The sequence below is a fragment of the Neovison vison genome, chromosome 14, assembly GCF_020171115.1.
Source record: "Neovison vison isolate M4711 chromosome 14, ASM_NN_V1, whole genome shotgun sequence".
NCBI lineage: Eukaryota > Metazoa > Chordata > Mammalia > Carnivora > Mustelidae > Neogale > Neogale vison.
The window spans coordinates 8,020,756-8,160,923 of NC_058104.1; the positions used below are offsets into that span (position 1 = coordinate 8,020,756).

Here is a 140,168-nt window from a genome sequence, read left to right on the forward strand (position 1 = left end):
TTCCAAATAGATCAGAGATTTATGTATTAAGGAAGCGGAAGTAGCAGTAGAGGGGAGAACAGTGAGGAAGGGAAGAAGAAGGAGGGTGGGGAAAGGAAGAAGAAACCAAAAAACTGGTGAATTCATTTCTAATCTGGGAATAGAGAAATATTTCTTATGATGTCTCAAAATCCAAAATCCCAAGTCTATACCCCAAGAGGAAGACATTTAAGTATAATTATGGACGGTTCACTCACAAAATACAAATGAAATTTTTAAAAAAATGCAGTGGAGTAAATTTAACAATTGAATTGGCTTTACTGGATGATTCACAAATTGACAGCATTCCATCCAGCAATAGAATGGAGCCTTAGAGGGCTAAAGAAGGAAAGGTTTTGAAAAGCAAAGAGCAGGGAGCCTGGGTGGCTCAGTGGGTTAAGCCGCTGCCTTCAGCTCAGGTCATGATCTCGGGGTCCTGGGATTGAGCCCCGCATCGGACTCTTTGCTCAGTGGGGAGCCTGCTTCCCCCCTCCTTTCTCTGCCTGCCTCTCTGCCTACTTGTGATCTCTGTCTGTCAAATAAATAAAATCTTTAAAAAAAGCAAAGAGGGTGTGGAACAAGGAAGTTATAAATGAAAAAAAATATCTTCTGGCAAGGTAACCTTCCTTTGGGGGACAACAGAACCTGTTAGGAGCATTGCTTCATTGGTGCTGACCAGAAAATTCCAGACTGACAGGTTAGGATTACATTCCTAGGGAAGGTCGAAAGTAATTAGGTCAGGTATTAAATCCTGGTATGGTGTCATGGGTTTGAGGTAGGGAAACTGAAGGACTCCTGCTTTTTTTTTTTCTCCTTTTTCTGTTTTTATTCTTCCTAGGCCTTGCACCCCTACACCCTCACTCCACTCAACACAGGACTCAGAAAGTCCTCCTTATAAGGGACAAGGAGCTAATAATTCGTTTAGAATAGGTCACATCTAGAATAGGTAACATCTAAGGAAGGCCCAGGAGAGAATGACCAGAGGAAGCATTTGCTTTTAGGCAAACAGGCTTGAGTGATGGATTGTAGAAAGGGCCCACGGCGACCCCATAGCTGAATACAGACAGGCCTATCAGGTAACCCACCTTGTAATATCCATAGGCCCTAACTCACCAATGGTCTACTTACAATCGGGCACAATTACCAAAAAAGGGAAAATGCCCTATGTTGCCATTACCTCCTCATCAAACATCCCCCACCCCTTTCCTCCACAGCCATTATGGGCACATTCTAGACCACGACACAAGACATCTGGATCCCAAAGCCCTCTGGCTCCAAGGAATAACACCTGGGCCTTCGTCTTTGTTCTGACCAGTTCCTAGATGCCTGAAGGGACACTTTCACCAGACCACTATCCTTAGTAAAAACTCCCAGGCCCTGAACGAAAATGAGTCTCCTTCCTTTCCTTTCTGACTCTCCTGGACACTCTGTATCTGCACTTTCTCTACGCCTTCAATAAACTCTGCTTTCATTTCCTGCTAGCATTGTTCCATTTCTGTCCTATACGCAGCCAGGGACTTCCACAGCTGGTCCTGCAGAAATCCCTCTGGGTTTCCAGACTTGGCCTACTGGCATCAGGTTTAACCCAAGTGATTCCATTTGGGGCCTGTTGCTTCTTCTTCTTCTTCTTTTTCTTCTTTTTTTTTTCTTTTAGATTTTATGTATTTTAGGGAGAGAGAGAGAGAAAGAGAGCAAGCAGGGGGAGCGGCAGAAGGAAAGGGAGAGAATCTCAAGCAGACTGTGCACTAAACACAGAGCCCGATGCAGGGCTACATCTCATGACCTTGAGATCGTGACCTGAGCCAAAATCAAGAGTCAGTCACTCAACCAACTGAACCACTCAGGTGCCTCTGCTGGTTCTTTTTAATAGAATTCAGGTATATGAAAATCTTAAGTGTATTCATAATAAAGGAAATGCATGTTAAAACTATACTGAGTTGCCTCTTCTGGACGTGATGCAGTTACTAAGGCTGGGCTTAATGAACTCACTGTAAAAAACTATAGAACTAGACAGAATGTATGAAAAAATGTTTCTGACTGGGGACAACATGCAGTTCAGACCTGTGATCCCGGAAAAAAAGCATCTTCTATTCCATAGTATAGGGGAGGAAGGGTCCAAACAGACCACAGCAGACCTCTAAGATGAGAAGACAGAGATTTGAATTCAAGGAAGTTGAGGTAACTGGGATTTGGGTAGCAAAATCCTAGGGAGCCAGAAGTTACACAGAGAAAATATCTAGAAATTTCTATAATGGGCTGTCTTGAGTCTGTTCCTAGTAGAATCAATGTCCAGCAAAGAATTAACAAGAAACTGTAAGCTGAATAATTCTCAGAGTTCATACAGAGCTCGGAGATGCTCGTGTCCTAATTGCCATAATTGGTAAAAGTATAAAACTAGCCTTAGAGGAAGGTCAAGAATTGCTCAAGCTTCAAGCCAAGGTCACACTCTTCTTGGGGTGACCCGTCTTTACAAAGCTACAAAACAAGCCTTGAAAGAGGCAAGCTGATCTGAAAGTAATCTGAACTTTCTTAAAGAAAAAAAATTTTCTTATTCTGGTAAAATACATGTAACATGAAGTTTAACTTTATCATAGACCTGAGCTGAAGGCAGAGGCTTTAACCCACTGAGCCACCCAGGCACCCCTATAAACTCTCTTAATAGAGTAGAGAACAAGCAGAAAGTGGCTCCTCTACTTTGTATCCCCCCTTTACCTGTGGAGGGATACATTCCAAGACCCTCCATTGAAGACTGAAACTGTGGATAGCGCCAAACCTTATATATACTATGTTTTTTCCTATACTTACACACTTATGATAAAGTTTCACTTATAAATTAGGTATGGTAAGAGATAAACAACAACAATAATAAAATAGAACGACTATGACAATATACTGTAATAAAAGTTATGGGAATGTGGTCTCTCTTTCAAAGTATCTTATCGATACTGTACTCACCCTTCTTGTGATGATGTGAGATGATAAAATGCCTGTGTGATGAGATGAAGTGAGGTGAACAAGGTAGGCCTTGTAGGTAGCATTCGGCTACTACTGACCTTCTCAGGATATGTCAGAAGGAGGAGCATCTGCTTCTGGACCATGACTGCCGCAGGTAACTGAAACTGTGGGAAGCAAAACAGGGGATAAGGGGTTACTACGACTCAGAACAACCTTATGAAGTTCATAGTCCTAGTCTCATTGTACATGTATGGAAACTAACATACCAAAGAGTGAACTAGTTTGTCCCAGGTCAAACAACTAGTAGGATACTGGTAAAAACAAACACCCTATCCCTTTCTCTCCCTCTCCTCTCTCTCTCTGTTTCTAGTGTTTTGGCCCATGGAAATCAAGTCTTAAAGGGGAGATTTCACACAAGTGTTTTTTCTTAATCTGTTACTTTTTTTTTCTTTGCTACACATGGAATCGGATCAGAGGTTAGTCCTACTATCCATTACAACTAATCGCCACTGATAATAAATCCTATGTTGCTTTATTTAAATATTCGGGAGTTAGAGAGGAGAAAGGAGTTGGGGGAAATTGGAAGGAGAGGTGAACCATGAGAGACTATGGACTCTGAAAAACAATCTGAGGGGTTTGAAGTGGGGGGGGGTGGGAGGTTGGGGTACCAGGTGGTGGGTATTATAGAGGGCACGAATTGCAGAGAACACTGGGTGTGGTGCAAAAATAATGAATACTGTTATGGTAAAAATAAACTAAAAATAAATAGCATTTGGATAATTTCCGAATACGCAATTTCAGGTAAGTACCTATTTTCATATTTTTATGTTGAATAACACAGATACGTATAGTCATTCATTGTATTCAACATACTATGTTATTCGTCTGGTAGGACTGCGTCCAGGGTTAGCGCACTAAAAAGTTGGTCACTGTACTCTGCACTCAAAAGAGGAGCTTTTAAAAAACCCGGCTGCACGAGGGCCCATTCCTAGAAATTCTGATTCAATTGGTGTGGAAAACGAGCATCTCGGTGGTGGAATTTTAGAGCCCTCAGGTAATTCTTACTGGAGATTCCGGACTGCTTCGCTGGGCGGGAACCGGGCGGGGCGGGGCCTGGGAGTCACGTGGCTCACCCGGCGACCTCTAAGGCCGTTGATTGGCCCCTACCACAGCGGCGGGTGCGTGAGACCGGAGGCTGCGGCTCTCTGAACCTGACCAAAGAGTTCCGAAGCCTCCGCGCTTCCTAGAAGGTACGCGGGGCGAGGCGCGGGGCTCTCCGCGCGCGAATGAGGGTCGGCGAGTGGCTCGGGTTTCTTCCGCGTTCGCGCTCTCGGGTTGGGGGGCGGTCATTGAAGGGACGCCGACCGCATCGCGGGTCCGGTCGGGAACCTCGAGAGGGGAGCCCCGGCCCCTATGGCTGCTGCAGGTGGACACTGAGGACTTCCTGGAGGAGGTGAAGCGGCGGAGGGTCAGAGGAGCGCAGCAGGTGTGGGGAGAGAGGAGCTAGGGGGTGGGTGGCGCGGGCGAAACCCCAATGGCCCCTCCACGGCAGGTGTCAGGGCTCGAGAGACCCTCAGGAGAGGGCGCAGGGCACTTACGGAGCGTCTTCCTGAAGATGTCAACTTGTGAATATTTTCCGTGGCGTAAGGAAGAGCAAGTCGGATGAATGAGAGGCTGGTCTGGTTGTAGGAGAAAAGCAGATGTGATTGGACGTTTCAGGAGTTCCCATTATTGAGAAGTGGCATTCAAGATTCTGGCTTCCAAATGCACCATGTTCACGGTAGACAGATAGTTTAGATAATGAAAGGTTTGAGGTCCCTTCCCCAATCTTGAAGTCTTTGGTCAGTGACATTTTTTGCAGTGCCTCCTTGCTTAAAAGACAGAGCATCTTCCAAATAGTATTTTTAGGGAACGTGAATGGTGCGAGAGACTTTCTTAAAAATGCACTCACAGAAAGTAAGGTTCACCGGTGGCCAGAAAAAGCATAAGGAAAAATATAAAATGAAAATCACCTTTGTCCCATCACTTGTGTATTCCCAGAGAGTAACGATGTTGAGTTTCTAATGTCAAAGAAAAACCAAAGTAAAGATAAAGATATACCCCCATGCCAACCACCCCGAGCTGTGGAATCAAAACTAGAGCTGTCCTAATTTCCCCAAAATGCTGACTCTTCTTTTAGGAAAATTAAGCTATCTTCATGTCATGGTGCCCCTGTAGCTTCTGAGCCAATTAGCTAAAAACAAGTAAGCTTCTGCAGTTCTTTTTAGTCTAGAAGGATTGTAAGTTTCTAGTAAACAGTCACAATAAAAAGCAAGGTACTTCCTCATTTCGTGTGTAGGGGTGGAGAAATAATTTTCTTACTCCGTTCTTAGCTGAGATCCCAGCAATAAAAGATTAAGAGAAAAACAAGTTTATTAACATGTATGGGTAGAAAATACTGAGAAATTAGTAACTCCTGCAGTGGGTTAGAATTCAGGCCTAAAAATAAATGTTAAAAAAAATCTTTTTTTTTTAAATATATTTTTTTAATTTATTTATTTGACAGACAAGTAGGCGGAGAGGCAGGCAGAGAGAGAGAGGAAGAAGTAGGCTCCCCGCTGAGCAGAGAGCCCGATGTGGGGCTCAATCTCAGGACCCTGGGATCATGACCTGAGCTGAAGGCAGAGGCTTTAACCCACTGAGCCACCCAGGCGCCCCAGTTAAAAAAATCTTTAAAGGGGCGCCTGGGTGGCTCAGTGGGTTAAAGCCTCTGTCTTCTGCTCAGGTCATGATCCTAGGGTCCTGGGATCCAGCCCCACATCAGGCTTTCCGCTCAGCAGGGAGTCTGCTTCCTCCTCTCTCTGTGATCTCTGTCTGTCAAATAAATAAATTTTAAAAATCTTAAAAAAAAAATTCAGTCCTAAATACCCTCTTAGTCGGGAAAGGGGAGAGAGGATGTAGGCCTCTTAGAGGAGAATAAATGAGTTTTAGGAAAGACGAAGGGGTCCTCAGAAGAGCAGACAGGAGGCCTGAGGGCCTGAGGGCTATGACAGTTTGGGGGTGATGTTAATGTCTAGTCTCATCTCCTGTGACAGAAGTCTATCTTTCCGGGAGGGGAATTTATGACAATTGAGTTCCTTTTCAAGGATCGGTCTTTAGGCAGATAAGGGGAGTTCAGAGAAAGGCTTTCTCTGTGTTTGCTGGTTTTCAAGTGCCTGTAGCTCAAGATAATTATGGGGCGGCATATTCTGCTACACCTTGTGCTTTATGAACTAAGCGGTGGCTGCTGAGAGCTCAGCCTCTTCATGCTTTCAGTTTTGAAGTATCCTTGTTTGCTGTATATTTCTCAATAAATATTCATGTCAAGTAAAGCTCTCTGAATATTGTTTGACAATGATTGCTTCTGTGCTTGTAATATGTAGCCTGAAATCTCTAACCGCCTTAAAGTCATTTTTATACTCTCTGAGTTAATCCTGTAGGATATAGAAATACATGAACACCTTCCCCCATCCTCCAAAACAAGAACAAGCAAAGGCTCTTCATTCAGATCCTGCGAATGATCTGGAATGATCAGATCCTGGTAGCAAGGGAGTGAGCTACCAACCCTTGCTTGGAGGAGACCCAGAGGCAGGCAGGGGTAAGGTTTATGGTGGACAGAAATGGAAAACTCAGATGTGCCCAGTTTGGAGGGTGTTGGCTTGAGAAAGCTGGAGGTAGGTTAAATAAACAGAAGCAGAACATCCTAGGTGTTTGGGTAGAGGAGTGTATTTGGCTTTCTCTGTTGGTCCTCAGTTGTAGGAAGGAAGTCAGAATTAAGGATAAGCTGGTAGTTATTGACCTGATCTTGGTTTGGGCTGATTGCTTCATTGGGTGTGACTTGGCTTCTGGGCTGGTTGTTGCAAGGTGTGGGTCAGAGTTCTATTCTTGCCTATGGTCTTGTCCCTTTATGTATGCAAGTTTTTCAGTGAGGTGCTATAGAACATATTCTAGGGAGAAGGGGAGGGCAGGGCCCTGGGAGAAAGCTTTGGAAATTGAGCTAACTTCAGAAGTTCCTTAAAAAGACCACTCTAGGGACGCCTGGGTGGCTCAGTTGGTTAAGCAGCTGCCTTCGGCTCAGGTCATGATCCCAGCGTCCTGGGATCGAGTCCCACATCGGGCTCCTTGCTCGGCAGGGAGCCTGCTTCTCCCTCTGCCTCTGCCTGCCTTTCTGTCTGCCTGTGCACGCTCTCTCTCTGATAAATAAATAAAAAAAAATCTTAAAAAAAAAAAAGACCATTCTAACAGCTCCTTTCATTTTTATCCCCTATTTCAGCACCAAACATGGTGACTGTATACTGGCTCAGGAGTGTATGGCCAGTTGGAATTCCCTGTCCCAGGGCTGCCTGGGGAGAGAGACTTAAATTGGAACTGGCCTTACTCATTATCTTTTTTTCTCCTTCAGTCCAGCCTGATGGCGGCAGTCCTACCCCATCTCGGAGACCCGGACTTGGAAGCTGTATTCCTGACAGCTGGGTGGAAGGTAAGCTGGGCTTCTCCTCCCCTTCCTCAGGGTAGTCCTGGTAGCCAGGCAATGGCTTTGACTCCTTTGTTCAGGTTGAGCCATCTTTATTAATCCGGGGATTTTTCCTTCTTGGAAGGTGGGCTGTAGAGAGCCTGAACTCAGGGGTCAGGCAGGTTCAAATCCAGGCTTTGTTGTCAGCAAGTTACACACGCTCCCTGGGCCTCAGTTTACTTAACTGTAAATGGGATGATACTGCCTATGACCAAGAGTTGTGAAAATTAAGTGAGGCACTTAGTCAAATAGGTCAATAATACTTTACATAGTATCTAGTTCTATTTTAAACACTCTGTGAATTTTATTTTATTTTTTTTTAAGATTTTATTAATTTGACAGAGACAGACACAGCAAGAGAGGGAACACAAGCAGGGGGAGTGGGAGAGGGAGAAGCAGGCTTCTTGCAGAGCAAGGAGCCCGATGCGGGGCCTGATCCCAGAACTCTGGGATCGTGACCTGAGCCGAAGGCAGACGCTTAACAACTGAGCCACCCCAGGCGTCCCCACTCTGCGAATTTTAGATGTGTTATCATAGTTGTTCATTTTTTCTGTCAGTGAGTGTTACTGTGTATCAGATATTATCCTTTGTGCTAGAGATAAACTTTCTGAAGGAGTTTACAGGTTTTTTGTTTTTGTTTTTGTTTTGTTTTGTTTTTGTTGTTTTGGGAAAAGTAGATATGTAAACAGACTCTTGCATTACAGGGATAAATTCTGATCTGGGTGTACTAAAGTGTACAAGTAAGCTTACTTACTGAATTTGTAACATTATGGAGGGTGATTCTAAAAAGCTGCATTTAGGGGCGCCTGGGTGGCTCAGTGGGTTAAGCCGCTGCCTTCAGCTCAGGTCATGATCTCAGGGTCCTGGGATCGAGTCCCGCATCGGGCTCTCTGCTCAGCAGGGAGCCTGCTTCCTCCTCCTCTCTCTCTCTCTGCCTGCCTCTCTGCCTACTTGTGATCTTTCTCTGTCAAATAAATAAATAAAATCTTTAAAAAAAAATAAAAAGCTGCATTTAAAAGTAAGGAGACAAGGGGCGCCTGAGTGGCTCAATGGGTTAAGCCTCTGCCTTTGGCTCAGGTCATGAGCTCTCTGCTCAGCAGAGAGCGTGCTTCCTCCTCTCTCTCTCTCTCTGCCTGCCTCTCTGCCTACTTGTGATCGCTGTCAAATAAATAAATAAAATATTTTTTTAAAAAAAGGGGAGACAAGTTAGGAAGCCATGGCAACGATTTTGGAAGAAGGTTGGACAAGAGGGAGGGAATTCGAGTTGTTGTCAGCCAATTGACCTAGACTGGTGGTCAGGTTTTACTAGAACACAGCCATACCCATCCACTTACCTGTTGTTCCTCGCTTTTGTGCAGAATAATCCTAGCAGAGACCAAATTGCGTAGGAAGCCTAAAATATTTACCCTCTGGTTCTCTACAGAAAAAGTTTGTCTATTCTGTAATAGAGAAGAAAGAATGAGCTTGGCCGATTCACTTGATGGCCTCAAACCTCACCTATAGAATCATAGTGATAGCTCACAAAGTTATTGTATGAATTGAGCCTATAATTAGTCTCTGTTTTCAGGAGTTGCTGTCCTTTGAGGATGTGGCGATGTATTTCACCAGAGAAGAGTGGAACAAACTTGACTGGGCTCAGAAGGACCTCTACAGAGATGTGATGCTGGAGAATTACAGAAACATGATCTTGTTGGGTAATGACTCGTCTTGAAGATTTGACTCAGTGTCTCTGCAAGTCCTCAGTCCCTTACTTGCCATTCCAAAATCAGAGAAACTCCAAAAACTAGTTTTTACCATAACTCATTTGGCTGCAAGACCCAACCTGTAAAGTCATCAAGTGGTCAAACCTGATCTCTTCCTCCAGGAAGCTATGTCTCATCCTTATTTTTCCCACTTGGTCTTTGTATCTGTTAAGCATCAGAAATATCACTATGTTTGATTAAGGGTACAGCTCCAACCCCTGTTGGGGGTTGATAAAAAATGATAAAAAATAGACACACCACATCACCTTTCTAAAATCTGGAAAAAATTTTGAATCCTGAAACATGCCTGGCCTCAAAGCTTTCAAATAAGGGATTATGGGCAATGAATAGTTTCCTTTGGTTTAGAGGTCAGAGATGTTTAGTCCACTCCCCACCCTGCTCTGCCTCCTCCACATCTATAATACCTGTAGAATGGGGTGCCTAGGTGGCTCAGTGGGTTGAGCCTCTGCCTTCGGCTCAGGTCATGATCTCAGGGACCTGGGATCAAACCCCACGTCGGGCTCTCTGCTCGGCGGGGAGCCTGCTTCTCCCTATCTCTCTCTGCCTGCCTCTCTGCCTACTTGTGATCTCTCTCTGTCAAATAAATAAATGGAATATTAAAAAAAAAGACCTGTAGGAGCCGAAAAGATTATGGCTGATTGGATTCCAAAAGTTAGCTTCTTTTCTCTTGAAACATCTTTTTCAGTCTTCTCTCTGGAAATGGGTTCCTTCCTTTTTGCAGCATCACCAGGTGTCCAGGAAATGACTCTTAACTGACTTCATATCTGAAACTTCACTGCTTTTTCTCTTGGGGAGCCGGCCTTTGTCTTATTCCAGTGCAGTCTCCTCCAGTGGGGGAAGGGGCGCGCATTTCTTCAACAAATAGCTTTCTTTCTGGAGCCACAGATTTGACCTCCACACTGACACTCTTGCCACAGTCTTGACCACCTCTTGTGGGATTGTCCACCCACCTCTGGAGTTTTTGATGTCTGTTTTCCTTCTAAAAGCATTATAAGAGCAGACTTGAATACACAGAAGGTACAGGAAATTATGACGGGAAGGGGAGAACATTCAGGGATAACGCTGTTCATATTTTGGAATATTTCCTTCCAGTTTTTCTCCCCCTGTGCTCTTAAAAAATGTAGCCGAACATATTCTTCGTATAATGCTGTAATTCCATTAAATCTTAACATTATAGCATCAGCATTTCCTGATGCTATTAAAAGCCCCCACAAATACAGTAAATGACCGTAATGTAATTCTATTGTATGATCTGTAATAGTTAATCATTTTCCCATGTGGGGGTATTTAGTTTGGTTTTTTTTTTTTATTGTTGTTGGCTTGCTTATAAAGTCATCATTTTCTGTATTATAATTTTCGAGTGGATGTTTCCGACCATAAATGCTCATATAAATTTCTGACTATTCCCCAGGATACAGAATTTTGGTATTAAAGGGTACGAGCACATTCAAGTCTCTTTGTATTACCCAATGACTTTTCAATAATAGATTAGGAAATAAAAATCCTTTGCAGGCCCACTGCCCAGAAATTCCCCATTAACATTTTGGTTGGACTTTTTCCTTGTATTTTCATATATATGTATACCTATGTACATATACATACACATGCATAGTTTTTAAAAAAGTTTGGATTGTACTTCACATGAGTTTTGCATTCTGCTTTAAAACATATAGGGAACATTTTCCTATTTTAATATTCTTGAACACATGGGTTTTTAGTATCTGCCTAATATTTTGCCTTCGTTGCATTTACATGCCTTGTTGATGTTTACTTTATTTCCAGCTTTGCGCTGGTACAACTCTGCTGAACAGCTCTGGTCCATTCATCTTGGTCCTAATTGTTCCGTAGCCTCTATCCCTAAGAGTGAAATGACCACATCTAAGAGTGTGATGGTTGTTGAGGCTTTCCGTAAAGATTGTCAGATTGTCAGAAAGACTGGGCCGAATTCTATTCCCACCAGCCCTTTTGATTATTATCCTTATCTGTTTGCCCCTGTAGACCCATGGGCGTTAAGCTGAGCACTAGGACATCTCTCCCTGACTCACTAACCGCATCCCATTTACTTCTCCATGAGTAGGATTTCACTTTCCCAAACCTGAGGTGATCTGCCTGCTGGAGCAGTGGGAAGAACCGTGGATCCTCGATCTGCCAAGAGCCGGGACTAGGAAGGCTTCCAGTAGTGCTTGCCCAGGTGGGTGAGGAGAAGGCCCAGTTGAGTGGAAATCCTGAAGAGGCAGGAAAGCCATACTAATGAAACCCCCTGTGTGCCCCAGAGATCGAGCCTGGGGTTTGGTATATCTCCTCCCACTTTTTCATCCCTGCTGCCCTCTGAAAATAGTACATGGGACCATTAGTCCCATTTTCCAGACGAAAAAACTGAAAGATTCAGGGGCCCCTGTCTGGCTCAGTCGGTGGAGTATGCAGATCTTGATCTTGGGGTCATGAGTTTGAGTCCCACGTTGGGCACAGAGATGACTTAAAAGTAAATAAATAAACTTTGAAAAGATTCAGATCTCTGTCACACAGTAGATTGAGAGTTGGGATTCGATTTCAAGTCTGCCAAGCTCATTCATTGCAGTAGATTCCTTCTCTGAAGCAGCCCGTCTGACGGCTCTTAACGCCAAACCAGATAGGCCTTATTCTACCCTCATTACTTTTCCTTCCTCTCTGTTTTCTCTTGTTCCTTCCAATTTTAGTATATGTGCTGCCGAAGCGAGCACTGTTTTCTCTTGTTCCTTTGCTTCCCATTTTATTTTTCACATTCCCATGGTGTTTCTTGACATATCTGCTTTTTCCTATTTACTGTGTCCTGATTGCTGTTTCTGCCTTTTTCCATATCCTTCTCCTCCAGAATTTCTCAGCCTCTGTTCTGTTGACATTCTGGGCTGGATAATTCATTGTGGGGGCCTGTCCTGTGTACTGTAGGATGTTTAGCCATATCGTTGGCCTCTTCCCACTAGATTTGAGTAGCACCACCCCAGATGTGACCACCAGAGAGGTCCTCTGACATTGCCAACTCTCCCCCAAGAGGAACATCACCCCTGGTTGAGAACCACTGCCATATTCTCTTGGCTTTTGTATCTACTTCCCTCTGGTTCCTTTCCTATGTCTTACACTGCCCATTTTTAAGGAGTTGTTCTCCCAGAACTATTGAAAACCTGCTTATTGAGAAAATATAAGATGCCTTTTCTACACTTATGTGACACTACTGAGTACTCAGAGTAAGTTACTTTCCAGTGGAGTTGATGGGTTTGTTCCGTTCTCACTTCTCTGGCACACACTTGTGCATTTTTTCTGTTGGTTAGTTGATGTCCAGAACTCTTTCTGCTATTGAAGCCAGGAGTCCTGTGAAAATCAGAATTTTGGCCCCTTTAGCCAGATGATATAATAACTAAGTGAGCACTTTTTTAGCTTCGTTTGAGTGTCTGATAGCACATACTGTTGGCTTCTCTTTTTTTCCTTCTGCAGTGCACGGGTCATTTCTGTGTTTTCTTTTTATTGGTTAGGTTCTGAAGTCAGATGCAGGATGAAAAAGCCAACTGCAAAACAGAAAATTTCTGTAGATTCAGAGTCCTGTAAGACATCAGTGGTAAAGCAAACAATGGCCAAGAGACCTGCAAAAAAGTTACATGAATGTAGTGAATTGGGGGACCTTTACAGACGTGCATTCCCTACTCTTGGTGATGAATGCCACAAGGACTTCTTTCAAAACCTTCACCTTAGTCGAGATCAGAATGCTCAAACATGGAAGAAGCAGGGAAAATGCGAGGACTATGGAAAACCTTTCCATCAGAGATCATTGCTTTTGCGGCACAAGCAAATTCTTACAAACGTAAAATCTTATGAATGCAGTGAATGTGGAAGAGTCTTCAGGCGTCAGGCAAATTTTGTTCGACATCAAAGAATGCACACGTCAGAGGATCCCTTTGATTGCGACATATGTGGGCAAGCCTTCAAACAGAAGTCCACTCTTGCTGTCCATAAACAGTGTCACCCTCAGAAAAAGCCATATAAGTGTCATGACTGTGGAAAATGTTTCCGTCAGATGGCATATCTTATTGAACATAGGAGGATTCATACCAAAGAAAAACCCTATAAATGTAGTGAGTGCGAAAGAACATTTAGTCAGAATTCAACCCTTATTCGACATCAGTTAACCCACAGCGGAGAAAAACCCCATAGATGTCTCCAATGTGGGAAGGCCTTTGGTCGGCATTCGACCCTTCTGAGCCATCAACAGATTCATACCAAACAGAACACTCACAAATGCGGTGAATGTGGAGAGTCCTTTAGCCGGAGTGTAGATCTCATTCAGCATCAAAGAACCCATACCAAGGAAGAATTCTTTGAATGTAGAGAATGTGGCAAGACTTTTAGTTTTAAGGCAAATCTTCATCGCCATGAGGTCATTCATACTGGAGAGAGGCCCTACAGATGTGACAAATGCGGAAAATCTTTCATCTGGCGCACAAGCTTTATTAAGCATCAGGGTACTCACAGAGAACATTTATCAATGTGACACTAACTAGAAAAAGACCATTGGAAGACCAGAACTTAGCACTCTTGTAATTATGTGTAACTCATTGTTTTATGAAAATTAATAAGCATGAGTTGAAATGGTTTTGCTATAGGAGCCCTCTTTTTGTAGCTAACCTTCTTGCTGGAATCAAAAATTAATAGATCATGTAATAGGCTATTGTGTTTGGACTACTCCCTTGAGCTCCTTATACCTTCATTGTCCCAAGTCCAGGCAGAAGGGAGGCATAAAAACTTTGTGGTTCCTTAGCCTCGAGACCATTTGACGGATTATGAACGATGTAGGAATACTTTTATTTCTCGTACCCCTGCGGAAGAATGTTTGTTTTTTTTTAAATATTTATTTATTTGACAGACAGAGATCACAAGTAGGCAGAGAGGCAGGCAGAGAGGAGGAAGCAGGCTCCCCGCGGAGCAGAGAGCCCGATGTGGGGCTCGATCCCAGGACTCTGGGATCATGACCTGAGCCGAAGGCAGGGGCTTTAACCCACTGAGCCACCCAGGCGCCCCAGGAAAAATGTTTTTAAGTAAAAGAAAGGTGTAAAAAGATACTTTTCTTGGTTTTATGTAGAAAAATTATCTGATACTACATTAACTTTTTTTTACGATTTTATTTATTTGATACAGAGAGAGAGGTCGCAAGTAGGCAGAGACTCAGGTATAGAGAGAGAGGAGGAAGCAGGCTCCCTGCCGAGCAGAGAGCCCAATGTGGGGCTCGATCCGAGGACCCTGAGGTCATGACCTGAGCCGAAGGCAGAGGCTTTAACCTACTGAGCCACCCAGGCACCCCTACATTAACTTTTTAAAAGTAAAATAAAGGCCATTCACAAGTAACTAGTGAGATTACGAATTACTAAAATTTGGGTGCCTGGCTGAGATGTCGTGAATTCAAGCTCCACTTTGTGTGTGGAGCCTGCTTTAAAAAAAATCACTAAAATTTATCCATAAACAAAATTAGTGTGCTACTAGATTCTACTGAGAGTTCTAAGTCAATTGTTGATAGCAGATGCTGTTGGCCTGCCCACCCTCTGCTTACTCCCTCTGTTGGGTTTCATCGGATTGCACCGTGTGTCTCTCGGTCTGCAGGATTTTTCTAAAACCACAAAAGGCCACTGCTCTGTAGGGTAACCACATTGTGGGAGCAGGCCCCAGCTAATGCTTGGTGGGAATTTCACAAACATGATCCTTTCTCCCCTTGGGTGGAATATCTCTGAAGCCTGCATTTTACACTTGTTTTCAGTTTTGCCATGGGATTCTGCATTCACTCACCTTGGCAGCTGCTTTATCAGTGGTCTTCTCTGCTCTGCCTCTTCCATATCGCCTGCCAGTGTTTCAACACCTCTTCTCCCCACAGGTGAGTTGCTTGTGCTCAGAAAGTGTCGACTGTAGTCCTCGAGGAGCCCTAGCCCTTTTGCTTCCAGTTATTGCAAGCACATTCTTAACATTCAGGTTACATGGGTTGAGCTGACCATATGACTTCCCTGCAGCTACCAGTACAAGAAACCCATCTGAGATTCTAATATCCTAAACATCATCCTAGGTCTGCACTATAAACTGCTGCTATTTGGATGCTCTCCTATAAATCCCCTCTAGATTCTTCTTGATTTTACTTTCTTACTCCTACCAATTCTGACTTCTTACCCAACGCATAAAAACAAAGCTCTATTGAGAAAAGGGAAGGGGCACCTCTGAAAATAAAGGAATCGTGAGGCTTGCAGGAGGAAAATAACAACAGATTGTATATTGGGTTCAAAAAGCAATAATTTGGGGGCGCCTGGGTGGCTCGGTGGGTGAAAGCCTCTGCCTTCAGCTCGGGTCATGATCCCAGGGCGCTGGGATCACGTCCCGCATCGGGCTCTCTGCTCGGCGGGCAGCCTGCTTCCTCCTCTCTCTGCCTGCCTCTCTGCCTACTTGTAATCTCTGTCTGTCAAATAAATAAATAAATAAAATCTTAAAAAAAAAAAAAAAAAAGGCAATAATTTTGTACTGGTCAGCATGAACAGGCTTGAAGAACCTAAACAAAGTTGACTTCTGACTGAGGGCGAAATAAGCCAGTGAGAAAGAAGCCCCGCTTAAAACAACCTAGGGGGACGGGAACCTATGAAAAGTGCTTCCCTCCACTGCTAAATGGGAGCCATAAAGCTCCCTAATAAAGCAATAAATAAATAAATAGGGGTGCCTGGCAGGCTCAGTCGTGGAGCATGTACTCTTGATCTTGGGGTTGCAAGTTTGAGCCCCATGTTGGGTGTAGAGATTACTTAAAATCTTTAAAAAGAAATACATACATTTTAAAAATGGCAGCTTGGTTTCCTGATAACAGCGCTCCATTGTGTGGCTGAGAACTGATTTGGAAATCAGCAGTCCGGTCTGGGGAGACTCAGCTACAGGCACACATTCAGCTATAGGAGAACTAGAGGCTTGCTCTGGGGGGTTCCTGGGTAGCTCAGTGGATTAAGCCTCTGCCTTCGGCTTGGGTCATGATCTCAGAGTCCTGGGATCAAGCCCCGCATCGGGCTCTCTGCTCAGTGGGGTGCTTGCTTCCTCCTATCTGCCTGCCTCTCTGCCTACTTGTGATCTCTGTCAAATAAATAAATAAATCTTGAAAAAAAAGCGCAAAAAATATAGAATGCCTCTTGTTCGCACCGAACTTTACACGTGTTTTGGATTGTCGTATTTGAAATCCCCGTCCACCATCGAGGTGGAAAGACCGTTCTAAGCGACTAAAATATTTCTCAGGGAAATAAGTGGAGCGGGCAAGGTTTGGGTCTGAAAGTGGTAAGAAGAGGGAAGAGGACAGGACTATCATATGTCGGAAGGCCCTTCCCTGGGACCATCCTTTGGAAGGGCTCCCCACTTCCACATTCCTGCTTCACTGCGATGTTCTGAGTAGGTACTGAGACTCAGGTCAGACTCACTGATCTGTCTTAACTGTGATGCCTGTGGAAACATGACCCACAACTGACTGAAATACTCCAAATGCCGAAGAATGTAGTTTCTGGACAATGGAAGGAACCAATCAACCAACCAACCAAAACAGCCAGGCAGGAGCCATGTCAGAACAGTGGGACTTTATTTCTGTGGATCCTTTGGTGTCGGATCAGGTGTGGACTCTGTCTAAAGCTTTCCCCACATTCAAGACATTTATAAGGCTTTTCTCCAGTGTGGGTCCTCTGGTGTGTAATGAGGGTTGCGCTCTGACTGAAGCGTTTCCCACACACCGAACACCCGTACGGCTTCTCGCCAGTGTGGACTCTCTGATGTTTAGAGAGGTCTGAGCACCGTTTGAAGCTCTTCTCACACTCTTCGCACGAATAGGGTCTCTCCCCTTTATGTATCCTCTGGTGTCTGAAACGGTTGGAGGTGCGGCAGGTTTCCCCACATTCGTTACACTTGAAGTGTTTCTCTCCCACGTGGATTCTCTGGTGCCGGTTGAGGTGGGAGCTCTGTCTGAAGCGATCCCCGCATTTGGGGCAGGTGTAGGGCTTCGCGCCCGTGTGTGTCCTCTGGTGTTTAATCAGGGCGGCACTCTGGCTGAAGCTCTTCCCGCATTCTTGGCACTCGTAGGGTTTCTCCCCCGTGTGGATTCGCTGGTGTTTAAAAAGGTCAGAACGCTGTTTGAAACCCTTCTCACAGTGGTCACATCGGTAAGGCTTTTCTTCCCGGAACTGCCGCTGGGTCTCGGAAAGACGTGCCCTGCGGGAATGTCCCTCACTGGCGACAGAGCCCTGAGGTTTCGCCCTCTGACGTTTTACCAGGTCTCGACATTCTTTCCAACTGTCCCCCTGTTCGTGCCCATTAACGGGCCTCTCCGCTGTCTGGATGTCTGGACAAGGAACAAAGTTTGCAGTCAGGGCACTGTTGCCAAATTCATTATTTTTGGAGTCTCCCTCTTCTGTGGAACCATTCTTGAGATCTATGGTGCCGGTGAGTCCTTCCTCTTCAGGAGAATTTTCAAGTTTCAGATTTTCTACCCTGTTCTCGTGGGTATCACCACACCTAGAAAACGGGGGACCCTTCCTGTGGAACCCTTCTTGTAGCTGCCCCTGTGGCTCTACTTCTTCTAAAACTTCTTGCTTTGGAATAAATTCTTTGTTCTCAGTTCTGGTTTCCAAACCTGAAACGTGAAAAAGAAAGGAAAAGTGGCTGACATGTCTTCCCTGCACAGGAGCGACACGTATAAGCAGCTGCAGTAAAATACCCACCTCAAAACCCTTTTCATATTCTCCATGAGCCACTCCCCAAGTCAAATTATTTTAATCCATCTGCCAGATGGGCTCATATTTACCAGTAGAACCCCCATTCCTTTCCTTTTATACCTGCGCCAACACCCACAAACCCATCTCTTTCCCCCCTGCCCATTTCCCTATTATAGGAGTCACAGTGTCATAACAGAGGCACATCTGGAAAGGTTGTCAAGAAGGACAGGACAGGCCGTACCCCATGAATGGATGGTTTAACAAGGGAAATTCTACTCATGTGATGAGTTATTTTAACAGACACACCACGTGCCTCCAGTGTCTGGAGGAGGCATGGTCCGCGTGGGAGACAGATCTTGGACTGACTCAAAGTTTACAGGGGAGCAGTCTAGCCACCCAATCCAGAATATCTGAAGTTTACACTCCAGGGAGACGGAATCAGATAAATTCTGAGTTGGGGACGTCAGGCACAACTGAGAACAGAGGGTGGGGACCACTTGCCGATCAGGAGAATCAAGTGAAAAAGGACACACAATTGGGAGAACCTTAGCGCACTGTTGGCTGCTCCTGCCCCAATCCTTGAGCTCCAAAGCGGACATCCTCCAGGCAGAAAGGGAAGGGATGTCACTGGTTTTATTCCCTATTATGTCCCCAATCCCTAGAACAGCACCTGGCTTACTGCAGACACTCAAAATATTTGTTGAACAAATCCCTGTGGTAAAACTTGCCAGCCCAGGCCTGAAATACGGGAATTCCCAAATAAAACAGCACCCGACAGCCAAAGCAATGCTGAGAAAGAACAAATTACATCAGATTTTAAGATATACTACACAGCTGTAGTAATCAAAATAGCATGGTACTGGCACAAAAACAGAATAGAGCGCCCAGAAATAAACCCACACTTGTGTGGTCAATTACCTGATGACAAATGAAGCATGAATATACAATGCAGAAAAGGCAGTCTCTTTAATAAACCATACTGCCAAAACCAGACAGCTACACGTAAATGAGTGGAGCTGGACCACTTTCTAACATTGTAAACAAAAATAAATACAAAATCAAAGACCTAAATGTGAGACCTGACACCATAAAGATCCTAGAAGAGAGTATCGGCAGCGATTTCTCTGAATTGGCTGTTTACTACACATGGCTCCTGCGGCAAGGGAAACAAGAGCAAAAATAAGCTATTGGGATTATATAAAATAAAAAAAAGCTTTTGCAGAGGGTACTTAGCTGGCTTATTTGGTGGAACATGTGACTCTTGATATCAGGGTTGTGGGTTTGAGCCCCAGGCTGGGTGTACAAATTACTTAAAAATAGAATCATTAAAAAAAAAAGAAGAAGAAAGAAAGGAAGAGAAAAGAAAAAAGCTTTGGGGACACCTGGGTGGCTCAGTCGGTTAAGCATCTGACTGTTGATTTTTTTTTTTTTTAAAGATTTTATTTATTTATTTGACAGAGATTACAAGCAGGCAGAGAGGCAGGCAGAGAGAGGGGAGGAAGCAGGCTCCCTGGTGAGCAGAAAGCCCCATGCGGGGCTCGATCCCAGGACTCTGAGATCATGACCCAAGCCGAAGGCAGCAGCTTAACCCCTGAGCCACCCAGGCGCCCCCGGACTGCTGATTTTTTGACTCAGGGTTTTGATCTCAGGGTTGTGAGTTCAAGACCCATGCTGGGCGAAGTATTTACTTTTAAGAAAACCCAAAAACTTAATAAGTTAAAAACAAACAAATAAATAAATGAAATGAGTCAGACTGAGAAAGACAAATACCATATGATTCCACTAAGTAAAATCTAAAGAAGAAAAATAAACAAACAAAAAGCAGAATCAGACCTGTAAACATAGAGAACAAACTGATGGTTGCCAGGAGGGAGAGGGTGGGGGGACTTAGCAAAATGGGTGAAGGGGAGTGGGAGATACAGGCTTCCAGTCATGGAGGAAGTCACCAGAATAAAAGGCACAGCATGAGAAAGACAGTCGACGATATTGTAATAGGATGTAATGTAATGGGACAGATGGTAGCTATATTGTGAACAGAGCAGAATGTATCAACTTGTCAAATCACTATGCTCTACACCTGAAATTAGTGTCATATTTGCGTGCCAACTGTACTCAAAAATAAAAAACAAAAAAAAACTGCACAGCACCAGACGACTGACTCTATTTCGAAGACCACCAGATCACAATCCTACCCCAACACAGAGTTTTCAGTCAGAATTCTTATTTTGGGGGTACCTGGGTGGGTCAGTTGTTAAGCGTCTGCCTTCAGCTCAGGTCATGATCCCAGGGTTCTGGGATTGAGGCCCACATCAGGCTCCCTGCTTGGCTTCTCCCTCTCCTACTCCCCCTGCTTCTGTTCCCTCTCTCATTGTGATTCTCTCCGTCAAATAAATAAATAAAATCTTTAAAAAAAATTTTTTTAAAGAAGATTTTATTTATTTATTTGACGGAGAGAGATCACAAGTAGGCAGAGAGGCAGGCAGAGGGAAAGGAAGGGAAGCAGGCTCCCCGCCGAGCAGAGAGCCCGGTGCAGAGTTCGATCCCACAACCCTGAGATCATGACCTGAGCCAATGGCAGAGGCTTTAACCCACTGAACCACCCAGGCACTCCTTAAAAAAAGATTTTATTTAGGGGCACCTGGGTGGCTCGGTGGGTTAAAGCCTCTGCCTTCAGCTCAGGTCATGATCCCAGGGTCCTGGGCTCGAGCCCCACATAGGGCTCTCTGCTCAGCAGGGAGCCTGCTTTCCCCCCCCCCCCGCCTGCTTGTGATCTCTGTCAAATAAACAAATAAAATCTTAAAAAAAAAAAAGATTTTATTTAATTATTTGACAGAGAGATAGAGCACAAGTAGGCAGAGCTGCAGGCAGAGGGTGAGGGAAAGCAGACTCTCCACTGAGCAGGGAGATCGATGTGGGACTCGATCCCAGGCAGGCAGATGCTTAACAACTGAGCCACCCAGGCACCCCTGGTATTTTCCTAAGATTGGAAAAACACAAACCACATAACAAAGATTAAAAATCTGACCATAGTTGACCCTCAAACAAGGGTTTGAACTGTGTAGGCCCACCCATATGTGATTTTTTGGTAAAGATGGTACAATACCGAAGGCAAAAAAAAAAAAAAAAAAAGACAATACAGTACTGTAAGGGTCTTTTCTTCCTTATGATTTTCTTAAGAACACTTCCTTTTTTCTAGTCCACTTTAAAGTAACAATATAGGGCGCCTGGGTGGCTCAGTGGGTTAAGCCTCTGCCTTTGGCTCAGGTCATGATCCCAGGGGCCTGGGATCCAGTCCCGCATCGGGCTCTCTGCTCAGCAGGGAGCCTGCTTCTCCTCATCTCTCTCTGTCTGTCTCTCTGCCTACTTGTGATCTGTCAAATAAATAAAAATAAAATCTTAAAAAAAATAAAGTAACAATATAGTATGCATTACACATAACATATAAAATATGTGTTAACTGACAGTTTATGTTACCCATAAGGCTTCCAGTCAATGGTAGACTATGAGTAAGTTTTTAGGGAGTTAAAAGTTATATGTGGATTTCTGACTATAGGGGTAAGGGACTGATGCCCCTAACCCCTGCATGTACAAGTCAACCAGATATTAAAATTTTTAAATTCTACATAACTAGACATGTCATCGTGAAAAGCCACTTATATAACCAGTAAAACAACAAAGAGTTAATATAAAAAATACAAAGAACTGCCACAACACAATTAAAAAATAGTAACACAGGAAAGGAAGGGAGATAGAATATAAATAGGCAATTCATAGAAAGTCCAAAACAAAAATCTGGAAAGATATTTAAGCCAATAGGAATCAGGAAAATGCAAGTTAAAATAATAAGATACTATTCGCTCTTTAATCCACTTAGTATTTATTGAGCACCTACTGTATGCCAACCACTATTCCAAGTGCTTGGGATATGTTAGAACCAAGCAGACAAAATCCCCCCCACCTCATGGAGTTTACAGTCTAAAAGGGGTGGACAGACAACAAAATGAGCATAAAAGATATTCTATAAGAAGTCAGAGGGTGATGAATGCTGTGGACCAAGTTGAGGAAGGTAAGTGATCGGTCAGCAACATGGGAGGAGACAATGGAAGGCAAACTGTGGTATCAAAACACAATGGTCAGGTCAGCGCTCACTGAAGACAGATCTGAGCAAAGACTTGAAACAAGTCAAGGAGTCTGCTTAGTGGAGATGTGGAGGAAGATTATTCCAAGGAGAGGTATCAAACAGAGAAGCAACAGGATACAGTACGCCCACCATGTTCCAGGAGCAGAAGGTCAGTGGGGTTGAAGCATAGTGAGTGAGGGGCACAGTAGGAGAGGGGTGGGCAGGGTGACAGGGCCTTGTCGCATTAGGCTTTTACTCTGTGTGAAATAGAGAGCCACTGCAGGTTCCGAGCAGATGTGTGATGTAGTATTTCAAAAGGCACAGTGAGCTACTGCGTCACGACACCATGCCATCAGTTGAACCGCAAATATTGACAAGGATGCAGAGAAAGAATTCTCATATATTGCTGGTAGGAGCCCAAACTGGTTACAGTCCTTCTGAACAGCAAAATGGGCAAACATGCCTAAGTCTATTCTCTTTAGGTGTTCCTATAAATGAACACGAAATGATTCAAGAATGTTTGATGTAATGCTATTTGTAATGGTGAAAAACTAGAAGCTTTGATGTCCATTGATAGGACAGTGGATAAATGAAATCTGGACTATTCATACAATGAAATATACCAGTGTTAAAATGAATGAATGAGGGACGCCTGGGTGGCTCAGTCGGTTAGGCCGCTGCCTTCGGCTCAGGTAACAATCTCAGGGTCCTGGGATCAAGTCCCGCATCAGGCTCCTTGCTCGATAGGGAGCCTGCTTCTCTCTCCACCTCTGCCTGCCACTCTGCCCGGCTTATGTGCATACACACTCTCTGACAAATAAATAAATAAATAAATAAAATCTTAAAAAAAAAAAAAAAAAAAAAGAATGAATGAGAGCTACATGTATTGACATGGATAAATACCAAAAATGTAATGCAGGTCAAAAAATAAATAAATAAAAAAGGCAAGGTGCAAAAGAATCATACAGGAATATATTAACATATTTAAATATTAATTTTGTTAAACCTGGGTGGTAGATACACAGATGCCCATTATATTTTTTGTATTTTTCTATATGTATTTTATTTTAAACAAATGAAAATAGGGGTGCCTGGGTGGCTCAGTAGGTTAAAGCCTCTGCCTTCAACTCAGGTCTTGATCCTAGGGTTCTGGGATCGAGGCCCCATCGGGCTCTCTGCTCAGCAGGGAGCCTGCTTCCTCCTCTCTCTGCCTGCCCCTCTGCCTACTTGTGATCTCTGTCTGTCCAATAAATAAAATCTTTAAAAGCAAACAAATAAACAACAACAACAACAACAACAACAAAAGAAAATAAAAAGCTGAATCTATCACCTAACAATATAGAACAGCAAGGTCCTGTTAAGTCACAAAAGAGACAATAATAGGTCTCAACCTATCTGTGTGACCGGCCCTCCACAAATCACGCACAGCTTGAAACGAAGTCAGCACTTACTCGGAGAGACCGAAGAGACTGTGTTTCTGCAGTCCTTCAGGGCGTTCTCCCAGCAGAAGTTCCTCTGAGCTGGGTCCAGGTGGTCCCACTCCTCCCAAGTTAGAGACACAGCCACATTGTCAACCATCACCAACTCCTGAAATGACACGAGACCTCCACTCAGCGCCTGCTGTTCCAGGACAGTGTAAGTGACCACTCATCTCCGGATGAGGCCGGACTCCAGAGGAGTCTGCACACACCGAGCAGGAAGCCCTGGGAATCAAGTAACAACCAGGACTGTCGAGACTTTTCCAGTGTCTTGGACTGACTGGAGTTTCAAAGTAACAAAGAGGCTGAAATTCTCTTGCAATCCTGAAAAGCCTTTCTGTGGACTGTTTACAATAATGTGGAGAAAGAGCAAAACATTAATTTGAGTTACATCACTGTGATTAATCAAAATGGAAATCTGATATAGATTAAAAATATACAGGCAACCAGGAAGTCCCAAATTCCAGTGCTGTCTCCGAGACTTGCCCACCTCATGTGTGAAATGCATACAAATAATTTAAGAAGATGAGGGCAGGGCGCTTGGGTGGCTCAGTGGTTTAAGCCTCTGCCTTCAGCTCAGGTCATGATCTCAGGGTCCTGGGATCGAGCCCCATATTGGGCTCTCTGCTTAGCAGGGAGCCTGCTTCCCTCTCTCTCTGCCTGCCTCTCTGCCTACTTGTGATCTCTCTCTGTCTATCAAATAAATAAATAAAAATCTTTAAAAAAAAAAAAGAAGATGAGGGCAGCTCACTGACAGCAGCTGTTCAATAACATTTACTTTCGGGCGCCTGGGTGGCTCAGTGGGTTAAGCCGCTGCCTTCGGCTCAGGTCATGATCTCAGGGTCCTGGGATCGAGTCCCGCATCGGGCTCTCTGCTCAGCGGCGAGCCTGCTTCTCTCTCTCTCTCTCTGCCTGCCTCTCCATCTACTTGTGATTTCTCTCTGTCAAATAAATAAATAAAATCTAAAAAAAAAAAATAAAAAAAATAAATAATAATAATAATAACAACATTTACTTTCCCTTCCCATGACCATTGCCCTATAAGATAATTAACCAGCAAGATGATCTTTTGTGCTAGCTTATTTAAATCTAAGTTGACCATTCTCAGAGGGTAAAACCGCAGTTCTTAGAAAGGGAAGGTTCCAACACTGGTGTGGGGAAATGTCAGTCCAGGCTTCAGTGATGGGTCTCAAATTGACTCCAAGGATCTCTCACTAAACAACAGGAAAAAGAAATATAGTTTTAAATTTTCTGTGTGTTGTTTTGATAGCTTTAAATTTTTCTTTTCTTTTCTTTTTTTTTTTTTCTGGCTAAGGAGACTGCCCTTCCCAGGGCTAGTCAATTCTTGGAGCAAAAGGCTCAGCCAGAGGCGTCTGGGTGGCTTAGTGCATTAAGCCTCTGCCTTCAGCTCAGGTCATGATCTCAGGTCCTGGGATTGAGCCCCTCATCGGGCTCTCTGCTCAGCAGGGAGCCTGCTTCCTCCTCTCTCTCTGCCTGCCTCTCAGCCTGCTTGTGATCCCTCTCTCTGTCAAATAAATAAATAAGTAAATAATTCAAAAAATAAGAAATATTATTTATTTATTTTTAAAGGATTTTATTTATTTATTTGACAGAGATCACAAGTAGGCAGAGAGGAAGGCAGAGAGAGAGGGAGGGAAGCACGCTCCCCCTTGAGCAGAGAGCCCGACGCGGGGCTCGATCCCAGGACCCTGGGATCATGACCTGAGCTGAAGGCAGAGGCCTTAACCCACTGAGCCACCCAGGCGCCCCCCCCAAAAAAAATCTTAAAAAAACAAAACAAAACACTTAGCCAATACTACTTAATCTCAAGCCATACCTCCTCTACCTGGCCTGTATACTCCAAGAGGTAACATTCCTCTACCTTCTTTATCCTAGGAGCAGGTATCAGGCCAACTACAGACCAGCCCTATAGGTTAAGAGCTTGTTAAAATTATTCAAACCAACCAATTCTAAACTGCTGCCCTGCCCTGCCTTGTCTTTCCTTGAGAAACCTCAGTATAGACAGATAGGCTCTGGCCTAAACCTTCCCATTGCTCCAATGTTCTGCCTCCTCACCACCCGTGCTGTCCTTCGCAAGAAGCTCTGAATGTCATGCTGTGCCTCCTGTTTCTAAGATCTGAGTATAATAAAACTTGTTTTCTCCTGACCCTTGCCTCGGCTTCCTTGTAAATGAAAATCATACTCCTTCCTGTATGTCTCTTCTACTCTCAATACTCTGAATACTTTCACCCCAACACCCCTTCACTTCTGACACCAGATGTAGGGGTTCTCATATATCAGGAAATTCTGTAATACCAGCTGGGTATCCTAAAGTTGAACTCAATTCTGGTATTATCTATCTGGATATAAGCTCAGATCCCACAGGTTAAAGGCGGGGTCCCACAAGACTATATTCTCTCAACTTTAGAAGCAGTAGGTCTCCAGGTTACCCACTATTTCTGACTTGACCATAAATCAGGGATTCCCAAGATCTCCCCCTACCAATTTGACTCTTTGCTTGAAAAGCTCACAGTACTTAGGGAAACACTTAGGTTTACCAGTTTATTACAAAAAGATATAATAAAGGATACAGATGAACAGCCAAATGAAAAGATACATAGTGAGGTCTGGGAGGGTCCAGAGAGGAGGAGCTTCTGTCCCCTAAAGAGTTGGGGTTTGTGACCCTCTGGGTACATGGATGTGTTCACCCATAGGAAGCTCTCTGAATCTCATACTGATTAAGTTCTAGAACCTAGGCGAGGTTCAGTGGGCTGAGGTCCGGAGCCGATGACCAAGAAAGAATTCTTGAGACATCTTTGCTGCAAAATGGTGGTTTATTAAAGCACGGGGAGAGGACCCTTGGGCAGGAAGAGCTGCAGCTGCCCCTGGCTGTGAGGGATGGCAGGTTAAGTACCTTGCGGTTGGGGGAAGGTGACGGGAAGGGAGGTTTCAAGAGAGTTTTCATATGCTAAAGAGGGCCTACAAGGTGCCAGGATATTAGGGGCCTTGCCCCTGGGGCTTTTTTTTTTTAAAGATTTATTTATTTAACAGACAGATCACAAGTAGGCAGAGAGGCAGGCAAAGAGAGAGAGAGGAAGAAGCAGGCTCCCTGCTGAGCAGAGAGCCCGACTCGGGGCTCAATCCCAGGACCCTGGGATCATGACCTGAGCCGAAGGCAGAGGCTTTAACCCACTGAGCCACCCAGGCACCCCGGTGCCCCTGAGGCTTGATCAATGTTGTCTTTAGGCCAGCCATCAACATCAAGATAGGAGATTTTTGGTGGGATGTCACAATCCTGTATCAATCGTCTTTGTTATCAGAAGAGATTTAACTATATTTACTTCCCCTTCTACCTCAGCCTCCTTCAGTTTTGTTTATGGTGGGGAGGGAGACATTAGGGCTTAAGGAACTGAGTTATTTGCCTCTGGAAATTGTGCTATTGATAAGGTAACTTCTTTGTTTATAGATCTCTAGGACATTGGTAAACCAAGGGAGACTCTGTCTTGCAGGATGTCATCTCTTCAAGTTAACTATTTGTTTCTCATTTATAGCCGTCAGGGGTGCCTGAGGAATGTCACACACATTACCGAGGGGAGCGGGTGGAGAAGGGGGTTGCAAGGTGCCAGCTTTTGCTTCGTCTTCAGCCAGTCTCCTGCTCCCTCATCAATACTGTTCGGACTTTTATGGAGGCTTCATCACATAGATATAATATAATCACAATTCCACTATAGCCCATCTCCCCTCTGCCGAGTACCATTATCAACTGTAGGAGCGGGGGGGGAGGGGGGTGTCGCTAAACTTCTAAAAAGTAAAACAAAGTGGTGGAGAATTGCTGCTCTAGCCTAAGTAGTTAACGACATCAAGGCACGTTCCATCTGACATCTTTCTTTCCCAAATAATCTAGACTGGAGGGTGTCTTCCAATGGGTAAACAATGCTCCCACGTTGATTTTGTGCTCAGAGGTGGATAACTCAAGGATCATTTCCTGGATAGATTTACCTGTCACTGTTTCCTTACGAAAAGAAATTTTCATGCACACCGTGAAGTTAGGACCAAGCACAGTTAGGAAAGAAGGTCTGAAACTCAGCATCCCGGCCACCAGAACACTTTGACTCCTCACCTGGGGTGAAGCCCCATCCAGCGCTTTCTGAAAAGCGCGCACTGCAGCCGCAGCCTGCTCCCCGCTCTGCGGGCAGTACCTCCGCACCCAGACCTGGAGCTCCTGGGGCAGGATGCTCAGGAACTGCTCCAGCACCAGCAGCTCCAGGATCTGCTCCTTTGAGTGCATCTCGGGTCTCAGCCACCGGCGACAAAGTTCCCGAAGCCGGTTCAGCGCCTCTTCGGGTCCAGCCACCTCCTGGTAACGGAACCGCCGAAAACGCTGTCGCGACTTTTCCGGATCCTGACAGTCCCCGGACGGGTCGGGCTCCTGACCTTCGGGAGAGTCTTCCTCCACTTTCACTATCAAAAGTCCATCACGCAGAGACGGCGCGCCCACTCTCGACCTCGCAGCTGCCATCCAGGCTCCTGCCTCGGCGTCAGTGACTTGACTCGCGGTCAAGCTCGAGCTCATCGTCCTCTGGCGCGCGCTGACTTTCCCGGAGTTCTGCCTTCCGGTGACAAAGACAGCAAACCCTACAAAAAGCCCCGGAACTCATCGGCCTTCCCCAGAACAGCAGCTTCCGACTAACCGGTCCCCAGCAGGGCCGTACTCTGCCCAGCCCACTCCGATACTCCTCCCACCCGCAGGTATTCCACCCACAACCCGCCTCGCCCGGTAACAAAAAGTACTAAAAAAACGAGCCCGGAAGTGCGTCACCAACTTCCGGCGGTGCCCGCCCACCCGGGCCTTTCCTGGGCCTCTCTAGGCGCACGGGAGGAGTGAGGTCCATCTCTATGGTGTGCCCTTCTGCCCCTTCCACAGGTACTTTGTGTACCCTCCTGGAGGAGTTTGCAGTCGCTGAGCTCAATAGAACTAAGTGATACTCTTATTTTACAGCTCGAATGCTTTTTTTTTTTTTTAAAGATTTATTTATTTATTTGACAGACAGAGATCACAAGTAGGCAGAGAGGTAGACAGAGAGGAGGAAGCAGGCTCCCCACTGAGCAGATCCCAGGACCCCAGGATCATGACCCGAGCCGAAAGCAGAGGCTTTAACCCACTGGGCCACCCAGGCACCCCTCGAATGTTATTTTTAAACACGTTGTCTGTGAATAAAGTTTTGTAAGTGTTGGGTCCCCCCAAATTGGGTGCCCCAATAATGGGTCCGTGATTAAAGGAGCGAGACTGATACAAAGCGAAGGTCAAGCAAAGCTTTATTTCGCGCCAAGCATCAGAAATCAGACCGACAGTCAAACAGACAGGTCGGGGCTGCCCCCCCAGAGAGGACGACCCCTTCCTGCTTTCCAGAGTAACTTATAGAGCAAAGGCCATGTGGTTGGACCTGGCCACACACAGGAAACTCCACAGTGATGCTAGGCGACCAATTGAATTACAATTTACCCTAGTAAACATTTGAACCAGCCTATCACACCTTAGTTAGGATTGGCGCCAAAAGGCTCCCAAAGGGCGGGGGCCCATACTCCTTGGTAGCTAGGCGACAGTATGTGCCCCCACTGATTGAATACCTCCACCTGGCCTGACCCACCCTTGTACTTGGACTTTGTTACTTGGGACTAGTTTCCAGGACTTGCTTTTAAATAAGTTCCCCTGAGGGGAGCAAGGTCAATTTAACTTTTACAGCAAAATGCAGTTCAACCGGGGTGGGGCCGCTCTGGCTGAATAGGCCCTTACATAAGTTTTGTAGCAGAAGATTAAAAATCCACCTGTACAGTGAGTGGTAAACAAGCGTCCGTCCACGTGGTACTTGTTGATACAGGAAAGGTTTGTAGAGTACCTGCTACACTCCGAGGATTCCTGCCTGACACTAAAATTACAAGATTGAGTAAACATAGTCTATCCTCAGTCTCCTAAAAGAGTCAGACACTTAGATCGTTACAGGACAGGGTGGTAAATGCAATATTTTGGCATGTATGGTCAGCCATGGCTGATGGGGAGGGAGGGTACCGTGAAAGACTTCACCTAGGAGATTAAAGCTTAAAATGTCTATATGGACTGAAGACATAAATTTTTCTAAGGTTTTGTTTATTTGTTTGACTGTAAGGACCTATTTAGCAAGACGCTTTCATTAAAGTTGAACTGTCCCTGCTTCCATACGCCCACTTAAAACAAGTCCCGGAAACCAGCTTCAGGTAACAAAAGCCCAGACAGAAAGGTGGGTCAGGCCAGGTGGAGACATCCGATCAGTAGGAGGTTGCATATGGTCTCCCTAGTTACCAAGGAGTAGGGGCCCCCACCCTTTGGGAACCCTTTTTGGCGCCAATCTTAATCAAGGTGAAATAGGCTGGGTCAAATGTCTACTAGGGTAAATTGTAACTAGATTCGCCACCTAGCATCACTATGGAGTTTCCTGTGTGTGTTACAATCTCATTGGTCACCTGTGTGTGGCCAGGCCCGACCGCATGTTTTTGCCCTTAAAAGCTAGACTGTGAAACAGAGAAAGGTCGCCCTCTTGTGTAAGAGGTGCGACCCCGAACGTTCGGTTAGATTCTTTTTTTTAAATTTTTTATTTATTTATTTATTTTTTATTATTATTATTTTTTTTGTTCGGTTAGATTCTTGATGTTTGGTGCGAAATAAAGCTTTGCTTGACTTTCGCTTTGTATCAGTCTCGCTCCTTTAATCACGGGCCCATTATTGGGGCATAACATGACAGGGAACACAAGCAGGGGGAGCAGGAGAGGGAGAAGTAGGTTCCCCAATGAGCAGAGAGTCCTCCCCACCCATGGGGCTGGATCCCAGGACCCTGGGATCATGACCTGAGCCAAAGTCAGACACTTAATCGACTGAGCCACCCAGGTGCCCCCATGTTGACCTCAGCAGAAATCAAGAGTCCGTTCTCAGCCACCCAGGCACCCCTTAATGTTCATTTCTAATGAAACTTTACCTTCTTCCTTAATCATGAAAAATTTCCATGAAGCGTTTATATCAGGAATTAGGTAGCATGATGACTTAATTTTCATCTCCTCCAAGGAAAGTTTTTTTTTAATTTATTTTTATTTCTATTTTTAAAAGATATTTATTTATTTATTTGACAGAGATCACAAGTAGGCAGAGAGAGAGAGGAGGAAGCAGGCTCCCCGCTGAGCAGAGAGCCCAATGCGGGGCTCGATTCCAGGACCCTGAGATCATGACCTGAGCCTAACGCAGAGGCTTTAACCCACTGAGCCACCCAGGCGCCTCCAAGGAAAGTTGTTTTGTTTTTTAATATTTTCTGATGTGGCACCAAGACAAGGTGTACACATACCCACAGATGACAGGGCTGTATGAGGTTTTGTTTCTCAAACTGTGGGCCACAGACAGCACTGGAACCTCCTGGAAGCCCATTAGAATTGCACAATTTAAGCTTTGCTCCAGACCTCCTGAATCTGATTCTGTATTTTATTTTTTTTCTATTTTTAAAAGATTTTATTTATTTGAAAGAGAGAGAGAGAGCAGGGAAAAGAGGGTGAAGAAGGGTCTCCACTGAGCAGGGAGCCAAGTGTGGGGCTTAATCCCAGCACGCTGGGGATCATGACCTGAGCCTAAGGCAGAGGTTTAACTGACTGAACCACCCAGGCACCCCAGAATCTGTATTTTAAAAAGATCCCAAGTGACTTGTATACACAAGAATTACAAAGAAGATGAACTTTTCTGACCAGTACAAAAATTAAATATTTTGTGCAAATAGATTACTAGGACACGTAAATATTTTGTGTGACAATGTGAACAGAGTTGTATTTCAGGGGAAAATGTGGAAGGAATGGAGCTCCACCATAGGTATCCTGCCTCCAAGCATTTGAAACTAAACTTTGAGTTTGTAACAGGAACTTTGATCATTTAAAAACTTCATTTAAAAATACTTTATGATGGGGGAGCCTGGGTGGCTCAGGGGGTTAAAGCCTCTGCCTTCCGCTCAGGTCATGATCCCAGAGTCCTGGGATCAGCCCGCGTCTGGCTCTCTGTTCAGCGGGGAGCCTGCTTCCCTCCCTCTCTCTCTGCCTTCTTCTCTGCATACTTGTGATTTCTGCCTGTCAAACAAATAAAAAAAATTTTTTATGATGATATTGGGGCACCTGGGTGGCTCAGTGGGTTAAGCCTCTGCCTTCAGCTTAGGTCATGATCTTGGAGTTCTGGGATTGAGCCCCACATCAAGCTGTCTGCTCAGCAGGGAGCCTGCTTCCCCTTCTCTCTCTGCCTGCCTCTCTGCCTACTTGTGATAGCTCTATCAAATAAATAAATAAAATCTTTAAAAAAATATTTTATGATGATATCATTTTGACTGCTGGACTCTATTATGTGACTGTATCCTCATTATAGTATGTTTGAAAACATAAATACCAAAGACTTATGTAAGTATCATGGAAATAGCTTAACCTTTGGATCCTATATAGTCAGAAAAGTCAGAAGCAGAAAATAATCTAGCTAGTTAATAGAAAAAGATTTTAGGAGGTTTTTTTTTTATTTTTATTTTTTTTTATTTTTTTTTTAAATATTTTTTTTAAGATTTTATTTATTTACCCGGCAGAGAGAGGTCACAAGTAGGTGGAGAGGCAGGCAGATAGAGAGAGAGAGGGAAGCAGGCTCTCTGCTGAGCAGAGAGCCCGACACGGGACTCGATCCCAGGACCCTGAGATCATGACCTGAGCTGAAGGCAGCGGTTTACCCCGCTGAGCCACCCAGGTGCCCAGATTTTAGGAGGTTTTTTTCCTTGCTTCAAGGAACAGAATATATAGGGACGCCTGGGTGGCTCAGTTGGTTGGACGACTGCCTTCGGCTCAGGGCGTGATCATCGAGTCCCACATCGGGCTCCCAGCTCCATGGGGAGTCTGCTTCGCTCTCTGACCTTCTCCTCGCTCATGCTCTCTCTCACTGTCTCTCTCTCTCAAATAAATAAATAAATAAATAAATAAAAAAGGAACAGAATATATAATAAAAATACAATAATCATGTTTTACATGTTTCAAATCCATTTATACTTCAACAATGTTCAGAAAACAAATCATACAATTGAAATGAAAAATTCTGTACATTGGTTTAACATTTAGATTAAATCATCTGCATTATTTAACAAGTGAAGAATTATCCAAGTTATATATTGTAGGTAAATTCATATTAAAAATTCATCTATTTAAGGTACCTGGGTGGCTCAGTGGGTTCAAGCCTCTGCCTTCGGCTCAGGTCTTGATCCCAGGGTCCTGGGATCGAGTCCCGCTTTGGGTTCACTGCTTCGCCGGGAGCCTGCTTCCTCCTCTCTGCCTGCCTCTCTGACTACTTGTGATCTCTGTCTGTCAAATAAATAAATAAAGTCTTTTAAAAAAATTCATCTATTTAAATGAGTACAATTAATATCCTGATTTATGAATGCAAAGTCCCAGGTAAGGTCAGAATTCCATATGACATCTTTATGGACTAAAACTTAAATTACAGGGGCGCCCGGGTGGCTCAGTGGGTTAAGCCGCTGCCTTCGGCTCAGGTCATGATCTCAGGGTCTTGGGATCGAGTCCCGCATTGGGCTCTCTGCTCAGCAGGGAACCTGCTTCCCTCTCTCTCTCTCTCTGCCTGCCTCTCTGTCTACTGTGATCTCTCTCTGTCAAATAAATAAATAAAATATTAAAAAAAATAAAACTTAAATTACAAACTAATGATTTATTCAAAAGTTGTGCAAAAGCACAGGGAGTCAACCCCTACTTTCTGCTTTAGCAACTATGTGGCTAGTCTGGGTTCTGTTTTGGTTAGACATCAACGCAGTCAACCCCTACTTTCTGCTTTAGCAACTATGTGGCTAGTCTGGGTTCTGTTTTGGTTAGACGGTTAGACATCAACGCGGCATGAAAGAGGCAAAGGCAGGTTATTTCAGGATTTATGACAAATCCACTTCTAGAGAAACAACTTCATTATTCTCAAGGCTTAGGTTTGTCATTCTCGAAATTTGGAGCAATTTATAATAATTTAAAGACATAACTGGTCCGATGTTTTTTTTTGTTTGTTTTTTTAAAGATTTTATTTATTTATTTGACAGAGAGAGATCACAAGTAGGCAGACAAGCAGGCAGAGAGAGAGGAGGAAGCAGGCTCCCTGCTGAGCAGAGAGCCCGATGCGGGACTCGATCCCAGGACCCTGAGATCATGACCTGAGCCGAAGGCAGCAGCTTAACCCACTGAGCCACCCAGGTACCCTGGTCCAATGTTTGTATCTGATATCTCCAAATGGTCTGAAAGTTCCTGGAAGGCAGAAACTTTGTATAAGTCTACTTATTCATCTCTGTGGGGATGTTATCACCATCTGGCAGGAAGTCAAAAGTTCTTTTCCCAGTATTTTGGGACAAGGCTTCCACTAGGGCCAGGATGGGCAAAGGAATTAAGGACAGAATGCAAATTCCTAAGTTCAGGCAAACCTAGCTTCAGGAAATATCCATTTAAATAACTAATTATGGATCTGGAAGTCAATAACAAGTACTGTGAGGGCAGTACAAGCATTTTTCATCCCCTCCCATCAAGGTGGTCTGCTCACCCGGTGATTACCAGTCAGGTTCTACCAGCTCCTGCCTCTGGGTTGTGTGATTATGGGCTCTAACCACAACATACTGTCTCACCTTTAAAAAATAACTGGAAAAATAACTGAAAAGTAGGGCAAGGATAAATGGGGCCAGGGATAAAAATGAGATTACAAGTGGCCCACTGTAAGCTCCTACGTACTGGCGAAAGATTGCCCACGATTTGGCTCTGAAAAGCCTCAGCACCCAATGCAAAAGGAAAACAAGATCAGTTACGTGATATGCAGTGTGTCTTGGGTAAAAGCAAACTATTAATAGTAGTAGCTTAGGAGAAATTCAGCTATTCTTGATACCAAGTGGGAAGATAAATTTTCCATGACTGCCCAGGAAAAGGACACTGTGTGACATAGTGGACAGTATCTGAAGATCTCTGTAATAAGTAAATAAAATTCACGGATTTTAATGCCCTTTCAGTGTTAGCCTATGGCAAGTCCCAAAGCACAAATTCAAAAGAGCTAATTCTGTGAAGGAAGAAAAACAGTGTCGTTTAAGATTCGGCTCTCTGAAGGTCTGGTTTAATATAAAGACAAAATTCAAAGTGCCTACAGCATCGATTTCCAGAACTTTTACTCTGCCATACAGGCTGCGATGATTATAGTGAAAAGTCCATTTCCAGTACTAACTGGATCATCACCCTTTTCTCTCCTCTTGATAGTATCTTATTGTGGTATATTGCAAAAATGGCCACAAAGTAAAACAAAAAGTACAGGAATACGCTTTGCAGTTCCTCCTTTCTAAAAGTGGAGTCTATTTTCCCACCATTTGAATCTGGGCTATCTTGTGGCTTGATCTGACCAACAGAATGTTGCAGAAGTGACACTGAGTTTCAAGCCTTGGGATCAAGAGCTTTCACAACTTCTGGCCTCTTGCTTTTGTAACCTGCCACTGCCAAGTGAACAAGTCTAAGTTAGGCTGCTGGGTGATGGAAAACATGTGGCCCGCATGCCTTCTAGAACTCCAACTGACAACGAGCCAGTCCCCAGAAGGAGAAGTGCTTATCTCGCCGGCTGCTGACCACAGACCAAAGGAACCCAGCAGAAAAGCCACTCAGCTAAGCGTGGACCAAATGGCCAGCCCACAGAGTCATAAGCAAAATAAGTTGTTGCTTTTTTAGGTCACTAAATTTGGTGTGGTTTGTTATGCAACAAAAACTAACAGACACACTTAAAAAAACAAGAGCAACCCAGTTCACAATATTAACAAAAAAGATAAAACACGTAGGAATGAACATAACAAGCTGTGTGCAAAATATATGAAGAAAACTGAAACACTCCTGACGGATCCCAAATTAGGCTCCCCCGCCCCCCGCCCCCAGAAACGGAAAAACATACCATGTTCTTGGATAGGAAAATCAACTTCTTAAGAATGTCAATTCTCCCTAAGTGAATATAAGTTAAAACTGATCCCAATAGAGACTTCTCTCTGGAACCAGAAAAACTGAATCTAAAGTTAAATTTGGAAAAGAACTAAAGAAGCAAAAATACTTTGAAGAAGAAACCGAATTGGGGACATTTGCCCTCAGAGATATTAAAACCAAGGGCGCCTGAATGGCTCAGTCGGTTAAGCGTCTGCCTTCCATTCAGGTCATGATCCCAGAGTCCTGGGTTAGGGCTCCTTGCTCAGCGGGGAGCCTGTTTCTCCTCCTCCCTGCCACTCCCCCGGCTTGTGCTCTCTCTCTGTGCCAAATAAATAAAATCTTAAAAAGAGAGATTAAAACCAAGTATTAATCCTCAATAAGTTGAAATATATCATCACAGGGACAGACCATTGCACCAGAATAGAAAATCTAGAAACAGACCACAAAGCACGAGGATTTAGTGTACGATAAAAGCAGCATCACAAAATCTATGGGAGATGAAGACACTTTCTCATAAATGATGAGACAACTGGGTAGCGATTTGGAAAAAGAGTTCGATCTATACTTTACACCATACACCAAGATAATTTTGAATGGATCAAAGGCTCAGTGTTTAAAAGTGAACGTACGCAAAGTACACGTAAAAAGTGAAACCACACAAATCCTATAACCCACCAGACATATCGCAGCTTCAATTTAGGCGTTTGGAAACATATACACAAACGAGAGGTTATTAAGAAGTGCGTCCCTTTGGCTAAGAACCGCTGCACAGACGAGTGCTCTACTCCGCAGGAACGTATTGCTCCGGACTCCGTTATCCCCAAGCCTGGAGAGCAACCCACTACCCCATAACCTGCCTTCCCCGCGAAGGCGCTCTAGGAAACGCCTCCTTGCCCTCCCACGTTCTGATAGGCTCTCGAGACCGAGGCTGCAAAGAGACCTGCGGACCTATTGGCTAGCGGGCGTAGCCCGCGCGGGGCTTGCTGGGATTTGTAGGCTTCTGGACTCCCCGTCTGACGTCGCAGATTTCGGCCCCTTGAGCACTGCGGTGGTGAAGAGGTGGGTGTGTCTGGAGACAGGGTGCGGGGAGGGGCGAGAATTCAGGAGAAAAAAAAAAACCCACTTAGGATTAAACATTGAAGAGAAATTAGGGTTGCGGGCACTCAGGAAGGGGCGAACCTACTTCGAAGTGGGGCGCAGAGCGTTGGAGGTGGGGGAGCACAAGTTCTACGGCCAATCAGACATTAGCTAAACTGTTGCCTTAGCAACCAGTCCGGACAGCTAAGCCCGGTCCCTTGCCCCCACTCCAAGGAAATGGGGGGAGCCTGGGCTGTTTAAATGTGTTTGGGCTCGGATGGACAGAAGCAGAATCCCTTCCCTCCCAGCTCTAGTGCCGCTGAAGCTGCGGCTCGGTGGGCGGGGAACTGCCGCGTCCCGGAGCACCACAAACTCCTCGCCGATTGGCCCACAGCCCCTCCGGGGCGGGGTCTGGGGCGGGCCCTCCCGCCTGCTGCGAGGCGAGGACCTCCGGGATTCCTAGAGAGGACTCGGAAGTGCTTTCGGCGGTGGGATTGATGGCTCGACCCTGTTGGACAGGGAAAGCTTGGACTTGCTTACTTCCGGCGAGGAAGTGTTGCGAAGTGTCGGCTTCGGTTTTCTTTCCGTTTGGGGGGGAAAAAAAACCTGTCTTTCCGAGCGTGGCTGCGGGAGCTTGGTCTCGGGAGAGCTCCCCGGGACTGGTGCCTGGAGGAAAGGGGATGGGCTTTGTGTCCAGACGGGGGTCCTGTCTCTAACCTTGACCGACCCGGTTTCCGTGACTATGGGGTCAGGGGCGATTCCGAAGACTCCAGGTCCGAGCCTGTACTTATAGCTGTGCTTCTCTTCGGGACCAATGAAGTCTCCTCTTGGTCTGCCATGCTCCTGTGGCATGAAGGACAAGACCCCTTTTGACCGCTGTAATGTTTTTGACCCCTGTTTTGACTTAAGTTTGGCTTGTGATAGAGACAAGCAGAGACTGCGTCTGGACTAGTTAGTAAGTCTTGTCCTATTATTTATAAGAAATGTAATGTTCCTCACCATTAAAATTATATTCGGTTAGGCCTGATGTCAGGTTTTTATTGCTTTTCTTTAAATTGTTTAAATGTTGGAAATGTTCTCTATTGGTAGTAATTTTATGGGCGGAGTGACGGCTGTCTTGTAGTCTGTATTTTAAAGTAAATTGCACTGTTGAGTTGTCATCTTTAGTACCGATGACCTCTTTGTCATCTCTCTGCTAATAGTGATTTCCAATATATCAGTAGGTTGCACACTCACGGAAGTGCCCTTCAGAAGATCTTAAAGAGCAGAAAACAGATTTGATCTGTGTAACCCCGCTAACCTGGAGAGACATCCTTCTGAGTTGGAATGATAATGACAGAGTCTGGGGAAGTTATAGACTTAGACCCTCCAGCCGAGACTTCACAGGAGCAAGAAGACCTTCTAATAGTGAAGGTGGAAGAAGAAGACTGCACGTGGATGCAGAAGTACAACCCTCCAGTGTTTGAGACTTTTTACCAGCGCTTCAGGCACTTCCAGTATCATGAGGCCTCGGGTCCCCGGGAGGCCCTGAGCCAGCTCCGGGTGCTGTGCTGCGAGTGGCTGAGGCCCGAGCTGCACACCAAGGAGCAGATCCTGGAGCTGCTGGTGCTGGAGCAGTTCCTGACCATCCTCCCTGAAGAGTTTCAGACCTGGGTGAGAGAACATCACCCGGAAAGTGGAGAAGAGGCTGTGGCTGTGGTAGAAAATATACAGAGAGAACTGGATGAACGCAGACAACAGGTGAGTGAAAGGGGAGACGTTGGTGCAGTGAGGAAGGAGAGGAAGAGAGTTAGGTGCTGCTGAGCAGGGGTGAGATCCTTCGCGCTCTGGTCCTTCATCCATATTCTTTTGTTCTCCTGGGATTAGGTACACTGTGGAGATTTCCTGCCATTCCAGCAAAGAGAAGCAGTATCCAGTGTGTTAACCTGGAGAAGACAGTCAGCGATTTTATTTCTTTTTAAAATTACTTTATCTGTTTTTTTAATGGCATGATGCAAAATTCAAAAGGTGCATAAGGTTGTTATGAAAAGTAAGTTTCCTCTCGCCCCTAAGTCCCCAGCTACCTAATCCTCTTCAGAGGTAGCCACTGTCGCCCAATACCTGTATATCCTTACAGAGAGAGACTTTCTTCTGTGTATATATGAGCACACATGTAGGTGATGTGTTTTAAGAAAGCATAGGTGTTTTTAAATCACTGTGCACTTCTGCCTTTTGCTTTTTTCTTACATCTTGGTTTGTTCCATGTTCGTGCAAACAATGCTGCCTCAGTCTCTGAAACTGTGTTATATTTCACTGCGTGGATGAATGTACCAGAATTTTAACTCCTGTTGAAGGCCATTTAAGTCATTCCTTTCGATTGTTTATGAACTTTTATATAACAAACTTTGCTGTAATGACTTTTACGTACATCATTAATTATAGAATAAATGCTTAGAGGAAGTCCAGTTGTTGGCTCAGAGGGCGTATGCATTTGTGATTTTTTTTTTCTTAAAGATTATATTTATTCATTTGACAGAGACACAGTGAGAGAGGGGAACACAAGCAGGGGAGCAGGAGAGAGAGAAGCAGGCTTCCTACTGAGCAGGGAGCCTGATGCGGGGCTCGATCCCAGGACCCTGGGATCATGACCCAAGCACAAGGCAGACGCTTAACCACTGGGCCACCCAGGCACCCCTGCATTTGTAATTTTGACAGCTGTTGACAGATTGCCCTTGGCAGAGCTTAGACCAGTTTTTACGCCCTCCTGCAGGGTACGAGAGAAATTTTTGCTCACAGCCTGATGATGTGATGTTATCCAACTTTTTGTTACTGCTAATCTGAACGATGCTAATCTGAACAATATTCCATTACTGTGAGATTTTAGTGTGCATTTTTTATATTATGGGTGAGCTTGACCACAATATATTTTAAAGGGCTATGTGTGTACCTTTTTTTTTTTAAAGTAGCCTCTACACCCAGTGTGGGGCTTGAACTCACAACCCCGAGATCAAGAGTCACATGCTCATTGACTGAGCCAGCCAGGCAGTATATGTGTGTACCTTTTTTTGTGCATTATCTGTTTACATTATTTATCTATTTGAAAAAAGTAAGCACTGTGTCTGTCATCTGAGTTGCAAGTTTATATTTCCACTTTATTGTTGGTCTTTGCTCGTGGAGATTTTTGTTTTGCAGGGGTTTTAATTTTTAGGTAGTCCATTTATATCTTTTAATTTATGGTTTCTGGGTTTTGTGCCATACTTAGAAAGGTCTTCTCCACTACAGTATTATAAGAAAATTTTCTAATAGTCTTTTCTCAGTTTTTAAATTTTTATTTATTTATTGTTTTGGTGCACAGTATTTGATATGGTTATAACTTTCTTTCCCCAGATGTCTGTCCAGTTGTCCCAGCAAACTTGTATAGTAATCCCTTTTTTCCTCTCTGATTAAAATGCTGTCTTTATTACATACCAAATTTCTGCATGTATTTGGGTGTATTTATGGTCTTTTTAATCTGTTTTATTGACCTTATTATCTGTTAATGTTTGAGTTTTTTAATTATTTGAGCTCTGCAAAGTGTTTTGGTATTGATCGGGCTACCCTTTCCTGTTCCAAATTTTGTTAAATATTTTCTTTTTTCCTGATGAACTTTAGAATTACTTACTTTAGTTTTCACCACTCCAAAAATCCTGGTTTTTTTTTTTTGGCATGGGAGGGGGGTTTTGCAGTAAATCATGTATTAATTTAGAGAGGATCAATATCTTTATGTTGTTACATCTTCTTGTCTGTTTTTTTTTGGTAACTTAAAGTATTTACTTGACAGAGAGAGAGACCACAAGTAGGCAGAGCTGCAGGCAGAGGGAGAGCGAGAAGCAAGCTCTCTGCTGAGCAGGGAGCCCAATGCTGGGCTTGATCCCAGGATCCTGGGATCGTGACCTGAGCCGAAGGCAGACGCTTAACTGACTGAGCCACCCAGGCGCCCCTCTTCTTGTCTTACTCATTTATAACCTGACCCTCTACCTTCTTGTTGCTAGGGTCACACTTTCTTAAACTTTAATTAATTAATTAATTAATTAATTTTTTTTTTTAGCGAAGAAACAAAAATTGTGAGACCTTAGGTCACAAGAGTTTGAAGTTAGGTGGAGAATTTCCCACATTCTTTCTTTCTTTTTTTTTTTTTTTTAAAGATTTATTTGAGACAGAGAAAGTGCATGGGCAAAGGGAGGAGGAGAGAGGAGGGATAACCCAATTCCCTTCTGAGCGGGGAGCCTGACATTGGGCTTGATCTCAGGATGCAGGATGCTGAGATCATGACCTGAGCCAAAGTCAGACACTTAACTGACTGAGCCGTCCAGGCCCCCCTCCCTCATTTTTGAGAGCCATTGCACTTCATTTGTAAGGTCCCAGTCTCATTATTCTTCATATCTGGATGAGGGGTACTTCAACATTCCAGAACATCCTCAGGCTCTTCAGCTGGTATAATTCCTTCCATGAGGCAAGTGGGCAGCAAGAGGGAATTGCTACGGACCCTCCGCCAGACCCTTGGTTTTACCGAATGATTATCCTCCAGGTGGGAATGTCTGAACCTTTCTATTGCCTCCATCAGGACAGAAAGTAAAGAAAGGTTCATGGTGACCTCTGGTTATTCCTTTTTTAAGCCTAATTTGGGACATTAAAAAACAAGCTTTTCCCTACTTTTTAAAATAATAATATTGAAAAATACAGAGAAAAACAAAACGGATTTTTGAGCCAGGATTGACAGTCACTGTGTACATTTACCTCTCTCATTGTGATATGCAGCCTGTCTTTGGCAGGGACACAGAGAAAATTAATTTCTTGTTGGTAGTAGGGATTTGAGGCCCATAGAGAGGATTTTTTTTTTTAAATATTTTATTTATTTATTTGACAGAGAGAGATCACAAGCAGGCAGAGAGGCAGGCAGAGAGAGAGAAGGAAGCAGGCTCCCTGCTGAGCAGAGAGCCCGATGCGGGACTCGATCCCAGGACTCTGAGATCATGACCTGAGCCGAAGGCAGCGGCTTAACCCACTGAGCCACCCAGGCGCCCCGAGAAGATTTTTTTTTTTAAAGATTTTGTTTATTTATTTGACAGACAGAGATCACAAGTAGGCAGAGACCAGGCAGAGGGGGCGGGAAGCAGGCTCCCCGCTGAGCAGAGAGCCTGATTCGGGGCTCGATGCCAGGACCCTGGGATCATGACCTGAGCCTAAAGCAGAGGCTTAACCCACTGAGCCACCCAGGTGCCCCAAGAGGAGATTTCCTTAAGGGACCCCATAGCTCACTTTGTTTGCCTTTCTCTCTGCCTGCTGTCTGTATCCCCGACATTGTTCCTCAGCTTTATCTCCAGGCAGTTCTTGTCTCTGGCAGGCCTTTTCCCAGGCTTTATCCCTTACCCCTCCTCCTTGGTGTCTCTGTCCTAGTGTCAGGGAACCTCAAGGGCTACTTTGCTTTTTCAGTGCTGACATGCCCTTTGACATACTTGGCATCATCTTAACTCTTACCCTGAGTGGGTCCACAAGGACACACAGACTTCCATGCCCAATGATCTTTGCCACAACTGTTGTGGAGCACCCGTTAATGTGACTCCTGTACCATGTTCTGCGAGTGCTAAGAGGGTGAAAATTTAAAGTGCTTTGAAACATAAGGGAGGGGAAAAGGGGGATGGCAGTTCTCTCTCAATGCAGGATCTTAGTATCTGCTAGGATGCTGCTGAGCTAGTACCTTCCAGAAAAGATAGATTGCGGAGACCAGTTGTGGCAGAGTTTGTGTCCGCTAGGGTTGACCAAGAGCCCAGAACAGAAACATGGAGTACTTAGCAGGTGGGACAGGAACTAGCTCTGGTCTTGGTGTTGGTCTGTCCTACTTGAATGGGGTCCACTAAGGAACCAAGTGTGGCTTCCTGAGTCTATACTGACCTTTGCAACTTCCCTTCTCACTTCTTTCCCCTTCACTAAACTTGACTCACTGTGGCTTTCTTATGGTTCCTCAACTGTTCCAGACTCCTGTTTTCTGCCTGAGTCTTGGCTTATATCATTCTCTTGGACCCAGACACTTCTGACTTTTCTCCCGGCGGGCTTCTTTTGCCCTTTAGGTGTTTACCTAAAGATGACACTTCCTCAGAAAAGCCTTTCTTGGCCACCCTCTCTAAAGTGGGTCTCATCAGTTCTGTCTTAAGGCACTACTTTCTTCTCCTTTCTAACCATTAACAGTTTGTAATTATGTATTTATTTGTGTGTGAATAAGCTTAATGGAAGTCATCTTCACCTAGAAAGAAACTGTGTTTATTAAGCCACTGTGTAGTCAGTTTGCCTGGCTCATTGTAGATACACATTAAATATTTGGCAAAAGAGTGAATGGAAGAGTGGGAATTTACTGGATTCTTCCACAGCCCTCTCTGTAACGTGCTGATCAGTGTGGTTGTGCTTGTTAGATCGTGGTGTGTCCCGAAGGGCTTCCTCAGAAGATGGTGCCACCTGGAGTTGTACAGGAGTCCCTCAGCCACCAGCTCCTGTCCGTGGACCCCCAGTCTGAACAAGAGCCACAGAAGCCTCATCTGCTGGAGGAAAATGGTGAGGACGTGAGATTTGGTGGAGCAGATGTGGCTGGAAGTGGGTGGCCAGGCCACGTGGGTAAGCGGTAATTGTGGGAAAGAGACTTCGGGCTGGACAGCCTCTCTGCAGTCAGCAGATTCGGGAGCTTGGGAAGGGCTGGGGACCTGGCATCGAGTCCTGGGCATTCAGAGAGAGGTCACCTTGTAGGATGGCTCCCGGTGAATGTAGCCCCGTTCGAAAGCTGCCTTGATGATGACAGCTCTAAGTGCGGAGGCTGTCAGAAGACCTGCAGAAGTCCTTTACGGAAGTGTCGTACTTGTTTTACGACAGTTTTCCGGCTCCAACTCGTCTTACTGCTTCCGTAAGAACAGCTCTCCAGTTCCTGACTGTGTTCCTTTCTGGCTCCTCAGTGGTTCAACTTGAAATCTTATTTTCAAGTAGGGCTTCACGGTGACCTTTAGAGTGACTGTTCTCTCTCTCTCCTCCCTTGCCCCCCCCACTCAATTTTATTAACTTGTATTAGACACATGACGGAAGGAAAGTGAACTGATGAGTCTTACTTATGGCAAATGTCCACAGGTCTCTAACCCTAATCCGAAACTCTCGCTATCAGATATATTTTAGAAGTCAGAAATTTTCAGATTAAGGGAATATGGGAATATGATTTATATACCCTATAGTACAGTACCAACAGGATTTGAGGTGGGACTCCACAGTGCACACATTAATATTTCGGCAGTGAAATGTATGCAGCTTTTCAGTAAGTAGATTAAATAAAAACTTTCAAGAGCTTCACATCAGTTCTTCTTTTTTTTTTTTTTTTTAATTTATTTTCAGCATAACAGTATTCATTGTTTTTGCACCACACCCAGTGCTCCATGCAATCCGTGCCCTCTCTAATACCCACCACCTGGTTCCCCCAACTTCCCACCCCCCACTGCTTCAAACCCCTCAGATTGTTTTTCAGAGTCCATAGTCTTTCATGGTTCACCTCCCCTTCCAATTTCCCCCAACTGCCTTCTCTCCATCTCCCCTGGTCCTCCATGCTATTTGTTATGCTCCACAAATAAGTGAAACCATATGATAATTGACTCTCTCTGCTTGACTTATTTCACTCAGCATAATCCCTTCCAGTTCCGGCCATGTTGCTACAAAAGTTCTGGTCAGGTTTTGCTGTCAAATTGATTCAGAGCCTAACTTAATGCGAGGAAGGCCTTCTTTGGTATTTAGCGCTTGGGGATTTCAGAATTGTGGAGAAGGTATCACAAACATGTGTTCCAGGTTTGGCCGCAGCCTTTCTTGTGTTTTCCCCTGAGGGGTCAGCCCTTCCCTTTCGCATGCCCCATGGCTCCAGATGGCTCCGGTCTTTTCCAGCTTTCCTTTCACTGTGGTAATAATAACAAAAGTTGGAGCAGCAGCAGCCGTACTAATATAGTGTTTACTGGGCATCAGCAACTGTCCCAAGTGCTTTACGTGTGGGAATCATTAAGCCCTCAGTCTACCAGAGAAAATAGTTTTTGCTGTTTACCATCTGGGGCCAAGAGACCCTTTTATTTTATTTTATTTATTATTATATTATTTTATTATATATATTATATATTTTATTTTATGAATAATTTACAAAAGAATCAAAGGATACTAAAAAATAATTCTCAAGGAAATTTTAATAAGAACTAAACCTCTTTATATGAAGTACATTTTGGTAATAGAAACATAAAAAAATGAAAGAATACTGTCACCTAGTACTGTCCCTTTTCCCTTTAGAAAAATGAAAACTGTCCCTGTTGCAAAGTGAGATGGTCCAGAATCTTGTTGCAAAATCTTGCCTGATGAAGTCCTTCCTGTTGAATAATTCAGTGGATGAGAATGTCATCTTTCCTTTGAAATTAGAAATAGAGTGTTTGTCGTCGATTCTTACATTTGAGAAAATTTACCTCTGATATTATTTGTAGACTCCTTTGAAGATTTGCCCTTTGGGTTCAGTTTCATCGTTATTGTGTACAAGGCCCTGCTCTGTCTCTTCACGGTGTCTGCTTACTCATCTAGTAATAGTGAAGTGTCTTCAGCTGCAAATTGTCTTTGCCGATGGGGTGGAAAATGAATTCTGAATTTACAGCTGTACTCAATGAAAGCTAAAAGCAAGCATCAGCAGTCTTATACCTTCTTGAAGATGATGCAAAACTCTGGGCAGTGAATTTAATACTTGGAGACTAGTGAAGAATGATCACTTATTTCACTCTTATATCATCATCCTCAGTATTTCCTTTATTCTCCTGTTTTGTTTTTTTTTTTTTAAAGATTTTATTTATTTATTTGAGAGAGAGAGACAGTGAGAGAGAGCACGAGCGAGGAGAAGGTCAGAGAGCGAAGCAGACTCCCCATGGAGCTGGGAGCCTGATGCGGGACTCGATCCCGGGACTCCAGGATCACGCCCTGAGCCGAAGGCAGTCGTCCAACCAACTGAGCCACCCAGGCGTCCCTATTCTCCTGTTTTCTTACTATTTTAGTTTTTTGTGCCATCGTTGGGAATAATTAATGAATAATGATTAGGAAACATACAGTAATTCTTAGTATGATGAATTAGGAAAATGTTTTATGATACGGGAAAAATACAGTCACTCAGATCTCAAAAGGTCCCCTCCATGTGTTGAAGAGTCCAGTGGACCCATATAGAAATTAGAAGACAGAATGAGTCATATTCTATTCTTTAATAATACTAAAATAATTTTCTTATTGTTCTTCAGAAGACCTCTAAAGGAATAAAAGTCATGGAATTCCAGCCTTTAAAATAGTTAACACTGTTCAGAAAAGAAACCCCAAATCCCAAATTGTGTCTTAATATACTTAGTTGGCATACCAAGGGTTAATGCCCACACTAATCCAATGTAATAGGTACTACTGTTATCCTCATGTTAGAAATTAAAAAGCTGAGGCCTGGTCAGGTTAGGTAATTCATTCAAGGTCACCGAGCTCTTAGTGACAGAGCTGGGATTCTAACCCCAGCAAAATCCAGTTCTACATTTATCCTTTTACCCAATTCCTAGTTATGCTGCCCTTGCTTTTCCACCAGGCCCTTCCAAGTGCACTCCTGTTCTCTTCCCTCCACTGCCAGAGTCTCATCACGCCAGGCTACTCTGTCTTTCTGGGCCAAGGTACTGCTTCTCTTTTCCGCCTTGTTAGCTAGACCCAGCCAGATTCTTTCTTCCAGCAAAATTAGGAGGTTTGTTTTGTGTTCGTTTCGGTTTTTGATTTCCACACACTGGGGAAGGCTGCATTCCTCATGCCTTTGATAGCACCGATGGCAGGTTTTCTGTCTCTGGAACTAATTCCAGCGTGAGAGGGGCAAAGTCATTTGCTAAAAAGCTGAAGAAACAAAAGGTTTTATAGGAACTTCAAAAAATAAGTGGAATTGTCTGGAGTATAATTATTTTAATTATTGTAGTTGTAATTGGAAGGTAGTCTATGCTCAAAATCAAAATTACTGTTTAAGTACAAACTATATTCATCCCTTCTATTTTTATTTTTTTAAAGATTTTATTTATTTGACAGACAGAGATCACAAGTAGGCAGAGAGAGAGGGAGAGGCAGGCTCCCTGCTGAGCAGAGAACCCGATGTGGGGCTCGATACCAGGACCCTGAGATCATGACCTGAGCTGAAGGCAGAGGCTTTAACCCACTGAGCCACCCAGGCACCCCTCATCCCTTCTATTTTTTAATTAAGATTTTATTTATTTATTTGACAGAGATCACAAGTAGGCAGAGAAGCAGGCAGGGAGAGGGGGGAAGCAGGCTCCCTGCCAAGCAGAGAGCCCGATGCGGGCCTCAATCCCAGGACCCTGAGATCACAACCCAAGCTGAAGGCAGAGGCCCAACCCACTGAGCCACCCAGGCACCCCTATTCATCCCTTTCTTGGCGTCTTTTTTGACTCTGTAGCCACACTCCTGGATTCAGCTGCTGTCTCTGCCGTCTCTGTTTTTGGCTTTCGTCTCTAACCATTATCTTTTTTTGTGTCATTGTTGATTACTTCCTAGTCCTTAGAGAGAAGCAGACTACATAAGGACATACATCTTTAGGACCAGGGAAACTATAGCAACGTCTAAACTGTGAGATTAAAGATTAATACCAGGTGCATTTGTCCCAGTCAGGGCATACATAGACCATGAGATCGTATGCACCCCCAATCTCAAACAAAGAACAAGCAGAGGTGATAGCAGGGGTCAGAAGGTCACCAACAGACCCTCTAGACATTACACACGCAATTCATTCTGCTCAGAAAGCACTCTCATCCCCCCAAGCCCACCCCGACCCTGCTTACCAGAGTCACATTCTGTGAAAAGGCTTTCCTGGTGCTCCCACCTCCTGCTGCTGTGGAGGTGCTCCTGCTTCTAGGCTCCTGTGGGAACTTGAGTGACTTTCAAGTATATTACCCTTACCCTGTGCTGGAAGTAAGTGAGGCTCACATGTCTGCTCTCCCCACATGACAGTAAAGTTTTTGAAGGCAAGAATTGTTTTATCTTCCTGTTCTTATAACACACAATGTAGACTTAGTGCTTTACTAATTGGCTGACTCTCCATCAACCATGGTAGCTTTTGGACGGAGGAGAATGTGGACTAAGACTTTGCTTGTCAAAATGGGGCTCAAGGAGCAGCACCAGAATCACATGGCTTTGTTAGAGGCGCAGGATATGGGGGCCGCTGCAGAACGGCTGAGCTCTATCTGTCCTGTACCAAGACCTCCACATGATTTGTGTGCACATTAAAATTTGGGAAATCCTGGGCTCTCCATAGCACTTCAGCCTCGTGGAAGCTGTGGGACTGGTTGTTCTTTGAGATGATGAGATTTGACCTTGGCGAACGGAGCAGATTGCATCCTTTACAAGTGAATGGCGCGGTCTTGAGGTCCCCAGCAGGGATTAGCCTGACTGACTACAGCAGGGAGTCTAGTTTTTGTGGGGGAAGAGAGAGTGTAGTTGGTGGGGGAGGAGCCACAACGTGGAGGGCCTTGAGAGCCAAGCAGAAAAATATGGCCTTGCCCTGGCAAGGCGCCATCGTGGATTCTTGAGTGAAAGTAGACCATATTGGCAGTTGGAACTGGACAAAGATATTCTCACTGACGCCTCTTTTTCTCCCCCCTCAGCCCTACCTGCTCTCCAAGTTCCTTCCCTTCCCCTGAAGGACAGCCAGGAGCTGACAGCCTCACTTCTCTCAGCTGGGTCCCAGGTGAGCCGGCGTCCCATGCCCGCAGGGAGGACCCACGTCTGTTCTTGGACAAGTAGCCACCCTAGTCCTGAATCTCCATCAGCAGTTCTGTCTCACTGCAGACCGGGCCCAGCTGGGGTTCCTCCTTGAATGCTGCTTTCCCTTCTACCCAGTGCTTCCCTCTCCTCTTTGAAGCACAGACCCTCCTTCTGTTTTTTCCCTTCATGCTCCCACTTCTTCCCCTCACTCCAAATTTGAACAGAGGAAATGGGAATTTAGTGGTGATCTCGTGTTTCAGAAGTTGGTGAAAATTGAAGATGTGGCTGATGTGGCTGTATCCTTCATCCTGGAGGAATGGGGACATTTGGACCAGTCCCAGAAGTCCCTCTATAGGGATGACAGGAAGGAGAAATTTGGGAGTATTACTTCCATGGGTAAGAATGATTTCATCTGCATGGATTAGGACATCTTAACTTTGTTATAAAGAGTATTTCTGGCACATCATATAAAAGCATGTATGTGACTTAATTACTGTGACTTTGCTTATTCTTTTTTTCTGTGAAAGAGTAAATTGACATTCCCCTTTTTTTTCTTATTCAGCTTCTTCTGATTATTTCCATCATCATCATCAGGGTATGAGTGAAGTCTGATAATACTTGGGGGAGAGTATTTGCAATCCAGCAAATGTTCTCATTTTAGTGCTTTAGGATAAAAGAGCTCAGAGCTGACAGGCTTGGGTTTTAATAGATTCGTAGTAGTTAATTGTATTCTGTTCCTTGACACATTGAATAATTCCTAACTGAATCATTCTCATCTGTGAAGGCATCTCAGACTTTGCCAAATAACTGCTTATTAGAGTACATTTGACCTTTGAGCAACATGGGGCCAAAGGCGCTGACCCCCCACACAGTCAAAAGTCTGAGTATAACTTTTTTTTTTAAGATTTTTATTTATTTATTTGACAGACAGAGATCACAAGTAGGCAGAGAGGCAGGCAGAGAGAGAGGAAGGGAAGCAGGCTCCCCGCTGAGCAGAGAGCCCAATGCGGGGCTCAATCCCAGGACCCTGAGGTTGTGACCTGAGCTGAAGGCAGAGGCTTTAACCCACTGAGCCACCCAGGCGCCCCATGAGTATAACTTTTGAGTCCGCCAAAACTTAACTAGTCATAGCCTACTGTTGAGCTGAAGCCTTCTGATAACATAAAACCAAAAAATTTATAAAAATTTATAAAAAAAAAATTTAAAAATTTTTTTAAAAATCATAAAACCAAGTAACACATCATTTATATATATGTCATATACTGTGATCTTACATGAAAGTGAGTTAGAGAAAAGGAAGCGTTATTAAAATCGTAAAGAAGAGGAAATGCATTAATGGGATTGTATGTATCAAAGGAAAGTCACGTGTCAATGGACCTGTGTGGTTCAAACTCGTGTTGTTCAAGGGTCGACTGTGTTATTGGAGGATCTCCCCTTTCCCCAGTGCCTGGGTGGCTGATTGTTCATTCCATCATCATTCTCAGATCATGGGTGTCTATTTCATGACATCCCCCTGGCCACCTCCATTTTACATGTCCCCATCCCTTCTTGAAATTTTGTGCCCCAAATGAGATTTTGAGCTTGTGTCTAAATTATGATCCTGCAAACTATTACTCAATTATATGCCTGGAACATTTATAAAAAATCTCTCTCAGAGAGATTTGCTGATCTCAGCACCAAAATTTTGGAGCTTATAGCTTTTATCTTCTTTGGAATGAATTATCTTAGAAGAGCCACTACATACTAAGCACTTCGGTAGACTTCAGGTGAAATATACATATAATGTCAAATCTCTGTCTTTTTTTAAAAAGCTTATTTATTTAATTAGTCTCTATACCCAGCGTGGGGCTCCAACCTGCCACTCCAAGATCAAAAGTTTCGTGCTTCTCTGAGCCAGCCAGCCACATATAATGCTAAATTTCTTTTAAGCATTATACCAGCTTACATTGTTCTAAGAGTTTTAGTTCACTTACAGGCTTTTATTTAAAAAAAAAAAAATTGACTCCTACTCTCTGAAATTCTCCGTTTCTTTTACTACTAGTGATACATACTAGTATTTCCTTTTCTTTGATTTGCTTGTTCGTGCCCTCTGAGGTTTTATCTTGTAGGGATATTAGTGATGGTGATTCGTCTCAAGGGATTACTTATTCAGTACAAATGTTATATGCAATGCAGATACTTCTTCATTCTCTTTTTATTTTTTTAAGATTTCATTTATTTGATAGAGAGAGACAAAGCAAGAGAGGGAACACAAGCAAGGGGAGTGGGAGAGGGAGAAGCAGGCTTTCTACGGAGCAGCGAGCCTGAGGCGAGGCTCCATCCCAGGATCCTGGGATCATGACCTGAGCCGAAGGCAGACGCTTAATGACTGAGCCACCCAGGCGCCCCTTCATTCTCTTTTTAAATGAATTTCAGACACCTCATATTTCACATTTGAGTCTGGTAGTATCATATTCTTTTTTTTTTTTAATTTATTTTCAGCGTAACAGTATTCATTGTTTTTGCACCACACCCTGTGCTCCATGCAATCCGTGCCCTCTCTAATACCCACCACCTGGGTCCCCCAACCTCCCACCCCCCGCCCCTTCAAAACCCTCAGATTGTTTTTCAGAGTCCATAGTCTTTCATGGTTCACCTCCCCTTCCAATTTCCCCCAACTCCCTTCTCCTCTCTAACTCCCCATGTCCTCCATGCTATTTGTTATGCTCCACAAATAAGTGAAACCATATGATAACCATTTTCTTTTTTTCAGTTACTTTGCAGGCATTTAATGAGTTTCAGACTTTCAGTACTTGGCACAGTTTTTCTTTATATTGTTTTCCAAGCAGTTGTAACTTTGTCCTTTCTTTCTTTTTTTAAAAAATTTTTAAATTTTCAGCATAACCGTATTCCTTGTTTTTGCACCACACCCAGTCCTCCATGCAATCCGTGCCCTCTCTAATACCCACCACCTGGTACCCCGACCTCCCACCCCCCGCCTCTTCAAAACCCTCAGATTGATTTTCAGAGTCCATAGTCTTTCATGGTTCACCTCCCCTTCCAGTTTCCCCCAACTCCCTTCTCCTAACTCCCCATGTCCTCCATGCTATTTGTTATGCTCCACAAATAAGTGAAACCATATGATAATTGACTCTCTCTGCTTGACTTATTTCACTTAGCATAATCTCTTCCAGTCCCGTCCATGTTGCTACAAAAGTTGGGTATTCGTCCTTTCTGATGGAGGCATAATACTCCATAGTGTATATGGACCACATCTTCCTTATCCATTTGTCCGTTGAAGGGCATCTTGGTTCTTTCCACAGTTTGGTGACAGTGGCCATTGCTGCTATAAATATTGGGGTACAGATGGCCCTTCTTTTCACGACATCTGTATCTTTGGGGTAAATCCCCAGTAGTGCAATTGCAGGGTCATAGGGAAACTCTATTTTTAATTTCTTTGTCCTTTCTGATTTTTTTAAAATCCATCTGTTCATTACAAGCTCTTTACAACTCTAGTGTACTCCTACATTAAGAACACATTAGAGGGCGCCTGGGTGGCTCAGTGGGTTAAGCTGCTGCCTTCGGCTCGGGTCATGATCTCAGGGTCCTGGGATCGAGTCCCGCATCGGGCTCTCTGCTCAGCAGGGAGCCTGCTTCCCTCTCTCTCTCTCTCTCTCTCTGCCTGCCTCTCTGTCTACTTGTAATCTCTCTCTGACAAATAAATAAATAAAATCTTTAAAAAAAAAAAAAAAAGAACACATTAGAGTATTTCTGCCCCTTATCTTCTCTGGGAAGGCCACATTAGATTATTTTCATGCCTTTGTGTTCTTAACAGCATTGAGAAGGTCAGGATTTGGGGTGCCTGTGTGGCTCATTTGGTTAAGGGTCTGCCTTTGGCTTAGGTCATGATCCAGTGGTCCCGGGATCAAGCCCTGTGTCAGGTTCCCTGCTCAGTGGACAGCCTGCTTCTCCCTCTCCTTCTGCACCTCACCCGCTCATGCTCTCTTTCTTGCTTCTGTCTTAAATAAATAAAATTTAAAAAAAAAAAAGGAGGAGGCCAGGGTTTTTAAAGTATCCATCAGATTCAGAAAGAGATTTTTTAAAACAATAGATGTATCCTGGAGACAGCCATTTCAGTGGGGTGTCCGGGATGTTGGGGAACAAGAGACAGTTTCTATTAAGATAGCAAAGGAGAGGCATTTGAGAAGGCTATCACATAAACCTTCGAGAACATTGTGAAGTTAATGAGAAAGAGGGCTTATCACTGTAAGAGTACGTGGCTTAGGTGGATGACTTGGTTTTGTATGTTCTCTTTTTTCTTTCTTTCTTTTTTATTGGGAGGGGCAGAGGGGGAAGGAAGAGGGAGAATCTCCAGCAGACTCCTCACTGAGTCACGGAGCTTGATTTCACGACCCTGAGATCATGACCTGAGCCAAAATTAAAGAGTCAGCCGGTTAACTGACCGGGCCACCCAGGTGCCTCTGTACATTCTCTTTTTCAGTGGGAGAGTTCTAAGCAGACTTAAATGCAACTGGAAAAAAAAAAAAACTAGTAAAGAGTGAATTGAAATGTTGGGGCAAGGAAGAGGAGATCATTGATGAGGGTGGTCCCTCAAAAGTGGGATGGCATTGGGAGGTCCAGGGTGCAGGAGCGAGGCTTGGCCTTTGGCCACGGAGACAGCTCTTCCCCCATGATGGGAGGAATGACGGAGGAAGGCAGCCAGCAAGTTTTTGGTTGTGGCTATAGGGTGTTCAAGGAGCTTTGCCTTTCTTTGAAATAGGAGACAGTCACCTGTTGAGAACGAGCAGGTGATGAAGTAGGTGGCAGAGTAGAGGTTCGAATACATTTGCAAACTGGTTTGAAAGAGGCCATAGGGGCACCTGGGTGGTTCAGTGGGTTAAAGTCTCTGCCTTCGGCTCAGGTCTGATCCCAGGGTCCTGGGATCGAGCCCCGCATTGGGCTCTTTGCTCAGCAGGAAGCCTGCTTCTTCCCCTCTCTTCCTCTATGCCTGCCTCTCTGCCTACTTGTGATCTCTGTCAAATAAATAAAATCTTAAAAAAAAAAAGGCCGTACATACACATAGTAAAACATATTCAAATAGTATAAATGGGTCTAAAGTAAAAAACTGAGTTACCAACCCCAGTCCTCAGTGTGCTGTTGACTATTACCAGTTTCTGGATTATATCTCTAGGCATATTCTGTATACACATGTTTTTGCAAAAATGATAACATACCATAAAGTACTGGAATTTTAAAGTAACAGTGATATATCTTGGAAGCCATGATGGAGATATTTTGACATTGCTGATGAGAAAAATGAGTGGGGAAAGGAGCCAACCATAGGAACGTAGAATGCCAGAAAGGGCAGCAGTGAGGTTGAAGGGCCTGAATAGTTAAAGCATCAAGTCTGCCTGATTTGTTTTTATCTCCTCTGCCCCCCACCATTGTATTACTAACTAGCTGGGCAGAGCATTGAGCAAGAAGCATAGTCCTCTGTCAGATATGCAGATAAACCAAGAACATCTGTCAGATATGCAGATAAACCAAGAACATCAATAGAAAGTTTGTCGTGTACGTGGTAAAGAGTTGGGAAAAGAGGAAAAAAGTAAATCTGATCCCATTGGTGTGATAACCTATATAATCGCTTTCTCTGGAAAAGGGCAGTTGTTAATAGAACGAGAGAGGTGCATTGGGCTAATCTGATTTTTTTTTTTTCTTTGAATTCATCCCTGGAAAAAGAAAGCCATGTGCTTTTTTGACTGGTTGAATGGGAGAGAATTCTGGTAAGAATAGAATGTATGGGCATAAGCAGATGTGAATAAAAGAGAAAAAGAAAGCCTGTGATGACAGGAATATTACCTGTTTACTTAAATGGGGGAGGAAAAAAAAATTCTTTTAGTGTATATGTTTGTTTCTACTATTAAGATGTCTTTTAGGAAGAGTAAAAAGAGTTTTAAGAAATTGAAATGCAAGTTTTCTTGATGGTATAAGAATTACAACTTCTCACTATGAAAAAAAGGTTAGTAATAGTGTGTACCTCAAAAGGTTATTGTTAGGATAAAGTGCCATAAAATTTATAGGTCTGGTCCATAGCAGCACTTAGCAAATGGTATCTCTCATTACCATTATTCTGTAATATTTGAAAACAGCTTTTCTGTTTACAAAAAGAAAAATCTTATTAGAAAGTTCTCAATAGGCCCTTGTCTCTCTGTCTCTCTCTAGCATATAAAAAATATAGTCCCTGTTTTTTTTAAAAGATTTTATTTATAGGGCGCCTGGGTGGCTCAGTGGGTTAGGCCGCTGCCTTCGGCTCAGGTAATGATCTCAGGGTCCTGGGATCGAGTCCCGCATCGGGCTCTCTGCTCGGCGGGGAGCCTGCTTCCTCCTCTCTCTCTCTGCCTGCCTCTCTGCCTACTTGTGATCTCTCTCTGTCAAATAAATAAATAAAATCTTTTAAAAAAAAGATTTTATTTATATATTTGACAGATCACAAGTAGGCAGAGAGACAGGCAGAGAGAAAGGAGGAAGCAGGCTCCCCGCCGAGCAGAGAGCCCGATGCGGGACTCGATCCTAAGACCCGGGGGATCATGACCTGAGCCGAAGGCAGAGGCTTTAACCCACTGAGCCACCCAGGCACCACCAATAGTCCCTATTTTTAATTACTGAAGATTTATCTCAGCAAAGCATAATAAATGTCCGTGCTTCAAGTGAAATGTGGGTTGCCAGTCGGGTTACATTGGAGGTGATTGTCGTCTCTCCAGCGTCTGTAGTCATCAATGACTATTCGGTATTAAGCTAGCTCTTAACAGTACTAGATTCTTCCCTGGGTATAGGAAGAACGCCTTTTTTCCTTTAGACTAATTCATACCAAACAGATTCTTGGGGGATTAAAAAAGCTGGAAAGATCATCTTTCTTCTCCATGCTGTAAATGAACAGACAGAAGGAGGTGAAGGTTGGGTTAGCTGCACAACCCAGTACCACATTTTAGGAAGAAGGTTTACTGTTGCACAGGTGGGCACAGATAGGTCCTGTTAAATAGGCCACCAGGAGGGCGTCACCTTCATTAAGTAGAAGGACTGCTCTCCCAGTTTCATCCGTTTGATGCATTCTTGCCAGCACTTCTGTCCCCAGCCTGTCTGTTTCCACCAGAGGATTCTTTGTCCCCTCCCTGGAGCATAAAGCCGCCTTTGCCAAGTCCTGCAGTGCTAGCACATGTTCGGCTTCATAATTACCCATGTCCCTCAGTCATTTTGTTTATTCCCGTATGGGGAATAGCTAATCAGTTTTCCTTCTATTATTACTTCAGATTATGAATCTGGGCATGACAATGTGGAACTCGCCGTCAAGCAGATTTCTGATGACGCTGAACCCCACTGGATGACATCAGGAAGCCCTGAAAGAAATGTTCCCCAGAGTCAAGGGTTTGGAGAAGTTAGTGACCTTCACAGCATGGTAGAGAGGTGGCAGGTAAACCCCGCAGCGGGGAAATCAAGGCAGAACCCTTCCCAGAAAAGAGATCTCAGTGCCATCGCGGACGTTCACCGTAAGCAAAACACAAGTGGCGAGAGAGGTCACAAATGTAACGATTGTGGTAAATTTTTCCTTCAAGCCTCAAACTTCATTCAGCATCGGCGAATCCACACTGGAGAAAAACCGTTCAAGTGTAGTGAATGTGGGAAAAGCTACAATCAGCGCGTGCACCTGACTCAGCACCAGCGAGTCCACACTGGCGAGAAGCCTTACAAGTGTCAGGTGTGCGGAAAAGCCTTCCGTGTGAGCTCACACCTCGTCCAGCATCACAGCGTGCACAGCGGAGAGAGACCGTACGGCTGTACCGAGTGCGGGAAAAACTTCGGTCGGCACTCGCATCTGATCGAGCATCTGAAACGCCACTACAGAGAGAAATCCCAAAGATGTACGTATCAGGGGTTTGTGTTTGGAGACTAGGTGGAGGCGAAAATGGTTTTATGAGCTTAGAGCAACAGGACAGACATGTTGTGCTACTGGGAGCAGTAGCTAAGGGGCAGAGATCACAGTCCGTTTTATTGTTTGATACTTTAATGAGTCCAGTGAGTGGGCAAACCTATGCCCTTTGCCCTCCCCAGCTTCCCTCTTCCCAGAGGTACCTGCTTTCAGCTTGCTTTCCTTTCTTTTTTTTTTAAAGATTTTATTTATTTATTTGACAGAGAGAGATCACAAGTAGGCCTAGAGGCAGGCAGAGAGAGGGGAAGGGAAACAGGCTCCCTGCCGAGCAGAGAGCCCGATGTGGGGCTTGAACCCAGGACCCTGGGATCGTTACCCGAGCCGAAGGCAGAGGCTTTAACTCACTGAGCCACCCAGGCGCCCCTGCTCTCAGCTTTCTTACCTGTTCCTTCTGGTAATTCCCTATTTTTTTTTTTTTTTAAGATTTTATTTATTTATTTCAGAGGGAGATAGAGAAGGAACAGGTTAGGGAGAGGGAGAGGCATGTTCCCTGCCAAGCAGAGAGGGGAGCCCAATGTGGGGCTCGATCCCCAGACCCCGGGATTATGTCCTGGGCTGAACACAGACGCTTAACTGACTGAGCCACCCAGGCGCCCCTGGTAATTCCTTCTCTGTCAATCATACGGCTATTGCCCGACTTCCCGATTTTAAACATTATCTCTTGCCTTTCTGTTGTAGTAAATGAGGATTTTTGGCTCTCCCGCATACTTCCTTAAGATCCTTTTTCTCGTTTTGCTAACTTACATTTTTTTAAAAAAATATTTTATTTATTTATTTGACAGACAGAGATCACAAGTAAGCAGAGAGGCAGACAGAGAGAGAGGAGGAAGCAGGCTCCCCACTGAGCAGAGAGCCGGATGCGGGACTCGATCCCAGGACCCTGAGATCATGACCTGAGCCGAAGGCAGAGGCTTAACCCACTGAGCCACCCAGGCGCCCCGCTAACTTACATTTTATTTTAAAATGATAAAATAATACTAGACCAGGAAGTTGGAGGAAAGGAAGCAGGATGCACAGTCCCACCATCCTGACTAATAGAACTGTTATTATTTAGGGTATTCCCTCTATCTTTTTTTTCCAATAGCTTATTTTTATGTAGGTGTACTTAGAGGGTACAGCTAAATATTAGACACACTTTGTCCAGTATGGCTTGGCCCTCCTGTTATTTCTGACAACCTGCCGTTGTGTGGAGATGCCAACACTTAGCTGTTCCTCAGTTGAACTTCAAATTGTTTTTTGCTTTTGTCCTGATAATTTTTAAAAAATATATTTAGGATTATTTCCTTATAGATGCCCAGAAGGGGATTAGTGAATGAACATTCATAATTTTTTTTTTTTTAAGATTTTAAACATCTTTTTTTTTTTTTTTTAAGATTTTTTTTTTTAAAGATTTTATTTGTTGGGGTGCCTGGGTGGCTCAGTGGGTTAAGCCGCTGCCTTTGGCTCGGGTCATGATCTCAGGGTCCTGGGATCGAGTCCCACATCGGGCTCTCTGCTCAGCAGGGAGCCTGCTTCCCTTCCTCTCTCTCTGCCTGCCTCTCTGCCTACTTGGGATCTCTGTCAAATAAATAAATAAAATCTTTAAAAAAAAAAAAAGGAGAGAGAGAGTAGAGATTGAATAACAACCCTCCCCCCCCACCCCGCCCTCTCCTTGGTAGTTTTCACTGGCTCCTTTCTCTTTTGTCATGGATCCTGATCAGGTTCCCTTCCAACTCTGTAACTCAATATCTCCCCACATAGTCCTTTGCTTCCCATCTTTCAGTTCTTTTCTGCTCTCATCTCATCCAGCTGTGTTTTTGTTCTGTCTCATTCTGTCTGCCCAATTTTGTATTTCAGAATACCCGTCTCTCCTTCCTGTATGACAGAAGTGTGCTCCTCCTCCTCAGGCACTCTCCCCACCTGACCAGTGAGCCTCTTCATCTCATTCTTTTCACTAGACAAATACCAAAGTTTCTTTTCACTCCTGCTGGCATCAGTTACGAACAGGCAACCACTTTCTTGGTTACTGCCATCATAGCATGGTTTCACCTAATTATACTCTTTCTCTGACAGTTCATCTTTGTTCGGTAAAAGAACTAGTGACGGGGAGCCTGGGTGGCTCAGTCGGTTAAGCATCTGCCTTTGGCTCAGGTCATGATCTCAGGGTCCTGGGATTGAGCCCCAAGTCAGGTTCCCTGCTCAGCTGGGAGTCTGTTCCTCCCTTTGCCTGACCCTCCCCCTGCTCGTGCTCTCTCTCTCTCTCTTTCTCCCAAATAAATAAAATCTTAAAAAAAAACAAAAACTGGGGCACCTGGGTGGTTCAGTGGGTTAAGCCTCTGCCTTCAGCTCAGGTCATGATCTGAGGGTCATGGGATCAAGTCCCGCATCAGGCTCTCTGCTCAGCGGGGAGCCTGCTTCCTCCTCTCTCTCTGCCTGCCTCTCTGCCTACTTGTGATCTCTGTCTGTCAAATAAATAAATTAGTCTTAAAAAAAACTGGTGACATTTGCATTTCCTCTTTATTCTTTCAGGCAATGACAAAAGAAGTAAGAATATAAAATTGAATGTTAAGAAGAAAATTTCAGAATTTTCAGAAGCAGATGTGGAACTATCAGGAAGAATCCAAAGAAATGTTTCTGAAGGTCAAGATTTTGGAGAAGGCCATGAACACCTAGGCCAGTTGGATAGAAAGCAGGGAATTCCCAGGAAGGAGATACTAGGACAGCCCTCTTCAAAGAGGATAAATTTCAATGAAGTCACATATGTGCACAAAAAATCAGCCACAGGAGAGAGACCACACAAATGTAATGAATGCGGAAAAAGCTTTATTCAGAGTGCACATCTGATTCAGCATCAACGAATACACACGGGGGAGAAGCCCTTTAGGTGTGATGAATGTGGGAAAAGCTACAATCAGCGTGTGCATCTCACTCAGCATCAGCGCGTCCACACTGGCGAGAAGCCCTACACCTGTCACTTGTGTGGGAAAGCGTTTAGGGTGAGGTCCCATCTCGTTCAGCATCAGAGCGTGCACAGTGGGGAGAGACCCTTTAAGTGTAACGAGTGCGGGAAAGGCTTTGGCAGGCGGTCCCACCTTGCGGGGCATCTGAGACTCCACTCTAGAGAGAAATCCCATCAGTGTCGTGAGTGTGGAGAAATCTTTTTTCAGTACGTTAGCCTCATTGAACATCAGGTGCTCCACATGGGTCAGAGAAATGAAAAAAATGGCATTTGTGAGGAAGCATATAGTTGGAACCTGACCGTGATTGAAGATAAGAAGATTGAGTTACAAGAGCAGCCTTACAAGTGTGATATCTGTGGCAAAGGCTTTAGTTACAGTGCAGACCTTATTCAGCACTACAGAACTCACAGTGCAGAGAAGACCCATAAATGTGACATATGTAGAGAAGGCGCTGGCCAGTGTCCCCACATAAAACAACATCAAAAAACCTACTCCAACATGAAATCTCATCAATGCAATGAGTGTGGCAGAGGCTTCACTCTGAAATCCCATCTTAATCAGCATCAGAGAATCCATACTGGTGAGAAACCCTTTCAGTGCAAAGAATGCGGAATGAGTTTCAGTTGGAGTTGTAGCCTCTTCAGACATCTGAGAAGTCATGAGAGGACAGATGCCATAAATACTTGAAGTGTATAGATGTTTCCATTGTAGAACAGCTCTTACTCAATTTTAGAGAAGCCTTCCTAAGAGAAATCCTACTCCTATAACGAATGTAATAACAACTTCCAGCATTCTCTCCAGTGTAACCATCAAACCTACAGATTGGTTGAAAGCCTTCAGTTAGAACTTAGGGACACTGGGGAACCCACAGTGAGTAGATACCTATTTGCTTTCCTCATTGAGAAATGCTTTTGTTAGCATCTTCATGCTTAAGAATCTAGACAAGAGAGAATCCATGGATACGGTGGATGAAGGTGAGCCTTCAGGTGGCATTTGTTCTTTGGTTTCATCTCAGAGAGCTCACACTGAGAAAAGCCTCATGAATGCAGTAGAAATAAGCTTTATTTGTAGTTTCTGCCTTGTTTGACAGCTTATTCAGGGAAGAGCACAGTGAAAGGAAGAGAGAACTCTTCAGCATGATTTCTGTTTTGGTACCTCAGCAATGAACCTTTTCTAGAAACGAGGATCGCAGCCACTAGAATGCTCCAGCTGTTATGCCCATCTTGAGTATTAAAGGCTTTAAAAAGAAATCGGCTTAAGGTATTTATATTCTGGCAAAATTGGGGTTCAGAGGCTGGATGGTATGTGTTCCTGTTACATTATTTGGCCTCTGACTGCTCCATGAAACATTTTCTACCTTGTTTTTGTTTTGATCCTACTAGCATCAAAGGTAGCTGGTAGCAAGAAGAGTTAAGTGTGTAAATTTAGGAGAGAAACTGTTGGTCAGTCACATCTTATGGAGAAGAGAGAGGGACCTTGGGAAGAGAGAAAAGAAAATAGGCCAAACTGTGGGCTGGTTTTCAGTCTGTCACCCACAAGATGGAGGGCAACTGGGTCCATGGAAGGACTTGGACCAAATTAAGTTAAGAATCTTGGTCCAAGGAGGATGTATCGCAATTCCCAGTTGCTCTGGAGATAGACCTCCTCCCTAGGATAATGATGTGTAGAATAAGTGTCAGTTTGGATTGCTGTTGGATTTGAAAGTAAACCATAATCGGGAGCAGAAAGGTACAACTTCTGGTTAGCCCTGCTTTGTCGGAAGGTCGTGGGGGAAAGATGACATGGATAAGAGGGTTAATTTGAGCCTCTTTTCTACAGACAGGGAGAGTGTGCTTCTGGGAACTGCTTCTGCTGACTGCTGGGCTTACAATAAACAATAAATAGTTGTTGACTGCATGTTTTGTACACTGGTGCCCTGCCCAGATCCCCTGGCCACCGAGTTTTGGCTGCTGAGTACTCACAACTCTCCCCCTTCTCTAGACACTCTGGAAAGTTGTCCTCAGATGATGGGAGATTCCTCACAGGAGTTAGCTCTCCTCCATACCCTCCAGCCAGAGGTTGATTGATATGGGGGATACAAAAGGCCGATTCACTAGGTCTGTCTCAGTTGGGGATGGGGAGAACTGGTTCATTTATGCTCCAGAACTCTCCTTTGTGGATCAGGCCAGACTATCTGAGACTGCATCCATGCTTGGTTCTTACCTCTCTATATCCTGTTTGATTCCTTCCCATAAAGACTTTTCTGGAAGGGACACCTGGCTGGCTCAGATGGGGGAGCATGTGACTCCTGATCTTGGGGTCATGAATTCAAGCCTCACTTTGGGCATAGGATTTGCTTAAAAAAAAAAAAAATACAAAATTTTTCCTGAAGAGCACTTCCCCAACAAATCACATGGCTCTGAATCCCTTTCTCAGGCTCTGCTTTAGGGAATCTGATCTAAGACATTTGGTGCCATGAGTGGTCCCAGGAAGCTGACTGTAAGAATGGATAGTGGAGTTGACCACTCAGCCAGGAGGCAGGGAGGACCCCCATCACTGCTGGTAGTTTCCTGTGTGAGGTTGTGGGACAGTTTTGGGACACTCACTGTGGTGAACTGGGATGGGATATAAGTAGAAAACGAGGCGTTGCTGGCTTATGTAGGGTTTGGGTGGAAAACAATAGAAAGGTTATGGAATTTGGTGGCTTTTGCTGAAAGCCATTAGTTGCTTAAAGAGACAATGACACTCTCGGGACAGGTAACCACCAATTTCATGTAAAGTGAGTGTCGGAGGGCCTCACTGGTAGCATTTAAGAAGTCTCCTACAAAGAGAATCACTACCGAAGGTCTGATACAAGACCTAATGGAGAAGGAACACTTCAGTGAAGACTGGTATTAGTGTTTATTGAGCATTTGCCATGTTCTAAACATCGTGTGCTTTATTGGATCATCTCTCTTTAAAACTGAAGTTTACAGTAGTTAATTCACGTGCCCAAAGTCACACAGCATGTGACAGAACTAGTATTTGAACCCAGCCAGACCACGTTCCACTTTGCCTCCAAATCTAAACTCATAAGCAGTAAACTATATTATGTCTTACATTATTTTATTATTTTTTTTTTTTTAAGAGAGAGCTATGTGTGCGTGGGCACCTGACCTGGGACAAGGGTGTGAGAAGGGGAGGGAGAGAGAATCCTAAACAAGCTCCACGCCCAGCGTGGAACCCAACTCGGGACTCTGTCTCACAACCGGAGATCATGACCTGAACCAAAATCCAGAGTCGGTCACTTAACTGACTAAGCCACCCAGGCACACCTGTCTTTTATTATTAAACATCAAACATTACAAAGTGGCAAAACTCTGTTTTTGTCACCTGTGTGAAAAAGAATTCTGATTCAACATACCATAAAATCATAGTTATAAAATCTTAAAATTGTCACAGGTCCCATGGGATTATCAAGCTCCCCCCCCACCCCCGACGGAGGAATCCCCAGTTTTCAGGCACATTTATGTAACAAATGCTTAATAAACATGTTGAATTGGAGAAAACATTTTCTGACAGTTGGTTATCCAGTTTCTGATTGCCAGAAACTTCCTGAGCTGACAACTATGTTGATCTGTCTTACAGATTAGACTTACAGCTTTCCTTCATTGCTTCTGGGTGCAGGAAGACAAAAAAAAAAAAGTTAATAAGACAGTTTTGTGATTTCAATGTTTAAAAGCTTTTTGGTGTTAGTCACCGTATCCATCATACCTTCTCTTCCAAACCTCCAAAAGGCAAGGGAAACAAAACATTAGGGTCATACATTTTATTTTGCTCGAGTTTGGGCAAGTTAGAATAAGATTTGTTGGCTTGAGACACTACTTTCTTAACCTTTTTAATATTGCAAAATTGGAGGGGACTAAGGCAAAAAGGGAACAGAACCGTAGAATCTATGTTCCAATCAATTACATCAGTAAATGGGTGCATGGAGCATGTTTTTAGAAAATGTTTGCTATGGTACTGGGGGCAGAGAGGAAACCCGTGATTGGTTCTATAAAACTTTTCTATTGTTTCTCCAAAAGTACTGGAACCATTAGAGCACAGCTAGGTCCCCGGTCATTATCTCGAGGTACTTTCCCTACAGAAGGAACTTGTGACCTGCACCTTCCACCCTGGAGGCTAGATCCCCCATAGTTCCCTTCCTTCTTTCTCACTGGGGTGGAAATGCTTCTAAACTTTGGTCTTTTTTCCAGTCTGAGGAGGCTGAATCCCCCTGCCTATGTAAAGGATCAGGGAACCACCGAGATGGTGAGACCTCCCGGATTCCTAGAGAGCACCAATGACATGGAGCGGGGTGGGGGGTGGGGGGCGGAGCTGTGAAGCACTTCCGATGGGCTTTCTGGGACGTGCGTTTGTCCTAAGGTCTGGTTCTGCTGGTCTTCCTTCTCCCGGGTCGAACCCTCCGGCTCCGAGTTCTGGTGTGCGGGGTGGTGGAGGGGTCACCCCAGCAGGATGTGGAGGGAAGCCCCTCTGCCAGGGTGCCCTCGCCCTGCCCAGCCCAGCTTTGTGCATTGACTTAAACCTAACTGATGGGATCCATCAGGAAAGGCGTGGGAGGAAAGACATGAGCGTTGTTTCTGCCCTTGTACAGACTTCTAGAATGATTTCACCAGTAAGTGCAATTCTGGTGGTTTAGATCTGTGGAGAATGAAACCTAGAGAAGGTCCAGAAAAAGAAAGCTACACAAATCAGGGTGACCACAGATTTGAACCTTCAGATCACATGTAGTAGAACTAGAAGACACTATTTGAAATCAGAATGATGCAGGGAGAAACAGTAAGGGTAGGAAAGTAAGGAAGTACCTACAGAGATACAGAAAATGCAGCAGATTAAAAAAAAGGGGGGGGGAATATTCAAGGATGAACACCAAAATTGAGGAACTAGCATGTCTTAGACTTGATGTCAAGGACAGTTTTACCTCCTTACATCTGCCTCTTGGTACCTCTGAGCATAATAAAGCATGAGTTTGGTGCAGTATAGCAACTGCTTTATTTTATCCTTGGCCGGAACTATTACAGTACAGTACACATCCCTGGTTGTGAGCGCTACCAGGAGAAAATAGGATGGGTTGTGTTAGTACAAATGTATCACTCAGTCTAGATAAACAACCTTAAACCCTTGGGGTTATCTTGTTTCTATGAGGAAAAAAAGCTTATATTTGTTGTGCATCCGACAATGTGTTTATTTCTACACTGAATACTTTACCTGGTAAGTTAGTATGCTCTGCCCCTAGAACTAAATGCTGCAGAAAGGGTCACTCAAACAACAGAAGCTAATTTTTTTTTTTACGGTTTTGGAGGCTGGAAGTGAGAGATCCAAGTGACAGCAGAGTTGGTTTCTACTGTGCCCTCTTCTAGGCTTGCTGACAGCGGCCTTCTTGCTGTGTCCTCACATGGGCTTTCTCCTGTGTGCATGCACTCCTGGATGTAATGACATCAGTCCCATAGAGGAGGGCCAACCCTATGACCTCATTTCACTTTACCCCCTTGTCTCCAAATGCAGTCACATGAGGGGTTAGGGCTTCAATGTATGAATTTTGGGAGACACAATTCTGTCCTACTTAGGAGGGTATTTTCAATGTACTGGCTTCCAGTGTATTCCCAATACATGTAGATGTACAATACAATATATTTTTAATAACTACTTAGTAGTGTGTCCCAATTTTATTGTATTTTTTAAAAAGATTTTATTTATTTATTGGACAGAGAAAGACAGCTAGAGGGGGAACACAAGCAGGGGAAGTGGGAGAGCGAGAGAGAAGCAGGCTCCCCTGCAAACGGGGAGCCCAACGCTGGGCTCAATCCCAGGATCCTGGGATCATGACCGGAGCCAAAGGCAGATGCTCAACGACTGAGCCACCCAGGCACCCCAGGTGCATCCCAATTTTAGAGTTGGTCAATCCGAGCTTCAGAAGGTTACTAAGGTCAGATAGGTAGATGGTTAGTAAGGATCGGAGACAGAATTCATCTGTCCAGTTCTAGATCCTGAATTCTTACCAAAAAAAGATATGTGGCGCATCTTTTTTTTTTTTTTAAGTATTCCTTTGAATACACCCTGTTTATATAGTGCTTAAGTTGTAAGACTGAAGTTTTGAAGACCATAGGAAATAGGAATTTTTCCTATGGTCTTCAAAAGCTCTGCAGGGAAAGCAAGCAGTACAGTCCTCCTTTTACAGAAGAAGAGATGGAGGCACAGAGATAGGACCTCACTGTGACTTGTTATCTCTGCAGTGGAGGCTGGAGTCTCAGGTCTCCTCAGTGTAACGTAGACAGTGCTCCACACTACAGTGAGAGACAAGGTCTGTACCTGATGTTTTCACAGCTTTCTAATTCCGGCAGCAGATTGAGTGAGCTTCACTCCCCATTCCAACATCTTCCCAGATAAAGATGGGGAATACGTGCTCTCCCAAAGGGGTCACTGCAATTCCAAACTGTCCCTGGTTGAATGGTGCTGGTGAGATACGTGTACTAGTTACTGTCATCATTGGAAAGCACAAAGGAAGCAGGTATTTGATCCAGAGGGGCAGGATTTTAGTAGGAAAAGACCCTTCATAAACTCAGGAGGATGGTGCTTGGGCAAGCCTGTTATCTTGGAATTTGGCCACAGGCCAGTTGTCACTACTTAGGAGACAAAACAAAACAAAACAAAACAAAACTGGATTGTGGGTGGAGGAAACCAAAGCAAGCAATCCTTAAGGACACAGAGATAGACTTGGTCTCTCCTGTCCCCGTCTTAGTGAATTTGGATTCTATTCCACAGGGTCCATCCTGCTCCTGAACTTTGCCACCAACCCCTAAAACTCACCCTCTACTGAAGTGGGCAGCTGCTCCTGATTTAAGCTGCTGGTCTCCGTGTCGCTCACTGAAATTTTGCACGAGTACCTGTTGATTATTTTGCAGCTTTCAAATCTATCAGATGCTTGTTTCTTCTGTTTTCCTTCTATACAATGGCTCGAGACCATGTTAGTTTTCTAACTGTTGGTGGTACCCTGTTACCCGGTTTTGCTGTAGATGATGTCCATGAGTTCCCCTTTGGCTATCTTAGTTGCTCTGTTTTTAAGGAAAAACTTGGGGAGATTCAAAAACTATGCCCCTATCACTATCTTCTCTCTTGGGTCCCTCTGAGAGCAAGCAACACCTTCACAAAAATATACTGACAGTTTCCTACATATGCATCTCATTAGCTAAAATTATAATACGTGGCCATGCTTAAATAAACCCAGTGTGAGCAGGGTGTTAAACTGTGATTAGCATCAAGATTCACTTCCTGGAATTAGAACAAAAAAGGAAGAACATGGAAGTACGCAGATGGTGAGAAACTGAACTTGAATGGGCCCTGCCTGAAAGAAAGATGTGCTGGATACACATACACTCAATTTGTGTAACTGGAACAAGTTTCCTGAAATGACACTTACTACATAGGAAAATGAAACATAGTAAATTCGAAATATAATTTTATTAATACTTTAAATACAATCTACTAAAAAAAAAAACGCTTGGGGTGCCTGGGTGGCTCAGTGGGTTAAAGCCTCTGTCTTTGGCTCAGGTCATAACCCCTGGGTCCTGGGATCGAGCCCCGCATTGGGCTCTCTGCTCAGCAGGGAGTCTGCTTCTTCCCCTCTCTCTGCCTGCCTCTCTTGCCTGTTTGTGATTTGTCAAATAAATAAAATCTTAAAAAAAAAAAAAAGAATGCCAAAAACATCACTTAAATAGGCCAGTTTTGTTACCCAAATGTCTTCAAAAATATTTGCCAAATGAGATTGCTTTTCAATGAGGAAAATGTAAATCTCATCCATATACTTCGCTCAATACTTTTCCTTGTGACAACCAACGAACTTCTGTATGAAACAGTAAGTGGGTATGGTTAACTCCAATCTCTGAACAGAATATTTCAAGAAGTCGACTGTTCAGGGAGCCTCCTTTAATAAAATGAACAATTTTCACTCCATTTTTCAATATACCCATTAGACTTGGTGGAATTTTCCTTGGACACCAAAGCTTGCTTCTTCCTTCCTTCCTCCCTCCCTCCCTTTCTCTCTTTCTCTCTTTATTTTAAAGGTTTGTTTTTTTGTTTAAAGATTTTATTTACTTATTTGACAGAGATCACAAGTAGGCAGAGAGGCAGACAGAGAGAGGGAGAGGAGGAAGCAGGCTCCCTGCTGACCAAAGAGCCAGATGTGGGGCTCGATCCCAGGACCCTGAGATCATGACCTGAGCCGAAGGCAGAGGCTTTAACCCACTGAGCCAGCCAGGTGCCCCGACACCAAAGCTTCTTGATGAATAAAACAGTGATTCCAAAGAGCTTTGTTATGTGTTACTTCTAACAACTTTTCAATAACCCTGCTGTTTCCCAGTCATATCTGCCGCTCCATCACTCGAAATTCCTTTACAGCTTTCTCAGTTCAATTTATACTGACCAACAATGCACTTTTCTAATTCACCAAATCTAATCCAGTTATGTGTGAATTTGAACTTAAACAACACAACAGATCCTCTGTAAAACCATCTTGCCACATGTATCTGACATAAACCAGGAGTACTAGACAACTTGTGATATCGGTGCTCTCGTCAAGTTGGATTGCAAAATCAATCCCAGTCTGCAAGCGTGCAACAAGCAGCGCCTCCAAGTGTTTTGCAATCGTACAGATTCGACGAGATATCATATTGTCACTAAGAGGTATGGTTCTTAATTTATTAGCTGATTTATCATAAACAGTGATCTGTACCGTATCTATACATGCTGGAAGAATAATTTTTTCAGCAGCTGTGTGAGCCATTTTGCCATTTTTTCTTTTGCTACCCGAAAGGCAATCAAGTATGATGATAACAAGGCCCTCTCATTCATGGTTGTGGGCCGTCTAAGAAATGGGATGATTCTGTGCTATTTCTTTCCCTTTGGAAATGGTCGTCTTCATCTTTATCTTCCTCCTTCACTTTCACTATCACTAGGCCTTCCATCTCCTGGGTATGCCCTGACTCAGCAGTTGGGTGTTCAGGTTTAAAGAACTGGCCTACTTGATCCAAACAGGGTCTATCTGCAGGACTGTTCTTTTCGTCCTAGATGTTTTAGGAGACCAGTTTCTGCTATCCTGCAGAGTAGAAAAATTTAATGGCAGTATAATAAAGTAACAGCATATTGCGATGCTAACACCTCATGCTAGAAGTCATGAAGACAATTCACTAAATCCAACGTCCCGTATCTGTGTGCGGACAGATTCGGTTCATTACATTATGTTTTCGTATACAGCTCAATACCCATGGAAATCTTATGCAGTACACAATTACTTCTACTTTAAAAAGCTCAGGAAGATTAACTACTGTGTCTAACACCACAGTGTAATAGATCCACTACTCAAACCCAAGTCTGAAGCCCAGGGTCCTAACTATGCTGCTACACTGACATCTAGTCACTATAAAAGAGCGATCTGGTCACTCGTAAAATGACCATGCAAGTAGGGTATACAGGATGACCCAAGGGGGCACAGGGAAAAAAACCTAAAACCTGTATTTATATTTGAAAAATACCCAAATCCACTTTACCATTCCTGATAGCCCCCCTCCTTTTTCTTTGGTCCCCATCTCACAGCACTTATATTCGGTCACCATTTGTGTTGATGAACTTCACCTTCCAACTATTAAATTTTTTTTGCTCGTTTCTCGTATTTAATGATAGATCTTCAGAAAATCCCATCTGTTTCTGGTCTTTTAAGATGAAGGAAAAGGCATCTTAGTCTTTGATATCTGGGTCAAAGTTTTAAAGGTGGGAAAGTTTTGAAGGGGGAAATCACATGTTCCTCATAATAGGAGTATGGATCAAAATGAAGGGACATGGAGGGAGTGAAACCCAAAAGATACAGGGCTGAGGTCAGGAGCACAGTCACTGCTCCCTGACCTCAAGAGGCCTGCGAGGAGTGGTGGTGGGAAGATTCTGGGCAAGAGAAGCAGGAAGACGGGGTTTTACTTTACATTCCTCGAATGATTCCAGTACCCAGTCTTCTCTCAACTCTAGATTCACGGTTTCCATTACTAGTTTGGTATATGTAATATTTTTATGGCTTTTACCCTAAAATTTAATTTGTAATGGTTTCATGCCTTATCTCAGCTGTCCCTCAAGAACAGACTGTCTTTTGCTCTTATCGTTGCCCTTGAGTCATTCTATGTAGTTCCTTGCAACCCACAGACATTTAAAAAATACTTGTTTGAATACAAGGTCAGTATTTGCTGCCCATTTTTAGAAAGATCAACAAATTCCTTATAGGCTTGGTATTTCAATATCTGGAAGGGCATGGCGTTTATAAATTAAGAGACTGTCAAGTTATTTGTAAAACATCTGAATAAGAATGGGAGGAGTATTATAGTAGCACAAATCTGAAGTACAGAAATTGTGTTCATGGGTAAGTTACTTATGTATCTCCCATTGCACTGTGTAACCAACCTACTTCTCCAGCAAATTAAGTATCATTGATATACTTTCAATTAATTCTCTGCAATTGATTTCTTAATTGCATACAATATTTTGAGCACTGATCTCTATATATTTTTTGTTTTTGGTCCTCTGACACTTTCTCTCATGATGAAATTATTTCTGGTAGCATTGCAGGAAAGGGAGATGGGACATTAGGTTTGGGCCAGGTGGATTTTTCAGTTAAATTCATTTATCAACGAATTTCCAAGTTGGAAGGGCCCTTTGAGATAATCTAGTTAATTTTACTTAGGACAAAATTGAGACCTAGTGGTGTTCTGTCCAGGATCATCCTGCTAATTGGTGGCAGAGAGAGCACTGGAAATAGTCTCCTAGTAGACCAACACACTTTCCACTGCAGAGGAGTCCCTTCACCGCTTGAGGTCAAACACAATCACCCCGCACAACTGAAAAATCCACCTGATGTCTGAAAACAGACATGTAAAAATCAGAATGTTCAGAAACTGCAAGGAAAAGAGTGAAGCATATGTAATCTTTTCCTACTGCATCCAAATCACTTTATTCACTAGGTTTCGAACACTAATCACCACCATCATTGGCGATGAGCTTGGGGATGTGCAAAAGATCTGCAAACATTCACGAGGCTTAGTAAAGCCGTCCCCTTAAAAGAAAAAGGTCCGGGGGCGCCTGGGTGGCTCAGTTGGTTAAAGCCTCTGCCTTCGGCTCAGGTCATGATCCCAGGATCCTGGGATCGAGCCCCACATCGGACTCCCTGCTCCGCGGGGAGCCTGCTTCCCCTCCTCTCTCTCTGCCTGCTTCTCTGCTTGCTTGTACTCTCTCTCTCTCTGTCAAATAAATAAAATCTTAAAAAAAGAAAAAGGTCCGTGGAGCTTGATAACCTCATGGGCCTTCCTCATTTTACATTTCAGGGTCTCTGAGAACTCAGGTAAAAAAGCCCTCACCAAAAAGAAAAGAAATGCGGACAACTGGGGAACACATATTAGGTCAGGATCCTTTTGTCCGCTACCCTCTGGAGTGAAAACTGAGGACAGGTGAGGCACGCAGCGGACTGCCTCTCTACGGTCCCTGAGGCACCTCATCCTAGGCCGGAAAACAAAACGCCGTTCCCCTTCCGCTTGGATCCGGGGGTGTCTGCCCGGAGACGGCGCGTCCTCCGGCCGAGGCTGGGATGCAGGATGGCAGATGTGGACCCTCTTCCACCCGTCGGGGGCAGTCTCGGCGAGGGAAGTCGCGGAACACGGCTCTACACATCCATTTCTGTCCCCGCCCATTCTCCCAGACTGGACCGCGTCTCACCGTAAACCCCGGAGAAGTCTAGGGGTGCTGGGACTTTTAGAAAAGGGAGAGGACTCCGGGGGGGTCGAAGGGCAGCACCCAAGCCCTGCGGTCGCCCTGATCCCGAGGGCGCGCGCCCGTTTGCGCGGCTCACGGGAGCCGGAAGAGCGTCAACCCCAGCCTTTCGGGGTCCACTCTAGGAACGCGGGAGGACTGCGGCCTTGTTCTCCAATCGCAGAGTCTGGTTTTGGGGGTCTCTCACCTCAGCTCAGCTTTTCCCACCTCGGAGAAGGAGGCTTAAATGTCCTTTGACACCATCCTGCTCGACTACGTACACGTTTATTGATGGCAATAATCCTAACAATTCTGGTTATTATCAAACAATACGGCTCAGTGACGGTGTGTCTGTGTCAGAGGAACTGTAACAAAAATCTGGACAGAGGAATATCAAAGACAAGAATCAATGTTTTCACAAAACCCAAGTGGTGGCTTCTCTGGGGACCCTGATTACGTACTGCCACTTGAATGGGCAGTATTTTCAAAAATTTTATGTGGGTAACAGACTTCTTGAGTACCAGACAGTGGTGAGATTCTGAGCTTGGATAGTGTTACCAGGGAGTTTTCAGCCTCATAATAACATAATTACATCCTGCCGGACACCTTGGCTATAGATTGTGTCATAGTAGGAAGTTGCATTAGATCAATGACCCTCAAGAAGGAAAGGGAATCTCGAGAGGCTGTTGGAATTTGAAAAAGCATGTGATTACTACACTTTTGATTTTTCTTGTATTTAATTTGAAATGTCAAATGTCATTAAAGGATCACACTTGATTTGTAAACTTAAAGGACTAATATCTAAAGTCCTTTGCAAAATACTTTTTTTTTAAAGACTTTATTTATTTGACAGAGATCACAAGTAGGCAGAGAGGCAGGCAGAGAGAGGAGAAGGCAGGCTCCCTGCTGAGTAGAGAGCCCCATGCAGGTCTTGATCCCAGGATCCTGGGATCATGACCTGAGCCAAAGGCAGAGGCTTAACCCACTGAGTCACCCAGGGGTCCCCGCAAATCACTTTTTATTCTTTAAGAGACTTGCCAGTCCGATTCAACCCAAGATATGCCATTTTCTAAGGACCTGGGAGGGCACATATTTCTGGCACAGCCCTCTCCCTCCCCATCTGTCCTCATGCTCCCTGCTTTACCTGTCCATTTCTGTATAATCCAGTTTTTCCACCAGCAACGCAGCTGTCTTCCAGGCTCAATTTCTCTGAGGAAACTCCAACTTCCTCAATGCCCTTTCCTCCCCCCAAATATTAATAGATTCTGATCCCACGATTTTTTGTGGTCCTCATACGACCCAAACGCCTTCCACCCTCGCTTTAATCAGTGTAATTTGGGGGCGCCCGGGGTAGCACAGTTAAGGGACAGGCTCCCGGTTTCAACTCAGGTCTGATGTCAGGGTCATGGGATTAAGGCCCACGGCAATCACTGAGGAGTCTGCTTGAGATTCTCTCTCTCTGACCTTATCCCCATCTCTCTCTAAAAAACAACATAACGTAAAAAAACAAAATCTTTTTTTTTTTTTAAGATTTTATTTATTTATTTGACAGACACAGATCACAAGTAGGCAGAGAGGCAGGCAGAGAGAGAGGAGGAAGCAGGCTCCCCGCTCAACAGAGAGCCCGATGTGGGTCCTGATCCCAGGACTCTGAGATCATGACCTGAGCGGAAGGCAGAGGCTTTAACCCATTAAACCACCCAGGCGCGCCCATAACATAAAATCTTAAGAACAATAGTCAGTGTATTTTGTACCCCTATGCTGTTTCCCCCACCCGCTGACTTAAGGAAGTAAGACCATTAGATCCACCACTCCTCGCCCCGGAGCCACACACACACCACCTGGGCGGCCACCACCCCACGGCCGCTCCACCGTTGGCTGGAATCAGGGAAGGGCCAGCGGGATCGCTTTCCCAAATTCGGGGCTGTCGCGGTCACTACTAGTACACTGGCTACAAAAGCTGCCAGCGGGATCAGCACCGAGGGAAGTCATACCGGGAAAAGCACACGAAAAACCACGCAAGAAACCCTCCCCCATACTCATCCGGGGCCCTCATCCGGGGCCCTCATCCGGGGCCCTCATCCGGGGCCCTCATCCGGGGCCCTCATCCGGGGCCTGCCTTCCGCCCACGGTCGTCGGACTCCGCCTCCGGAAGTGCCACTGAGAAGTACCGGGCTCCAAGTGGTCTAGAGCGACCCCGGAAACCCTGGGGCTGCTCCTAGAGCGAGGGTGTCCGCGACGGGACGGCCGCCTGGCCTGTCCCTCAGCACGGGTGAGTGCCCGGCAGCCGTTCTGGGGTCGCGGTAGGCGTCGCCGTTGGTTTAGGCTCCTGGGAAGGAGGAGGAGGAGCTCCGTTCCGGCCGACGGCGGTTTCCGTCCCCAGGAGCGCTTCAGGGCCGGGGTGCGAGGGCCTGTTTCTCCTCAGTCAGGTTTCACCCTGACGCCCCGCGGACTAGGGCCTCGCCGCCGGGGCCCGGTGACCCTGCTGTGGTGCGAGCTGGGTGTCTGAGCTCCGCCCCGCCCTTCGGGGAGCGTGTCTTCACCTAACAGGGAAGTGGGAGGAGGGCAGCGCCGGGCGAGGCCTTCCGAGGGCTGGGCGCCAGGGCGGTTTCTGAGGGTTGTGGAAGCGGGACGGAGCCCTGTGGCGTCCTTGGATTTGAAGGACGCGAGCCAAACTGTTTGAGACGCAGCTCTTCCCTTTATCACTGTCAGGGCCGTGGGAAACGGCCTGCCCAACTCGTCTGCGTTGCTGAACTGTATGACCACCCCCCTCCCCCACCAAAGTGGGAATTTTGTCATTAGGCAAGCCCATTTAGTAAATCACAGTGGGCAGGCAGAGTGTTGGCCGAGTAATGCCTCGGGGTGTGTGGGGGGGCTGCTTTAAAAAAAAAAAAAAAAGGAATCATAACTAGTATGTTTCTCTGGGTACAGACTTGACCCTTGAAAGAAGTTTGTACATTTCAAGTATTTTAAACTTTCTTCAGAAATGTTTATTAAGTTGGGCTTTTTTTTAAATTTAAAATTTTATTTATTCATTTGGCGGACAGAGATCACAAGTAGGCAGAGAGGCAGACGGGGCTGGGGGGAAGCAGGCTCCCTGCCGAGCAGGGGCTCTATCCCAGGACCCGGGGATCATGACTTGAGCCGAAGGCAGAAGCCTTAAAAGTTGGGCTTTCTTGGTTTTTTTTTTTTCCCCCCTGAAATACCATAAATGCTGAATAAGTGGAATTTAAAGCTTCCCAATTGGACCATGTGATTTGGCTCTTAAATATTTGAAACGGAATAATTTCCATTTTTTCTTTCTGTTTTATTTAGGTGGTTAGTCATTATTAACTGTTTCTGTTGAGTATCTGCAGCGTGTAAGATACTTGGCTAAGTCCTGAGGAGGTAAAAGGATGGGCTGACTTAGCTTAGTACAATAAATTCTCACAGTGTGACCCGGCAGTGATGGTCCTTGTCCTTCAGAACAGGGATGGAGGAAATATCCGCTCAGGAAGCAGTTGGATCACCTGTTGTCCAGTTTCAGTCTTTGGAGAGCCTGTCTGAGGGTCTGTCCCCAGAGCCTCCGTTCGCACAGGACACCGACATGGAACAGGAGCTCAACGGGGGTAAGGCTGAGAGAGCACTGAAATCCAAGAGAATGGGGATACAGTGGGGCTTCTGGGTCTGGTATGAGAGAGGCCGGGAACTTTTCTAAGAAGATGGCCTCTAGGGGAGGTCTGGAAGGGAGGGACTGATGTGACTCAGTTCAGTCCTGATCTTGGGCTCGTAAGGACAGCACGTCTTTCTTTAATAGGCAGAGTGGTGGTCATTCACTCCGCTTTGGCTTTTTTTTTTTTTCCATTCATACAACCTTCACTTTATCCTGGTTTCACATCCAGAAAATTTTTTTTTTTTTTTTTTCAGAAAAATTTTTAAGATACGCTGCTTTTCTGTATCTCACAATCCTTGCCTCGCTTTTACTTCCTCTTGGAGTTAGGGCCCTTCTCTCCCCCTGTTCCTTTCACTTAGTTTCTTCCCTCCTTGATGACTTTGCGAGCTTTGCCACCTGCCATTCTGTTGCAGCTGCAGTGTTTGTGACTAATCTAATTTTGGCCCAAAAAGCAACCATTTAATTCTTGGGTCGAGCGTAACGCCTGTACGAGTGTACACATATCACATATTGACTCAACAGTAACATCTTTATGTATCATATAAATAGGTTGATGTGTTTTGTACTTCTCGTGTTTTGTAAGAACCTTGTTTTAAATTGCTGTGGCCGACTGCATTGCCTGAAATAACTTAAGTGTCAGCAACACCAGTTGAGTGCTGTGGTGTGTAGAGTGCTGTGGGGCGTTGTGGGAGTGTGGAAAAGGTTGTGAGGAAACAGACGACCATTCCTTATTCTTGGGAGCCTTACGCAATGGTTACAGAGACAGTGTCCATTCACACGAAGGCTTATTAAAATTTACGTAACAGTAAATCAACTAAGTAGTCATTTCTCTGGACAAGTCACTGCAAGTCTTTGTGCTTTGCTTTGCCCATCTGCAAAACAGGTACAGTACTTAACCCTCTTGTTAGAAGAATGTTCTGTCCCAAGAATATGGTGAGATTTTATAAGAAAATCCTGAATCACTGGCCTAAACATGGGTAAGGAGGTCATGCTGATGTTGAGAAGGAGCAGAGTAGATGCACTCGGTACCTGAGAAACGTTCACTGGTTTTACTAGAATGTTGATGAGAAGAAGGGTCCCGCTGACTCCGTCTTCTGTCAGGGAGCCCTGGGGAAGGGTTGCTCTCACTCTTGGCTCCTCTCTCCTCCCTCAGCTCCACCTGTTCCCCAGGTGCCTGCTCTTCCCCATGAGGGAAGCCCAGGAGACCAGGCAGCTACGCTCCTGACAGCCAGGTACCAGGTGAGCTGAGGAACCCTCTGCTTTTTCCTCAGGGACTCTTGCTACTGATTGAGTGTGGCCCTTCCCTCATCCCATCCGTAAACCCTGCCTTGAATTTTTTTCAATAGCAGACCCCAGTTTCAGAATTGACCCTCTTCAGAGACCTGGACTTCACAGAAACCACCTCCCCATGTCCCCACCTCCACCAGTAAACACTATTCCTTCTCTATCCCTGGTGCTGTGATGGGCGTTTATTAGATATTAAAGGTTATGGAACGTATTCCCTAGCTTCTAGTCCGTTTTCCCTCCTCCCCAACTTTGCTGTACACTGGTCACTCTCTCTGTGTCATCTCCTTCATTTTCTGGCCACAATGCTGTAGTGGCCTCATTCCCCAGAGCAGCCAGGCTGTGTTATTTCAGGAGTTTGTGACATTCGAGGATGTGGCTGTGCACCTTACTCGAGAGGAATGGGGATGCCTGGACCCTGTTCAGAGGGATCTCTACAGAGAAGTGATGTTAGAGAATTATGGGAACGTGGTTTCACTGGGTAAGGACTTTCTTATTTTTCAGTTTACCTATTAGGATTTCTTTACTTCCTTGTTTCTGAGGAGGTGCGAGGTCTCTGAGAAAGTACAGTGTGGCTCAGATTCCAGGTGTTAGAACCTCTGAATCCTCCATCTTCAAGGTCATCTCCTCTGGGAGTGGGTTTTCTTGGGGGAGCGGGTTTCAAGAGGAGACCTTGTACTCCTTATCTTTAATTAATGATTCCTGCTTTTGTGGGGCATCCGTTTCCTGTTAGAAAAGGGAAACTTGCTTGTGCTTTGCCCAAGTTCTTACCTTCTCTATCTTTTCCCTTTTTATGAGAGGGACCTTAGGGTCTCCCAGTCCACAAGCAGACATGTTCCTTCCTGGTAATGCAGTGCCCCTATATCTGAAAGTTTTTCATTCCTTGGAAGAAGAAATCCTTTTTTAAATAGGCTAAAATCCTTGCTGAATGATCCCTCACCTCTTAACATTCCTAAACTCATCTCCGAGAGGCAGAGTTTGAGAGACTTCATTTAAAGACATGACTCACTGCGAGTCTATTTTCAGTGAGTCATCCAGATGGTAGTCCTAAGTAACCTTACCCGGAGCAGCAGAAGTTTCAGCTTTAAACTGAGTCTCTCCTTTGTCATTTGGGTGGTACAGTGGACTGCTGCGATTGGGCCCCTAGTAGTGCTCTAGAGGGGCATCAGCAGGGCTGTTGGCAGCCCCCTTGATGTGAGCGTTGCTCCTTTTCCTTTTTTTTTTTTTTTGCCGGTCTCTGCTTCTGCCTTTTTCCCCCCCCTAAATACATGTATGTATTTAATCACATTTTTTCTTTTCTTTCTCTCTCTCTCTCTCTTTTTTTTTTTTTTGGCTTTGCCTATGCTGGTGGCATCCAGGGTGTTCCTTTGTCTCCTTGATTATGCTCAGGGTTAAAGCAGTCTTTTTTACCTGTGGGGAGGCAGCCTGCCCACTGGGAAGGTTTTTAGTGTGTTTCCCATTCCTGGCTCTTTGATCTTTATAGGCATACTTCTCCGCCTTCCTACCACCCGGATTCATAGTGTGAATTCCTGCCCGGCCCTGAGTCATACCCAGGCAAGTGCTTTCTCTGGAGAAACACTTGCAGTTCTTTCAGCAGGAATCTCCAAGAGATGGCCCAAGTATCGGCTTCCCATCGATATTGCTCGTCCCCGCTCGGAAACTCCTTTTCCACGATTGTAAGATATCACACTTGATTGATGCTCTCAGGATGCCACCAGTATGTAAAATTGCAGCTCCTCAGATGACCTTTGTTAAATTTCGGAAGGGCCAAGGAGACCCTCCGTTGCAACCAGATGAATTTTGAACCTGTGTTCTGAGTTCATTCAAAAGCCACGGTCGGTGGTCATCTACTTGTGTTCAGAGAAACCACAAAGTTCAACTCCAGCTCTTCAGTTATAATCTTTTCATGTTATTTTAGAATGTGGAACATATGCTGTGCACCCCTCTTTTCTGTAGTGAATATGACCTGCCCCTTCTCTGGTCTGACTTTCCTGTGACCCCTGGGCTTTCCTCATGTTGAACACTCTAGTCTTCTCCTTTAAGTCCCTATCTCCCCGTCCCAAGGCCCTGACTTTGTCCCCTTTATTCTTTGTGGTGCTATACAGATTGATGAATTTAAATGACCTTTCCTGATCAAGTGTTCCTTAGCTCTGTCCTTGATGGATGGGAAATGGGAGGGCGAAAGAGTTTAATTTTTTTATTTCAGGGTATCAAATTGAATGTATATTTAACAACTTTGTAAACTGTAAAGTGATGTAATTGTAAACTACTGTTAATTTTATCTAATAATTACATAATTTCCAACAGTTGACCTGTCTACTTTTTGGAGTAAACAAACTTCTTAGCACTTTAATCAGCCTAGTAGCACAGCGTGCTATTAGACTGAATTTTATCCCATTTCCTGTGTCATCTCTGCACAAGTACAGGACACACATGCACATGCACACATACTGGGTACAAATGCATACAAGAACCCCCCCTCCCCACCCCCGCCGTTCACCTTGCTTTTGTGACCCAAGTTAGCAGCATCTTTTCAGTAATTACTTTTTACAGTTCTTAGGAAACCATTTTTATATTTTTAGGCTCAGCAAACTCCAACTGAAATGTAAGTTTACACACATAATTAGCTTAATGTTGGGTGTTGTAAAATACGGGCACTGTAATTCAGATCCTGACTTAGCAGCCTCACTGTCAAGTTCGCATCTTTTTCCCACGGCAGTAGCTCAGTTGTCACAGACAACAGAACTTTGTTCCTTTGGGTAAGTGTTTTTACTATATAGTGGTAAATATATAGAGTATGAACAGCTGGGTAAAAGAATAAAAAAGTAAAAAGATCATATTTTTCATTACTAAATCTGAAAAGAAGTGTGTTCTGTTGACAGCGAGTGAATTACTGGCTTGAGGATCATACCCAAAAGGAAGTTTTCCGTGACTTAGGAAAGTGGTCTGGTTTGCATTTCACACAGGGTCAGTGTGGTGGGGGCCTTATTCAATGACATCATTAGAAACATGCCTATCAGAATTCTGTTGTTACGTAAGTTAATAAATCAGGAAATGTTTGGCACATATTCTTTCCTTTTGGAAGTTGATGTCATGAAAACAAAAATGATTTTGTATAGAATGTTTTTTTACTGCCATGTCTATTTACTATTTATTGAAGAGCCAGTGTGTTACAAGGTACGATACATATCTCATTTAATCCTTGCCATAACCCTGTGAGCAGATGTTATTCTATCTGAGGAAACTCAGGCTCAAAAGTTAAGGGATCCACTCAGGGTCAGAACTAGGCATAGGACTCAGATCTGAATCTGAAGCTCATGCTTTTTTTCACTGTTACACCGCTTAGGACAATTAGTCCAACCACATACAGTGTTTTTTATTTATTTTTTTTTTTAAAAAAGATTTAATTTATTTATTTGACAGAGAAATCACAAGTAGGCAGAGAAGCAGACAGAGAGAGAAGGGGAAGCAGGCTCGCCGCTGAGCAAAGAGCCCGATGCGGGGCTTGATCCCAGGAACCTGGGATCGTGACCTGAGCCAAAGGCAGAGGCTTTAACCCACTGAGCCACCCAGGCGCCCCTGCAGTGTTTTTTTTTTAAAGATTTATCCATCTATGTCTTGAGAGAGAGAGAGAAAAAGCATGAGCGCGCGCGCGCGCAGTGGAGAGGGTCAGAGGGAGAGAAAGTCCCAAACAGATTCCGTGCTGAGTGCAGAGACTGACATAGGGCTTGGTCTCACTACCCTGAGGTCACCGCCCTGAGATCACAACCTGAGTGGAAACTGAGTGGATGCTCAATTGACTGCCACACAGGGGCCTCACATGTGTTTTTTAAAAGTAGTCTTGTGGCTTTATACTCTGATTATAATTAGAAAAATCCATCCAATTAGAAAAATTGGACAGATGGGCATTAGATTGTACAGTTTGGGAGCAGAAAGAACATGCATTCGAGGGGCGCCTGGGTGGCTCAGTCATTAGATGTCTACCTTCAGCTCAAGTCATGGTCCCAGGATCCTGGGATTAGGCCCCACATCGGGCTCCTTGCTCAGCGAGGAGTCTGCTTCTCCCTTTCCCACTCCTCCTCCTTGTGTTCCTGCTCTCACTGTCTCTGTCAAATAAATAAAAATCTTTAAAAAACAAAACATGCATTGGAGAAGAAATAAAATTTGTGTAGGGATACGTTCCATTAAAATAGGTATCTGGGAGTGCCTGGGTGGCTCAGTTGGTTAAAGAGCTGCCTTTGGCTGAGGTCATGATTCCAGGGTCCTGGGATCCACACCGCTTCTGGCCCCCTTCTCAGCGGGGAGTTGCTTCTCTTGCTCGCTCTCGAATAAATAAATTTAAAAACAATAGGTATCTACCTCAGAACAGTATTACTAAGGAAAGATTTTGTGTATTAAGGACCAAGAAGAAGGGCATAAAGCTTCTAGGTGACTAAAATCTTAGCATAACTGGTATAGGCAACAAACCAAATAATGAGGTGAATTTTAAATGTCATTTTTAAAGACCAGATTAAGTTAAAATAAACCTCATTGGAACACTGTCAAGGTTTAAATTTCAAAAAACAAAAGATTTTAATAAAGGATCAAGTAATTTTTATTTATTTATTTTAAAGATTTTATTTATTTGAGAGAGAGGGAAGGGTTAGAACAGGCTCCCTTCTGAGCAGGAAGCCCAATGTGGGACTGGATCCAGACTCTGGGATCATGACCTGAGCCAAAGGCAATAGCTTAACCAACTGAGCCACCGAGGTGCCCAAGATTAAATAAGTTTAGATAGGAAAAATTAATTGCAAAGGCGTATTTTGAAGGCATAGAGTTCTGACTTTAAAATTTAGGAAAAAGGCATTCAGGGTGATGGCAAGAAAACCTGCCTTAATGCTTCCTGTGACCCTTAGAATGTTAGACTGGAAAGAGTATAAACTGTGGAATCAGACTTGGGTTCATCTTACGTAGAGCAGGTTATTTAAACTGGTATTCATTTTCTTCAACTATAAAACATGAAAAATAATGTCTGCCTTTCTGGGTTTATGCCAAGGATTAAATTTATGCCCAGTATGAAATTAGATTAAATTACATGTGTGTAAGGACCTGGTTTGTGGTAGTTCCTTAAATGTTGTTTTAGAAAGGACTTCAAGGGAAAAGAGCTATAGATCAGAATTAAAAAAAAATTTTTTTTTAATTTTTAAGTAGGTTCCATGATCAGCATGGAGCCCAAAGCAGGGCTTGAACTCACAACCTGAGATCAAGACCTGAGCTGAGATCAGGAGTCGGATGCTTAACCAACTGAGCCACCCGGGTGCCCCAGACTAGATTTTTTTTTTTTTTAAAGATTTTATTTATTTATTTATTTATTTATTTTTTAAAAGATTTTATTTATTTATTTGACAGAGAGAGATCACAAGTAGGCAGAAAGGCAGGCAGAGAGAGAGAGAGGAGGAAGCAGACTCCCTGCCGAGCAGAGAGCCCGATGCGGGACTCGATCCCAGGACCCTGAGATCATGACCTGAGCCGAAGGCAGCGGCTTAACCCACTGAGCCACCCAGGCGCCCAAAGATTTTATTTATTTATTTGACAGAGATCATAGGTAGGTAGAGAGGCAGGCGGGGGCGGGGGAGGGGGGGGAAGCAGGCTCCCCGCCGAGCAGAGAGCCCTATTTAGGGCTTGATCCCAGAATGCTGGGATCATGACCTGAGCTGAAGGCATAGACTTTAACCCACTGAACCACCCAGGCGCCCCTAGATTTTTTGATATAAACAAATTTCAGGAGTGTGTTCAAATAATTTCTTTATAGTGGTATTTCCCCAAATTGAATATTGCTCATACTTTTGTAAAGGAGTTTGGATTTTTATTTTAAAGAGACTTTCATTTCTTTGACACTATGTGATCTTTTAGTTTGCTTTTAAAAGTTGTGTTTTGTTTTTTAAAAGATTTTATTTATTTATTTATTTATTTGATAGAGAGTGAGAGAGAGAATGACAGGAGAGAAGGTCAGAGGGAGAAGCAGACTCCTCATGGAGCTGGGAGCCTGATGCCGTACTCGATCCCGGGATTCCAGGATCATGATCTGAGCCAAAGGCATTTGCTTAACCAACTGAGCCACCCAGGCGCCCCTAGTTTGCGTTTATTTATTTATTTATTTTTCCCCTAGTTTGCTTTTAATTAGAACATCCATGACTGCAAATCTATTGGGTCCTGGCTCTCCGTGTATTACTCTAATAACTATTTCTCTGTCCTCTTTTTTTTGGGGGAGAGAGAGAGAAGATGAGTGGGGTTGGTCGGGGGTGGGGTGGGGCGGTGAACAAAGGGAGAAGCAGAGCAGGGAGTCTGAGATGGGACTTGATCCCAGGACTCTGAGATGGGACTTGATCCCAGGACTCCAGGATCATGATCTGAGCCAAAGGCAGACGCTTAACCAACTGAGCCACTCAGGCACCACTATGTCTTCTTTTTATTTATTTTATTTATTTACTTTTTACTCCATTGTCAGTATATTGATCTTCTGTTGTCTTTCTGTACGTATGTTGGAGGAAGGGACAGATTTCATTCACAGCCATTATTTTTTACTAGCAGATTATGTGAAAGACTGGTGTTGAGCCCTAGGTTTGCTAGTTGTTGTGATCTTGGGCGAGTTACTTTTTTTTTAAGATTTCCTTTATTTATTTATTTATTTGACAGAGAGAGAGAGAGATATCACAAGTAGGCAGAGAGGCAGGCGGAGGGAGAGGGGGATGCAGGTTCCCTACTGAGCAGAGAGCCCGATGTGGGGCTCGATCCCAGGACCGTGAGATCATGACCAAACCGAAGACAGAGGCTTAACCCATTGAGCCACTCAGGCGCTCCAGGGCGAGTTACTTAAATTGTCAGTCTTTGTTTTCTTATTTGTTAAATGGGTACAATGGTGGTTTCTACTTCATGAAGTTAGGATTTCTATTAAGTTAGTGAAAATTTATAAAGTTCTTGGTGTGGTACTTTGGATCTACCAAATGTGCAGTAAGTGTTAGCTTAATTATTATTATTATTTTTTTTTAATATTTTATTTATTTGACACAGAGAGAGAAATCACAAGTAGGCAGAGAGGCAAGCAGAGAGGAGAGAAAGCAGGCTCCCTGCGGAGCAGAGAGACCGACGTGGGGCTCGATCCCAGGACCCTGGGATCATGACCTGAGCAGAAGGCAGAGGCTTTAACCCACTGAGCCACCCAGGTGCCCCTAGCTTAATTATTTTAATGATACTGATGATATAGATTATTTTTTTTAAGATTTTATTTATTTATTTGACAGAGACACAGTGGGAGAGGGAACACAAGCAGGGCGAGTGGGAGAGGGAGAAGCAGTCTCCCCGCCAAGTAAGAAGCTTGATACAGGACTTGATCCCAAGACCTGGGGATCATGATCTGAGCCGAAGGTGGCTGGCTTAACCAACTGAGCCATCCAGGCGTCCCAAAACTATAGTATTTTATCTATAACTGCCTACTAAACTTTTTCTCTTATTTCTGACTGCATTAACTTTAGCACGATCTAAAATCAAATGCTTCTGGGGTGTCTGGGTGGCTCAGTGGGTTAAGCCTCTGCCTTTGGCTCAGGTCATGATCTCAGGGTCCTGGGATCAAGCCCTGCATTGGGCTCTCTGCTCAGTAGGGAGCCTTCTTCCCCCCCATCTCTCTTGTTTGTCTGCCTACTTGTGATCTCTCTCATAAATAAATAAAACCTTTCAAAAAAAAAATCAAATGCGTCTTTCCACGTAGAGGCAGTCTTTTTTTGTTGTCTGTAGGTGATGTAGGTGTAGATATAGAATGAATAAGCAAAATTTGCTTCAGTTATCAAATACTTAGAAATACTTTAGCTGGGGCACCTGGTTGGCTCAGTGGGTTAAAGCCTCTGCCTTCAGCTCAGGTCATGATCGCAGGGTCTTGGGATCGAGCCCCGCATCGGGCTCTCCGCTCAGCAGGGAGCCTGCTTCCCCCTCTATCTCTGCCTGTCTCTCTGCCTGCTTGTGATCTCTGTCTGTCAAATAAATAAATAAAATATTAAAAAAAAAAAAAACTTTAGCTGATACCTAAGGTAAAAGTTACAAATTCTGTTATCAGAATTCAAGCAGAATATTTGCTGCTTCAAGCCATGCTAACCTTTTTTTAAAACTTGGCAACTATTTCATTTGGCATGGAGGACCTCAACTAAATAAGCATCCAAAGGGGGGAATAGACTATTAATGCCCAGCAGTAATTCAGAAACACAGTAAATGCCTTTCTTTTTTTTTTAATTTTTTAAAAAAGATTTTATTTATTTATTTGACAGAAAAAGATCACAAGTAGGCAGAGAGGCAGGCAGAGAGAGAGAGAGGGAAGCAGGCTCACCGCTGAGCGGAGAGCCCGATGTGGGGCTCGATCCCAGGACCCTGAGATCGTGACCTGAGCCGAAGGCAGTGGCTTAACCCACTGAGCCACCCAAGTGCCCCAGTAAATGCCTTTCTTTCTTTTTTATTTTTTTTTTTAAAGATTTTATTTATTTATTTGACAGACAGAGATCACAAGTAGGCAGAGAGGCAGGCAGAGAGAGAGGAGGAAGCAGGCTCCCTGTTGAGCAGAGAGCCTGATGCGGGACCCGATCTGGGTACCCCGAGATCATGACCTGAGCCGAAGGCAGCGGTTCAACCCACTGAGCCACCCAGGCGCCCAGTAAATGCCTTTCTTATGTGTGTTCTGTATCTGCCCAATTGTAGGCTCTCATATGGAATCCCAAGAGGACAGCTGTTGGTATGTCATATTTTCAAGGCTCAGTGCCCTTTTAGAAACCAGTTATCTGTGATATGTTGACACCAGGACACAAAATTGGCACTCAATAAGTAACTCCTTTTTTAATTGTTTTTAATTTTTTTTTAGTAAGTGACTCTTAAGTAAATAAATCAAAAGAAGATACTAGATGTGTGGTTCCTGCTAGTAAAAGTTTACAAATAAAGTAGAGATGATAATTCCTGAAGCCAATTAAATAAAAATCTATAAACTCCACTATATAGTGAAGTGTCAGGATAAGAGGAACAACTAATAAATTGTGTAGCTATTCAGTAAGTAGAAAGAAAGGCTTTTGAAGTTGATGGGCTTGAGCTAGACCTTGTATGTGTGCTTCTAGAAGACTTCTGGGGTGAAGATGTATAAAAACTGCCCCGTTGATACTCTGATAGTTTTGTCTCCCTCAGGATCAGACTGCTTTTTGGTTTTGCTTTAAAAGAGATAAGATCTGGGAGCCTGTTTCCCCCTCTCTCTCTGCCTGCCTCTCTGCCTACTTGTGATCTCTCTCTATCAAATAAATAAATAAAAATCTTAAAAAAAAAAAAAAAAGATCCTAGCAGTCCCATTACGTGAGCCAAGAAAGGCAGTTTTTTTTTTTTTTTTTAAAGATTTTATTTATTTACTTGACAGAGAGAGATCACAAGTAGGCAGAGAGGCAGGCAGACAGAGAGAGGAGGAAGCAGGCTCCTTGCTGAGCAGACAGCCTGATGCGGGACTCGATCCCAGGACCCTGAGATCAGGACCTGAGCTGAAGGCAGCGGCTTAACCCACTGAGCCACCCAGGCGCCCAGTTTTTTTTTTTTTTTAAAGATTTTATTTATTTGACAGAGATCACAAGTAGGCAGAGAAGCAGGCAGAGAGAGAGGAGAAGGCAGGCTTCCCGCTGAGCAGAGAGCCTGATATGGGGCTCGATCCCAGGACTCTGGGATCATGACCTGAGCTGAAGGCAGAGGCTTTAACCCACTGAGCCACCCAGGCGCCCCAAGAAAGGCAGTTTTTATGTTAAAGTGCACTTTTATTGTATTTGCCTCTCTATATCGTATTATACTTAGTTGTTTATATCTGTGTCTATATACTTTCCATACGGGAGGCGCCTCATAGATGTTTGTTGAATAAAGAAGAGTGTAAGCTCCTGATGTGTAAGAAGGTGTTTTGTTGTTGTTTCCCTCATGTGCACTGAAGCAAATTGAGATTCGTGATGTTTCTTAAGATTGGTTCTTGGAATATTTATTCAGTCTTCAGTGATTGTGTTGCTGCAGTTTAGCTCACCCCACAATGGGTGTTTTTAGTATTCGCCTTTATCCAATCCAGCAAAGGTATATTTTGATGACCTCCCTTTTGACCGGGTCTAATCCAAAGATTGATCAATAGGCAATAGCTGAAGATCATCACTTCTGTGAAGACAGGTACACTCTCATGCACCAGTTCCCTTGTCTGAGTAATGTTTAAATGAATACTTTTCCCAAAGTCATCAACTTGCCCCATAACACACCTCTTTCTGGAGCACAAGTAGGAGCTCCTTGTAGAGGATCTTTGCCCTTCTCACTCTCCGGGACTTCCCTAATGTCTTCTAAGAATTTACTGTCTTTCTCCATTAACCATTAGTTAGAGAAAAAGTGGCTTTGTGTAGTGTCTGGGGGATAAATCGCCACATCCCATTTCCTTCTCTGTGAGCAGGATTTCCAATTTCCAAGGCTGATGGGATCTCCCTGCGGGAGCAAGATCTACAGGTCTTTGATCTGGAAACTAAGAATAGAGAAGTCTTAAGAGATGACTGCTCAGGTGAGTAAGGTAGAATCAATCAGATGGAATTAGTAGGGAAGTAAGATTCAAATTGTTGCGCCAAACCGTAGCCCCTTTGGCAGTCAGAATGAAGAGCTCGGTCTCTACACCAGATGGCAAGCTCCTTTGTTTTCCCTTCAGTTTTTTTTTTTTTTTTTTTTAAATAATTTTACTTTTAATTTTTTTTAAAAAGATTATTTATTTATTTATTTGTCATAGAGAGAGAAGCGAGAGTAAGCACAGGCAGACAGAGTGGCAGGCAGAGGCAGAGGGAGAAGCAGGCTCCCCGCCAAGCAAGGAGCCCGATGCGGGACTCAATCCCAGGACGCTGGGATCATGACCTGAGCCGAAGGCAGCTGCTTAACCAACTGAGCCACCCAGGCATCCCTTCCCTTCAGTTTTGATGAATTCTTTGCATTTATTTTATCCTTTTTCACCACAGGTTGTACTGGGTCCCTATAAATCTTTTGAATTACTTCCCCATTACCTGCTTTGAACCATCTTAATTGGTTACGTCCTCTGTTTTACCACACCCTGAAACATTTGTGTATTAACCTCATTGCTCCTGTTCATGCCCTTACATCTGCTGTTGAGATTTTGTGCCTCTGCTTCAGAGTAAATAAACTTCCTTTTAGTAAATTCTAGATTATTTAGTTTTCTCCTCTCTGAGTTACCCCCCCCCAAGCACAGGGTACAGATTACATTTGCGTTTTCTATTTATATATTGAATCAGATGGAGAGACCAGAGAAGAGAACAAGCTGTTGATTCCTAAGCAGGAAATTTTGGAAGAAGTACATTCGTACAAAGTGAGAGTAGGAAGACTCAAAAAGGATATTGCCCAAGTTCCTGGGACTAGAGAAGTGTCTAAACCTGAGGACAGATTAGAAAGGCTTCAGGAAATCCTAAGGAAATTTCTGTTCCTGGAGAGAGAGTTTAGGCAAATAACAATCAGCAAGAAAGCCTTCACCAGTGACAACAATGAATGTAATGAACCTGAAAAAAGCTTCAGTCTGGACTCTACCATTGATACAGATCAGAGAGTTCTTAGAATTCAGAATATTGATGATACTGATAAGTATGACATGGGGGTGAACCAGAATTCAGCTGCTGGGAAACAAGAACAAATAAATCTCATACAGGATGTTCAGAGTAGTGAATATAAGGAAAGCTTAATGGATCTCTCCCACCTTAGTAAATGTGACAGCATTCCTGCCACTGAGAAATCCTATAAATGTGATGCATGTGAGAAGGTCTTCCATCAGAGCTCTGCCCTTTCCAGACATCAGAGAATTCATACTAGAGAGAAACCGTACAAGTGTAAAGAATGTGAGAAATCTTTCAGTCAGAGTTCAAGTCTTAGTCGACATAAAAGAATACACACTAGAGAAAAACCCTATAAATGTGAAGCATCTGATAAATCCTGTGACGCATCTGATAAGTCCTGTAGTCAGAGCTCTGACATAACTCCGCATAAGAGGATTCACACTAGAGCCAAGTCTTATAAATGTAGTAATTGTGAAAGAGTTTTCAGTCGTAGTGTACATCTTACTCAGCATCAGAAGGTTCACAGAGAGATGCCCTGTAAGTGTACTATATGTGGCAGTGACTTCCACCATACCTCATACCTTGCCGAACATCAGAAAGTCCACTGTGAAGAGAAAGCCTATGAATACAGTGATTGTGGGTTGACCTTTGTTAAACATCAAGGAATTCATCTCAGAGAAAAGCCCTATACGTGTAATGAATGTGGCAAAGACTTCAGACTGAATTCCCATCTTATTCAGCATCAAAGAATTCACACAGGAGAGAAACCACATGAATGTAACGAATGTGGAAAAGCTTTTGGTCAAACTTCATGCCTTATTCAGCATCACAAAATCCACGGGCGAGAGAAATCCTATGAGTGTAACGAATATGAGGAAAGTTTCAATCACGGCTCAGATCTTGTTCTTCAGCAGGAAGTCCTCACCAGAGAAAAAGCCTTTGATTGTGATGTATGGGAAAAGAACCTCGGTCAGAGAGCACACCTCGTTCAACATCAAAGAATTCATACCAAAGAGAAACCTTATGAATGTGATGAACGTGGAGAGACCTTTAGTCAAATTCAGGCCTCCTTCAACATCTGAGAGGTTATACCAGGGAGAAAGCATCTACGTACTGAAGGTGGTGAAGCCTTCAGTCACAGCTTAACCTTTATTCAGCATCAGAGAATCGACACCAGAGAGAAACCCTCTGAATGTGACGAATGTAGAAGACTATTTGCCAGTGTTAAACTTCATCGACATCTGCAAACCTATACCAGTGAGAAAATCTACGAATATATTGAATGTGGTAAATGCTTCATGCCGTTTTCATATCTTAGTCACCATTGGAGAATTCTTAACTGGAATAAAATTCTGTCACCGTAATAAATGTGAAATAGCCTTCAGTCAAAGTAACTACCTTGCTCAACATCAAATTCATTCCATGCAGAAAGCCTATGAATGTATTAAATACGTATGCACGTGGGAGGATTCAGTCCTATTCTACCCCTTACTCAACGCTAAAGAATCCATGCCCAGGAGAAGCCATTCAAGTGTAGCAAAGGTGACAGACCTTCCAGTAGGAGTTCAAGTCTTTTTCATCATTAGAATCTCCACACCAGATCACAGTCTGCTAATAATGCAAATGGAAAAAATGTACTTCTACATTTCAGGCTTTACTCAACATCAAAATATTGGAGAGAAAATTTTATATAAAATTGTTAATATACAGCCCTGATCTTTTTCATTGCAGAAGAAGATAGTCTGAGGAGTGACTTGGTGAATGCAATGCTGATTCCTCATGGTATTCTTTTATTTAATAGGTGGTTAAGTAGGTATATAAAATTTATGGAACTCATTTAAACTATTTTTTTAAATATGGCCTACGAACATTTTTATTTTTTCTGCAATTTGGTTACCGTTACAGCTTCTCTAAGATATTGTTAATATACCAATGTAAAGACATAATTAACTTCTGGAACGTAGCTCATTTAGCTGTTTCTGCTGTTCTCAGCCCAAGTTCTCTCCAGAACAGACTCCTAGGTCTGCTGTTTCCTGAGCATCCTACTTTCCTGTTCCTTTCCAGGCACAACACTTGGATTCCTGATAATTTCTCCATTTTCTTAGTACCGTCAAATGATGGTTTTCTAGTTTTAAGCATCTTACCAGCAGGTATGCCGTCCCTATTTGATGTTCGTGTTCTGGTGTCTTCTTTCCTAAAGTGAAGCATCTACCTTTAAAAAGAATTGGAATTCCACATCCTGTCCATCCGTGCGTTTGAAGGATTCCATCTCTGCTCTGTTTGTGGCAGGCAGCTAAACATTTTCAAATGACACCCAAGTTCTTAGCTGCCTTGTCTGCATCCACAGCCCTCTAAAAGCGATAAGGACATCAGGGAGCCAACAAGACTCCTGGTGGTCTAGCTACATTCATTCAGCACCTATTCTGCATGTCGAGGTTTAGAATTATTTTATATACTTCTGTTGAAGGCCAGCAGTGTTCAGGTCTGCTTTTGATAGGGGCAAAATAAAAGAACATATGCAGAAAAGTCAGAGAACTTCATAAGGGAATGCAGCTTTTCAAAAAAAAGATACTGCTGTTCTTCTGTAATCTCTCTAGAGAGAGAATTTCAAGAGTGGCAGGTATTCCTGATATAATTTTAACCATTATGGTTGCTTCTTTATCTGTTTGGATTTTTGCCCCCTTCTCCCATCAGTCCAGGACAGTATTTGAAGTGTGGGGGCTTTGTGTATAATTGTTTTTTCATCATCACATTTTCTGTATTTTATGAGTCTACAGGCGAAGAACTTGGTTTTTTGATTGATAAAAGTGATCACAGATGTCAGGATGTCCAGAGTTCAGGGTCCCTGTCAACAACTCGCCAAGAATTCATGATTGTTTAGATGATGTTAGAGCATTTTATTATATTTTTCCATCTCAAGTTTCATAACATTTTGTGAATAAGATGTCACTTAAAAGTCTTAATGTCATTCCAGCAAGTGAGGCCTTCGTAGTTCAGATGTTATAATATTTACTAGGGATCCTCAACAAATATATAACAATTTATTGCTTATTCTATAATCCTCTTATGGCTAAGCTCTAAGATAGTTCTACCACCATATTTTGCCTCTTAGCCGTCAGCAAGCATAGGATCTTATCAGGGCAAAGTAGAGATCTAAATGAATTGATTTAAATGTAAAAGCAAATGAAAAATGCATGTTTTCCCCCCTTGTTTATGAATGTGTATGCCCTTATGTACAGAGACCAATGGTCACTTCTGGTGATTATGAAACAGATTAATCCCTAAATAACAGAATATGTAAAAATCACATGTATGCATTTGGTTTAGGAATGTGCTTTTGTACTTCCACTTGAATAAAGGTGTGTTTGATACTCAGAATCTGTTTCAAAAAATATCTCAAGGACTCAACCAGAAGCATTTGGAAATCTTGGAATCACCTTCCTGGCTGTGACTCACTTCCTTCCAGAAACCTGCTTCACAAGAATAGATCACTCTGTTTCATACTGATACAAAGCTTGCTCTTCCACAGACTTCGGGAACAAAGTCCATTGGAGTGTTGAGGATTTTAAGAATTGTTCAGTTAGGATTTTGTTGGCACATAAATAGTTTGAGGTTTCAGTAGAACTAGGCAGAGAGAGAGAGAGAGAGAGAGAGAGAGAGAGTGTTTTAAATAAGTAAAACATTTAAAAAAATGAGAAACCAAAATAATTCTGGAGGACAATTAACTTGCCTCTTTAAACTCCTGATATTTAATAAATCCAACATAATATGAGTTTGTGTTTTTAGTCTTTTAATCTTGAAGATTGAGGAAGGAAGAGAAGAGATCTAATAGTTGAGGTCTACCAGATTTATCTTCTATCTCTCCACCTACCTACATGCATATGGATGTATATTCATAGTCAGATCTAATTCTTACAACTCCACAAGGGAACTAGCTCCATTTTACAGAGGAACTGAAGTGTAGAGAGATTAAAGAATCTGTTAGGGTCACTCAGCAAGTTAATGGCTCAAGTCAGGCCTGACTCCAGGCTTTCCATCGTCATGATGTTGGCATTAGACACATCCCAGAACCTAGAGAAGTTTTCTTTGATAGCTCTTCATTCCCTGTTATATTCTCAGTGGTTGACTATTACCAGTTTGCAGTTAATCTGAATGCTTCCAGAGCTGTGTGGCGTACTACTGGAGTACTCAAGGTACTCTCTGTATCTTTGGGGAGCAAGTCCGAGATCCTGCTTCCTGAGACAGGCTTAGATAATTTTGACAATGACATGCCACAGGTCAGAGCTCCCAAATTCTTAACCTCCTGTCAAGCTATCCTAGCTCCCATCACTATACACATTTCCATTTCTCAATGGCCAGAATGTGCTGTTTCCCCCTGCTAACTGGAACTTGCTGATCGATGGACATGTATTAGATTTCCTATCACTTCTGATTAAATTATAGCAGTGAACAGGGTGAGTAATGGGAAAAATCAAGTTTGATGACTAGGTTTTTGTCTTGAGCAAGAGAGTGGATAGATGTAGACTGGAGAGGTGGGGACCACTGGAAGAGGAGCAGGGAGAGTATTTCAGGCAAAAGCATGTCAGAAGGCCTCCAGATGAAAGAGTTTGGCATGTTCAATGTAGTAAGTTCTCTGGAGGAATGGCTCCCCCTAGGAAGTAGTGGGCAACTGAGGAGATTTAAGAATGAAGTTCAAAGGAGGCCCTTTGGGTGTCATAACCGCAAAGCACAACAGGATTCCCACATCTAAAAGTGTGACCTCATCTATCCTTTCATTCATTCAGTAATACAGTTGCCAGATGCTGTGTGATACTCAGTGCTAACCTGTGGGCACAGTTAAACCATCTACTAAGTAATGAAGACATAAGTCACAGCAATGACTTGGGAATTGGACATACCTGTGTTTCAGCTTTGCTGTTTACTAGCTGTGTGACTTTGGACGTTTTAGCCTCTGGTTTCCTTGTCCATGTGATGATTAATAATAGCATGAAAATTAAACCAAGTAATGGAAAAGGTACTGGTCATATATTAAGTGCCAAAGAATTACAAATATAAACATCACGATAAAAAGCAGTGAGAATGTAAGTGTTTAGCATGAAGTCTAAAAAAGAGCGAATTAAGGAGCAAGCATTTAGCAGTGCAGGACTAGCATCGTCCAGGGAGGGATATGCTGGGTTTGGAGAACTTAAATATGGCTTGAGAGGTCATCAGGAATCCTAGACTGGTAGGAACTGCCTCCTCATAGGCACTCCTTACTGGAGTTAGCAAACCTTGACATCTTTTTTTTTTTTTTAATATTTTATTTATTTATTTGAGGGAGAGACAGTGAGAGAGAGCATGAGCAAGGAGAAGCAGACTCCCCATGAGCTGGGATCCCAATGCGGGGCTCGATCCGGGGAATCCAGAATCATGACCTGAGCTGAAGGTAGTCACTCAACCAACTGAGCCACCCAGGCGCCCCTTGACATCTCTTTTTGCTAAGATTTGTACCCTTTGGGATCACATCTTCTACTCCCTTCAAAATATGGGTGCATGAATGAACCAGTGTTTAATCTGAGACTAGAAGGATGATTTCAAACAGGTAGTGCACTGTACAAGTCAATGAGAAAATAAATACTGGAATTTTTTATTTTGCTGATGCATCCTGTTTACACTCTTCACTTTTATATTTTTAAGATTTTATTTGGCAGAGACACAGCGAGAGAGGGAACACAAGCAGGGTGAGTGGAGAGGGTAAAGGATTTCCGCTGAGCAGGGAGCCTGATGTGGGGCTCCATGCAGGCAGGCTCATCTCAGGACCTTGGGATCACGACCTGAGCTGAAGGCAGTCGCTTAACTGAGTCACCCAGGCACCCACACACTCTTCACTTTTAGAAAATGGTTGACCTCATATTTGTAATCCATGTTTATAAATTTACAAACTTGCATGGCCCCTGCGCAAGGATGACACGCAAATTCGTGAAGCGTTCCATATTTTTAAAAAAAATAAATAAATAAATAAATAAATTTACAAACTTGCGCATAATGACAGTGTCTCTTTTTTTTCCCCCATACCTGCTCCAATTACATATCTCCACCCAGTCTAGCCTTTGTCCTTCCCCAGGCTCTGGTTTGAACTGGCCAGGGGTCTAAAGGCTGGCTTTACTTACTGAGTCTGCAGTTTGGGGCGCCTAAAATTGTGAAAAAGTACGAACTTCATGGGATTGTTGTGAAAATTGAGACGCCAGTTTACTCCATAAGTGGTAACTGCTGTTTCTGAGTTTAGCAGGAAATATCCCTATCAGGAACAATTCATTTCCCTAACATTTTTCCTGCATCAACATATCAAATATACCTCTGGCAAACTTATCTAGGCACAGTAGGGTGTTTGAAATCTTGATCCTATTTCTAAGGCTTTTCTTCCTCTTTTAGCCCATGGATACCAATATGTTAGCCCTGCTTACTTACATACTCCAGGCCCAGTTAGGGGTTACTGGAGTAGTGTAGGGGTTGAAGCGACATAGGGAGAGGACAGGCTGGATTGCAGGTATAGATAAGGGATTTCCTCCCAGCAGGGTCATTCCCGCCTTGTGATTTGGAAGAAGGGAGGTGGGGATGGGTGGTAAAACCGCAGGGGTCAAGGAAGTAGGCGAATGGGAGTGCATACGGGACAATAGGGGTGAGAAAGAAGTAACCAATTTAGATCCTAGGTCCACATGGGTGATGAAGGGCAAATAGGGAAATCTAGCCCCATCTCCCTCAATGCCTCCTTGGGGCCCGAAAGAAGCGCTATCCCAAACCGCTCTTGGCCAAGCTCCCCAGCGGCCCTTGAGAACTCGCGATCGAGAGGAGACCTCCGAGCTGCCTAGACGGGACCCGGAAGTGCGCACGGGGGAGCCCGAGTTTCCAGTCGTGCCGGGGGACCGTGGTCGATGCTGCTGCGGAGCGGTTGCGCCAGTGAGTATCGAGGTCCGGGACCGGGACCTGCCGGCCCGCGCTGTCGCTAGGGGAGAAGCGGGGAGAAGCGCGGTCCTGCGGCGGGGGTGGGACTCTGGCGGAGGGGACCCAGGTGGCGTGGGGGTGGGGCCTCAGGCTGGACCGCGCCCCCGGCTCCGGGGCCCAGGCAGCCTGGGGAGAGAGAAGTGGGACCTTCTCCTGGAAAAGCTTCACTTGCCGGTTCCCCTACATCTGCCCTCTTCTCCCTCCCTTTCCCGCAGTGACTGCCCGTCCGTTGTGCCGCGCTCTAAAGAAAATTTAGAGGTCTTGTCTTTGGAGCAGCACCGGGGATTGGATCCAGCCCATGGAGAAGCTGTCTGAGCAGATAACCCCGGAGTCCCTGTACCCATCCTCCCAGCAGGAGCCCCGAAAGAGCAAGGGTGAGGAGCTGACCTAGCTGGCTTTCTTTGTCTAAACTTTGTCCTTCCAGCCGCGGCCTCGGATCAGATGGACACGGTTAACTTTACACTTAGAATTGGCCTGGTGAAAAACTACTCCCCCCTCCCCTTTTTGTTTAACCTCAGGGCTCTATTACCTGTAAATAAAGTCTGTAACCGAAGTTTCCTTTCTTGACTGTGTGGAGCAGACCTGCCTCAGCAGTACTATCCTAGCACTAAGTCGTGGAGGATCTGTCATTCCAGCACCTGCCAACTTGCTTGGCTTTCGGAGAAGCTCAGGAAATGTGTGAATAAATGAATGAATGAACTCAGCCAAGTATGTCCCATACCTGAAGTGCCAGGAAAAGAGCGGGCTTCTCCGCTCATCCTACCCAAGCTCTCCTTCATCCTTAGGGAAGATACATTTACCCCCCCCCCCCAGGTGTAAACTCCAAGAGGGTGCTTTGCCTGTGGAGTACAGTAGATAAGCTGCCACCTGCTGATGGAAAATGAGGTTAAGCTATTAGTATCAACATTTTTTCCCTGAGTATCAACATTTTTATTTCAATCTGCCATCCATCCCACCATTAAGTGATATATGTGTAGGAATTTAAAAAAAGATTATTAAAATGGGTGACAAAGACTTAGATAAAGACTCTGAGATGGCTTATTTTTGGGGAGATTTTCTTTTACACATTTATTTGTAAGAACTATGTTTTCAGACTAATTTGTTAAGTTGACAGGTATTGATTGAGCTCTTAGTATGAGGTGTTGGGACTAAGTTGGAAGAAAACCAAACCCCTACTCACCCGCGAACTTAAGAGTTGGAATAGTTACCTGTGAGAGGCTTTGGGACAATAAACTGTAGAAGTTTGCAAGAGGAGATCCCCGTAGACTGGGTTTTGGCCCTGGAAGTCAGGAGTCTCACCTTGAAAGAATTTAGAGTAAGAAATGTATGAAGTTGGCGTTTCTCTTTTAAGTAGTATACTGTTGTTGTATTTATTTATTTATTTAGAGAAAGCAAGTGAGCGAGCAGAGGAGCAGAGGGAGAGGGAGAGAATCCTAAGCAGGCTCCATGCCCAGCATGGAACCCAACACGGGGCTCGATCTCACGACCCTGAGATCATGACCTGAACTGAGATCAAGAGTCGGACGCTTATCTGACTGAGCCACCCAGGCGTTCCAGAAAGGAGTCAAGTTTTTTTTTTTCTCTAAATATTTTTTAAAAATTTATTTATTTGACAGACAGAGATCACAAGCAGGCAGAGAGGCAGGCAGAGAGAGGAGGAAGCAGGCTCCCCACTGAGCAGAGAGCCCATGCGGGCCCAATCCCAGGACCCCGAGACCATGAGCCGAGCTGAAGGCGAAAGCTTTAACCCACTGAGCTACCCAGGCGCCCTGAAAGGAGCCAACATTTAATGAGAGAGGATAGATGCTTACCACAGGCTCCCTCTTGCTAGTCTTTCTAAAAGGCCAAGTGCCTGTATTCACCTTCTAAAATACTCATTTACTCATGTTAGTTCACAGTGCCCACTGCATTCAGTCCATACTCCATAACCTGACATCCAGGGTCCTCTGCAGTGTGGCCTCAACCCACCTTGAAATCTTTCCTGTGTGTTCCCCAAAACAAACCCAGCAAGACTGGTGTGTCTGCACTCTCCACCGTTGTGCCTTTGTGTCCTTTTTCTCATGTGCATTGCCGTCCCCTACATTCTCTGCCTACCCAAAAGCTACATATCCCAGTGTCCATGCACAGGAGCCTCCTCCATGAAGTTTCTGAAGCAGACTTGGGCTGTGAGGAAGGAAACAAACAGATGCAAGAGACGTTTACATGAAAACCTGAGGACTTGGTGGTTGATTGAGCATTAGGGAGGAATTGGGTACAATCAGCCTCGTTCCTGTCACTCATACCCCTTAAAAAAAATTATCACTAGTTGCTTTTGCTTTTGTAACGCAGGGCACTGCTTCTGCTCCGTCAGAATTGATCAAAGCCACGTTGCCAGTGGCTTAGCTAATGAATCCACTGGACACCTTTTTTCAGCTTTAATTTTTTGGTGCCTTATAACTATTTTTTTGTTGATGTGATCGCTGTTCCTTGCACATCATGTTCTTTGGTTTCGGAAGTACTCTTCTCTTTTCCTCTGGTCTTTCTTTTGCCTTCTCGGGCCTTCCCCACTCCTGTTTCTCCATCTGTGTTTAAACATTGGTTTTTCCCCAAACTGTTCTTAGCCCTCTTTTTTTCACTCCTGTGGGTGATCCTATCCCCTTTCAGGACCTCTCTTAACTGCTTTCTTCTGCTCTTGCTGTGAGCTGGGACCTGGATATTAGATGTTCATGGGTGTACTTCGGAGCTCCTTGTTTTCTGCCAGGCCCCCACCTTCCTACCTTCCAATGACTGTCTTGGTTAATTGTAGTAACTGGTTTTCCCAAGCTGGAAAATTTGGAGTTGTACTCTACTATTCTCCTTCCCTCCATATTCAGTCAACCACCGCCAAATCCTGTCAGTTTTTCTTCAGAAAGGCCTGATTCTGTTGCCTGTGACTGCCATTTCCTCACTTTAGACCCATTCTAGTTTTCTTGGAGGGTTGACACATCTCTATGCTATTGGCCATGTCCCCTGCTCTAGGCTATCCTCCATCTGCTGCCAGAATGAATTTCCCTGGAAACAAATTTGATCAAGTCAGTCTCTATCCAAAGGCCTGGGTGTGGCATATATGCTTCTTCATATCTGGCTCTACCCTTTTCCTATTTCCCTTCCTTCCTTCCTCTCTTGAGAGAAAGAGAAAGTGCCAGTGGGGTGGGGGGCAGCATCCTAAGCACACTCTGTGCTCAGCGAATAGCCCAATGTGGGCTTGATCTCATGACCTGAGCCGAAATCGAGTCAGACACCCAACTGATTGAGCCTCCCAGGCACCCCATCTGGTTTTCCTCTATTTTTCTGCTGTATCTCTGGCCCATATGGGTCATATATTTCACTCACATGGAGGTTTTCTTTTCGTTCTTTTTTAAAATTATTCCCTAAACTTAGTGTTCCCCTCCATGTTGCTGACCCTTCACAGATGCTTACTTTTGCCTGGAATATTCTTCATCTTGTTGATCCTGATCAACGTCATTCTTTGAGGCTGCCATCTCCAGTTCACCTAGGTAGGGGTTGTCCTTCCTGATTGTGCTTTGAAGCACCTTTATAAGCCCTCTACTGGTATCTTGCATGTAGTAGGTGGGATGTATGTTTGCTGATTGGCCAAATCAAACAGGGAGTGTATTCGTTTCCTAGGGCTTCTGTAACGAATTACCACAACTTCATGGCTTCATACAGCAGAACTGTATTCTCTTGTAGTTTTGCAAACTAGAAGTCCACGAAGGCTGTGCTGCCTCTGAAGGCTGTAGGGTAGAATCCCTCCTTGGCTGTTCCCAGCTTCTGGTGGTCCCCAGCAATCCTTGGTGCTCCTTCACTTAAGGCTACCTCACTTGTCCCATGGCTTTCTTTCCTGTGTGTTTCCATGTCTGAATCTTCCTCTCGTTTCTCTTATATAGATGGCAGTCATTGAATTTAGGGCCTACCCGAATCCATTCTGATCTCATCTTAACTCTGCAAAGACTCTGCTTCCAAATAAGGTCATATATGAGGTTCCAGGTGGACATGAATCAGTGGGGGGCGGGGCAGGGAAACGGCACTGTTGGACCCAGTACAGTAAGTAATGCTCATTTCTTCTGCTGTTAGAAGTAAATATACTTGGGATCCCACAGCTTTGTAGTTAGGGTTAGAAAAACCACTTCCCCCCTTCCCTTTAAATTAGAAGCAGATCAGTGAAGAAACTTTTTTTTTAAAAAACTTCGTCCACAGGGACACATTTGATTTGTTTATTTCAGGGGACAACTGCTTTCTTCTTGGGCTTCTCGAGGTCTGTCTCAGTCTGACCACTGTCTGCTGAGGCATTCCAGAAGGTTCTACTCTCTACCAGGGTTTGAATCCAAGTTTTTGATATTTTTTCCGTAAGTGGCTCTGACCCATGAGGAGATACATCTCTCTGAATTCTGTTTGAGCCTCAGTCCTGAAGACGTTTTACAAATGGTCTGTTTGGGCCCCTCAGTGACTTAACGATTCTTTTCTGGATTGCTGGGAGATAATCAGGAGCATTTTTTCAGTTTTCTTTGTTTTTTTTTGAAGATTTTATTTATTTGAGAGAGAGAGAGATAGCAAGAGAGATCTTGAGTGGGGAGGAGAGGAAGCAGGCTCTCCGATGAGCAGGGAGCTTGATGTGGGGCCAGATTCCGGGATGCAGAGATCATGACCTGAGCCAAAGGTAGATGCTTAACCAACTGAGTCATTCAGGCGCCCTAATTAGGAGCATTTTGAAGCGCCGAATTGTGTGCAGGGTTCTTTACATAGTACTGGGCTTGGAAACAAAGAAATGGAAGACATCATTTTTTTAAAAAAGATTTTATTTATTCATTTGACAGACAGAGATCACAAGTAGGCAGAGAGGCAGGCAGAGAGAGAGGAAGGGAAGAAGGCTCCCTGCTGAGCAGAGAGCCTGACGCGGGGCTCAATCTCAGGACCCTGAGGTTATGACTTGAGCTGAAGGCAGAGGCTTAACCCACTGAGCCACCCAGGGACCCCTGGAAGACATCTTTTATTTTATTATTATTTTTTAAAAGATTTTATTTATTTGTTTGACAGACAGAGATCACAAGTAGGCAGAGAGGCAGGCAGAGAGAGAGGGAGGGAAGCAGGCTCCCTGCTGAGCAGAGAGCCAGATGCGGGGCTCAATCCCAGGACCCCGGGACCATGACCTGAGCTGAAGGCAGAGGCCTCAACCCACTGAGCCACCTAGGCGCCCTGGAAGACATCTTTTAATATAGAGATACTTTCAATATAAATTGAAGGGAACACACACAACTGAAAATACTTCCAAGGAGAGGCCCCAAGACGATGTGGTTAAATTCTCTGAAGGAGGCGGAAAGCAAATACTTTAGAGATTGAAGGGCGAGCTCACTTCCAGGTGGGATTAGAGTAGGGTTAGGTTTCAGGAAGGAGACTGCCTTTGAGCTGGGGTCTGGAGGGTTGAATAGGTTTTTTTTTTTTAATATTTTATTTATTTATTTGACAGAGAGATCGATCACAGGTAAGCAGAGAGGCTGGCAGAGAGAGAGAGAGAGAGAGAAGCAGGCTCCCTGCTGAGCAGAGAGCCCGATGTGGGGCTCCATCCCGGAACCCTGAGATCATGACCTGAGCCGAAGGCAGCGGCTTAACCCACTGAGCCACCCAGGCGCCCCTGAATAGTTTTTTGATAGGTGGAGGAGAAGGACATGGCGGGGGGGATATGCATGGCCAAGAAACTGGTCACATTGACTGGAGAATGGAGATGTGACAGAAGGTGAGTCTGTGAGGCGGAGTAGAGTAAGACTGTGCGAAAGGAATGCCAGGCCAAGGAGCTTAGCTTTCGTTTGGTAGATATTGAAGTATGTTATGTCGATTTTCTTTTCTTTTCTTTCTTTCTTTCTTTTTTTTTTAAAAGATTGTATTTACTTATTTGACAGTAGGCAGAGAGGCAGGCAGAGAGAGAGGAGGGAGCAGGCTCCCCGCTGAGCAGAGAGCCCCATATGGGGCTCGATCCCAGGACCCTGAGATCATGACCTGAGCTGAAGACAGAGGCTTTAACCCACTGAGCCACCCAGACACCCCTGTGTCGGTTTTTCTTAATAGGCGGCTAGCCGGTGACCTTTGTTTATCGAGGGAGAGAATCTGATTTGTTGAGTGTGGTACGGGAGGCGAGAGGTGATTAGGATCTGACTTAGGCCGTTACTAGTGATAATAGGAGGATAGGGACAAAAACCAAGGAGTGTATTGTAGATAGAAACAGTAGTACTTTATTTACCGAGTAGATGTGGGGCAGAAAAGGGAGTTACTGCTCGTTGTCACCCGTTCCCTTTTTATTTTGTAAACGCTAAAGCTAGAGGAGATTTGCAAAGAACAATATAACAAATACTCATACACCAGAAGGAGGAGCACATTTGAGACATATGATCTCAAGAGACTTAGGGTATGAGAGCCTTGCAGAAATTTCTTCTTCGATTATTGGAGATGCTGTCACCTGTCATAAATATCCCCCATTTCAGGAGAAGGGGACACAATCCCTTCAGCTACTCAACCAAGAGAAAACTTTGTTTTTCTGTATTCATACCTGTCAATCAGTAATCCTGTCCATACCTTCATCACCATTTTTTTTCCAGAATCCCAGCACTTCTTACCACCTTCTCTGCCACCATCTTGGTCCAGGGTGCCATCATCCCTCATCTGGATTGTGGTGGTGACTTCCTGGCTGGTTGTCCTGCCTCTGCCCTTGCCTCCCTACCGTCTCTTCCCAACATAGCCGGCAGCGTGTTCTGTTGAAATGTCAGGTCTTGTCCTCCTTTGGTCCCAAGCCTCCCAAGGCTTCCTGTCTCACCCAATAAAAGCACACCTCTTACAATAGCCTATCGGGTCCAGTGTTCTGTGATTCCTTTCTATGTCTCTGACCTTATTTCTCATTACTCTTACCCATGCTCATTGCGTTCTAGTCATACTTGACTCTTTGAAGACCCCGGTCCTTTGCCCTTGCTGTTTCTTCCATGTGTAATGCTCTTTGCCAGAAACCCTTATCTCCTTCAAGTCTTTGCTTCTGTGTCATTTTCTTTGACCGTGGGGTGCAGAATTACAGCCCTTCTGCCCGCTCCCTCCCTCTGGCTCTCTATTCTTGCTTTTGTCTCTGTACCACTTGTATCATCTAGTAGTATGTAATTTACAAGGTTTCCTATCCAGCTCCCTTACTATTATGAAAGACCTTCGAGGGCAGAGTTTTTGCCTGTTTGCCCCCTGCTGTATCTCAGCACCTGGGACTGTACCTGGCATGTTGTTGGTGCTCAGTAAGATAAATGTGAATGAGTCAAGTGTCACAGGACTGGTAAAGAGAAGGATTCAAGAGTTGTAAGAGAAGGATCACCTTCAGCCTAATGGAAAGAGCGATATTGAACGGGGCCTGAGAGCTGTAGGATTTATTCTTGAAGATGTCGGGCCGGCTGTCAGTTCTCTGGCAGTGGGCCACATAAAAGGCTCATCCTCTAGGATACTAAGCCTTCACATGTTGGGAGAGAACAAATAGCATGGTCCAGCAGAAAGGAGAGGAGGCTTTATGTAGGGGAAGAGAGGGGAATGAGGCTGGAAAGACGGGCCAGGCCAGGGAGATGTAGAAGAAATCTCATTTTAATATTTGCCCAAGCCAACCACAGAAGGCACGTCTCCTGCTTCATGAAGTATTCCAAATCCAAGTCCAAATGGAGGCATTCCTAGGCTATTGATTTTTCCATTTTTTGTAAAGATTTAATTTAAAATTAAATACCACTAAAAGCTCAGCTGCTCAGTTGCACTGGCCACATTTCAAGTGGTCAGTAGCCACACGTGGCCATTGGCTACTGTATTGGACAGTGCAGATGTGGAACAGCTGTATAACCCCAGAAAGTTCTGTCGGGACCATGCACAGCGAGTGACTTGAATTCATAGTGCCAGTTCATTATGGTATCTTGCTAAAAAGAATTGGCCTGCCTAGCTAGTATTTAGACTCGATTGATGCCTTTATCTTTCTTTTTAAGTTACCGAGCTTTTTAGAGCTAGCTGGTGTTCTCTGTTTGCAATTTGTGTGACATATAAGAGAAACAGTTAAACACATGTACAAGCGGATGTAAAAACATTGAGTCAGTAATCACTCACACTGCTAGAATGGTTATTGCATAAAAGACAAGAAGTTAACACGTGTTGGTGAGGATGTAAATTGGTGACCTACCAACAGAACTGCATATGATCTGTCAGTTCCACTTCTGAGTATTCATCTGAAGGCAATGAAAGCACGGTCTCGGAAAGCTACCTGTACCCCTACGTTCACTGCAGCATTAGGTCCAGTAGCCAAGACATGGAAGCAGCCTAAGTGTCCATCAGTGGACGAGTGGATAAAGCAGATGTGCTGTGCCTACAAAAATATATGAGTATACACAGTGGAATATTGTACAGCTACAAAAAGAAGGAAATCCTGCCATTTTCGACAACACAGATGAACCTCGAGGGCATTACACTAAGTGGAATGAATCAAACAGAGACAAATACTGTGTGATCTCAATTATATGTGGAATCAAAAAAACAAAACAAAACAAAAAACCAAAAACCCCAACTCAGACACAGAAAACAGACTCGTGGTTGCCATTCGTGGAGGGTGGGAGGGGGGGAATTGGATGAATGGGATTAAAAGGTAGAAACTTCCAGTTATAAGATAAACAAGTCCTGGCATGTAATGTACAACCTGGCAATTATACTTGATAATGCTATATTGTGTGTTTGAAAGTTACTGAGAGAGGGGAATCTTAAAAATTCTTATCAGAAGGAAAAATTGCCTGGGTGGCTCAGTGGGTTAAGCCACTGCCTTCGGCTCAGGTCATGATCTCAGGGTCCTGGGATCGAGTCCCGCATCGGGCTCTTTGCTCAGCGGGGAGACTGCTTCCCTCTCTCTCTCTCTCTCTCTCTCTCTGCCAGTCTCTCTGCTTACCTGTGATCTCTCTCTGTCAAATAAATAAATAAAATATTTAAAAAAAACCAACACAATATCTAAACAACATGCAGAGGATGAGGGCATATTTGGAGGTGGAAAACAAGTGTGAATATGGTTCTGTGATAAGACAGCACAGATGATTATTAAATTCTTTTTTTTTTTAAGATTTTATTTATTTGTCAGAGAAAGAGAGGAGAGAGAGCAAGCACAGGCAGACAGAATGGCAGGCAGAGGCAGAGGGAGAAGCAGGCTCCCCGCCGAACAAGGAGCCCAATGTGGGACCCGATCCCAGGATGCTGGGATCACGACCTGAGCTGAAGGCAGCAGCCCAACCAACTGAGCCACCCAGGCGTCCCGATTATTAAATTCTTAAAATGACCATTGACAAATAAAATCAGGGCTGTTTATGTGTTACGCTTTCACTGCTGATGGAAATGCGACATTGGCTGTTTCACAGCACCCCCTTCTTTCATAAAGACCCTCTTAGCACAGGGCCTCCTTTCTCTAATATCATTGCAAAGCAACCTCTCCAGCTTTAGTAAGCGGTATTTCAGTTAAGGGGAGAAATGTGTTAAATAGGAGATGTTTTTCTCTCCTGTCTCCCTTGCATGCAGGGGTACAGGATTTGTTTTTGTATATTCTCTTAGAGTTGAAATCAACTTGGGAATATTTCTCTGTACCCCGTGGTTGATATTTTAAATAACTTTTCCTCCTCCCATCTCTTCCTTTATCAAATCTTACCCATTTGCAGTATTTCTAAAAGACGCATATGAGGTCCGAGTTTGTGTTCATGAATGAGCATGTGAACATCTGAGTGTAGAGAGAGATACTCTAGTGAGAAAGGTGTTAGTCTCTGATACATGAAGGGAGTCTTCCCTTTTTCTCAGGGATGATCATGTGGCCAGGGTGCTATGTGGGCAGAACCTCTGGGGTGAGGTTCTCCTCTTTAATTTATCTGTTCAGACCCTGCCCCACCCCACATGTAGCTCCCAGCCTCTCCCTTCTAAAGTTCTGAGATGACTCCACTTCCCTCAAACTCTGCTTCCCTTTCTGCTAATCCCAGTATATCTGTCTGGTTATCTACCTTATAAACCCAAATTTTAGTTTCCCCACCACTTCCTCCAAATCTGGTCAACTTGTATCCATCTTTTCCCTATATTGCAAGGCCATTTTTCATACTTTTTTTCATACTTTTTTAAAACCAAATACTTCTGGAATACTCTGATCATTTTGTTCCCTACCAGGAGTTTTTCTTGTTATATTTTACTTTTTAAATATTTTCTGTCAGATGGTGAGAACTGGACTGAGGATCAGTTAATTATTAAAATTCTCAAAGTAGGGCTACGACTACACAAAGGAGATGAATATGAACAAAACAAACACAAGGGGCTCTGTGAATATGGACAAAACTTTCATAACATCGCAAACCCTATCCAACAGCCACAAATTCTTAATTGAAGAGAAATCCCAAATGTGTAATATTTGTAGAAAATTATTCAGGTGGAACTCATACCTTATTCAGCATGAAAGGATCCACACATAAGAGAAACCTTATGTGTGTCATGAATATGGAAAAGCTTTTGGCCATATTTCGAACTTTATTCAGCATCAAAGAACACATACTGAAGAGAAACCCTGTGAATATAGTCACTGTGGGAAAACCTTCCAGTGCAGCTCACACCTTATCCAGCTTCAGACAATTCATACAGGAGAGCTGCCTTATATATGTGATGATTGTGGGAAAACCTTTGGTTGGAGCTCAAGTCTTGTTTAACACCAGAGAATCCACACGAGGGAGAAACCCTATGTGTGTAGCGTGCGTGGGAAGGCCTTCAGCCAGAGTTAAAATCTAACAGAACACCATCGAGTTCACACCAAAGAGAGACCATATGAGTGCAATGACTGTGGGAAAACTTACAGTCGGAACTCACACCTCATTGAACACCAGAGTCCACCCAGTGGAGACTCCTTATGATTGCAGCGAGTGTGGGAAATCTTTCAGTAGGAGTTCACTTCTTATTAAACACCACAGGATTCACACTGGAAAGAGACCTTATGCATGTTGTGAATGTGGGAAGTCCTTCAGTTGGAGCTCTTATCTTATTTAGCACCAGAAATCTCATGGTGGAGCAAAATCTTCTGAATACAAAGAATGTGGGAAAACCTTCAAGTACAGTTCATATCTTTCCAGTCATCTAGGAATCCACACAAGAGAGAAACTGAATGAAATGAAGTGGGTAGAGCCCTTGGTCAGAGTTCAGCTCTGATTAAATGTCAGTGCTTGCAACCTGGGAGAAAGCCTTTGGGTTTCATGAGGGTGGACGGCCTTCTGTGCTGGCTCAGCTCTTATTAAAACCTGAAAATACAGATGGTTGACAAATCTCATGGGTGTGTTCAATGTACAAAAAGATTTAGATGGAGTTTCTGCCTTACTCAGCATCAGCAGATTCACTTTGGAGAAGTGTGTGTCAGAGAGGGCTGTGAAAGGAATGTAATGCAGCACGACCAAGGTGGTGGCTAAGCAGAACCTTCAGTTAACACTATGATTTGGTGTCAAGGATCTGCATCAGAGGGAGATTCTGTGGTTTGGTGTCCAAATCTTCATAGTCTTCTGAAAATGGAATGAGTTAGGTCCATCCCAGGGAAGAAACAATCAGGAAATTCTAGATTTGAACTTGTAGGTCAAGAAGGCAGCCGGGTGACCTTTGAACCCAGTAACTCTCCTATCTCATCTATTCCAGTTGTTGTAACTATCAATGGAAGTGGCTCTTGGATCTTGCACCAGCATGTCACTCCTCAGTGTTCTGCAGACTACTTTGCAGACTCTCTTTTTGCTTTATAGGACATAAATGCACTTAATAAACAGGCAAATTTTCTAGACCAACAATCTCTCGATGACACGTTATGGGCTTTGTTATGTGTCAACTTGGGCTGAACTGCATTTGCCAGAATTCCCTTTTCTGTATTTTTCCTGGTTCTTGTGGGCTAGAGGGAGATTCTTAGGAGACCAGGAGGGCAGAAGAAAAGCAGCAGTTATTATTTTTGTGGCTCACCCACGTTGTTGCTAATCTGCTGACTCAGCTCCCCAGGGAGCCGCAGCAGCTGGCGCTGCAACTGGCCTACCTTTGCCTGGATCCTGCTCTGCCTTTGCTGGGGTGTGTGTGTGTGTGTGTGTGTCCTCGTGGTTTTACTTCTCTGATCAAATCCTAGTCATACACGTGCTTACTGTTCTTGAACAAGTACACATTGATTTTCAGTTTAGATAGAGAGGAATGGTTAATTTCTGGCTGTTTTTGAAAAAATAATTTTATGATTTCCTTTGAGAAAAAGTCACGGTTCAAACTCTTTCATAACAAAATTTAAATCAAACCTGAGACAGAGCTTCACTACTGTATAATTGTCCAGGAAAAGGTTGAATAGCCAAGCAGTTGAATAGCGTGATACATAATGGATAAAATTCTTTTTTTTTTTTTTAAAGAATTTATTTATTTGACAGAGAGATATCACAAGTAGGCAGAGAGGCAGGCAGAGAGAGAGAGGAGGAAGCAGGCTCCCTGCTGAGCAGAGAGCCTGATGCGGGACTCCATCCCAGGACCCTGGGATCATGACCTGAGCCGAAGGCAGTGGCTTAACCCACTGAGCCACCCAGGCGCCCCCATAATGGATAAAATTCTTAAAAATATTTTTTATTTTTAAGAAATCTCTACACTCAACGTGGGGCTCAGACTCATGACTCCCAAGATCAAGAGTCACATACTCCACTAGCTGAGCCAGTTGGGAACCATAAAATTAAAAAAAACTTTGAGCACCCATTTATCATGAAAAATTAATTAATTAATTAAATTTATTTATTTAAAGATTTTTTAAATTTATGAGAGATAGAGAGGGAACACAAGCACAGGGAGCTGGGGAGGGATAAGCAGGCTTCCCGCTGAGCAGGGAGCCTGATATGGGGTTGAATCCCAGGACGCTGAGATCGTGATCTGAGCCGAAAGCAGGTGCTTAACGACTGAGCCACCCAGGTGCCCCTAGCCTGAATATTTTAATAAGAATATTTAATATTTAATATTTGAATATTTAATAAGAAGAAATTCCATGGGTGCCTGGGTGGCTCAGTGGGTTAAAGCCTCTGCCTTTGGCTCAGGTCATGATCCCAGAGTCCTGGGATCGAGCCCCACATCGGGCTCTCTGCTCCGCGGGGAGCCTGCTTCCTCCTCTTTCTCTGCCTTGCCTCTCTGCCTACTTGTGATCTCTGTCTGTCAAATAAATAAATAAAATCTTTACCAAAAAAAAAAAAAAAAGAAATTCCAAAAGCACCTCTACTGAGTAGTATATTGTTAAGTTAGGTATCTGAAAGAAATATCTACTTTGTTGTAAGTGCTTTAAAAAATTTTTTTTTCTTTTCTTTTTTCCCAGCATGGAGCCTAGCGGGGGTTGGGGTGGGGTGGGGTGAGGGCTGTCAAACTCATATCCCTGAGGTCAAGACCCGAGCTGAGATCAAGAGTTGGATGCTTAACCGGCTGAGCCATCCAGGCACCCCAAGTAAATGCTTATTTTTGGTTACAAAAAATCAGATTATTTTTCCTCCAGTTAGTTTGGATTAATGATTATCTAAGCTATCAATGAAAATTATACTTACAATGTGGACTCTTAAAATGGAAAATTGCCAGTCTCATAGCCCCCAAGTCTGGTCTGGTGCTGTGCACACAGCAGGTACTAAGTGAATGGCTCTGGAATGAATCTGTTTACCAGACACCACAGTCTTCTTTATTTCAGATCTCCTGTCTGCACTCCTCTACTTTTCTCCCTCTGTAATCGATAGGTGATTATCAGCACTCACTGAGGGTCACCTTGCTCTAAGGACTGCCTTGCATCTGGATGTCCTGAGAATGGACTTGCCCTCTGTGAGGTCGGGTCTGAGCTCAAGGGCCCACTTATGCACTTGACACATGACCCTCCTTGAATCCATCCCCACTCCCTTCACCACAGAAAGGGCTCTTTCCTTCTGTGGGGTCTTGAGATGTGTCAGGGATAAGGCAGGGCTTGATGAGTTGGGGTTGAAGGCTGGGCAGGATTCTGATTGACAGAGAATAACAGAGAGGGGCACCCCAGGACAAGGCAAGTGCGTGGGGTCAAATGCCAGGCTTCAAAGGGCAGAGGTGTTTGTGGAGACCAGGAAAGGGGAGAAAAGAGTTTGTCTAGCAGCATCAAAAGCACTGAGGTTGGTGTGTGTGTGTGTGTGTGTGGTCAGGTGAGATGCCTGGCTCGCTCAGTCAGTAGAGCATGTGACTTGATCTTGGAGTTGTAAGTTCAAGCCCCATGTTGGGTATAGAGATTACGTAAATAAAATGTTAAAAAAAAAGGAAAAACAAAACAAAACACTAAAGTGGGGGCTCTGCTTCTTTGGGCACAACCATTACAAGTGGCCAAGCAACTGACCAAGCTCTTAGATCACAGGTAAACACAAGGGCAACCACTCAGCCCCTTTGTTGGTCACCTTTCTCTGTCTTAGTACTGAACATTCCACACCAGGAAATGTTCAGTCCTGGGCGAACTGGGATGACTGGTCATCTGACGCCATAGTAACCCCACCTCCCTGGTCCCTCATAGCTCCCAGCTGCAACAGGACCCAGTAGTGCAGGAATTCTTTTTTTTTTTTTAAAGATTATTTATTTATTTATTTATTTGTCAGAGAGAGAGAGAGAGAGAGAGATTGAGTGCAAGCACAGGCAGACAAAGTGGCAGGCAGAGGCAGAGGGAGAAGCAGGCTCCTTGCTGAGCAAGGAGCCCGATGTGGGACTTGATCCTAGGACGCTGGGATCATGACCCGAGCTGAAGGCAGCTGCTTAACCAACTGATACACCCAGGCGTCCCTAGAGCAGGAATTCTTAACTTAGCTTGCATACTGGAATCACCTGGGTAGCTTTCAGAAGACTATTGCCTCGGTCCCAGTCTCAGAGATTTTATGGTGTGGTGTTTGGCCTGGATATTGGCATTTTGCAAGTTCCCAGGTAATTCTAATGTGCACCTAAGGTTGAGAACCCATGCGACAGGGGATATTAATGCTTTACAGGTGCCGAGAGAAGGACACAAAAAGACCACATAGGATCTGTGCCTCAGTCACTAAGGGCTAGTAAGAGGACAGGGCTGGGACTGTGGAGTGCATCAGGGGCCCCATGTGAAAGTGGAGACAGGATGTCTCAGGAGGAAGGAGCTGTGGGAGGGGGCTCTGGCCTTGGATTTGGAGCCAGCTATTGAGGGGGGGTTCCCTGAGGGCAGTAAGCTCGGTCTGGGGGGAGGGAGCAGACGCCTGCTCACTTCCCAGTTCTGTTACCTGGTAAAACTACAGTTTGGGTGCTTGGGTTTTCCCTTTGAAACTCTGGCCGAAGGAAGCACAGAGCCTAGGGGAAGTCAGAGCCCCAGTTCAGGGGGGGTCCACCCCATTTTCCAGCAGGCAATTACTCTTCCGTTGTCCATCCTCTACCCTGGAGCTGGGAAAATATTAAAATATTTCTAGAGGATGCTATAACCTAAACCTATGCACACATTCTAGAATTTCCAGTCCTAGTGGCGGCTGGCCTGGTAGCCTCTAGCCTTGCTGTGTATATAGCCTTGGGACCCCTGGGTGAGAGGCATTTCCTGTGCTCTGGTTAAAGAGGTAGGAGTCTTTGGGCAAAGGGAAGATGGGAAGAGGAAGAGGAATTTGGGTATTGCCATCCAAACATGACTGCTTTCATCTCACCTGTCGTGGCCCTTAGGATGAAATTCTACAAGACCCTTCACGTCCCAGCACTGCCCATTGATTTCCTCAGTCCTCTTGGGGGTACTCCTTCCAGTCATTTTAAAATTTGTTGGGCCCCTGAACACAGTATTTTTCAAGTGTAAGTCAAAGCAATTAATGGGTCATAAATTAATTTATCATAGTAAGTTGCAACCAGCACTGAGGGTAAAAGAAAAAATTAGGCAGGACCGGAGAAGGATAGACAATATTTGCATGCATTGAGTGTAGCAAAGGTAAGTGAAGCTTTTCTGTGTGCATGTGCACACATGTGTGTTCTGTATAGTAGTTCTTGCTGTAGAGCCAGTGAAAACCTTTGCACAATGCAGTCCCCTATCGGGGATAAGATTCCGTCTAAATCCTGCCCCCTTGCAGGTCTTCCCTTGAACCGGATTTGCCTCTGCAATCCCTGTAGCTATGTTCCTTTGTGCACTGATAACATCTGAAAAAAAAAGAAAGAATTATTCAGTTACTTGTCTCTGTGCTAGATTGCAAGCTCCATGAGGGTAAGGACTGTATGCAGTGAACATCTTATCTGTCATTGGAGAAAGCACTGAGATACTGCGGAGCTGAATGATAAACCGGAGTTTAGCATCCAGCCGTGTATATGCCCTTTTTAAAAAAAAAAAAAAAAAAGATTTTATTTATTTATTTGACAGACAGAGATCACAAGTAGGCAGAGAGGCAGGCAGAGAGAGAGGGGAAGCGGACTCCCTGCTGAGTAGAGAGCTAGAGAGCCTGATGCAGGGCTTGATCCCAGGACCCTGGGATCATAACCTGAGCTGAAGGCAGAGGCTTTAACCCACTGAGCCACCCAGGCGCCTTGCTGTGTATATGTTCTTAAACAATAATTTTATCTGAGAGATTTCAATATGCCAAAAAGCTGGAAAAAAGTATAATTACTCAGACTAATAATTATTACTGTTTTCTGGTACCTGCTTTCTATCCATATACTTTTTTCTGAATTACTTGAAAGTGAGCGTGGATATAACCTTCACCCCTAAGTACAATGTCATGCTTCTCCTAAGAGGAAGGTGGTTCTACATCATTGTGACTCTAGTAACATACCTCAGAAAAAGAATTTAATTCCTTAATACTGTCTGAAGTGCAGTTCTTATTCAGACCTTCTCCAGTTGCCCCAAGAATGTGTTTTATAGCTCTTTTATTTTGAATCGGGGGAAAAAAAAATCAAGGGTCCTGAGGAGTTGGGGCCTTCCTCCAGGGACTTGCCATTAGGCCCCTTCAGCCACCCCGCAGGAGGCGTTACTATTACCCCTCCTGTTTCAGGAATAAGAAAACTGACACCCAGGAAGGAGAAATAACTTACCCAAGGTCACCCTCCTGGTAATGGCAGAGCTGGAATTCGAATTCAGATCTGCCCGGCTCCGGATCGCTTCCACCTCCTTCAGCGCACCCACCGCGAACAGCTGCGGAGGCCAGGGACTGCGGAGCCGAGAGCCAGGTGAGGGGCGGGCGGCTGCGGTCGCAGGGCCGGTGAGTCCCTGCCCCTCTCCGCAGGGCCCCGCGGGCTCCGTGGGCTCCGTCCGCAGACCGCGCATCCTCTCGCTCGGCCCAACGGAAACTCGAAACTCCGGGCCGGGGGACCAAGGCGCGGGTGAGGGGCCCTCCAGGAGACCCTGACGGTTCGCACGGAGGGAAGGGAGGCCGCGGGGGAGGGAGGGGCAGGGTGTTTCCGCGGAGAAGGGGTTGTGAAAAGGGACCCCAACCCTCCACCTCCAGGCCTCACAGAACCCTACGCGCTCTTGGGACCCACTGTGGGGTGCGGGCGGATCGTCAGATCTGGGTCCATTTTGGGGTCTGCAAAATGTCCCCGTGGCTTTGGGGCCAGAGAAGGGCCAAGGAAGCTTGTTGGCAGGAAGGATCCTCTGAACAAACCGGGGTCAGTTTGCTGCCCAGGTTGCCCCGAATCACTGGTGGGAACGGGGCTGGGGCTCCTGTGGCCCTGACAGGTACCCCCACTGTTCCGACCAGATGTACTTTCTTTTGTCCATCCCTTTCATTCCCAGTACAGTTCCCTGCTGACCCCGGGGCTTGCGCGGGGCCTCGGGAGGGAACAGGGCTGCATCCAGGCTGCTGCAGGGTGGCTCAGGGACTCTTCCAGAGGGAACCCCGATTGAGGAAGCTTCCCCAGGCCCGCGGCTCCGGGCTGGTTCAGGCTCCACCGAGCTGCAACTCTTCTACTTTCCTGGGTCCTTTTAAAATAATAATTGAAACAGTGTGATAGTTGCGTCACTGACAGTTGTTTTTGTTTTGTTTGGAATGCCTTTTCTTTTAAAAATTAAAGATTTTGTTTATTTGAGAGAGAGAGAGAAAGCGACCACAAGCAGGGGGAGCAGCAGAGGGAGAGGGAGAAGCAGGCTCCCTGTTGAGCAAGGAGGCCCAGGCAGGACTGGATCCCAGGACCCTGGGATCACGACCTCAGCCCATGGTGGAGGCTGAACCCACTGAACCACCCAAGTGTTCCTGTTTTGCATGCTTTTGGCAAAATTAAAAATTTTAGCAATTCTGTAACCCACCCCCCCCCATTCACCCTCTCTTTCTCACTCATGCAAATGAGCTTATCTAGTAGGAAGAATTCACTGGTTCCTGATTTGAAAGTCACCAAGCTGAACTCTGGGCCTGAGGCCGGAAGTAGGAGGGAGGGGCAGCCTTGTGGGCCTCTGGTCCTTTGCGCCTGTGCTGACCGACGGTGGTGGGTCTTTCTCTCCTGTTCTCCGTTTCAACAGTACAAAGGGGTCTACAGATTCCCTGTTGTATTAACATGTCTAGGGTCCTTTGAGTCTGGCTGAGATCAGTGCATCCCCCAAGTTGCATGTCGGTGGGGTGCAGTGGTCTAATCCCCGTGCTAAGGGCTGTTCCAGAAGGCTGGCAAGGTCCTCCTCACTGGAGAGCTGCCAGGTTGGGGGGGGGGTCAGAAAAGAGGTGGCACGCTGGGGTACATCTGGCCCTGAAGTCACCCAGGTAGGGGGGAGGAAAGCTTTGTACCCAGTGAACTGTTTTTTGTGTCTTTCTCCCCTCTAGTTATCAAGAGCCCGCAAGTTCCTGTCTTTTTTCATCCCTGAATCGCTGCCTCTGGCCTAAGCTGGGCATGGGGCGTCCGGTAAGTGTAGACAGATTGACAGGTAGTGGCTTGTGGCTGGGAGGGGTGGCTGCCGTGGATGGGGCCAAGCAGAGCTTTATGGGAGAGGCAGAGGGCCCCCCCGCCCCACCCTGGGGAGCGAAGGACCCCACGGAGGCTGGAGCTGCTTGGGAAGGAGACCTGTGTGCGTGGGGCAGGAAGAGTAGGGGCTTGGGGACTTCCTGGGTGGACGGCCGATGAGATGGAGGGGTCCTGTGGTGATGGAGCGTGACCAAAGCCGGGAAAACACGAAAGCCTGTTTCAGGCAAGTTGAGGTTGCGGGGGAACAGGCCGGGGTGCAGACCATCTGCTCACAGTGTCTAGAGGACTTGGTCCCACGTGGAGCGCCGGGGTCAGGATGGCTCCGACCAGAGGGCTGTAGAGCTAGGACTGCTCTCGGGACTGCCTGACTCCATCATTTTAGAGCAAGGAAACTGAGGCCCAGCAGTGAGGTGACTGAGCGGTGTGGCCTGGGGGGTGGAGGGAAGATCTAAGGGGAGCTTTGGACAGAGCGAAGGATTATTCAGGTGGGAAGAAGAGAAGCTAGTGACAGGAAGGAGGGGAAAGTGTGGGAGGCTGTTTCCAAACCAGTCTGACAGCACTCAGAGAGGAGTAGCTGTGTTCACGCGTTTATAAATAGCAGATTTTGGGGGGTGTATGTGCATGAGCGCACCCCCCACTCTGCGGGTCCCACAGCCTCACAGACACTCCCTGCCCCGGCTGCGGGGGTGGGGGGGTCTGCCTTGGGACCATGCAGAGGCCCCAGTGCCTGGGGGGATTGCACAGGGTATGGACCAGGGAGAGCAGCCCACTCATTCTCTAGGGCCCTGTCTTCTGCACTTCAGACCCCGGCCTAATAACCACCCCCATTGTCATCCTGGAATCCCCAAAGCTATTGGCTGTTAGCTGCCTGCGGAGCACAGTGCAGGGGGTCTTTGCAGGTGGGGTGATTGTTAACAGAATCGAGTGTTGAGAACTTTAGGGTTGGCGGGGCTTTGGGACTGGCCTAGTCCAACATCATTTATTGAGGTGGAAATTGGGGCTCAGAGAAGGGACCCTACTTGCCCAAGATCCCCCAGTGACTCAGTGGCAGAAAACGTTTCGTGCATATTTTAGGTCTGCTGAAGCGGTCTGTAAGGTTTTCAAGTTGATCCAGGCCAAGAAATCAACATTTCCCGAGCCTCACGTATGTGCTAATATTTCTGCAGGAGTCATCTCCTTCCCCTGTTCCGCATGAGAAGCCCTCATTTTTCCCTTGAACAGGTGATGATGACTTTAGAGAACAAGGATATGAAGGGATTCACGTGGGCCATAGCCCCAGCCTTGACCTCCCTGGGCTACCTGCTCATACTGCTGGTCTCCATCTTTCCCTTCTGGGTTCGGCTTGTAAACGAGGAGTCCCACGAGGTGTTTTTCAGTGGCCTGTTTGAGAACTGCTTCCATAGCAAGTGCTGGAAGCCTCGACCCTTATCAGGTAAGGAGGGATGGAGGCAGGGACTGAACAGGGAGAGATGGGGCCATCATGGAGACTTGGGTGACAGAGGACCAGATGGAGTCAGAGAGGACAGAATTTAGTAAGTGCATAAGGACATTTTCTGAGTCTCTGCTCTCTAGGTTAGAGGAAGGTACGAGGCTAGCAAAAAGTTAATAGTATCAAGTCGACCACCGGGGTCAGGAGCAAATTGTCTGCAAGGAAGTTGATTTCTGGGGTAGGAGTGGCTTTAACTAGGATGGAGGGGCAGGGGTCTTGCCCTACATTGTGAGGCTCCGACACCTCCCAGGGCTGCTGTTAGCTCCCTTACAAGGGACCCTTTTTGTGGGCACAGCTCCCAGCTGGGGAACAGCCTTGTTAGGAGAACCCAGGCTGGATTTCAGCCCCCACTTGTCGCCTGTGCTGAACACCTGTCCGACTGCAGGTGGCAACCCGGCAGATAAGGTGCTCAGGCCCGAGTACCACATTCTCAAGGGAAAGCAGGCAGATATGAGCCCAGTGGACCATGGATGCACTTGAGGCTGCGTTTTACAAGGGACTTAGGGAGGTCAGGAGGATGTCTGTGTTGGAAAAGGGGTGAGCCTCTTTGGGGAAGGGTCCTTAGGGACTCTCTCCTGGTGACAGAAGAAGAGAAACCTCTTTGGGGAAGACGGGCCATGCTGTGTGTGCTCTTCGATCTGGGGCTCCCCAGCCTCGGCGCTGCTGACACTTCGGCTGGATACTCTGTTGTGGGGGCGCTCCTGTTCCACGCAGGACAGTTAATGGCACCTTTACCCTCTCCGACCCAGTTGATGCCCTCAGTTGCGACAACTAAAATGACCTCTTAGCATGGCCAGATATCCCTGGTGGGGGCTATAAAACTGCACCCGATTGAGAACCATTGGTTTAACCCCAGAGTAGATTCTAGAACATTTGGGTCTTTAGCAACACCTTTGTCTTTTTGTCCCACCCCTAGCTGTCCATCTCTCCGTGCTTAGGAGGGGGTACAGATGTGTTTTAACGTGTGTCTGAGTCATGCCAATAGTAGGGGATCATCGAGACCCTGGCTCTGCCATTTTAGATCTGTTTCATTACTTCTGTTAACTGGGATAAATAAATAAGGATTACCTCCCCACTCCCCCCAGAGTTCAGAACATCTTAACCGCATAAGTTCTGATTTTCTACCAAGGGCTTATTTCAGTGTGACCAATACTGATACAATTCTTCACATTTCCACACACAACTTTTTTTTTTTTTTTAAAGATTTTTATTTATTTATTTGACAGAGATCACAAGTAGGCAGAGAGGCAGGAGGAAGCAGGCTCCCCGCTGAGCAGAGAGCCCGATGCGGGGCTCGATCCCAGGACGCTGGGATCACGACCTGAGCTGAAGGCAGAGGCTTTAACCCACTGAGCCACCCAGGCGCCCCCACACACAACTTTTATAATTTTTATTGTTTATTGAAAAGACCGTTTGTCCATCTAGGTTTTTTTTTTCCCCATACACTTCCATGTCATGGGGAACAACATGTTGGAACCAGAGCCTTCTCGGAGGCCAAGTGGTGGGGTTGGATCCGTGGTCCCAGGCCGCACTGTGGGACAAGGGTGGCGAGCTCCGGGCCCTTCTCTGCAGGCTCTTCGGGGCTCTGTCCCCGGTCACGGGTCAGGGTTTCCAGCTGCAGCCCAGCTTCCCTCCCCCGCAGTGTACATCATTCTCGGCCGCGTTTTCCTGCTGTCTGCGGTTGTCCTGTCTTTCCTCACCACCTTCGTCCTGGTGTCCTTTGCGTCTCAGCTGTTTCCCAGGACCTGGAAGCACAATCTGATGTCAGCCTTCATCAGCTTCCTCACAGGTGTGGAAGAGGCAGGCAGGCCTTGTCCTCAGGCAAGCCTCGGCCTTGGGAAGGGGTCAGGGTCGGGGGACCCCAAAGCAGGGAGATGGTTGGTTTCTGTGATGTCAGGAGAGAGGGAATTTTTAGGGCCCCTCTTACCTGCTGCCTTCTCTGAGGCTGCCTGGCCCCCAGGATGACGGTCGCTCTTCCTGGGGGCCGCTTGGCCCCCTGCACTACAGCTAGCACAGCCCTTACTGCGTTGGCTTGGGGTCATCAGTCTGGGGTTCTTTTTTGCCATCATCTCTATCCCAGCTACTGTCATAGAATCTGGTGCAGAATGACAATGTGGAAGTGAAATACAAGTGTTTCTTGGATGAGTGGACGGAAGACACCATCTCGGCCCTTTGGAACCTTTTGACTTTAAAAGGCTGGCCAAGGCCCGGCCCCGGGAGACTCCCATCACAGGGAGAAGGTGGAATGCTCACAGTGGGAGAATCAGGTTGAGTTGCACCCAAAGCATCGCACCCAGGGGCCCCAACTGGAGTCAGCCAACAGCACGGGCACAGAGGGGACCCGGGAAAGGGATTTCTGGTTATGGGGCCCCTGGGAGCTGAGGCATATGGGCTCTGAAATGAGTTAGGATGGAGGCAAAGACAGGCGTGTGGGGTAGAGGTTACGGGCTCTGACGGGGCACAGGTGTGGGCTGGAGAAAACAGCCTCCGCACAGGAGCCCCGGTGTGGACCACGTGCCTCTGTCGGATTAAGAGCAAAGGTGGGAACCACGGGAGGAGAGCAAGAGTGCCTTCCTGTGACCCTGCAGGGGTCTGTGCCTTCCTGGCCTTGTTGCTGCATGCCCTGGAGATCCAGAATCTGAGGATGAAGCCCAGCCCCCCCCAGTTCTCCGTGCAGTGGCCTTACTACGTCCTTTGCTTTGCCATCATTCTGTTCATAGTGGCTGGTGAGTGTCCTGGGGCTGGTGCCCCCTCCCTGCCCTCTGTCCGGATTCCGGAGCCGAGGACGCTCTAGAGCGGTGCTGTCCAAAACTAGTCACTAACTACTTGTGGCTATTTAATTAATTAAAATGAAATTTGTAGAAGTTCAGTTCCTCAGTCATGGTAACCACACTTCAGGTGTTTGGTAACATTATAATGTGCTAGTAACTGCCATATTGATTGAATGGGGCAGATGTGGAAATTTCCATCAGTGCAGAAAGTTCTACAGAACAGCACTGCTCTGGAGCCTCAGCCCTCCCTCTCACTCTTGTCCTCCTTGACTTTAGAACCAACCTCCAGATTTCATATTCTACCTTATTCTGTCCTGACTCCTACAGGTTTCTGTGCCTGTCTCTATCTCTGTCCTGGAATCTGTGATCTTACTCACCTCAACATCACCTTACTGTCTTATCTTCTTTAATTTATTATTTATTTTTTTAAAAAGATTTTATTTATTTGACAGACAGAGATCACAAGCAGGCAGAGAGGCAGGCAGAGAGAGAGGGAGAAGCAGGCTCTCCTGCCGAGCAGAGAGCGGGACTGGATCCCAGGACCCTGAGATCATGACCTGAGCCGAAGGCAGAGACTTTACCCCACTGAGCCACCCAGGCGCCCCCTGTTTTATCTTTATAGACCATCACCATCTATGCCCTCCATCCTATCTGATTTTGTCCTTTTCCCTAATCTTCCTGCTATACTAACCTGACCCATGATGTACTCTATTTTAACTTGATTTTATTATACATTGAATATGTATATGTAATGAATGAATATGTAAAAATATTTATCATGTGTGAAGTAGATAATTAAAAGTAAACTGCATGCGCATTTCCACCATATAGTTTTAAGAATTAGCCATATTTTCATGGAGTCCATGGTTTGTAAGTTACATTCTTATTTATGTGTCACTGAGAAAGAAAAAAAGGATGCCAAGAATCATTAATTAAAGGTGCTATAGTCTGTAAGGCACATCCTCAATTCAGAAACGTGGAAAAAATGGGCTTGTTAATGTTGATGAAATATGATAGAATGTTACGTATCTTTGAAGTCTTCACCCCCTCAACCATGTGGCTCTTCGTGATCTCATCCTCTTGTCTTCCCTCAGACGCCAATTATTCTGAAGTTTCTGATAATCATTATTACTGTACACGCGTTTGTCCTTAATAATTATAGGACTTAGTATTACTTGTTTTAAAACCTTGTATAATCATACTGTGTTTATACAGCAGTATAACCTCCATATTAATGCAAGGAACTCTAAGGTTCATTCATTTTTAACATCTTTTTTTTTTTTTTTTAGATTTTATTTATTTATTTGACAGAGATCACAAGTAGGCAGAGAGGCAGGCAGAGAGAGGGGGAAGCAGGCTCCCCGCCCAGCAGAGAGCCCGATGTGGGGCTCGATCCCAGGACCCCAGGATCATGACCTGAGCTGAAGGCAGAGGTTTTAACCCACTGAGCCACCCAGGAGCCCCCATTTTTAACATCTTAAGTACTTAATTGTATAAACTAAGCTTGTCTGTAGAAGGAGTATGGTATTTCTCTGTGAGAGAATTTTAAGCTCATGGTTCAGTTTCTTTTAATGACTATAGGACCATTAAGCTATTTGATTTCTTCTTGAGTTAGTTTTGGTAATTTATATATTTCTATAGGTTTATACATTTTGTATAAATTTTGAAATTTATTGACATAAAGTTACTTGAAATGTTTTCTTTTTTAACTTTATTTTGTGCTGCATCTGTAGTTATGTGCTTCATTTTTCATACTTAATTTTTTCTTTTTTCATTGCCAGGTTTGTGTTGGATTTACCACATTTTTAGTCTTTCCAAAGGTCCAGCATTTAGCTTTCTTGAACTTTCATATTTTATGTTTGTTTTCTTTTTTAAAAAATTTATTTATTTTTATTTTATTTATTTAAAGATTTTATTTATTTATTTGACAAAGATCACAAGTAGGCAGAGAGGCAGGCAGAGAGAGAGAGGGAAGCAGCCTCCCCGCTGAGCGGAGAGCCTGATGTGGGGCTCGATCCCAGAACCCCGGGATCACGACCTGAGCCAAAGGCAGAGGCTTTTAACCCCCTGAGCCACCCAGGCGCCCCTGGAGGTCCATTTTGATGTTTGATGTTGAATGGAACTTTTCACTTATAAACATTAGATCAAGCTTATTGATTATATTATTTTAATTTTGATTTAGAATTGTTCTAGTTTAAGCTAGTCACAGGAGAATTACTGCGTGATTGTGCAATATGAGATGACCGAAATAGTCAAGGTCACAGAGGCAGAGTAGGATGGTAGTTGCCAGTGGCTAGCAGAGCAAAATGAGATGTTGTTCAATGAATATAATGTCTCAGTTATTCAAGATAAGTAAGTTCTAAAGATGTGCTGTACAACATAATACCTATAGTTAACAATACTGTACCGTGCACTTACAGATTCATTAAGTAGGTAGATCTCATCTTAAGTATTCTTACCATAATAAAAAAATCAAAAAAATTGCTGAAAATAATGAATTTGTTTTTCAAAAAATGGAAATGAGGGGCGCCTGGGTGGCTCAGTGGGTTAAGCCGCTGCCTTCGGCTCAGGTCATGATCTCAGGGTCCTGGGATCGAGTCCCGCATCGGGCTCTCTGCTCAGCAGGGAGCCTGCTTCCCTCTCTCTCTCTCTCTCTGCCTGCCTCTCTGTCTACTTGTAATCTCTCTCTGTCAAATAAATAAATAAAATCTTTAAAAAAAAATGGAAATGATAAAGATACCCAAGTGTATTTTTTAAATGGAGAAAATTACATTAATTTTAAAAGGCTGGGGGAAAAAAGTACAATAGAGCCTACTTCCTATAGGCAGTTCTCAATCTCATTCACTTAGACGACCTGGTTTTTTGTTTTTTGGCTTTTTTAAAGATATTTATTTATTTATTTGACAGACAGAGATCACAAGTAGGCAGGGAGGCAGGCAAAGAGAGAGAGAGGGAAGTGGGCTCCCTGCGAGCAGAGGGCCCGATGCAGGGCTTGATCCCAGGACCCGAGATCATGACCTGAGCCGAAGGCAGAGGCTTAACCCAATGAGCCACCCAGGCGCCCTGATTCTGTGTCTTTTAAGTTTAACAACTGAATGATATGCAGGTCTGTGTCCTTTGGCTGCTGTTTCTTCTGGTTCTTGTTTCTTGGTATGTTTATGAATTCATTTTCCTTGGAAGTTGTTTTCTTTTTTTTTGGTAGAAACTCGTTGAAGCCTGTATTTAAAGTGTTTTTTTTCAAAAAGGGATTTGCATTTGCTCTTGTTTGATGCTCGGATGTACAACTAGCCAAGGATCACAACAGGTATTGTGAATTTGGTTGCAGACCCACAGAACAGCTAGCCTCTGTTTATGAATTCTCAGTCAATACAGGTAACTTTGAAGTTCTAGCTCCATATGGCAGACCCTTGTTAGACTGGTCATTTTGAGCAGGCCCTGGGCTTTTCCTCTCCCTTTGTGTCCCAGATGTCCAAAAGAATGGAAACTCAGGGTCACCTGGGTTGAGTGTATGTCCCTACGGTGAAGGCTGATTGTATGCTTGCTTAAACTCTCTAGGTTTCTGTTTTCACTAGAGTTTTCTTCCTAAGAATGCCTTACCCTGGTGCCAGTTTGATGCTCTATTTACAAATAGGTTTCTGAAGAAATATCTTCTATCGAGTTTTTGGGGTTTTTTTCAGTGGGAGGGTATGTAATCTGCTGTCACACAGAACATACAAGTTGTCCTTTCCTTAGCCTTAACCTTAACACAGCATTTATTATTCACTCAAGCTATCTCCATTTATGACATCAGTTCTCTTCTTCCTTTCTTTTACTTTGCTGGGAGTCTTGAGTGGGGCATCCAGAGGCCTGGATTTTGTGTCTGACCTTCCTCTCTTAAACCTTGTTTTCTTACCTATTAATGGCCGGTTGCTAAGACGCCCTCCAGCACTGGCTCTGGTTCTGTGAGTTTACCCATCTGTTCGTCTGCCTTGCCTTGTGATGCATTCTGTTTTCTGTCTGTCTCTGTAATACTCTCTGTTGGAGGGGAGAACTAGGGAGGTTGGATGCAGGCCAGAGGGGGTCACATTCGAGGAGGGCATTCCTGATGTCACTCCCTAACCTGACCCAAACTTTCGCTGTTACCCAGGTGCCATCTGCCTCTTCCAAGAAACAGCCTACCTTAGCTGCCATTGGTTGCCCAGTTCCCGGAGGAGTATCGAGGAGACCCAGGGCGTTCCCCACCTGGAGAATCTGGAGAGTTTGGGAGGAGACCTGAGCTCCATACAAAAGGAGACACTGCTGAAGGAAGAAACTGTTATCTAGTCCAGGAGAGCGTCCTCCAGGGTCCTCCGCTGTATGAACCTGCGGAGGCCTAAGGGGCAGCTGGTCTGTGTTGCTTCGCTTCCGAGGAGCTTCGTGACTCAGATCAGTGCTCCCCTTCCCTGTACTCCCAGCTATTCTGTCTTGCTTGTATTTGCAAGTTATTAAAAGTTTTTTGAATTAGTCTGTGTTTCCTGACCGTTTTGTCTTTTTTTTTTTTTTAAATTTTATTGATTTATTTGAGAGAGAGAGAGAGAGAGAGCACAAACGGGGTAGTGGCAGAAGGAGAGGGAGAAGCAGACTCCCCACTGAGCACAGAGCCAGATGTTGGGCTCTGTCCCAACGACCTGGGATCATGACCTGAACCTAAAGCAGGTGCTTAACCGATAAGCCACCCAGGCGCCCCCAAAACTCAAAATTTTGATGGAACATTGTGTTGGCTAAGCTGTGAGTTGGTGGGAAGTCACGTGTTGTAGATGGAAGTGCAAAATGACATAACCCCTGCTGAGGGGATTCTTACAATGTGTGCGAAACTGCAGAAGCATTCCTGCTTTAACATTCTCAATTTAATGATTTATCTGACAGATATACCTACACACATGTTTAAAACTGACATAGGTATAGGGATATTAAGGGGTACATTTGTCACATCAAATGAGCAACTCACATGTCCATGAATGGGGGACATGTTAAATTACGTTACATCCACACTAGCTTAAGGGGAAAAAAAAAGAAAATATTAAGGAAAATATACAAATATTAGTATTTGCAAATAAACGCTTGAAGCCTATATGATAAACTAATAAATCTTTGGAGATGGAGATAGATTACGGAATGGGCTGGAAGGAGCAGGTAGAGATAGGAGCAGTAATTCACTGCGGGTAACTTTTTATACAATTTCAACTCACAAAACATGTAAGTGTTTTACCTATTCAAAAACCTGTTGAATTGTAAAAGTTAAATAAGGGTAATATAAAAAAAATCCCTAACTGTCCATACCAGCACTCTGAACTTCTAACTTTCATATTTTTTTTTTTTTAAGATTTACTTACTTGAAAGAGAGTTGGGGGGCATAAAGGGCGGAGGGGGAGAGAGAATCTTAAGCAGACTCCCCACTGAGCCTGACTCAGGTCCTGATCTTAGGACTGTGAGATCAGGACCTGAGCTGAAATCAAGAGTCAGTTGCTCAACTGACTGAGCCACCAGGCACCCGTATAGCCTACACTTCCATTGTTAATGCTAAAACAACTCTCACATCTGTCATTTTACTTTGTCCTGCCAAAGATAGGCCAGGTATAATTATACCCATTTTTTAAATTAAAGAACCACAGAGGTGATGTCTTTTGTCAGATAATTTTCTTCCCCTCTCCTTCTGCCCCTCTGTCTCTTTCTCCCTTCCTTTCTCCCTTTACCCATTCTTTTCTCTCAGGGCCTCATAATGCTCTCAACTCATTCAGTATCATGTTCCTTGCTAGGAAAAAATGCCCTCATTTGCTCGGCATCCCTGAGCTGTTTTCTTTCTGACATTTCCATTTCCCTAACAATCCTTTGGTTATATTCTGACCTCTCAGGGCTATTCTTAATTTTTCTTCAAAAATATTCTCTTTACATCATGGGAAAGAAGGGCCAGTGATGTAGAAAAGCTGTTCCAAATATAAAAGATAAATATATAACTGTGGTTATTAAATAATAAGGCAGGTCCCGACATAGGAGCTAGATTAAAGAATAAGAGTCCAAACATAGAGGCAGCTTTATACAGGGAAAAATAGAGCCTTCAACAAAATGGTGTTGAGAGAAACTTGCTAATTATTGGGAATATGGAAGGCACAGATTTTTTTTTTAAAAGATTTTATTTATTTGAGGGAGTGAGAGAGAGAACGGACGAGATAGAGCATGAGCAGGGGGGAGAAGCAGAGGGAGAGGGAGAAGCACATTCCCCACTGATCAGGAAGCCTGACACAGGGCGTGATGCCAGGACCCCAGGATCAGGATCTGAGCCAAAGGCAGACACTTAATGGACTGAGCCACTCAGGTGCCCTTGGAAGGCACAGAGATTTTAAAAAAGAATGAATGAAGGGCACCTGAGTTGCTCAGTGGCTTAAGCATTTATCTTCCACTCAGGTCATGATCTCAGGGTGCTGGGTTTGAGTCCCACCTTGGGCTCCCTGCTCAGCAGGAGTCTGCTTCTCCTTCTACCTCTGCCCCTTCCCCTCCAAACCTCCCCTCCTCCAACCCAGGTTTGTGTGTGCGTGCGTGCACTCCCTCTCTCTTAAATAAATAAAATCTTAAAAAAATAAAAAAGGATGAATGAATTTGAATACATAAAACATACAATCTTTGGTCACGCATGAAGTTCATTAAGAAAGACAAATGAGGGGGTGCTTGGGTGGCTCAGTGTGTTAAGCCTCTGCCTTTGGCTCAGGTCATGATCCCAGTGTCCTGGGATAGAGCCCTGCATCGGGCTCTTTGCTCAGCAGGGAGCCTGCTTCCTTCTCTCCCTCTGCCTGCTTCTCTGCCTACTTGTGATCTCCATCTGTCAAAGAAATAAATAAAATCTTAAAAAAAAAGAAAGACAGACAAATGGGGGGGGCACCTGGATAGCACAGTTGGTTAAGCGTCTGGCTCTTGGTTTCAGGTCAGGTCATGATCTCAGGGTCCTGGGACTGAGTCCCGAGTTGGGCTCTGTGCTCAAGGTGAAGGCTGCTTGAGGATTCTCTCTGTCCCTCTCCCCTTGCCCTTCCCCCTGTTTTATTTCTCTCTCTCTCTCTCTCTCAAGTAAGTAAATCTTTAAAAAAAAAGACAAATAGGAAAATACTTGCAAGACATTTGGAAAAGGGCCAATTGTCTTAATGTCCCCAAAACACATATATCAATAAGAAAGAGATAAATAACCTAACAGAAACAGAGGGAAGGATAAACATAGCTAGTCCACAGAAAAAGAAATACAAGTAAATAATGTGGGTAGGAATAAGGATTGACTTCCCTTATTATTAAGAAATGCAAGTAAAAATTGTGGCATCATTTATTTCCCTCATTATATTGGCAAAGATGGAAAAGTTTGATAACATCCAGTGTCGATGAGATTGTGAGGAAATGAATGTTAATCGTCCACTGTCAATGGGAATTGAAATTGGCGCAGACTCCTTGCAGGAAAATTTGGCAGTAGTTGACAATATTCCAAATGCATATACCTTTTAAATCCAGCAATTCCATGTATGGAATTTGTCCGTGGATAAAACTTGAAAGAATGTTTAACAATGTTCTTTCTAGATTTCTGGTAAATCTTAATGCTGGAAACATCCTAAAAGTCTACCAAGAGTCTCCATAAGTCATGGTAAATCCATGCACTGGAACACTATGCAGCTGGTTAAAGAGAGTGGGGTAGATCGATATGTATAGACACAGAAGGAGACACTGTTCAGTGAATAAAAGCAAAGTGCAGAACAGAATATAGCATGATTCTGTTTATGGGAAACAAACAGGATATGCATTTTATGCTTAGTTTGCCTATAATATTTCTGGAACCTGCTTCATGGCCTCATCCCAACCTCTGATTCCTCAGCTGTTCCATTCTTGTTGGTTTCCATCCCTCCTCTCTGCTCAGCTTAGACTCCTGGTCACTCACTCAACACAAACTTTTCCTACCGGAGTCCTCTTTCCCTCCACTCTGGGATTCTCTATGTCAAATCCCAACATTAGATCAAGCCACCTGTTTATTTTAAGCAGATTTGCCCCAGATTGCACAAACAATTGTGTGGCTTAATTCTATCATTTGTTTGGTTTCAATCTCACTTGGGTGTTCAGTGTTGCTTGATGATCTTTCCATTAACCTTACATTTTTTTATTTTTTCTAAAAGATTTTATTTATTTGAGAGAGAGAGAGAGAGAGAGAGAGAGGAGGAGAGAGCACAAATGGGAGGAGAGGGTGAGGGAGAGGGAGAAGCAGGCTCCCCACTGAGCAGGGAGCCCAGTGTGGGGCTTGATCCGAAGACCCAGAGCGGAAAGCAAATGCTTAACCAACTGAGCCATCCAGGTGTCCCTACAGCTTTTTCTTACATTATTTCAATATCACAATAGATATTTCAGTTTTTTACTTCATTATTTAAGTCTATCATTGTCCTGTGCATTCTCAGCAGGTAATATCACTGGGGAAAGAGACCAAGAATGAACCCCTCAAACACCTCTAGAATGATTTTAAAACCATCTACTTCAGGGATCAGCCAGCTACAGTCCTTGTGTCAAATCAAGTGCCGAGTGTGAGCTAAACATGGTTTTGACATTTTTACAGGATTGAAAAAATGAAGAATATATGAACATGCATCCAGCAAAACTTAGGATAGTTATTTCTGGCCTTTTGTGGAAAAAGTTTGCTGAGCCCTAATCTAGACCATCACTCTTTGAATCTTTTTGAATCTTTTCTTCCCAATTCCTCTCCAAAGCTGCCCTGGAAACCTGTGATCTGATCCAATCTCCTCCTGCCTCTGCCAGAATGCTCTCTTCTCTGTGTCTTCTCCATGGCAAGCTGATGGCAGGTTTTTGATATCACTAGGAATAGCTCAGTGTCTGAGCCAATCAGGCAATTTCATTTGGCCCTGGATGTCAAGGTTGTCTAATAACTCTCAGATGTAAGTGCATGTTAGCGGATGGAGGCTATCCAACACTATTCCCAAGGTGGATTGATTACATAATTTGTAATATAAAAAAATCTGTGATCCTCTGAGCCCAGTGGACTTGATCCTGAATGCGTCATAAGGTATGGGCCTAACATTATCTCTTTCCAGATAACCAACAAGTTGTTTGCTTTTAAAATGTTCTTTCATTTTTTTTAATTTATTTTTTTAAAATTTTTTATTTCTTTTCAGCGTAACAGTATTCATTGTTTTTGCACCACACCCAGTGCTCCATGAAATCCATGCCCTCTCTAATACCCACCACCTGGTTCCCCCAACCTCCCACCCCCCACCCCTTCAAAACCCTCAGATTGTTTTTCAGAGTCCATAGTCTCTCATGGTTCACTTCCCCTTCCGATTTCCCTCAACTCCCTTCTCCTCTCTAACTCCCCTTGTTGTCCATGCTATTTGTTATGCTCCACAAAGAAGTGAAACCATATGATAATTACTCTCTCTGCTTGACTTATTTCACTCAGCATAATCTCTTCCAGTCTCATCCATGTTGCTACAAAACTTGGGTATTCATCCTTTCTGATGGAGGCATAATACTCCATAGTGTATATGGACCACATCTTCCTTATCCATTTGTCCACTGAAGGACATCTTGGTTCTTTCCACAGTTTGGCGACTGTGGCCATTGCTGCTATAAACATTGGGGTACAGGGGCGCCTGGGTGGCTCAGTGGGTTAAGCCGCTGCCTTCGGCTCGGGTCATGATCTCAGGGTCCTGGGATCGAGTCCCGCATCGGGCTCTCTGCTCAGCAGGGAGCCTGCTTCCCTCTCTCTCTCTCTCTCTGCCAGCCTCTCTGCTTATCTGTGATCTCTCTCTGTCAAATAAATAAATAAAATCTTTAAAAAAAAACATTGGGGTACAGATGGCCCTTCTTTTCACTACATCTGTATCTTTGGGGTAAATACCCAGTAGTGCAATTGAAAGGTCCTAGGGAAGCTCTATTTTTAATTTCTTGAGGAATCTCCACAGTGTTTTTCAAAGTGGCTGCACCAACTTGCATTCCCACCAACAGTGTAAGAGGGTTCCCCTTTCTCCACATCCTCCCCAACACATGTTGTTTCCTGTCTTGCTAATTTTGGCCATTCTAACTGGTGTCAGGTGGTATCTCAATGTGGTTTTAATTTGCATCTCCCTGATGGCTAGTGATGATGAACATTTTTTCATATGTCTGATAGCCATAAAATGTTCATTCTTATAAATATATGCGGCTTTGGTCCTTTACCAAATTATTTCACCCTCTCTCTCATCCTCCAGATCCAATCAATCCTCAAACCCTGGCAATGTTACTTCCCCAGCAAGTTTCATATCGAATCACTCTTGGCAATTTCTGGTCTCAGGGACTGTCCCAGGTCTGTACCATCCTCTCTCTCCTGGACTGCTTCTTAAGCTTCTTTTTATGCAACAGTCAGCCATCTCGTTTCTCCACCTCCCTCCCCTCTTGCTCGGTCTTTCTTGAAGGGTTCTCAGCAGCACCTTCACAAATTGTGTCCCTTCCCACCTTGAAACCTTTCCATGGCTCCCCATTGCCTTTAGCTCACCAACTGAAATACTAAATTTAACCGTCTGCTCCAGTGGCCCGGGTTGTGTGGGAATGCCGCCAACCCCTCCCCACTCACTGGGGAAACTCACCTCACTTTTTAAAAACTCACCCTTCAAATCTGAACTGAGGTGCCCCTCCTCCAGGAAGTCTTCCCTGACTCCCTCCTCCAAACTACTGGCGGGGGAGGCCCCTCTTATGTGAACCTATAGAATTCGGTGCTTCCCTCCGTCACCCTCGGCCCCTGCGCCTTGCTCAAAGTACAAGAAGCGCGGAATAAGCACGTGTTAGCCTATAAAGCCCGCTGAAAGAGGCTTCATGCCCAGTAGTGTGTCTGGAGGGACCTTCTCACGAAGGGAAAGCAGATGCCAAGGCGCGGAGGCGCCAGAAGACCTGACGACCGTGAGGACCTCGAGCCTTTAGGGCACGAGTTATCCTGGGAAGAGAAGCTCAGTCTCCCCGGACAGACCCAGTGGACCGGCGACCATAGAGACTCCCCGACCTCCGGGAGTCCTAGAGAGGAAGCGGAAGGGGGCTCTTTCCTCACGCACCTGTCTGACAGCGTCCGCGGCCCACATCCGGTCCTCTGAGCGCTCGGGCCTGGCTGGCGTTGTTGAAGGGCTGCGGGTGAGTGTTGGGTTGGGGCAACGCGGGGCGGCGGGGGAAGGCGGCGGCAGGGCAGGGTTTCGGGGCCTCTGCGGGCTGAGGCGGTCGGGGGGCAGCGTTTCGGGGCCGCTGCGGTGGCGGTGGCGGGGCTGAGGCAGCGGGCGGCGCGTTTCCCCGGAGCAAGCTCCCGCGGCCGGAGGCCTTGGTGGGGCGGGACGCAGGTGCTCAGGTGGGAGCGGACTTGGGCCCGCCTGGCCAGGGTTACCTCAGCGCTCCAGGCGTCGGCGAACTCGAGACCTGGAACCCTCGCAGCCCTCTCAGAAAATTGAAAGTAGCCATTTTAGATCAAGACGTGGGACGCTCACGTAAAGAATGGCTTCTCTCTCTTTTTTTAATTTATTATTTATTTTTTTTCCAATTTATTTATTTTCAGAAAAACATTATTCATTATTTTTTCACCACACCCAGTGCTCCATGCAAGCCGTGCCCTCTATAATACCCACTACCTGGTACCCCAACCTCCCAGCCCCCCGCCTCTTCAAACCCCTCAGATTGTTTTTCAGAGTCCATAGTCTCTCATGGTTCACCTCCCCTTCTAATTTACCCAAATTCCCTACTCCTCTCTAACGCCCTTTGTCCTCCATGCTATTTGTTATGCTCCACAAATAAGTGAAACCGTATGATAATTGACTCTCTCTGCTTGACTTATTTCACTCAGCATAATCTCTTCCAGTCCCGTCCATGTTGCTACAAAAGTTGGGTATTCGTCCTTTCTGATGGAGGCATAATACTCCATAGTGTATATGGACCACATCTTCCTTATCCATTCGTCCATTGAAGGGCATCTTGGTTCTTTCCATAGTTTGGCGATTGTGGCCATTGCTGCTATAAACATTGGGGTACAGATGGCCCTTCTTTTCACGACATCTGTATCTTTGGGGTAAATACCCAGGAGTGCAATGGCAGGGTCATAGGGAAACTCTATTTTTTAATTTCTTGAGGAATCTCCACACTGTTCTCCAAAGAGGCTGCACCAACTTGCATCCCACCAACAGTGTAAGAGGGTTCCCCTTTCTCCACATCCTCTCCAACACATGTTGTTTCCCGTTTTGTTAATTTTGGCCATTCTAACTGGTGTAAGGTGATATCTCAATGTGGTTTTAATTTGAATCTCCCTGAGGGCTGATGATGATGAGCATTTTTTCATGTGTCTGATAGCCATTTGTATGTCTTCTATGGAGAAGTGTCTGTTCATATCTTCTGCCCATTTTTTGATGTGTTTGCCTGTTTCGTGTGTGTTGAGTTTGAGGAGTTCATTATAGATCCTGGATATCAACCTTTTGTCTGTACTGTCAAGAATGGCTTCTCTTTTAAGCCTTCTCTTCGTGAAGGGCCAGGGATGAAGGATGAATAGGACCTTGCGCGCCTTCAGGGAGTCTGGTAGTCGGAGACATGCTGGTAAACATTTGCGCCGTAGCGCCCTAAATTCAACAGGGGAGTGAATGGGAGTGAGTACGTGCAGTAGCTGGGAAGTCGCGAGAGAAGTCTCTCTTGGTGCAGCAGAGAAAAATGAACGGACTGAAAATGAAAAATGGGCTTAAGAAGGGTGTATAACTGCAGAGCACCCAATAGGATATTAAGTAGAAGTTTCAGAAGTACCTCCTGCCACTTTGGTTATTCTCTGTGGGTTAAGAGTGATCTTTCCCTTCTCTAAAAACCCAGCCCCTTCTCCACTTTCGACTCCCAAGTCTGTCTCCCCAGCCTGGGTACCCGCACCCCCAGCCTGAACCCGTCGTGGAACTGAATAGTACTCACCCAGTCTAGTGTAAGCCCCTTCTTTTTTCCTGAGTACTTGAACCGACATTAACCTTTCTCTCATTTTGGCTCCCCCTGTGGTTTATCTGCACCCTATCTTTTGGGAGGCCGACCTTGGCCATCTAACGTCTTACAGCTCCAGTTTCTTCATTTGAAAAGTAGGGAGATTAATACTCCCTATACTGAATGGTTATTAAGTATTGAATGAGAGTGTGTGCGCACAGGCTTTCTAACTGGAAGAGCCTACAGGAGTTAAAAATCTTAAATTTTTTTAAATTTTTTAAAAAATATTATATTTGTTTATTTGACAGAGAGAGAGAGAGAGCGCACAAGTAAGCAGAGCATCAGGGAAAGGGGGAGAGAGAGAAGCAGGCTCTTTGCTGAGCAGGAAGCCTGATGGGGGGGCTCGATCCCAGGACTCTGGAATCATGACCCGATCTGAAGGCAGCTGCTTAACCAACTGAGCCATCTGCCCCCCCCCCGCCTTTTTAAAAAATTTTATTTGAGAGGGAGAAAGCAGGGGGTGGAAGGGCAGAGGGAGAGGGAGAGAATCCTGAAGCAGACCATGTACTGAGCGAGGAACACAAAGCAGTGCTGGATCCCAGGACCCTGAGATCATGACCTGAGGGAAATGGAGAGTCTGCCCTTAACTGACTGAGCCACTGAGGCGTCCCAGAAGTTAAAAATCTTTTGACCAATTGTAATGATACATATGTGTCACTCTGTTGTTTTTAGGCTGAGCACACAGTCACATCCAAGCCACTGGCAAGTCTATTGGTTTTACCTCCAGAGTATGTCTTGACTGTCTGCTTTGTCACCATCCTGAGCCTCTCCTGCTTGGACCACTGTAAGTGCTGCTTCCCTTCTTGTCCCCTCTAAACTATAGTCCATTGACATACCACAGGCAAAATAAACTTTCTTTTCTTTTTTTTATTCTTTTTAAAGATTTTATTTAATTGACTCACAGAGAGAGAGCACAAGTAGGCAGAGTGGCAGGCAGAGGGAGAGGGAGAAGTAGGCTCTCTACTGAGCAAGGAGCCCGACATGGGGCTCGATCCCAGGACCCTGAGATCATTACCTGAGCCGAAGGTAGCCACTAAATCGACTGAGCCACCCATGTGCCCTGCAAAATGACCTTTATAAAACTTGTGGCTCCTTGCTAAAGTAAGATTAACTCATAATTTTTAGTTTGTTCCAGTTCCTGGATAATCTGGTTCTGCCTGCCTCTGCCGCCTCTTCTCGTGCAGCGCTGTCACTCATTTAACTCTGCAGAAGCCATACTGCACTTTGGCTTGTTCTCAGATATACAGAGTAATTTCTGGTCTGAGTCCTTGTGCGTGGAAAAATCTGAATGACTGATTCATTTTCATCCTTTGGGTCTCAGCCTCCATGTCATTTCTTCAGAAAATTGTTCTTCAAGTTGTTCATCCTCCATTAACAGAGCACTGTACATATTTCCTTTCTAGAACTTATCTCCATTTATAATTTTAATTTATTTGCATGTATATATTTTTTTCTCTCTGCTGTGCTAGTATATGAGTATCAAAGGTAAGTGCTGTGTTTGTCTTGTTCTATATTTTATATATATATATATTTAAGATTTAATTAATTTATTTGAGAGAGCAAGAGAGGGAGAGAGAACACAGAGGGAGGTGGAGAAGCAGACTCCCTGCTGAGCAGCCTTATATAGGGCTTGATCCCAGGACTCCAAGATCATGACTGGAGCTGGAGGCAGATGCTCAACCGACTGAGCCACCCAGGCACCACATCTGTATTATATTTCTGGTTTTTGCAGGTTTGGCATATATATTTACTGAAAATGTATTACACCTTTGGAAGAGTAGGTCTGTGTGACTGATCTACTTATAACCTATTTTATATTCTCTGATTTTAGTGTTATTTCCCTGATGAGATCCTGCAGTGTTTGTGGGCATAAAGTCTCTACATTTTTCTGCACATACTAGGTAGTTAGCATAACTAACTAGAATTGATGTAATTTTCAGGATATATATTCAGTTTTTTGAAAGTAATTGTCATGTTCTCCAGCAGAAGAGCCATTGATGGTAGGCACAGAACTGGGACGGACTGACTTTTCCTTTTTCTCATTTATGCTTCCATTATTGTTTGTCTGGCCTTCCCAGCAGACACTCAGTCTTCTGGGAGGGTGTGAAGATGCTTAAGGAGCGTCCAGGGATGGCAGAAGACCCTCAGCAGCCGATGGGTGTTCCTGTGGTAAAGCTGGAGAAAGAGTTGCCATGGGGCAGGGGAAGGGAGGACCCTAGTCCGGAGACTTTTCGTCTGAGGTTTCGGCAGTTCCGCTACCAGGAGGCAGCTGGTCCCCAGGAAGCCCTCAGGGAACTCCAGGAACTCTGTCGCCAGTGGTTGAGGCCTGAGCTGCACACCAAGGAGCAGATCTTGGAGCTGCTGGTGCTGGAGCAGTTCCTGACCATCCTGCCTCGGGAGTTCTATGCCTGGATTCGGGAGCATGGCCTGGAGAGTGGCAAGGCTCTTGTGGCCATGGTGGAAGACTTCACAGAGAGAACATTGGAGGCCAAGGCGGTGGGTGAGAAGGGGGAATCTGGGTCTTGTTTCATTGGAGTGGGAAGGGGAGATTTAAAGAATTGAAAGGTTTGAGGAAGCAGTGGGAGTCGATGAGGTATACAGTCTCCTTCCCCTGCTCCCAGACTCCCTGAAGTACTTTCTGGAGGGCAGTGGAGTTTTCAGCAAGAAAATCCATTCTCAGGGAAGGTGCAGGGCTTGTAGAAGGGCTGTTAGCTTCCTTTTTTGGTCATCAGGACAGAGGCCTGGCCATATTTCCCTTGTGAGCCTTAGGCCTAAGGAACCTTACTTTTAAGGTTCCTCGGCTCATTTCCTCTTTGGGCAGGATGCATGTGAGAATGCAGAGAATTCCAGTTGGGTGAATATTCTTACTAAGAAGCATGGTCTGCACAGTGCAATTTCCACATCTGGAATATCAACTTAAGTGGCTCACATCAGCGATTCTGTGGTGGTGGTCTGGTGATACCAGGCAACTGCATCTTAGATACTTCCTTGGGACTTTGGCCGGTGACTGTGACTCTTTGGTATAATCACCTGATTATTGTCTGGGAAAGAAGAGAGCAGGAGGTAACATTACTGTTGCTTGCAAGTAACTGTCTTTTTTAACTTCATCTTTCCTTTCCGGCTGTAGTTACCCCAGACTTCCTCCATAATCCTAAGAATCATTTTTTTACTCCCAGCCCAAAGGGGCCTGTTTTTGTGAGTGTATCTCAATATGAGTTGTCCAGATTTTTCTTGGTATTTTTAGAGCTAGTTTTTCTCACTGGGTAATTCACTATGGAATCAGGGCTTGTATTTTTTACTTTTAGCATTTATAATTGGGGGATTTTTTTTTTTTCCTAGTAGGGAGAGTTTTGGGCTAAAGTTCGCAATCAAACAATATTTAGCCTCTCTGTGACATTACGCATGGTGGAATTCTGTCAGGCTGAGGGACCCTTGCAGAATGGCATGGACATAACAGTTGCTCATAGCCTGATAAAGAGAGCTTAGTCTTTTTTTCACCTTCTTACCGACATCCTGTGGAAGAACCTAGCCAGCTTTTTCTTCCCCTCCCTTGCAGCTGGAATGGTTTTTTTCTAGGTTTTCTTTTTAGGTTTTAATTCACATCCCTCCCCCAGGCCTCATTCTAATAGGTGTTGGGGACTGTCCTTAGGTTCCATGCCACGTGCAGGGAGAGCAGCAGGAGACAGCACTTGGCAGAGGCCCTTGGGAACCAGGTGTGCACCTGGGGCCAGTGGAGATCAAGCCTGAGTGGGGGATGCCCCATGGGGAAGGAGTTCAAAGCCTAGACCAAGGCACTGAGGAGCAACTCAGTCAGGACCCTGGAGCTGGGACACAAGCCTTCCAGGAGCAGGGTAAGACAAACAGCAAAGTAAGGACATAGAAGACTGTGCTTTGTGATCCTTTCCTTTACAAGTCCAGCAGTTGTTAAATGAAGTAACCTGTGGGCTGTAATTCTGATTTTTCCTGGTTACTTCCTTGACTTTAGTAGGAAACAGATGAAGTGGAATTGTTTTCTGTATCTTGATTCTCTGATTTCTGCAGGGGGTACCCGGGATTGTGTTCTCTTATCATTTCTTTTCTTCTCTTTTCCCTCACATGCCTTTCTGGAAACCTCCTAGAAATATGCAGGTGACATGTAGGGATATTTTTTATGTGGGCAGACAGACCATATCCTTAAAAGTAATGTATGACTTCATTGTGTTAGTGAATCTCAAAGGAGCTTATTGCCAGAGTGTGACCAGGGAGCTTGGCTGGCCTTCAAGGGGCAGGGCATATTGGGTTGGGATTATCTTCCCAGTGGAGAGCAGGATAGTCTGTACCCGCACCCCAGCTTTAAGGTTCCTAGGGTTCTGTGTGTCAGGCAGTGGACACCTTTGAACAAGTTAACTGCAAGACAGCGCTAATCTTTCTTATGCTTTTTTCCCTTTGCTTAGCTCTGCCAGTTCTTCAGACTGGTCCTGGCCTCCCTTCCGTGAACACCAGAGACCAAGAGATGGCAGCGGGGTTCCTTACAACTGGACCCCAGGTGAGCTGTACCTCTCCCCTTCTGGGGACCATGACGTTGTTTTGAATGAGGTTCACTTTCCCTAAGGTTTCTCTGCACAACAAAGTGCTATCCACAAGTTGTATTATTTCACCTTTCTTGTTCTGATGGTTGTGGCAGGTTTGTTTTCTTCACTTTATCATCCTCAGTTGTTAACACTCACTTTTATGGCTTTGTGACTTTTTTTTTTTTCCTTCCCGATTGACTCAGGATTACTCTTTTAATTGTGAGGAGGAGGACCTTATGGATAGAAGCCACTAGGCTTTAGTTGAGGGGATAAATAGCAGCTCTGAAGCATTTGAAAAATGGAAATTGGGTTCTGTGGTTGTGAGGGTATAAGCTTAGTGGTTGCAGCAGAGACTTAGAAATACAGTGGCTCAGATGAGTCCATTACTTCCCTGTCATTAAACTGTTGAGAGGTAGGCCCTTCTGCTCTGGAGAGCACTAGCGACCCAGTTCCTTTGGTCTTCTTGCTCCATTCTTCCTAGAGTGTTGTCCCCTGTGTTCTCTTCTGCTTTTAGATTCTTCCTACCTTGGGATTATTTCTCTATCCATAGAAGTCTCCTGTTGTTTCAGGGGTTGGGGACATTTAAAGATATGGCCTTGGCTTTCCCTGAGGAGGAATGGAGGCATGTGACCCCAGCCCAGATAGACTGCTTTGGGGAATATGTGGAACCCCGAGACTGTGGGGTCTCAGCTCCAGGTAAGACTTTCCATTCCAAAGGTAAGAAACTGAGGAATTTTAAAAGCTACAGGTCAGGGTTCCTATCCTTGCCCTGGGTTTTAGAACCTGGTACTACTGACAGAAGATGAGTAAATGGGTCAAAGGAAAGAGAGTGGACCCAATTTTAAGGAACTGGCCACGTGTTTTCCTGTCAGGACAGGAGCAGTCAAGGGGGCAAGAAATCACAAGGTAGTTATTCTGGTTGTGATGAGAGTGGCCGGTCATTAGATTCCTGGAGCACCTACTGTGTGACTGAACCCAGGCTCGAGAGCAAAAGAGCAGCAAAAGATGATCCTCTGATCTTGTTTACTTGGCAGAGATGTATTGAGTGCCCCCCTGGGTGTTGGCCCCACCTTTGCAGCTTTGTTTTGGGGCTGGACTAAGGGCATGGAAGCCTTTGGAGCACGAGATGTGTGTACAGAGGATGGCATGGGCATGGACAGAAGGGTGTTAGAAACCAGAGAGGTCCATGTGGGCCCGTGTCGCAGAGCGAGCAGAGTATCACTCTACTTCTTTAGCACATGTAAACCCATCCTGGCTCCATCACTTACTGATTGTGACCTGGGGCACCACAGGTGACCTTTTCAGGCCTCTGGTTTTCAGTTGCAAAACGGGAACGTTTATAGAAATCTCATGGTGTTGTGAGGATTAATATTTGGTGAATATAGTAGTGTCAGATGTTTTTATTAGTAGTACAAATTTTTTGTACGAGTCAGCATTTATTTATTGGCTCAAAAATGTTAATTTGGCATTTTATATGGTCAGCATTCTGCCTTAAAGGTGCTTGCCTCTGTGATCTTACCAGTTCAGGTGAAGAGCCCAGGTGTATATAATGTCATTATGGAGTAGCGTAAGGAGCACTAGAGGAGGGACTTAACGAGACTTGGTCCAGGACAGGGTTGTCACGCCATGGTGACAACAAAGGCCAAAGGCTTTTTTGGAGTGGCCAAAGGCTACCAACATACATTACAAAGAGATGTAAGACTTCTGTAACAGTAGAGGATGTGGAAACCCCTGGACATAACTGTGCAGTGCAGGAGTTTGTGCAGTGGTCCAGATGGTGGTACTAGTATTTTAGCACCTTGATCCTCCTTGGGATGAAATTCTACCAGTGATGCTGCCATGTGCTGGAAGCATTCTGTTCTCCTCCTATTCCCAGAGGGTTTTTATGTGTTCTTGGCCATTCTGATTGTTCTAGAGAGTCTGGCTGTATGCTCGTCCTCTTCCCATTGTTTCAAACAACCGAAGCACTTCCTTAAGTGTTTATGGGGAGTCTGGGTGGGCCAAGGTCCATTTCCCACCCATACTATCTACCAGCTGTCTCCACCTTCAGATCGTCCTGGGATTTAGTCCCATTTACCTATGGCTCCTGCATTGACAGCTGTGTAGGATTGGGCCTGAGAAATCAGAATTCCATGCTAGGTAATACCTGGCACATACTCGCATCGCCTCAGTGTCCAGGTAAGGCTCGTGCTTTGCATTTAGTTTCAGTTTTATTATTCATAACACCTCAAAACTGGAAACTACCCAAATGAACACCAGCCAGTGAAATAAAGAGATTTCTATACATTCTTGACAGTGTAAAAGCATATACTACCAACAGCAAAAAAAAAAAAAAAGAATAATGTAATTATAGCTATGTTCCACCATGTGGGTGAATCCTAAAAGCATAATAATGAGCAGAAGCAGCTAGAAACAATGTGTGGATATAATGTATAAAGTTGAAGACCAGGCAAAAGCACTTTATGGTGATCAAAGTCCGGATAGCATGTTTGTCTGGTGGGCAGAATATAGTCACTGGAGGGTATGGGAGAGGACTTTCTGGATGCTGGTAATGTTTCTTGAGTTGGATGCTGTTTACATGGTTATATTCATTATGAAAATTTGAACTCTACAGTTATGTTTTGTGCAGTTGTATTTCCTGGGAAGTTTATGAAAGAATCCATCTGAGGTGAGACTGGTGTCCTTCATCTTTGTTTAGGTCCCGAGGCATGTGAGATTTTTCTCTCTGTGTTTTAACAGCCTCACCTGAAAGGACCCTTCTCATTCCTAAGTTCTGCTTATTGTCTCTTTCTCTCTCTTTCTTTTTTTTTTTTTGAAGATTTTATTGATCTATTCATCTGACAGAGATCACAAGTAGGTAGAGAGGCAGACAGAGAGAGAGGAGGAAGTAGGCTCCCCACTGAGTAGAGAGCCCAATGCGGGGCTCGAGCCCAGGACCCTGAGATCATGACCTGAGCTGAAGGCAGAGGCTTTAACCCACTGAGCCACCCAGGTGCCCCTCTTTCTCTTTTTATAAAAATTTTACTTTTAGTAACCTCTACACCTGGCGTGGGGCTCGAATTTATAACCCTGAGATTAAGAGTCGCACGCTCCATGGACTGAGCCAGCCAGGCGCCCATTGTCTTTTTTTTTTTTTTTTTTTTTGCTGTCTTGGCTCCTTTGCTCCCTAGAGCCTTCCCTTTTCTTTTTTCATCTTTTTCATCTGTAAATATTTGTTCTGTTTCAATTTAGAGAGAGTTGGAGAGGGATCAGAGGAAGGACACTGAGAAGGGTTGAGGCATTTCAGTAGCATTCACAGGCATTTCAGTCTGGTAGAAGTCAGTGACAGAGTGGGTTCATTCGTTCATCCAGCAGCCGGTAAGCTTGTGCAAGGCTCCTAGGAGACCTAGATTAGTAAGATCTGGTTAGGCAGAGGACTGCCTGCTGAGCAGGGACTGCTTGCTGAGCAAGCGTAGGGAGGATATGTAGAACTTTAAGTAGTTCATCCATGGAATAGGTTTATAATTTCTAGGGAAGGCAGGACACCTTGATGAATGTAAAATAGCATTTTCAGTAAGATTGTGTATAAATAAGTGTAGGATAGGGGCGCCTGGATGGCTTAGTGGCTTGGGGCCTCTGCCTTCGGCTCAGGTCATGATCTTGGGGTCCTGGGATTGAGCACTGCATCTGGCTCTCTGCTCACTGGCGAGCCTGCTTCCTCTTCTCTCCCTCTCTGCCTGCCTCTCTGCCTACTTGTGATCTCTGTTTGTCAAATAAATAAATAAAATCTTTAAAAATAAATAAATAAGTGTAGGATAAGCAAAATGCTTGATCCGTATATATTTTATATATATTGATACAGTATATATTGATCAGTATATACTAGCTAAAGAGAGCAAGCAGGGCATGTTTCTTCAAGGAAATCACTGAATTAGATTTAGAAGGAAATGAAAGTCTGAGTTAGTAGAAAAGTGAGTGGGTATTAAAGTTTGGCAGAGTATTCTGTAAAAAGGTACAGAGATAGTCTTGTTTTGGGTTGCTATAGTAGAATATTATAGACTGTGTGGCTTAAACAACAGACATTTATTTCTCAGCGTTCTGGAAGTTCGAGATCAAGGTTCCTATAGATTAAGTGTCTGGAGAGTGCCTTCTTCCTCGCTTGCAGCCAGCTGCCACCTCACAGTCTTCACGGGGTGGACAATTGAGGGACTCCATCTTGTGACTCTGTCTCTTCACAAGGGCACTTATTTTTTTTATTATTGTGAGGAATCACGCTTACATAACCTTTGTGTAAAGCACTCTGGTTTCTCTTCCTTTTCTTTTATGGACACTAATCCCATGGAGGGCTCTACCCTCATGACTGTACCTTATTACTTCTCAAACACCCCGTCTCCCGATAGCATCACATTGGGGTACAGGGCTTCAACCTATGAATTTGGGGGGTTAGGGACACAAACACTCAGTCAGAAACAGATGGAGAAAAATAGAGCAAAGTCTGGTTTTAGAGTCAATGAAAGGAAACTGTATTGAGATTTTCAGTCAGAGGGAAAAAGAAGGAATTGTGAGGGGGACACCCTTAGGAGCCAGATTCTAATGTATAAATGTACTTTCATAGTTCCTGTAGAATCAGCCTGTATCTCCTTTGTCCTGTAGGCATTGGGAGCAAGGAAAAGGAGGCTAAAACCCAGCAGTCAGACCTCAAGGGGGCGCTTGCTCGGGTGACATCAGAGAGGTTTGGGGACACCACTCTTCAGAGCCCTGAGCTTGGAAGAACCTG

At 44.7% G+C, this 140,168-nt stretch overlaps 7 protein-coding genes and 1 non-coding gene across 21 annotated transcripts in view; 7 read left to right on the top strand and 1 right to left on the bottom strand.

Moving 5' to 3' along the window:
• Positions 1-3,114: 3,114 nt before the first annotated feature.
• LOC122896048 (zinc finger protein 445-like) lies at positions 3,115-9,691 on the top strand. Its single transcript, XM_044233988.1, has 4 exons — positions 3,115-3,127; positions 4,221-4,459; positions 7,394-7,471; positions 9,072-9,691. The coding sequence occupies exons 1-4, from the start codon at positions 3,115-3,117 to the stop codon at positions 9,213-9,215; spliced, it is 474 nt and encodes a 157-aa protein (XP_044089923.1). The 3' UTR covers positions 9,216-9,691.
• Positions 9,692-12,868: 3,177 nt separating this feature from the next.
• Positions 12,869-13,786, top strand: ZNF789 (zinc finger protein 789). Its single transcript, XM_044233990.1, has one exon. It carries the CDS (start codon positions 12,869-12,871, stop codon positions 13,784-13,786), a length of 918 nt encoding a protein of 305 aa, XP_044089925.1.
• A 3,065-nt stretch (positions 13,787-16,851) lies between these two features.
• ZNF394 (zinc finger protein 394) lies at positions 16,852-28,344 on the bottom strand. 2 transcript variants are annotated; one of them, XM_044233766.1, is made up of 3 exons: positions 27,718-28,344; positions 23,571-23,706; positions 16,852-17,917 (listed from the first exon to the last, which is right to left on the bottom strand). In XM_044233766.1, exons 1-3 carry the CDS (start codon positions 28,168-28,170, stop codon positions 16,857-16,859), a joined length of 1,650 nt encoding a protein of 549 aa, XP_044089701.1. In that variant the 5' UTR covers positions 28,171-28,344; the 3' UTR covers positions 16,852-16,856. The 2 variants fall into 2 exon arrangements, with proteins under 2 accessions (XP_044089701.1, XP_044089702.1); XM_044233767.1 differs by lacking the exon at positions 23,571-23,706 and having other exon boundaries at positions 17,770-17,917.
• An 8,891-nt stretch (positions 28,345-37,235) lies between these two features.
• ZKSCAN5 (zinc finger with KRAB and SCAN domains 5) lies at positions 37,236-61,258 on the top strand. Of its 4 annotated transcripts, none has more exons than XM_044233755.1 (7): positions 37,236-37,641; positions 37,907-38,426; positions 43,112-43,250; positions 48,371-48,453; positions 48,731-48,866; positions 55,757-56,365; positions 58,942-61,258. In XM_044233755.1, the coding sequence occupies exons 2-7, from the start codon at positions 38,013-38,015 to the stop codon at positions 60,057-60,059; spliced, it is 2,499 nt and encodes an 832-aa protein (XP_044089690.1). In that variant the 5' UTR covers positions 37,236-37,641; positions 37,907-38,012; the 3' UTR covers positions 60,060-61,258. The 4 variants fall into 4 exon arrangements, with proteins under 4 accessions (XP_044089690.1, XP_044089691.1, XP_044089692.1 ...); XM_044233756.1 differs by having other exon boundaries at positions 48,734-48,866; XM_044233759.1 differs by lacking the exons at positions 37,236-37,641; positions 37,907-38,426 and adding an exon at positions 38,637-38,715.
• Positions 61,259-73,290: 12,032 nt separating this feature from the next.
• Positions 73,291-91,091, top strand: ZNF655 (zinc finger protein 655). 6 transcript variants are annotated; one of them, XM_044233764.1, is made up of 6 exons: positions 73,291-73,437; positions 74,631-74,773; positions 75,971-76,056; positions 76,456-76,582; positions 86,564-86,668; positions 89,778-91,091. In XM_044233764.1, the coding sequence occupies exons 2-6, from the start codon at positions 74,638-74,640 to the stop codon at positions 89,816-89,818; spliced, it is 495 nt and encodes a 164-aa protein (XP_044089699.1). In that variant the 5' UTR covers positions 73,291-73,437; positions 74,631-74,637; the 3' UTR covers positions 89,819-91,091. The 6 variants fall into 6 exon arrangements, with proteins under 6 accessions (XP_044089699.1, XP_044089695.1, XP_044089696.1 ...); XM_044233760.1 differs by having other exon boundaries at positions 73,301-73,437; positions 87,402-91,091; XM_044233763.1 differs by lacking the exons at positions 86,564-86,668; positions 89,778-91,091 and adding an exon at positions 77,585-78,410 and having other exon boundaries at positions 73,307-73,437.
• A 2,497-nt stretch (positions 91,092-93,588) lies between these two features.
• On the top strand, positions 93,589-93,691 carry LOC122896226. The gene has a single exon (XR_006382386.1). It is a non-coding gene; the product is annotated as a U6 spliceosomal RNA (small nuclear RNA).
• A 613-nt stretch (positions 93,692-94,304) lies between these two features.
• On the top strand, positions 94,305-122,343 carry TMEM225B (transmembrane protein 225B). Of its 2 annotated transcripts, XM_044233770.1 has the most exons (8): positions 94,305-94,649; positions 94,910-95,068; positions 111,707-111,881; positions 113,462-113,540; positions 114,822-115,032; positions 116,732-116,878; positions 117,678-117,815; positions 121,987-122,343. In XM_044233770.1, the coding sequence occupies exons 4-8, from the start codon at positions 113,529-113,531 to the stop codon at positions 122,160-122,162; spliced, it is 684 nt and encodes a 227-aa protein (XP_044089705.1). In that variant the 5' UTR covers positions 94,305-94,649; positions 94,910-95,068; positions 111,707-111,881; positions 113,462-113,528; the 3' UTR covers positions 122,163-122,343. The 2 variants fall into 2 exon arrangements, with proteins under 2 accessions (XP_044089705.1, XP_044089706.1); XM_044233771.1 differs by lacking the exons at positions 94,305-94,649; positions 94,910-95,068; positions 111,707-111,881 and adding an exon at positions 113,101-113,132.
• A 6,611-nt stretch (positions 122,344-128,954) lies between these two features.
• The window catches only part of ZSCAN25 (zinc finger and SCAN domain containing 25), a 13,531-nt gene continuing 2,317 nt past the window's right edge, over positions 128,955-140,168 (top strand). Inside the window, exons 1-8 of one of the 4 annotated variants that reach the window (XM_044232696.1) lie at positions 128,955-129,005; positions 131,535-131,646; positions 132,941-133,358; positions 134,512-134,713; positions 135,296-135,387; positions 135,982-136,108; positions 138,027-138,080; positions 140,045-140,128. In XM_044232696.1, the coding sequence (XP_044088631.1) occupies positions 132,972-133,358; positions 134,512-134,713; positions 135,296-135,387; positions 135,982-136,108; positions 138,027-138,079 (861 nt within the window). In that variant the 5' untranslated portion in view covers positions 128,955-129,005; positions 131,535-131,646; positions 132,941-132,971 and the 3' untranslated portion in view covers position 138,080; positions 140,045-140,128. Of the gene's footprint in view, positions 129,006-131,534; positions 131,647-132,940; positions 133,359-134,511; positions 134,714-135,295; positions 135,388-135,981; positions 136,109-138,026; positions 138,081-140,044 lie in introns of all 4 variants that reach the window. The other 3 variants (XM_044232694.1, XM_044232695.1, XM_044232697.1) reach the window with 3 other exon arrangements.

Excerpts from the sequence above, each read along its gene's own strand:
- LOC122896048 (XM_044233988.1), top strand. Across the intron at positions 4,460-7,393 it reads GGGTCAGAGGAGCGCAGCAG|TCCAGCCTGATGGCGGCAGT; the intron begins GTGTGGGGAGAG and ends TTTCTCCTTCAG. Across the intron at positions 7,472-9,071 it reads TCCTGACAGCTGGGTGGAAG|GAGTTGCTGTCCTTTGAGGA; the intron begins GTAAGCTGGGCT and ends CTCTGTTTTCAG.
- ZNF789 (XM_044233990.1), top strand. The coding sequence starts at position 12,869 with ATGGCCAAGAGACCTGCAAAAAAGTTACATGAATGTAGTGAATTGGGG.
- ZNF394 (XM_044233766.1), bottom strand. The coding sequence starts at position 28,170 with ATGAGCTCGAGCTTGACCGCGAGTCAAGTCACTGACGCCGAGGCAGGA. Across the intron at positions 23,707-27,717 it reads TGGATGGGGCTTCACCCCAG|GAGTTGGTGATGGTTGACAA; the intron begins GTGAGGAGTCAA and ends GTGTCATTTCAG. Across the intron at positions 17,918-23,570 it reads AGTCTCTTCGGTCTCTCCGA|GTTTGGAAACCAGAACTGAG; the intron begins GTAAGTGCTGAC and ends TTCACGTTTCAG.
- ZKSCAN5 (XM_044233755.1), top strand. The coding sequence starts at position 38,013 with ATGATAATGACAGAGTCTGGGGAAGTTATAGACTTAGACCCTCCAGCC. Across the intron at positions 38,427-43,111 it reads TGGATGAACGCAGACAACAG|ATCGTGGTGTGTCCCGAAGG; the intron begins GTGAGTGAAAGG and ends TGTGCTTGTTAG. Across the intron at positions 48,867-55,756 it reads TGGGAGTATTACTTCCATGG|ATTATGAATCTGGGCATGAC; the intron begins GTAAGAATGATT and ends TTATTACTTCAG.
- ZNF655 (XM_044233760.1), top strand. The coding sequence starts at position 74,638 with ATGGAGGAAATATCCGCTCAGGAAGCAGTTGGATCACCTGTTGTCCAG. Across the intron at positions 76,057-76,455 it reads TCCTGACAGCCAGGTACCAG|GAGTTTGTGACATTCGAGGA; the intron begins GTGAGCTGAGGA and ends GTGTTATTTCAG. Across the intron at positions 86,669-87,401 it reads CTTAAGAGATGACTGCTCAG|ATGGAGAGACCAGAGAAGAG; the intron begins GTGAGTAAGGTA and ends ATATTGAATCAG.
- TMEM225B (XM_044233770.1), top strand. Across the intron at positions 116,879-117,677 it reads CTTCATCAGCTTCCTCACAG|GGGTCTGTGCCTTCCTGGCC; the intron begins GTGTGGAAGAGG and ends GTGACCCTGCAG. Across the intron at positions 117,816-121,986 it reads CATTCTGTTCATAGTGGCTG|GTGCCATCTGCCTCTTCCAA; the intron begins GTGAGTGTCCTG and ends GCTGTTACCCAG.